Raw genomic sequence first — 129168 nt, 5'->3', positions numbered from 1 at the left:
CTAGACAGCACCAACAGTTGGAGCTGAAGTGTTTGAACACATGGGCTGATGGAGGACAGGTTACATTCCAGCAGCCTCGCCAGGTACTCGTTAGTGAGGCAGAAGAAAAAGATGGAAAATTTGGGGGACATGAGGAGGAAAATGAACCCTTTCACTCTGGACTCTAATCGACACCTTTGTCAAAAGCAAAGCAAGGATTCCAGCACAATGAACAACTTGGGAGCCTTTTTTCCTTCCTAGCCATAGACCCAGTTTTCTAGGAATCTCACCAGAAACTCTTTTCTGAGGAAAGTGCATATACTCAACTTCTTATGCAACTAGTGGCTTCTGGTTTTGCCTTATTCATGGTGTCTCTAATGGCACTCTCCCACCATGCATAAAAAAATAAAGAGGAGGGGGCTGGAGAGATGGCTCAGTGGTTAAGAGCATTGCCTGCTCTTCCAAAGGTCCTGAGTTCAATTTCCAGCAACCACATGGTGGCTCACAACCATCTGTAATGAGGTCTGGTGCCCTCTTCTGGCCTGCAGACATACACACAGACAGAATATTGTATAATAATAAATAAATAAATATTAAAAAAATACATTGTAGGCATGTAAGAAATTTTCAAAAAAAAAAAAAATAAAGAGGAGGTCTGCCTGCCTCTGCTTCCCGAGTGCTGGGATTAAAGGCGTGTGCCACCACCACCCGGCTATACTGAGTTCGAGGCCAGCCTGGTCTACAAGAGCTAGTTCCAGGATAGGAACCAAAAAAAGCTACAGAGAAACTCTGTCTCGAAAATTCAAAAAAAAAATTAATAAAGAGGAGGTAAAGAAGTTTTCTTAGCAACGTTCTGACACATAACCTGAGTCATTGAAGGCCAATGTTAGGATGATGGGTTACTCTATACTCACACTGGGTGCACTGGCTGCTTTTGTTTTGTGTCAACTGGACACAAGTTAGAGTCATCAAAGAGGAAGAAGCCTCCGCTGGGGAAATGACACCATGAAATCCAGCTATAAGGCATTTTCCCAACTGGAGATAAATGGAGGAGGGCCCAGCCCATGGTGCGTGGTGCCATCCCTGGGCTGGTGGTCCTGGGTGCTGTAAGAGAGTTGACTGAGCAGGCCGCCTCAGCATCAGCTCCTACCTCCAGACTCCTGCTTGAGTTCCTGTCCTGACTTCCTTCAGTGATGACTAGCACAGTGGAAGTGGAAGCCAAATAAACCCTTTCCTCCCCAACTTGCTTTTTGGTGTTTTGTCGCAGCAGTAGGAATCCTACCTGAGATACTTGGGTAGTTAGTTAAATCCTGAGATAATCGGGTAGGTCCTACCTTCTCATAGTCTCCTGTGGGAAGCATACACTCCCACTTGACTATGTCTTACATTTTCTTAAGTGCCTCATTCTCTTAACTCTTAACTTAGGCTTAATATACGTAAAAATATATTTCTTAAAACTATTAATTGTGGGGCTGGAGAGATGGCTCAGTGGTTAAGAGCATTGCCCGCTCTTCCAAAGGTTCTGAGTTCAATTCCCAGCAACCACATGGTGGCTCACAACCATCTGTAATGAGGTCTGGTGCCCTCTTGTGGCCTGAAGACATACACACAGACAGAATATTGTATACATAATAAATAAATAAATATTTTAGAAAAAAAAAACTATTAATTGTGCTTCACACACTGGCTAGTCCCAAAATTCTTTTTAGAACAGAAACTACAAACCTTGGACAGACTGAGTGAACGTCCCTCAAAGACTAGGCTAACTCTTGAGGCTGCAGAAGGTGGCAGCATGGCGCTGTGTCTCTGTCCCGCCGACAGGAGGGAGCATCAACTAGGGGCATCCCTGCTTACTGAGCCAGCTCCTTAATGTCAGGAGTCCCAGGAACATCATCCACCCTGTCTACTTACAAAAGGAATGCTTGTTAGCTGGTCTGGGAACTAGAGGTGTAAACCCGGGCACGTGTATGAAACTATCAGTTTAGGGGATTCCGTATTAGAAGCTGATGCTAGAGCGGATGTTGCAGCCAGCAGTCTTTGGCCCTGTGGTGGCCTTTTCAGTGGACCCTCCCTGGCCTTTCCACGTCAAGGAAGGTAAGAACGACTGTGTGGCCACTCTCTTCTTATACGAACACCAGTCTGCTGCATATGGACCACACTCTCATGCTGGCTCCTAACTTCACTTAGTGCCATGTAGGCCCTGTCCCTAAATACAGCTCTAAATATGGAGAAGCTGGAGCTTCAGTGCACGAGTCTGATGTACGGAAGGGGGCGGAGTCTCGTCCTAACAAGTAATGGTCACTGCCACAAGGCAGAAGAGAAAATCTACACAGGGATTAGTTAGTAAATCTTGTTCAATTTTGACTTTCAGTGTCTCCATTCTTTTTTTCTTTCTAAGAAAGGGCTTCTCTGTGTAGCCATGGCTGTCCTGGAACTCACTTTGTAGACTAGGCTGGTTTTGAACTCAGAAATCTGCCTGCCTCTGCCTCCCGAGTGCTGGGATTAAAGGTGTAGCCACTACTGCCTGACATCCATTCTTCTTCCTAGAGAAACTGACATGTTTGCCTGTTTTCTTTTCAGAAATATTCTATGGATATGCAAGTAAATCATGTGCTCTCTCTCTCTCTCTCTCTCTCTCTCTCTCTCTCACACACACACACACACACACGCACACGCACACACACACACAACCTTTTCCCCTTTGAAAGCAATTAAAAAAAAAGTTTAGACTAAGTCTTATGTAGCCTAGACTGGCCTCAAACTCCCTATATAGTGGAGGAAATAGTCACCTAGATGGACTGCAGTCAAGAGGAGGTTCTCTTCTATACTTCTTATGTGTTATAGAAATCTTAGCATAGCCGGGCGGTGGTGGCGCACGCCTTTAATCTCAACACTTTGGATACAAAGGCAGGCAGATATCTGTGAGTTCGAGGCCACCCTGGTCTACAGAATGAGTTTAAGGACAGCCAGAGCTACATAGAGAAACCCTGTCTTGAAAAAAAAAAAAGGAAGAAAGGAAGGAAAGAAGAAAGGAAGAAACAAAGGAAGGAAGAAAGAAAGAGAAATAATTCTTAGCTTTAGGGTTGGTGGAGATCACAAATCTCTTTGCTTAGCTCTACCGAGAGTTTTATCTGGTAGTCAAGCTTCTGTTAGGTCAGATACAGAGGCTGATCGTAAAGCAATTATCTAAAGGAATGAAAGTTAGCCAAAGACGTCTTTGGCTCTTGACCTAGACTATTCCATCGCTCTGCAAATGATGATGTTCTAGACAGCTAATGTCAGCCTGGAGGCTCTGCATGATTCATGAGACTTCTTTAGAAAACTTCATTGCCCAAATTGCATTGTCTGGGGACAGATGACAAGAAGGAAAATGTCGCTCTGTGGTTGGTACTGACATAATTTTGTTCCTCAAATGCTTTCCATAGATTGGTTAAATCTTCAGGTTCAGAACACCATGGACATAGGAAACTAGATACATTTCCTTTTTTGACAATTAAGACTCAAAATTAAAGGATCCGGAGTGAGAAAATTCACTTCTCATTGTTTACTATCCAAATATTTATTAATTGTATGCATACATCGTTTTCTTAAAATAAACTTCTGTACATCTTTGATACTTGGATGAATATTTCAAAAACAAATACTAAGATTTTAAAGAAAATTAATTTAGGTTCATATCATTTCTTTTAATTTTGTGACAGTGTTTTGTAGTCCTTGAGGAGAGTGATTTTGGTAATTATTGACTTCATTAATTAAGTTTGAGATTGGGGAGGTTGCTCAGCATCACTTCCCCAATAAAAGGAAACATTACCCAGTTATCATTCAAGCACAGAATAAAGCTTGGCTACCCTCTGCTGGGCTTAGTTTGAAATAAATATCCTTTTAGTATGGAGAATTTTCTTTTTAGCGGGCCTTAATGCTATAATAAAAATATTTTTTAAAAGATCAAATCCACCATTCTTATTTTGTAAATAGGAAAATACAACCCCCAAATGGCAAAGGGTCTTCTGTCAAAATGCAAGTTCCTTTGTCATTCGGTCATGCTTTCTTCACCATAAGGCAGTCTTAATATAATAGTTGCCTTATAAACATTCCTATTCATCCAATTTGCTATAAAGAGGAGTTGCTCTATGACTTGAGGATAAAAGGGAAAAGAAGAAAAGCAATTTAATTCTCATAAACTTGTGATGAAAGCTTTTGTTTTGTTGTTCTTTCACTTTTAGAAATTCAGTTTAGAGTTGGTTGGAATTTCTGGGAGTATTCAGTCTTGATGGAGAAGCTAAAGAGGACAAAGTTTTCTTGTGGGATAGGAAGGTAAGACTGTGCCTGCGTAGGTGGCGCCTTAAAAACAAACCGACAACAGAAACGCCGTGGGTGCAAAGAACAGAAAAATCTTTCAGAAGAAATCCGTGGGCAAATCGTGTGGGGGAGGTGGAGAAAGGCGAGTTAATTTTGTTTTGAAGCTTCTCGAATGTTTTCCCTCTGGAAGGCAATAGAGAGGAACAGTCAATGTTAGGAGAAGTTGGTAAACAGTAGGTACTTGAATAATGCTCAAACTTTACAGTTGACTTAACATTGTCATGGGAGTTTCTTCTTAATCCATCAGACTTTTTAAACGACCTTTCTTTATCTTAAATGCCTGCAGACAGAGATACTGCAGAAAAAAGTGTAGGGAAGTTCCACATTTCCTTTTGCACAAGTTTGCAAATGTTAATATTTTATTGCATTTGTTCTATCTTTCTCTTTGCTCTTATATTGTCTACCTATCATTCTGATATTTAAGATTAAGTTGCAAGATATATATGTGTTCATGTGTGTGTACATATATATGCATGTATATATACACACACATATATTTACTAAAGCCCATGCCTACAAAAACAAAGTCAATGAACACAGACAGGAAATTAACTTAGATGTGAAACCTCACGGAATACTGTTGTCGCTTGTACCCGTGATGGAAGAAGAGCACCTTCCTGGTTCAAGACCCAGCTTGAGACGCTTGTCTGGCATGAGTTACACTATCTCTGCAGTGGGCATTAATCAAAAACAGTTCTTTACTTTTTGTGTGTCTGTTTTTAAAGAATTTTTGATTATGTGTATACATGTGTATCTGTATGGGGGTGTGTGGATGTGAGTCCAGTGCCCAGTAACGCCAGAAGAGGGTGTCAGATCCCATGGATCCACAGTTGCAGGTGGCTGTCAACTGCCCTATATGGGTGCTGGGTACTGAACTAGGGTCCTCTGCAGGAGCAGTAAGTATCCTTAACCTCTGAGCCATCTCTCCAGGCTGTTCTTTTTGTTTTCGAATCAGGATATAACTTTTTAGACCAAGTTGGTCCTGAACTTGCTCTATAGCGCAGGCAGGCCTCCAATGGCATCCTCTTTTCCCAGTCCACGACATGCTGGTATTACAGGCGTGTACCACGGAGTCCAGCTAAACTCCTAGTTTACCTGTCATTAGTTTTGAAAAGTACAGGCCCATTACCTTGCTCTTTTCCCTGTGAGTTCAGAGAGCCTTCTATGTAACCAGAATAACAGTTTCACTTGGGATTGAATTTGCCAGAGTCTGTAACCACGAGTGACAACAGTTTTCATGTTGACACCAATTCAGGATTATGGAAGCCATCTTGATCATCCTCAAAAACAGCACATAGGGAATGCAGTTGAAGTCGCACCACATGTGCTGGACCTGAGGGCAAAGGTCCTGGGTCAAACAGACATACAAACGCCTCTGTTGAGTGCAAACTTCCATGACGACGCAAGCTTTACATGGAGTGTACTCATTGTTCAATAAATTTCTGGGCTGTGGGTACAGCTGGTTGTATGTTAGAGCGTGTGCATTGCTTGAGAAGGTCTGGGCTGATCCCCAGCACCAAACAAACAACCCCCGTGTCTGATTTTATCCTGAGAGTTTGAATGAATAGGCCCCTGGAGTGTCCTAAGAATCTGCTTTATGAAAGTCACCTCACAAGATTCTGAGGTAATAGAGAGTAAGATTTTGGGGCTTGTCTCATTTGAAAGTGAGAGGTGGCATAGTTCCCAGCTAGTCTGCCTCTACATATTTATTATCCTGATGTTATGAATTAAATAATTGATCAATATCCTTTCACACACATTAAGCAGAGCTACAAGACAATTACAATGTTGTGTTTTCCTATAGGTTCATTATTATTTTTCCTTCATTCAAATAGGTGACCAGCACCTATGTGGCCCCTACCTTCAGCTACTTGGAGGACTGGCATAGAAACTGGCCAGACCTCCAAGTAGTGAAGGCATGTACTCATTAAACAAGAGTACTGAGGTGTCCTTGGGAAGGGACAACTTAAGAGGTGACTCTGTGATGTCAGTAATGAAGAAGAGGTTGAAAGGAGGTAGCCCGCAGTATGAGAAGCACCGCAACATAATTTATGGAGATCTTAGGTATCTTCTCAATGTCCAGCATGACACTCAAGTGCACATTCACATGCCCACTCAGACTCAACTGGGGGAGCTGTCTGAAGACAAGACGCTTCACCATTTACCAGGTTCCGTTTAATTACTAGAGAGTGAATAGCATCCTGATCCTGTCTTTATGAGCTTTATAATCTAGGTCAGATGCTAACACGTCCCCCTTTGAATGCCAAAAGCCTTAAACAAGTTAAGATCGGATTTTCTAAAAGTTAAAGGGGAGATGCTGCGTCTAGCATGACTTGGTCCCGGAAACCTGACTGGGGTAGTGAGGGAATGACACACAGAAAGAAAAGACACATAGACACATGTCCCAGAAAGCTGACATCAACAGCCAGAATGTCAGCATGTTTATTATGTACAGCACAGGAGGAGTTAGCTGGTCTCTGTGCTAAACTGGAGTTCGTTGTTGTCCCAAACTTGCTCCTTTACATGAATTCTAATTGGTCTTAATAAACAAAACCCAGAGTCAGATATTAGGGCATGAAAGCTGAAGGATCAGAGAAGCAGTGTGGCCAACCACCGAAGAGACGGTTTACCTCTCCTGAATCCTCAGACTGAAGGGGCGACCCTGTCTCTACTAAATCTCAGACTGCATGCTCAGACTGCTGTCTTCAGTAGAATGAAGACTGCATCTGAGCTGCTGTCTTCTTCCGCATTATAATCCTCTCTCCGCCCAGCCGTACCACTTCCCACCTCCACTTCTCTGGCGCTGAGATTAAAGGTGTGGGCCACCATTGCCTGACCCTGTTTCACTTTGAGACTGGACTGAACTAATGTAGGGTGCCTTGAACTCAGAGACTCATCTGCCGTTGTCTCCCGAGTCCTGGGATTAAAGGTATGTGCCACCACTGCCTGGCCTCTAGTGGTTTAGCTCTGTACTCTGATCTTCAGGCAAGCTTTATTTGTTAAAACACAAACAAATTATCACCACATGCTCCCATTGTCCATATTTCAATCAACAGTTCCTGTGTTGATGTAGACACTAAGTAAGAAAGTTGGGAAAGATTTAAACTTTTCTCTTTATTTGACCCTTAAGCTCACCCTCTACCATAGTTCTCAACAAAACACCACTACCCCATCTTGGCTTACCATCTATTGCTTGAATTATTGCTGAAGTATTTTTTGAGACAGGGTTTCTATGTAGCTTTGGAGCCTGTCCTGGAACTAGCTCTTATAGATCAGGCTGGCCTTGAACACAGATCCACCTGCCTCTGCCTCCCGAGTGCTGGGATTAAAGGCATGCGCCACCACCGCCCAGCGAGCTTCCATCTCTTATGGATTTAGATCTTCTGAGTTTTCACCTTTCTCCTGATCCCAATGGTTTCCAGCTTTTTCCTTAAAGGAAAACCCACTTCACCGCAGGCATTCACCCCAGATGACCTCCTTCTTAAAGCTTTTTCTGCCCCCCCCCTTCCAAAACACTTGTATATATTTATCTTAACATCAACAGCATTTTCAGTACAGTTAACAGTTTTCCTATCTTGTAATCTCCTGAGTTCAAGCACGGACCCAAGCAGTGCTTTTTGAGTTTCGTGAAAAGCCCAGCCTTGTGCTTGGTGTATGACTTGGTCTGTGCAGGTTGAGTGGTTTAATGGTAACAATAATCTCTTTCACTTGTCGGTGTTTGGTTTGGCAAATTACATATTCATCTTCCACTCTGCACATGCTTGGCAAATGTTTGAATGAACGAACTAATGAGTCCAAGTTTTCCTTAATTACCCAGAGATATGAGCACAGTGCAACTATATAACATCTATAGACAGTTAATTGCATATGATAACAGTTCTTTCCCTTAGCTCCATTGTTGTCTGACTTCAAATTACCTTGGGCAACACGGCACTCTATTTGTTATCTTTGGACTCATTAGCTGCTTTCAGAGTTTGCTGTGGTTTTTATTTTGTAAGCATCAGAAAAATAACAGAATAGCAATGTCTTGAAAGTTCAAGAAATTAATAAAAACACAAGTTGACTCGCCATAAAGGCTGCCATGCAACATGAACAGCTGTCGGAAGTGTCCCCTAACTCGAACCTTCTCCCTAGAACAAAGTCTAGAAGGCCAGCTGATTTCAGCCAGAGCAAATAGTGGATGATTGCCCAAAAGAAAAATGGTCTCCATGGCGTCAGCTTTCTTTTTACGTGGCCCAATCAAAATCTAGGATTCCGGGCGTCGGCGTCCTCACTTCCGCCCGGCCTTCCTGGACTCCCTAAGTTCTCTGAGTCTCCGTGGTGTGCTTCTTCCTCGCGACAGTTTCCGCAGCCTGGGCGGGGAGGCCGAGTGGCTGCGGGCGGGCAGGATGAGCGCGGTGCGGACGCTGCGGGTGCCGGGCCGCCACGGCTACGCCGCCGAGTTCTCCCCGTACCTGCCGGGCCGCCTGGCCTGCGCCGCCGCGCAGAACTACGGCATCGCGGGTGAGCCCGGGCCGCGCCGCCGCCGCCGCCGCCGCCGCCTCGGGGGCGGGCGCGGGAACGCGCTTCTGAGCGCGCGCGGTGCCGCCCGCCGCCGTCAGGGGGAGACAGAGGGCCGGGCTGCCCTCCTAGGTCCCCCTTTCCCTGCCACAGTTGGCTTTTTGAGCGCTGGGGAAATCTACAGCTTGTCTTTCCTTCCTTAAGAAGGATGCATTTGTTAGCGCTTGGAAGGGGGAGGCAACAGAGTCACGAGTTCAAAGCCACCCTCAACTAGGGAGACTGACGCTATCTTTCAAACAGACTAGAAAGTACTTTTATTGTCTCATGGAAAATGGATAAATTTGCAGAGCTGTCTAGACACCTAAGCCATATACTGAGGCGTCTTTTAAGTCGTACCCCATCTGTTGTTTACACACTGTGTGTCAAGCCATTGCATAATGCTAGCAATCCGTAGTATTTGTTTTGTCTAGTGTTGAAAAAAAAACGATTTCTAAAAATCAGTGATAAATAACGTATTTTCTTATAGTTTTGGTCATTAGCTCTTAGTGCTTGCATGGTCAGGTTTACCGTCCTTGGCCCCCAGTTAGGATGAGGACTTTAAGTCTTTTAGAAAGGATACTAATAGGGAGTTGGTATTTTGGGAATTGATTTTTAGAAGGGTGTGTATGTGTGTATCTGAGTGTTCTGTTTGTATAAATGTCTGCGAACCACGGCCGTGCCTGGAGCCTGCTGAGGTCAGAAGAAGAGGTTCAAAGAGGGCATTGGATCCCCTGGAACTGGAGTTTCTGGTGGTTGGTAATCAGGAAGTGGATGCTGGGACCAGAGACTGGGTGTTCTGCAGGCAGCTGGTGCTCCTAGGGGGCGAGCTGTCTCTCCAGACCTAGAATTGGTATTTTGTCATCAGCTGTGTTTAAGTGGAAGAGCTTTAACACCTTGCAAATGAAAATATCGTATTGATCACAAGAACTCAAAACATAATTCTGTTAAAGCTCTAGGAGCATCTGTGTGTGCGTGTAAGCTTAGTAATCAGCCGTCTTTCCTTGTGTATTTCAAGTGCAGATCCACTTGCTCAGATGTTGGTAGAGAGGGAGGGGTGGCCAGGGGGGAGAAAGAGACTAGTCTCTTAGCAAAAGTAATTGCTGGTAGATAACTGACATTAAAACATTTGACCAAAGAATGTATGGTATTTCCACAATACTTTGTTTTAAAATGTTATGTTAGATTGTTTCACGTGGGCCAGTAAGGCAGAGTCACAGTCTTGGGGGGGTCTATAAGTGTGAGTTTTCTCTTCTGTTAGCAGAGCTGTTATCACTGACTTGAAAGGCTTGTGTGCCTAGCCGCTGGCTAGGTTTCAGTTGGCACTAGGGCATCTTTCCCCTATGCTGGTGTCTGGGCTCTAGTCAGGCCAGATGGTAGGCTGAATATTTAATGATTTAAACACACCGTGTAGCTTCTAATCCTTTACGTGGTCACAGCTATTTTAAGGGACATTTGTGGTAGTTAAAGCAGGTTCATACTGCTTATTACTTCATCTCGGTGTCCCCTGGAAAGTTCAATAGCATGGCCTTATTTTCTTTCTTTTTCCTCTTTAGGCTGTGGAACCCTTTTAGTATTGGATCAAACTGAATCTGGACTACAGATTTTTAGAAGGTACAGTGGCTGTCTTTCCTATTGCTGCAATAAGACACCATGATCAGCCGGGCTGTGGTGGCGCACGCCTTTAGTCTTTAATCCCAGCACTCGGGAGGCAGAGGCAGGCGGATCTTTGTGAGTTCTAGACCAGCCTGGTCTACAAGAGCTAGTTCCAGGACAAGCTCCAAAGCTATAGAGAAACCCTGTCTCGAAAAACCAAAGAAAACCCCAAAACAAAACAAAACAACAAAAACCCCACTATGATCAAAACAACTTATAAAGTAAAGTGTTTAATCTGGGTTTGTGGTCTCAGAGGGTTAGAGTCCATGATGGCAGAGCAAGGGCATGGCTCCAGGAACAGCTGAGAGCTCACATCTTGATCCTCAGGTAGGAGGCAGAGAGATGCATGCTGGGAACGGGGAAGGTCTTTTGAATCTCAGAGCCCACCCCCAATGACACACTTCTTCCAACAAATACCACACCTCCTAAACCTTTCTAAACACGTCTGTCAACTCGGGGCTGAGCATTCAAACATATGAGAGCTTTTGGGGGCCATTCCCCTTCAAACCACTATGGAGACTCTAATTATTAAGCTTACATAGACTCTCAACTGCTGTCAAAATCTTAATACAATTCCCTTTTGAATATTTGGTACTAATAGGTTTTGATTTATAATGTAAGGGAAACTTTTTTTTTTTTTTTTTTTTTTTTTTTTTTTAGTTTTTCAAGACAGGGTTTCTCTGTCGCTTTGGGGCCTGTCCTGGAACTAGCTCTTGTAGACCAGGCTGGACTCGAACTCACAGAGATCCGCCTGCCTCTGCCTCCTGAGTGCTGGGATTAAAGGCGTGCGCCACCACCACCCGGCTGTAAGGGAAACTTTTGCATTGGCATAATATAGAATTTTTTTCTACTTAGGTTTCTTGAGCTTATTAGTGTTCATTTAGAAATTGCATATTTCAAACAGTGAGTCAACTAGGGTACCCTGTGACACTGCCCATCTTTGCTGTCCTACTGTAATTTAGCTTTATGTAAGCAAGAGCTAATGCCCATCTTATGGGTTACCCAGTGTTTCTCTTCTCTCTGTACCCGTCTTCCATGTTGATTGATGGACTCTTAATACTCCATCAGGGTTAGTCAAAGGCAGAGGAAAGAGGTTTCGTTAGAAGATGACTACCTGCTCGTAGCTCAGATGAAAGATCTATGCGGTAAGGCTCGTACAGCTCAGAGGAAAGATTTATGGGAGGATTTAAGATGGTTGGCCTCAGGATTTTGGAGTGCTTGCTGGCGCATGCCGTGAATCACAGGCTACCGCAGGCCGCAGGTGTGACAGCTTGTCCTAGGTAGATGGCGTCATATTAGTGGCTGCAAACCTTTAGCTTTCTAGTTATCTGCCTACACTCCCTGACCCGTTCTTCCTGCCTTTCTGAACCCGTTTCCGTGAAGGACCTGCTTGACTCACACTTTTTAAGATCATGTGAGATCATGTGTGTTACAACATGTGAAAAACTGAGGAGGAAAACGAACTGTAAACTTAAAGATCGTCAGTCACTCTCTGACCAGCAGTTCATGGATATATCTTTTTTTTTTTTTTTTTACTCTGCTGCAGCTTTGACTGGAATGATGGGTTGTTTGATGTCACCTGGAGTGAAAACAACGAGCACGTCCTTGTCACCTGTAGTGGGGATGGCTCACTGCAGCTCTGGGATACTGCCAAAGCCACAGGGCCCCTGCAGGTCTACAGAGAACACACTCAGGAGGTAGGATGGGCATCTCTCTGGGATGGTTGCTTTTCTGTCTTAGACTTTGGTTGAAATCTCTTTGCGAATGAACACGGGAAATGGTTTCAGGGGACAAGGTTGAGCTTTAATGTTTCTTGTTCATAGTAGTGTCACTTAATGTTTTATTATTCAAACGTAAAGTAGTTCTTGGCCTAACACAAGGAAAGAAAAGGTCAGGCTCCTTGCTAGGCCATGCCAGCACCTCCAGCAGTGTGCTGTGGCATCGTTCCCTCCACCCAGTGCCCTGATGTTCCTTAGGCCCTGGGAAGTCTGCCATGCAAAGCCTTAAGAGAGGGTGGGCGGGCTGTTCACAGGCTCTGTCACCACTGTCCTTGGGCTTCAGAGAGACTCAGAATATATCCAAGTAGCAGCATCGAATACCAACTAGGAGGCTGAGTTTACTAAAGGAAATTTAAGATTCACTGTTTTTAATTTGTGTGTGTACACACATGTTTGTGTGTGTGTGTGTGAAGTCATATGGGGCATAGGAAGTAGTTTCAACTCTAGAAGAACTGAAATGCGTGCATATGTTTTAGGGAATGCGATGAGTGTCATAAGCCATCTTTTTGGGGGGTGATTTTACCGGGCTCCTAGCTGTGAATTCATATGTTCCAGGGTAGGAGCGTGAGGATTAGAATTCCTAGGAACATAGATATAGCAAAAACATAGGATAGCACTGGAGGGCCACACAGTGGGTACTGAAAGTCGCCTGCGTTTAATTTCCATTTGCTCAAATACCCTGACCCCAAGAGGTAGGAATAAGATCAAAAAAACAAAAACAAAAACAAAACTGCATTGACGTGAGACAAGGAATGAAGAGATCGGCTGAAGGATTACGGGCTACATCCTTAGATAAACATTCTGTTGCCAGAACAAGACAAGTAACACTCACACCCTAGACCAAACACTCTGTAGGCAAACCACTCCCTGGGTGGAACCCATAGTTATCTCCCTAAGGGAGTAGGAACCTGGTTGGACCCTTAGACTTTGGTTTGAGGTAGAAACAGATCTACTTCTTAATACCTGAAACACCAGGGCTGGATATTAGCCACACCTGTTGACAATAACCTTGAGAGCAGAAGTCAGTTCCAACTCTCTGGCCTTTACCGAGGTAGGATACACCCACATGTGTGGGCCCTGTCAGACGAGGACATTCTTTCTTGGCATTTTATATTTTACCTTAAATGTTTTAACCCCAAAGTAGCAATGGAGTCTTCAAAGATTTGCAAATGTGCTTTCAAGTTTTTACCTACGCTTCCGCTGTTTCATCGTAGGCCTTCAACAACTGTTTACTAACTGGATGGAAGAACATTAGTGCTTTGTATAAAAATTCAGTTCTGTGAACATTCTAGAGAACACTGTACTTACAGCTATTTTTTTTAAAAACTCAGTATTTCTACAATTGGTTCTAAAAACCATGAACACTTTCTATTACTTTCTTGTATTGGGATGTCTCCTTGAATGGTGTGGTGGCAAATTATGGTGTTTTTATAACAATCATTGAGTACTGGCAACTTTGGTAAAGAAGGAACTCGGGTTTCAGGGTGTTCAATGAAAGAATCCCTTCAGGCAGGCAGATCTCTGTGAGTTCAAAGCCAGCCTAGTCTACAGGACAGGCTCCAAAAGCTACAGAGAAACCCTGTCTCTAAAAACAAACAAACAAACAAACAAACAAACAAACAAAAAACAACAACAAGAAAAAAAGAAAGAGGAGCTGGAGAGATGGCTCAGAGGTTAAGAGCACTGATTGTTCTTCCAGAGGTCCTGAGTTTAATTCCCAGCAACCACATGGTGGCTCACAACCATCTGCAATGAAATCTGGTACCCTCTTCTGGCCTGCGGGCATACATGCAGACAGAACACTGTATACAAAATAAATAAATAAATCTTTAAAAAACAAAAAGAAAAAAGAAAGAATCCCTTCAGAGCAGCAAGTCCAAAGTCCAGACGCTTTGAAGTTCCATCACTTTTGCCGACAGTTTTGTTATGTCTTTGAGATAGGGGCTCACTGGGTAACTAGAAAGGACCCTGAGCTGTGGTCTCCCTGCTTCTGTGTCCCAAGGGCTGGGATCACAGGTGAGAACTACCACGTCTTGCTTATTTTGCTTGTTCTTATATGATTTGTATTACAAATAACTTAATATTTTTACTTTCTTTCTTTGAAACTATTCTTTCAGGATGCTTTTATAATTTTGTTGCTTTTTATTGATTATTTATGTAAATACAGGGTGATAGGAGCAGCTCCTGAGGTCTTATCTGGTTATGGGAAACAGCACTGCTCTAGTGTTTTCCTTTGTCTTCAATCGTTTTCCATCTCTTCCAGTGTAATAGTCACGGGCCACGGGATTCACGCTGTGTGCATTTATTTGTCTGTAATAGTCACGGGCCACGGGATTCACGCTGTGTGCATTTATTCGTCTGTAATAGTCACGGGCCACTGGATTCATGCTGATATATAGTCATTTGTTTTTTAACATGTGTTAAATCTATAAAGAATGTATAGACCATTTTCATATAACCAGTGATCCCTGTATATTCTCAAAGAAATTCTGTGTAGAATGTCCCCATTCTTTATGACTCTTTCTATTTTAGGAGCTAATGCATTTGTCTTTCAGATTGTCCTAGTAATGATCAGAAAAATGGCTCCTCTTGTGCTCCAAAATGGTTTTTTGTTTGTTTGTTTTTTTCAAGATGGGGTTTCTCTGTAGCTTTGGAACCTGTCCTGGAACTAGCTCTCATAGACTAGACTGTCCTTGAACTCACAGAGATCCTCCTACCTCTGCCTCCCAAGTGCTGGGATTGAAGGCCTGCGCCACCACCGCCCTGCTCAAATCTGCTTTCTGTAGCAGCTAACTCTTGCTTCAGATAGCGTTCTCTGAAGAGGTGAACCTAAGCCCAAACCCGCCAGCCTAGAGAGAAGCTTTGGAAATAGTCATCATGTCCCTTTGGATTTCCCCTTTAGAACCCTCGGCATTTCTTCATCTTGTCCTCAGCTGACATGACCTCTGCCCTCCGAGAACTCTCTTTTGACACTCCCCTTTCTGCTGTCGTGCATTGAATACGTTCTGAAATGTCACTATTGGTCTTTCATAGTCCTGAGCCCTCAGTTCTAGTGATATCTTCTGAGGATAGCCATGTTGTGTCTCAGTGCTGGGTTACTCTGGGTTCACAGGAAAAGCTCCAGATCTTTGGTATTTGAGCTGGTGTTGAATCTCTTTAGTTTATTCTGTATTTATGAAACCAGGTTTTTGTTTTGTCTTGAGTTGAAGATGTACTTTGTTTTGTGCTATGTGTGTACTATTCTAGATTGTTTTCCTCTCATACAATTTTTAAATATTAAATTTTATTTAGATATGTATTTTGTGGGGGGCATGTCTCTTACATATTTGCATGTGTATGTTCAAATATGTGGGGGCATGTGTGTTATATATGTGCACATTTGGGGGTGGCATATGTGTTGTGTGTTTGTGTGTGTGTAGGCGACATGTAGTTTGTGGTCTGAGTGTGTGTGGGGATGGCATATATGTTCTGTGTGTATGTGTAGGCGACATGTAATTTGTGTGTTTGAGTGTGTGTGTGTGCGGCATAGATGTTGTGTGTTTGTGTGTGGGGGCGTGTATGGGGGCGGCGTGTATGTTGTGTGTTTGAGTCTGTATGGGGGCGGCATGTATGTTGTGTGTTTGAGTGTGTGTGTGCGGCATGTATGTTGTGTGTTTGAGTGTGTATGGGGCGGCATGTATGTTGTGTGTTTGAGTGTGTATGGGGCAGCATGTATGTTGTGTGTTTGAGTGTGTGTGCAGCATGTATGTTGTGTGTTTGAGTGTGTATGGGGGCGGCATATATGTTGTGTGTTTGAGTGTGTGTGTGCGGCATGTATGTTGTGTGTTTGAGTGTGTATGGGGCGGCATGTATGTTGTGTGTTTGAGTGTGTGTGTGCAGCATGTATGTTGTGTGTTTGAGTGTGTGTGCAGCATGTATGTTGTGTGTTTGAGTGTGTATGGGGGCGGCATGTATGTTGTGTGTTTGAGTGTGTGTGGGGGCGGCATATATGTTGTGTCTTTGAGTGTGTGTGTGCAGCATGTATGTTGTGTGTTTGAGTGTGTATGGGGGCAGCATGTATGTTGTGTGTTTGAGTGTGTATGGGGGCGACATGTATGTTGTGTGTTTGAGTGTGTATGGGGGCGGCATGTATGTTGTGTGTTTGAGTGTGTATGGGGGCGGCATGTATGTTGTGTGTTTGAGTGTGTGTGTGCAGCATGTATGTTGTGTGTTTGAGTGTGTATGGGGACGGCATGTATGTTGTGTGTTTGAGTGTGTGTGTGCAGCATGTACACAGGGGGAAACTGGTTCATTTTCTATCACTCTCCTTTTTATTTCTTTGAGATGGAGTGTCTCACTGAACTCAGAGCTAGCCTAGCAGCCAGGGGCTCCAGTGATCTCTGTCCCCCGCCCCCATAGTGCTAGGGTTACAGGTGTACAGCCACGCCTCGCCTTTTATGGTGTCCTGGGGATTAGGACCCAGGATCTCATGCTTGTATAGCAAGCACTGTTTCTCTCTGAGCCATCTCTCTAGGTCCCTCATCTAGGTACTGCCTAAAAAGGACCCAGGCATCACATCAGGTTGGTGGGTATGATCTCATCACATGAGCTTGGGAGTAGTGAGGGACGTAGAGATCCAAGTCCTTTTCCTATTCTGAGTACAAAGGAAACAAAATAGGTTCAGGTCAGAAACTAACGTCTGTTTGTTGAGTAAATTTGTAACTGAGTGAGCGTCGACAGTTCCTGTTTTTTTCACCAGTGTTCAGGAAACCTACATTACAAAGTAAAACAAGCAATGGGTTGTCTCCTGTACAGCTAAGTTGTATGAGGATACCCAGCATGGCTGTAGGTACCCTTGAGTAACCCTGGATAAATTATTTATTTTTTCTAAGTCCTGTTCCCTTCATCTCTAAACCATAGTGGTGGTTTAGGTCAGGGTCCTATGGATGCTTCAATTCTAGCTAGCACTGGTTAGATATGAGCTAGTGGTAGTATGTGCTTTCATAGTGAGATTAGGAAAATAAAACACTGAATTTTTTTCTTTTCTTTTCTTTCTTTCTTTTTTTTCTTTTCTTTTTTCTTTTCTTTTCTTTTCTTTTCTTTTCTTTTTTTTTTTTTTAACACAGGGTTTTTCTGTGTAACAGCCCTACCTAGCTTCCTGGAACTCATTTTGTAGACCAGACTGACTTCAAACATACAGAGATCCACCTGCCTCTGCCTCCTGAGTGCTGGGATTAAAGGTGTGCCCCATTATGACCCTGCTAAAAGTGTAGTTTTCAAGTGCTTATAAAAGCTGATCTTTTAGCTGAGTGTGCCACTGTTAGTGCTCTGTCACAGACAAGTTGCATTTGTGTATTTTATAGTAATAATGTGCCGTGTAAATTAAGTCCTTAAATGTGAATTAATGAAATCTACCCTTTGATAATGACAGAAGCTAAGCTATCTATAATGATGGATACCAACAAAATATTAATATAGAACACTAATCAGCCATATATTTGACACTAGTGTGGTCCCTTTAGGCATATTTTTATGCTTAAAACTGAACAAAAGATTTTTCCACAAAAGGGATTTTTTCCCCCTTTTCATTTGTTTATATTTTTGTTTACATTTTTGATGATGCTGGTGCTAAACCTAGTTCCCTGTGCATGTTAGGGAAGCGCTCACCTGCTAAGCTGTACTCAGCTTCTCTCTTAAAGGATTGTATAGGGAAAAATTAACATGATATGTATTTCTTTTATATATTTGGTCACAGTTGGCCATTTATTTCAGAGTAGATTTTAGTAGACTTTGGAATGGCAGTCTAAAACTCAGGAACTTTAGAAAAAACTAGCTTCTAGTTAGATAGGTGCTAATTAGTTTTCTTTGTTTGGATTCTACTGCCAGTAGGAGCTAATGTCTGCCCTCACTGGTAGAGGAGCATCGTGTAGTATTCTAAACTCTCTACTTGTGCTCAGTGCCAGACATGCCTATGTTGGTAGCACATGCTGTATGCATCAGGCATCTATGAGACTTGTATGCTAATCTCCGGTAGTCTGGGATCTGTATGCTAATCTCCGGTAGTCTGGGATCTGTATGCTAATCTCCGGTAGTCTGGGATCTGTATGCTAATCTCCGGTAGTCTGGGATCTGTATGCTAATCTCCGGTAGTCTGGGATCTGGCAAGCGAGCCGAATCATTTGGTTTGACTGGAGCAGAACAGTGTGTGGTGCATTGGTGGGAGAGGAAGTTGGGCAAGTAGGTACGGGTCATTTCCCAGTGGAGCCCAAGTACAGTATGGTCCTATCTAACAGCTACCACTGAAGAAGCAGATAAAATTCCACTTAGCCTGCTTCAGAAGCTTGCTGTTAGATAGGACTATACTACAATTCTGACATTTGAAATTTCCAAATTTATTATGAAAAAAAGTGTGCAAAATATTTAACTGAGTTGTTCTCAAACATTAAGCATTGCCAAGGTTGCATTGAAATGTTTTTATGCTCAGGTCACAGTGTGGGGGTGGGGCAAGTTGTCAGGGTTGTTTAAGGAGTCCCAGATGACTCCAGTGTGTGACATTGTTAGGAAATCACTGCCTTAACTTCATAGGCATTCAATTCTGATGACCTCGATGTGTGTGCTGTCTAATGTTTTGGAGAGTATAATAGTCTGAATGTTGATGTAAAGAACCTTTAATAGCTGTTCAGGTTAGTTTTCACAAGGAACTCAACACAACCCTGAGCCATCCTGGAAGAGAGTCTTAATGAGGTATTACCTAGATCAGGTTGGCCTGTTGAGGGTTGTAGAGAGTCCAGCCCCTGGTGGGCAGCGCTGTTCTCCAGGCAATGGGTGCTAAATAATGGCAGCGAGGAGAGCAGCAAGCAAGCATCATTCACTGGTTCTCTCTTTGCTCCCGACTGTGAATACGATGTGACCAGCTGTTTGAGTTCCTGCCTTGACTGTCTTGAAATGATGGGCTACATGCTTGAATCGTAAGCCTAACAAGCCCTCTATATCCCCGTGTTACTTTGTGTCAGGGTATTATTTTTTTGTAGCAATAGAAATGAAACCAGAACAGTAGCTTTACCACGCATAGTTTTTATTATTCATATTCCATTTATCCAAACTCAAAACTTCCTTTAAAAATTTAAAGATGAGAGAATGGTGGTTTTAAATAGATAGAAGTGGTAATAAAATTTGTTTGGGTAGAGAAGGATTTTCATACACGATCATTGCTACTGTGTTTGTCATCTTTCTCATGCACTCAGTATGGGTGTCAATGGGTGTCAATACTAGGCCTGACTCCAGAGCAAGAGCAAGAACCGTAGAGAAGAATTAGAATGTCATCTCCTGTTTTAGAACCATTAGGAGACATATGTGGGAGAATTATTTAGTTTTTAGATCTTTTTTGTTTTGACAGAGTCTTTGTTGACTGTGAAAGACATCATGACCACAGCAGCTCTTTTGAGACAAGGTTTCTGTAACAGGAGGAGCGGGCTGCTTGTCATCCCGGTCGCCTGGCTAGCTTACACCCAAAATGATCACACAGAAACTGTATTCATTTCAACACTGCCTGGCCCATTAGCTCTAACTTCTTATTGGCCAATTCTTACATCTTAATTTAACCCATTTCTATTAATCTGTGTATTGCCACGTGACTGTGGCTTACCGGCAAGATTCTAACCAGCATCGGTCTCAGGCAGAAGATCCATGGCGTCTCTCTCACGCTGCTTCTTTTTCACAGAATTCAGTTCTGTCTTCTCCGCCTACCTAAGTTCTGCCCTATCAACTAGGCCAAGGCAGTTTCTTTATTCATTATCCAATGAAAGCAACAAACAAACAGAAGGAACTCCTACACCAGGTTTCTCTGTGTAAGAGCTCTGGCTATCCTGAAACTCACTCTGTAGACTATGTTGGCCTCAAACTCATAGAACTCTGCCTATTTCTGCTGCCCTAGTGCTGGGATTAAAGGTGTGCCCACTAGGCCCTGCTCTATCATGGCAACTCTTACAAAGGAGACATTTATTTGGGGTGGCTCATTTTCAGTTTAAGAAGTTCAGTCCATTATCATCTTGACAGGGAGCATAGCGGTGTGCAGGCAGAAGTGGTGTTCAAGTAGTAGCTGACAGTCCTACATTTTGTAGGCCACAGGAAGTCAATTGAGCTACTGGGCATAGGAAACCTCAGAACCAACCCCCACAGTGACACACTTCCTCCAACAAGACCTATCCACTCCAACAAAGCCATATCTACTAATAGTGCCACTTCCTATGAGATTATGGGGACCAGTTAAATTCAAATTATCACAATGGTTGTGTAGTGTTGGCTGGTCTTGAAGTTGCTATGTAGCCAAGGATGGCTTTGAACTCAGGACCCTCCCACCTCAAATGCTGTAATTATAGGAATGTGTCACCCAAGACTGACTTTACTTGCTCTTATTTTATAACTTTATATGTGAAACTGGAAATTATTTTTAGTTTTGTTATAAACTTATATAAAGTATCTCATGGAAGAGTTATTTTAAAATATATAATACTTAATTTTTTTTTTAAATTTTTCGAGACAGGGCTTCTCCGCATCTTTTGGTGCCCGTCCCGGAACTAGCTCTTGTAGACCAGGCTGGCCTCGAACTCACAGAGATCCACCTGCCTCTGCCTCCCGAGTGCTGGGATTAAAGGCGTGCGCCACCACCGCCCGGCTATAATACTTAAATTTTATTTAAGAGGAATATAGTGTAATAGATACAACTATGTAGTTTAAATTATTTATATTTTTTGTTATAAATATATGTATATATTTATTTCAAAAGAAACAGCGGAAATGCAGTTCTAAAACTAACAATATTAGTTGCATGTAGAGCAAGTGGAGAGAAGGGCACTGACGCAGAAATGGAAGTGAGGTTTCTCTAACTATAACTCATAATTGTGACCTAGGACCAGTGAAACATTTTACAAAGTTAGAAAATTACAAAATTAGAAATCATAATTTAAAGCAGGACAAAAAAGAGATGATCTAGGGCCTGGTAGCTAGAAATTTTAAACTTCATTCAGAAGAATCGGTGTTGTTACTCTGAAGGTCTCATCTGTGTCCATAATAGAGGATGTCTAGCAACAGTTATACCATTGAAACCAAACACTTTCCTGTAAGAGCTCGGGAATAAAGAAGATAGATAGAATGCTCATCTTAAAATTGTGGGTGAACTAGCTGTATAAACTTGTGGTTTATTTTTCCTTTGTTAAGGATGTGTCTTCCCTGGGTCTTCGCCCTGTAGAGAAGCGTTCCCTCCTCTTCAGTGGTGAGCATCTTTAGTGCCTAGACAGCAGCTTCTAAGTAGTCTTCTAGCACAAACAGTGATTCTAGGATTGGATAGGAAACAGACACTGTGAATCTAAGACATCTTCTTGTGTCAGAAAGCAAGAAAGCTATGAGAAGACTTTGGAGACATGCCCAAGGTTGCGAAGAGACAATTTGAAGGGACTCTCAGTGGCCAAAGATCACAGTCTGTGCATTGGAAAGAACAAATGAAAACACAGAATATGTACACACACATCCACACAATCATGTGTTTATTTTTTGCACATGAAATTGTGAAAATCAGAAGAAAGTCACCACTGGTAAAGATTGATTGGATTGCCAACTCCATTTTTCTGACCACTAATGAGGGATCATGGCAGGTCTGGTCGTCTCTCTAGGAATTCATTGTGAAGAAAACAAGAAGTTGATTAGAAAATTCCTTACAGTAGAATCTCATGAAACATACGCAGAAGGAATAAAGGCAAATTAGCACATCGTGGCCACTAATAAAATAGTGACTCTGGGAAAGAGTCATCTGCAGATACTAAAACCATTAAACAAGATTGAAACATCTCTGCAGTCTAGGATCACGAAAAGTGGGCCAATCAGAAGTTAGAGCCTCCTGATTCAATAGAAGGCTAGAACAATTGAACTGAATCTGATTAAGCCTCCTGATCTAACTTCCAGTTTCAAGGAAATAGGAAGAGTGATGGACTGCTATGAGGAAATGGCCACAGCCAGCATGTGGAGCCTTGTGCAGAGTGAATAACTTCATTCCTTCAGCGGATAGAGGCCTTGGAAGGCAGGGAGAGAAAGCTACGTGGGAAGGGGCATGCCATCCTAGCCTGGGATCAGGAGACATTACTCTAGGTGCGATTCTCAGACAGTCAGAGAATTGGGAGCCGCTGTTAATCTTGTCAGGGGTACATAGGACCTTATGCTGACGTTGAAAGAAAGCCCTTATCTGCTGAAGCACTTAGGAGTGAATTGATCTGATAGTAAACTGTTGTGGCCAACAGTCAGCCGGCCGTGGATACAGTGAAGCGAGATGAGCAGAATGACGGACAGAATGTGGACAGCTGTGAAATACTCTGCAGCTTCGTACACGCTTTCAAATTCCCACGCTGAAAACGATTCAAAATTTGTCCTATAGCAAAAGAAACATATAGCCCCTTTTAATCATTCCGTAATTAAAAGTCATTGTCCCTCCTTTGCGTTCATGCAAAGGTAAGTGAGAATCCTGGGCAGGCTTCTATTTGACTGTTTTTAATTAAGTAGGCCAGCTTACAAAAGGGCAGCATGTTAGGGAAGATTAACCCGAGCTCTTTGGGAGTTGGTTTCAGTTATAAAATATTTCCTTTCAAACAGGTTTTGATGAGGTACAGCTTTGGTAAAGTGACACAAAATATTGCCGGCGACTTTTTGTTTGTTTTTCTCTCTCCTATTTTTCCAATTAATTTTACTCAGTGCTAAGAGTAATTTCATAAGTTAGGCCTTTATAGTAAGTACCCTGCTTTTAAAACTTCAAGTCAGGTACCGCACCTCTTCTTCTTTATTTATATTTAATTTGACTGTCTGCTATGCCCATTCTTCGAGTGGTAGTGGAGGGGGAAACAGGGAACAGAGAATGAACAGACAAACACACAGAGACCAAGATGTGCTTTTTGTCAGGGTCACTGTGTATTCCAAGAGCGTCTCTTAGCACTGCTGAGTGTGAGACGCCGTGCTTGGCCCAGCTGGGAAAATTTTGAGCAGGTCTGCCATGGCCTTGTGTTCTGAGAGGCCATGGTAAGGGCTGAGAGTGGGTACAGTACCGCCAGTGGGAAGGGGCAGGAAGAACATTCTCGAGTCTGAGGAGAATAGGAATGCAGAATTAGGTAGGAACGTGAGAAGAGCAGTGTGAAGGGCAAAGCAGAGGGAACCAGGAAGGCAAGGCTGGGCTAGGAACAGTTATAATTTGGCCATTAGTGACGATAAATGGAAAAGCATTACTGATTTCTTACATTGTTAGGAAATATTTCATATATATAAATATCTATAAGATGTAGAAATGGAACATCGAACACTTAAATATTTGCCATGTAGCGTAAGAAATAAAGCACTATTTATGCTCTGAGGTCCCTGATTACCTCTGTATAATCTTACACTCTCCCCTTTGCCTTTCCTTTTCCCCAGAAACAGCACTTTCTTCAGTTTTCTGTTTACACTTTCTTTGCTTACATATGTATGCGCTCCAAAGCCACGCATAGTTTTGCATGATTTTGACCTTTGGGCAGTCCAAATCATCATGAATGAATCTTACAGAACCCTGAGTGAAACTGAAAAGCTGCAGAGGCCACATGATGTTGAAAGGCTTTGGCCAGGGCAGTGGCATTCATCTGTACTTATAAATATGCTTTCATGCTGCCTGGATAAAGGCTACACTGCATAAAATCAGGCAGGAAGGGATGGGGAGGGTGGTCAGGGAGTTGCTGTACTCTTAAGTGATAGCTAATGGTTGATGACATTCACGTCGCGGAATTAGCAAATTTAGACATGGCCATTAAGATGACCCCTCTTAATTCTTAGCTCTCTGTTCCTGAGGGAGGGCAGGCTTGTCTGTTGCTTCAAGTCTCTCCTGCTCTCTCTCCCCAAAGGCTACTATTTTATAATGCTCAAATCTCTGCTGGGTAGGTTCTTTCCTGTTCATGGTATTGAGAAGGAACTGGCTGCCCTTGTTAAGTCTTGGTGGTCTTTACCTTTCCTCGCAGGTTTTAGGAAATGACACAACTTTATGTTTATGCGTTTATAGATGCCTGCTCTTGTCTGGTGTCCAGCCGTGTCATCTTCATGCCCGTGTTACTAGGTATTTAGTGTCTGTTGACGAGTTGAGTGAATTGACTTGAGGCTAATCCAGTGGAGCCCAGGTCTCTCTTTTCAGCGGTATCCCCCAAGCATCTCTCAGGCTGTGAACTGTTTTTAGAACTTGAGGAAATTACCCATTTGTTCTAGACACCCTGAATGGGTAAAGTTTCATGTTACCTTCCTTCCTCTAGTCTTCCACTTTGTAAATATCTCTCACTCACAGTTGCCTGGAACCTTGGTGTTGTTCTTTAGTGTTTCCTAGCCCTAATCGCTGGGTACTGAATCTTCCTATTTATATATTTTTACTCTTTTTGAGTTAGGGTCTTACTATGCAGCCTAGGATGGCTTTAAACTTACGGCGCCTCTGCCTCTACCTCTTGAGTACTGGCTTCAAATGCCTGTGCTACCATGCCCAGCTCCTTTGTGTCTTTGGCAGTGTCTCTGGTCACTGATTCACCTCTGCTTATTAAGTCTACAAACATTTTAGCCAGCCCTGTGTTCTGCTGGAGCCTGCTTTTCTGAGTATTAAGCCAACTCTTCACCACAGTTCTTGTCCTAGGGTTTCTGTTGCTGTGAAGAGACACCATGACCATGGCAACCCTTATAAAGGAAACCATTTAATTGGGATGGCTTACAGTTTCAGAGATTTAGTTCATTATCATCATGGTGGGGAACATGGTTGAAGACATGGTACTAGAGAAGGAGTTGCTGATATATAGGCAACAGGAAGTAGACTGACTCACTGGGCATGGCTTGAGCATATAGGAGACCTCAGAGCCCACCTCCACAATGACACATACTTCCTCCAACAGTATCACACCTACTCCAACAAGGCCACCTTCCCATTACTGCGCTCCCTTTGGGGTCCACTTACTTTCAAACCATCATAGTACTCCATTTGTACTTATGTCTGTTTTAAATTTAATTGAGTTTGATTTTTTGCATATACGGTGTGCTGATATGTATGAGTTCATGTCAGAGTGAGTGCATGTGCACTCAGAGGCCAGCTCACAGTCTCTGGTCTCACACAAGCACTGTCTGCCGTACTTGCAGGGACATTGGCAGTGGGAGGGGTGGGCTAGGGTGAGAGTGAGGCACTCTTGGTATTCTGTTAATACAGTTTGTTGTTTGAAAACGAGACAGAAGCTAAGCAGTGGTGGTGCACGCCTTTAATCCGGCACTAGGGGGACCGAGGCAGTCTGATCTAGAGTGAGTTCCAGGACAGCCGGAGCTACACAGAGAAACCTGTTTTAGAAAACAAACAAAACAAAACCCAAAACAAACCAATTTGTTTTGTATTTGGTCTTATTATGTAGCCTTGACTGACCTTGAACTCACTATATTGGCCTCCTCCTGCATCCCAATTGCAGGGATTATAGATGTGTGCCATCACACTGAGCATAATGCAACATTTTAAGAAATAAAAATGCAAAAGGTCCTTGATATACAAAACATAAAATTTCTACTTATTTACTTTTTTCCTGGAACTTTAATAATTTTCCCATACCAATTTTATTGAACTATAGTTAACAAATAAATATAATCTATATTTCATGCCTACAGCAGTAAGTATGCCTTACCTAAAAACTGAGTGTTCCCTGAGTTATTATTCCCATAATAAAGTGAATTAACTCAATCATCACTTAACAGAGTGACCATTTTATGTGTGCATGGAGAGAACATTTAAGATAACTTCCTTAAGATCTTTTAGGCATTAACTATAGTTATTATGCTTTACTTTGTATTGCTAGAATGTATTGATTTATAGCTGAAAGTTTACCTTTTGGCCAACGTCACTTTTACCTCTACGTCTACCTCCCTAGCCTCTAGCTACCACTATTATGTTCGACTTACTTGGATTCCATGGCTGTCTTAGTGACTTTTCTGCTACTGTGAAGAGACACCATGACTGAGACAATTATTGTAAATGCAAGCTTTTAATTTGAGACATGCTTACAGTTTCAGAGGTTTAGTCCATTACCATCAGGGGAGGGAGTTGACAGCATGCAGGAAGGCATTGGAGCAATAGCAGAGAGATGTCTTGGTCTGTGGGCAAAGGGAAAGACTGGGCCTGGTGTGGACTTTTGATACCTCAAAGCCCACACTATTTCCAGCAAGGCCACATTCCTAATCCTTCTAATCCTGTCAACCGTTCCACTCCCTGGTAAATAAGTGCTCAAATATATGAACCTGTGGGGGCCATTGTTATTCAAACCACCACAGTGTCTTAAATGACAAAGCATCAAAAGTTAAAATAAAGTCCAGATCAGTATTACTGATGTTTCCCTGAAGCCTCTTCACAACAAACCACAAACACTGATATTTCCAACACGTATGTGGGAGGTAGAGTCTTAAGACTCGAAACAGCCCGCTGACTGGTAATAACGACAAGCTCAGGTGGATGTCTGGACTGCTCTCCTAAAGGATAGTTAGCAATATGTCAGCAAATGCAAGTTAGAGTAGGGGTGGTGTATAACTTATTGTATAAAGTGATAGAATGAAAACTGAGTGTTCTGGTTCCTTGTTGAACTGGTGCACTGAGACAAAGGACTGTGTTGGAGCAGCACTGCTGGGTACCCAAAGCTGCCTGCCCAGAGCTCGGGAAGGCCACGTGGGGATACTGAGTTTTAATGCTTTTTGATGAATGCTGGGGAAGCAAGCTTTTATTTTATTTTATTTTTTTAAATATTTATTTATTTATTATGTATACAATACTGTCTGTGTGTATGCCTGCTGGCCAGAAGAGGGCACCAGACCTCCTTACAGATGGTTGTGAGCCACCATGTGGTTGCTGGGAATTGAACTCCTTTGGAAGAGCAGGCAATGCTCTTAACCTCTGAGCCATCTCTCCAGCCCCGGAAGCAAGCTTTTAAAGATGATGTTCTCTCTCTCTCTTTTTCTTTCCTTTCTTTCTCTCCTCTCTCTCTTTTTCCCTCCCTCCCTCCTTCTTTTCTTTATTATTATTATTTCTTTGTGTGTATGTGTGTTTTTTTTATTGAGAAAAGGAGAAAAAAAAAACAAGTTTCCACCTCCTCCCAGCCTCCCATTTCCCTCCCCCTCCTCCCACCCTTCTCCCCCTCCCCCCACCCTTCTCCCCCTCCCCCCACTCCTCTCCCCCTCCCTCTCCAGTCCAAAGAGCAGTCAGGGTTCCCTGCCCTGTGGTAAGTCCTAGGTCCTCCCCGCTCCGTCCATATCTAGGAAGGTGAACATCCAAACTGGCTAGGCTCCCACAAAGCCAGCACATTAAGTAGGATCAAAACCCCGTGCCATTGTCCTTGGCGTCTCATCAGCCCTCATTGTTCGCCATGTTCAGAGAGTCCAGTTTTATCCCATGCTTTTTCAGTCACAGTCCAGCTGGCCTTGGTGAGCTCCCAGTAGATCAGCTCCACTGTCTCAGTGGGTGGGTGCACCCCTCGTGGTCCCGACTTCTTTGCTCATGTTCTCCCTCCTTCTGCTCCTCATTGGGACCTTGGGAGCTCAGTCCAGTGCTCCAGTGTGTGTGTGTGTGTTTTTTGGAGACAGGGTTTCTTGGTGTAACAGCTCTGGCTGCCCTGGAACTTGCTTTGTAGACTTGGCTGCTGGCCTCAAACTCTCAGAGGTCTACCTGCCTCTGCCTTTGAGTGCTGGGAATAAAAATGTGCACCACCACTGCCTGACTTTAAGATAACTTTCCTATCTGTTTTGACATTTCTTTGTGGTGCTATGAGTAACGAATGATCAATTGGTGGATTTAAAAGTGTGTATAACTTGTCTTGGTGATGAAGGTTTAGAAACTGCAGACTTCTGTTAAGACAGAGTGGATGAATGGACAGGATCACCTTTCTGTTGTTCAGACACCATGTAGAAATGGGTAGCGCTTAATGTTTAATACACTGAGTTGCAGGTTGACAATGATACAAAGAGCTGAAATATAATATTTAGCTTGATGCTGTTTTACTTTCTAAACATTAATTTTTTTTTTAGGTGTATAGTGTTGATTGGAGCCAAACCAGAGGTGAACAACTCGTGGTGTCTGGCTCATGGGATCATACTGTCAAAGTGGTATGTCGGTATTACTGCATTTAAAAACAAATAGTTTCCTTCCAAGCTTCCATTGAAATATTTTATTTTCTAAAATACTCTTTAGCAAATTTCCAAAGGATTTACTTAAATGTTTGTCAACATTTTTAAAATTTAGTCTTGGCTACTACCTAATAATTAGCTTAGTGGTGATTATTTTAGTCCCTTAAAGGCAATGAAAAAATTTAATCTTAAGAATCTTTGGAGCCGGGTGGTGGTGGCGCACGCCTTTAATCCCAGCACTCGGGAGGCAGAGGCAGGCGGATCTCTGAGTTCAAGGCCATCCTGGTCTACAAGAACTAGTTCCAGGACAGGAACCAAAAAGCTATGGAGAAACCCTGTCTCGAAAAATCCAAAAAAGAAAAAAGAAAAAAAAAATCTTTGAAATATATGTCTCTTATGTGTATATGTTATTTATGTCATACATATACAGTGATACATAGCATATATAAAAGTCCATTTGTATTTACCTTTGTTAACTCATTGATCTTCTCATTGATTTTCAGTGGGATCCTACTGTTCAGAACTCTCTCTCTACCTCTACTGGGCATGAGAGTGTGGTCTACAGCACAGTCTGGTCTCCCCACATCCCTGGTTGTTTTGCTTCAACCTCAGGTAACTCGGAATTTCCCAGAAGCCTTATGGGTTGACTACCTTTTTACCATTAGGTGGCGCTGTGTACTCTCTAAAGTCAGAGAAAATGAAAGTGTTAAGGTACCCATTTTGGATTCTTAGGATAGTTAGGGTTTTTTTTTGTTGTTTTTTTAAATGTTGGAGGTTGAACCCAGAGTTTGGACATGCTAAGTATGTACTGAGCTACATACACAGCCCTTAAGACCTTTCTTTTCTTTCTTTCTTTCCTTTCTTTCTTTCTTTCTTTCTTTCCCTTTCTTTCTTTTTTCTTCTTTCTCTTCTTCTTTTATTTATTTATTTATTTTTGTCAGTTTCTTGACAAAAATTAACCTAGAGCTGAGTCCCAAGATTGTGTTTCAGTGAATAATAGCCCTTTTACAATAAATATTAGGTTTTTCTTTTTGGTACAGACAGATTTGTGGCTTATAATGTCATAACAGGTTTAAAAAATATATTTGAAAGAGGAGGTTTGCTTTTGTTGTTGTCTTGTTTTAGAACACTGTTGAACCTGTGAGACAGAAGTGGGCTTTCTAACAAGAAGGTTGAGTTTGGACCTGAGATACATGTCTTGGTGAATAAAATTGTGTCCTTGGCTTATAGTTGGTTAACTAAAGCCATTTCACGTAACCAGAGCACCCGGGGAAGACAGAAGCAAGACAGATGGAGGCACTGCAGCCCTCAGAGACAAATGACTCACAGGCAGGTTTTGTAAATAAAGTTTTATTGGAGCATAGCCACATCAACTCATTTGCGTATCGACTGTGGCTGCTTTCTTATAGTCCTAGCAAGTTAAGTAGTTGTTATAAAGACCTGGTAGCTCCCAGAGCCTAAACATTTTCTTCTAGCCTTTTATAGGAAATCTGTGTTGATCGCTGGAACCTTGGGGAGAGAGAGAATTAGAAGCTCTTCTGCACAGTTTGTTGTTTAGAGAGAGAAGGCACTAGCTGGAGAAGGAGGTCGTGAGCTTCCAGTGTTGTCTCTGTATTTAACAATCCAGCCAGAGGCAGGCAGCCACTAGGTAGACCTAGTGTCCCTTCCTTGTCAGTAAACTGTTACCAGTGTCCTGAGCTGCTGAACTATGAGAGTTGGCTTTCACAACAGTAAGGTTCACAGAGATCCTTTGCTAGTTGCTTATAATTCTAAAAATTATGAAATACTGATATTCCCTAAATTCTTGAATTTGTTGTTTGATTGAAGACAATTAAAAACCTGTAGGTGATTTTATACATTCAGATTATGTAATTTTTGAGATTCTAATAGTAGGAAATGGTAATATTGTTTCATTTGTTTGCTTTATCAAGACAGGGTTTCTCTGTATAACCCTGACTGTCTTGGAACTCTCTCTGTATACCAGACTGGCTTAGAAGTCAGAGATTCACCTGCCTCTGCCTCCTGAGTGCTGGGTTTAAAGGTGTGCAGCATTACCACCCTACTGAAATAATATCTATGTGTGAAAGTATCATTAATTTAGGAAATGCTTGGCCTTGATAAAAATAACCAGTATTCTTTTTTGAAATGAAGAGCAGTATCCTCTGTCAGCTTGAATGAGTACTATTACCTCTAGGATTTCCAAGTTTAAATCATAGTTTTCTTGAAAAATCTATGATTGGAATGAAATCTTTTCCAAATGTCAAGTCTTTTGGAGTGAGTCTAGTGATACATTTTTTAGTTCCATTTTTTTGAAGATTTAGTATAATCTGAATTTTCTTTGGACCACCAGCTCACAAATAATGATATGGAGACTTATTAAATGAAAACTCAGCCTTAGCTTAAGCCTGTCCCACTGGCTCTTATTACTTAATTAACACATATCTTTTATTAATCTACATTCTACCACGTGGCTTTTACCTCTCTCCCATTTTATATGTCTGACTCATTCTACATCTCAATGGAATCTCCTGCCTCTTTTCTGCCCAAAGTCTTGTCTATACCTCTGGCCTAGCTATTGGCCATTCACAGCAATGTATAATTACAGCTAATCATACCTTGTAAATGAATAGTATATAAAAAGCATTTTTAATACACAGGCTGACCCTTTGACTATCTCTAGAATTACGCTACTCTCATCTTTTATGTTAGAAATAGAAGTAGTGATCATACAGGCCAACATTTCTTTACTTAAAAGTTTTTTTTTTAATTTTTTTAAAGGGTCAAAGCAGCTGGTGACAGTGGCGCATGCCTTTAGTCCCAGCACTTGGGAGGCAGAGCCAGGCAGATCTCTTGAGTTTGAGACCAACCTGGTCTATAGAGTGAGTTCCAGAATGGCCAGGATTACCCTGTCTGAAAAGCCAAAAAGAAAAAGAAAAGAAAAAGAAGGGAATGTCCAAGCTGACTTAAGGCAGTTGATAATGTATTTGCTGCCATGGCACGATGTCTGGAATTAGGTCTGGTTTTGTAGACACAGCTGGATGTGGGCTCTTTCTTCTGTTCTGTTGGCTTCAGCATCAGATGATGGCAAGACAGTGGCTTCTACCCCTGCTTTAATTCTGACTTCTACCCTTGAGTAAAAGTGAGATCTCTCTTATACACTTAAGAAGGATTTATTTTCTGTCATGGGTTCCAGTGGGTTTATGTAGATATTCCTAAGTGAATTGCTGTCCCCGGAATAAGGGGATGTGGTGTTTTGATTCCTTCAGAGCCGGCCTTAGTTCTTGTAGTTGAGAGTGGAAATAGGCGGTGATATCCAGAGTACATGTGAGGAGGGTGGAGTGAGTCCTGGCTAGGTGACAGTAGGGAGATCTGTTAGGGAGCCAGCATTCATTCAGACGACTCTACACCTGAGGTGTAGCATAAATCAGTGGGTTTGATGGATTAAATTAAGCACTGGACTTATAGGGTATAAAATATGTTCCTTAAAACAAAGAATCTTTTAAAACCTTTCCTGTGAAATTTGATTCAGTAAAGCTATCCTAAAACTTATTTGAAAGTTGGTTTACCAAAAATGTTTGCCATTTTGTGAAATACTGCTTCATGCTAGTTTTCAGTCAGTAGATTGCTAAATAAATTTGACGAGACTTAAAATTATCAAAAGGATTTGTGGTATGGAAAGCAGGTATGGTAATAAAACTGATTGTACCTTAGCCAGAGAAGTCAGGCCAACCACTGAGCAGATTTTCTTTGCTTATCTTGAGTGTGTGTGTATGATTTTTGAGTCACTGAAGTTCACTGTGTAGTCCAGACTCACCTTCAGTTTGCGGTCTGCTCCCTCAGCTTCCTTAGCATTCAGACTATATAGGTGTGCCACCACGTGACTACTTTTCTTTAGCTATTTCCTGCGTCATCTGTGTGCTCTTTTATGACTAAATGCCTTTCGTGCCTGAACACTAAAATTCTTGATTATTATTACACAAGAAATGTGAGTCTTATTTACTAGAATTTAAAATCATTTGTGGGTTCATTTTGATTTTTGAGACATTGTCAGCTAGTCCACTAAATACCCACTGCTGCTCAGCATTGGAGGGTTGGTGACGAAGAATGGAGCTCTCTTGCCCTCCTTTGAGCCTATGTTAATAAGAAAACAGCTAAGAAGGAAGAGGAGGAAGAAGATGATGGTGATGGTGGTGTTGATGGTATTCTTTAGAAAGTAGCTAGGAACATGGACTCTGGAGTCCTAGTGCTTGGCATCCAGTTCTGCTTCTTCACTACAAGCATGGCTGTCTTTGGGCCTGCTCTTTAACCTGTATCTCTCCATTACCTCTAAAACAGTGGTGGCGATAGTAAATACATCAGGTCGTTATCATAACTAAGCTGATGTGCATCAGACTTAGACACTGTCTAAGTACAGGGGACGGACCCGGGAAAGAGACCTCATTTGATGATGAGTGAGAACTCCTGAGGTTTCCCGGAGGAAACAGTGTCTGAGCCCAGACCTCATAAACAAGCGAGAGAGAGGTGACAATGGTGTGGAATGTGTGGTGACAGGGTAGCCTAGAGAGCATCCAGCTAACCTTTGTTATTATACATGCTGCCCTGGAACAGCCCATGCTCATCTGCCAACAGTGTTTAAAGTGGCTGGCTATAGAATTTTGGATGTATGGTTAGGTAACAACGTCCTAGCCCAGTGGTTCCAAACCTGCTGTCACGACAATCATCCGGGAAGCTTAAACAGCTGCAGAGTTCCGAGCCTTTTTAGTTCTGGGAATCAAAATGCCCTCAGGGAGGAGTGAGTTTGGGCTGGTATTTTAGCTGAATCAAGCAATTAGCCTTATTTGGGAAGTGCTTCCTTGTCTTGGAATAGCTCTGTTGGAACTGCTGAATTAATGGTGTTATTTCTGTTGATGTAATGAGAGCTGCCACACTGGCGTTCATAGACACACATCCATCTGCTTTAAAAACCTACGGAGTAGCTTCAGTGCTGGATTCAGAGAGAACTGAGAATCCTTTATTTTTCTCTTGGTTTGTGAGTTGTATTTTGGTTTTAAACAGTTTGCTTTGTCATCTGGCTCATAATAAAACAAAGCGAGATTTCTCATAAAAATCGTCTCAATTACAAAGCTTATGCTAACGATTTTTTTCTTTTTCTGTTTTCTTCTGAGACAAGGTTTCTCTCTGAGGAACCCTGGCTGTTTAGCTGTCCTGGAGCTCACTCTGTAGACCAGGCTAGCCTTGAACTCAGAGATCCACTTGCCTTTGTCTCCCGAGCACTGGCATTAAAGGCTTGAGCCACCGACTTAAAATACTATTTTTTTAGTGGAAGGGCAAATACTTACATCAGAGATTCTCACACAGTACTCACACAGCGTGTGTACACTATGCATGCACAACACACACAGCACGTGTACCACACACAACACACATACCACACACACACATACACACAGCATGCACGTAGCACACCTACCACATGCATCACACACATACCACACACACAACATGCACACAGCACACATACCACACATTCACACAGCACACACACACGTAGCACACATACTACACACACACACAGCATGCACATAGCAACATACTACATATACACATGCACACAACACACGCACATCACATATACCACACACACACATGGACACAGCACACATACCACACACAGAGCATGCACACATACCACACACAGAGCAGGGGTGGGAAGGGCTGCGTTACCTTCAGAGTTGTGGAGTATTTGGAAAAGTAGAAATTTGCTGTCATTAGCTGTTAATCCCAATAAGGAAGACTTGGGAGAGCGCCAATCTAGGCTTGTCTCCCATAGCAGTGCGCTCTCATGACATTATGTTTTGTGTGGGTCTGGTAGTTATATTAACAAAATTCATGTTTATAAACTGTGAGGTCAATAGGAAAAATATTTGTGCTATTTCTATAAAGAGGATTCATATGAAGTAAACTTTCTTTTGAACCACGAAAACTAAATTATTGTTATTACAGACTCCATATAATTGCATAAGTCATAGCCAGGCCTGAGTGTGGGTTCCAGCTGGTTCTTAGATAAGCTTCGTTCTACTTTAAGAAAAAAGTCATATTACATCTGACAGACATCTGGTGTTTCAATTAAATTCATTTATTTGGGGCCCAAATTGCTTTTTTGGTGCTCAGTTCCCTTTAGACCATACTTTCAGACTCTTTGCAGCCTTTCCCAGGCTCCCCACACTTCCTGCTGTGTGGGCTTAGCCTTGGTACAGAGCACTTCCTCTTCTGCTGGGTCCGCTGTCAGGGCAGGCCTGCACCTTGTAAGACTCTCGTAATTCAGGTGGGTCTCTGGTGACACCATGATGTCCTCATAAATGCCTAGATGACAGTGAACTGCCAGCAGGCTGGAGATACCGTTTTAAAAGGCCAGACAAATAAAACCATTATATGTCCCGGGGACTGGAAGAGTTGGGCATATCATTGTCCCATGTGGCTAGACGGTCCCTTCTTACCCGGAAACACTGATGAGGACAGAGTGCCAACTATATTCAACTATCAAGGAAGTAGGACTATCACATTTACAAAACAGTCTCCTTAACTGCAGAATGGATGGCCTAAAAACCACAGCTTTTAGCAGAAAGGCTTCCTGAATACGGTGGTGCAGAGCCAGATACTGTGTCAGAGAAATAGAGGAGCCATTTACTCAGCCTTGAGTGTGGGCGCTGTGTCACCTTATGTCTCAATTTGGGTTTTCCTAGCACGTCTTTGTAAGCAGCACTGGTACCACGAGAGAGAATTACACCTGAGGACCCTTACTTTCTGCAAGGCACCGGCCCTCCCCTCCCCTGCTGCACCCAGGACAACCATGTTTGCCTTCCCTCCCTGCCTGCCTGCCTCCCTCCCTCCTTCCTTTTTTCCTTCCTTCAAGACACGGTTTCTTTGTGTAGCTTTGGCTGTTTTGGAATTTGTCTGTAGACCAAGATGACTTCGAACTCACAGAGTCTGCTTCTGCCTCCCGAGTGCTGGGATTAAAGGTGTGTACATGACTGGTCATATTTGTCTTCTAATGACAGATATTGCTCAGTCTAATGTCTGCTTTCCCTGTGCTAAAGTCCGTCACTTCTTCACTCTGTCCACTCTGTACTCACTGTAAGGTTTTGGTGCTTGGAATCCATTCACACCCTCCGATAAGGGAATTACCCAGGGAACACAAGCCCATTGGACTGCAGATGGTGTTTATTCATGCTGATGTGACTTTATGGTTTCCAGCCTAGTGTTAGGAAGTTTGGAGAAGTTAGTTAGCAGCACTTGGCGTTTCATGGGATGCAGTAGAAGCCTCATGCTACAACGGATGTTTTCCTCTGGGACTTGATTTTTCTAGAAGCAGAAAACTTAGGGAGGATCCCATTTACTCTCTCCATAGTGCTGTGTCTCTTTGCCGGCAAGTGATCGAACTAGATCTACCCCAGGTCTTTATGAAATGTGTTGAAAGCATAGCTCAGAACGGGAATGATGCTCAGACCGCTCACTTTGTGTCTCTTACCTGGACTTGTCCCTGTATCCTGATGACTCCATAGCCCAACTTTCTCCACATGGTGATAAGCTTGGTTACCAGCAGCTTCCAGATGCTGTGCTTGGTAAATTCTGTTTTAAGAGAGGGGATTTTGAAAAACTTGTAAAATAAAATTGCATGTTTACAGTCAGACCAAAGAGAGGACAGGGCTGGAGGCTGGAGGGTGACTTTTCTTTCTCCTATAGTTTTTTTTTTTGTTTGGTTTTTTTTTTTTTTTTTTTTTAAGCAAAACAACTAAACACTCACCTTTGGCTGCCAGCTGAGGTCTGCGTCCTTCTAGAGCCACAGGTCGTTTCAAAGTCCTGTTTCAAAAGAGGTCATGTGTTGTTTTGGAAGAAAGGTGTGGCTGCAGACCAGACACTGGGCGTCCACTTCACTACTGTAGGCATCGAGGGCTAAAAGAGACCACAAGAGATTGTTTAATCGTGACTGTTTGGAATTCCGAAACAAATCCTACTGGCTGGTGGCTAAACTGGGGCTAGTGATTATTTTTAGGCCCATTGAAGGTATTTGAAGCTCTCACATGGACCAGAACTCTTCCCGTTCAGACTCATTCTTTCATCCCTGCCATTCTTAGATCCCAGAATATTACTTACTTTCATCTAGCAAAGTGACGATGCATTTAAACAGTGCCAACCTTATTTTAATAATGCAAAGTATAATAATTTTTTAGCTTGTTTTCCCAAGGAGGAAATTTTCCCTCTCACTGCTCCATTAAAATGTAGCATATCTAAAATCCTGAAGGAGCCAGATGTTGTAGGAGCTGCGGGCTGCGTTCCTGCCACTCCAGTTCCTGGTCGCCTGGCTAGCTTATGCCCCAAAATAACAACACACAAACTGTATTCTTTTAAACACTGCTTGGCCCACTAACTCTAGCCCTTACAGGCTAATTCTCATATCCCGATCAACCCATCTCTAATAATCTGTGTAGCATCAGTCTTACCAGGAAAGATTCAGCATGTCTGACTTGGCAGCTTGCTTCATGGCATCTGCCCGCCCGGGAGAGGGGAGCATCGCCTCTGAGCTCCCTTCCTCTTCCTCCCAGCATTCTGTTCTGTTTACTCCGCCTATCTAAATTTTAACCTATCAGGGCCAAGGCAGTTTCTTTATTTAACCAATGACCTTCCTCCATCAGCCAGAGGCACGGTTCAGTGGTGCAGTGTGTGCTTCTCGTGCTTGAGGACTTGAGCTCTTCCTTAGCACCAACACAGACACTAACAGAATCTCCTACGGTAACAACTTCTCCATTTTGTGTCTCATTGTGAGAGTCAGACTCTCCTCTTTGATGTAAAAGCACTACCATGGTGTTGCTCTAAACCGTAGTTCCTGATGGTCTTAAATATATCTAGGTGCAGTATCCTGGCAGTGGCATTTCTCACTTGACTTGTGGTGAGCTCGCCCTTGCTCTGAGCACCCAAGTGGGCTGTGGATGTTGACCAGGTCTTTCCTTTCTATCAGGTGATCAGACTCTGAGAATCTGGGATGTGAAGATGGCAGGAGTCCGAATTGTGATTCCAGCACATCACACAGAGATCCTGAGCTGTGACTGGTGTAAATACAACGAGGTACAGTACGGCTCCCCGCAGAGCACTGTTCTCAATGGTAGCTGTGCCTTTGTCTGTCTTGTTGATGTGGACTTTGGTGCTGTTTCTGACCATTAAGTTAAATTCAGCCCCTGTCACTTGTAAATGTGCCTGGCCTGCATTAGCGTGAATTGGACTTAAGTGCTCCTAAAACATCAAACTAAGGAATAGATATTCTTAAGAGTTCAACAGTGCAACCTTTCCTGTTTGTTTTGGAAACTGCTTTACACATTACGTAATTTGTATTTGTGTGATTGCTCTTAACCTTGGTACTCCAGAGTTTGCGTTCATTTGTTTTTCAGGTGTCTAGTCAGGCTACCAAACTGTTTATAACTTACTTTTTAATTTGACAGTTTATCAGTTTTTAGGGTGAATTTGTTTTATCTTCCTTTTTAAGCCGAACAGTTTCTATGCTTCTGTAAGATAGTGGTACCAATGTGAAACTTTTTAAAGCTTCAGCTAAAATATCTGAGCATGAGAATTAAAAAGTAGGAATATAGGGATGAATATAAATACGTTAATATACCTGTCTATATACCTCAAGGGGCTTATTGGCTGAGAACTAAAATACCTATTTTGTTTTCTCTTCCCTAGGTTTAAATTAACTTAGGAAAGTTGAAGGAATGCCACACTGGCAGAATTCTTTAAATAAAAAAATATGTATATTCAATAGAAGTATTTAGGATTAAAAAAACAAATAAAACAAGCACTTTGCTTTTTCAAATAACTTTGTGTCATCTTGGTTCCCCGACACGCATGTGTTTGAGTGTGTGTGTGTGTGTGTGTGTGTGTGTGTGTGTGTGTATGTATGTGTACTGAGGATTGGACTCAGGCGCATTTATGCTTGTGAGACAAGTATTCTATCACTGAACTACATTGCCAGCCCAATGTCTTGCCTTTTGATGCCTGGTAAGACCTCAGAGCATGTTTTAAACCTCTTAAAGAGAAAGATGGGCTGAGTTGTCACAATGTTTTAAACCCTTGTACATCTATTGCTACTTAAGAAAGTAAGTTAGAAAATCTACAATGCTGTTTGAGACTTTGCCTTTCTCTTGTGTGTGGTGTTCTGTCTTGTACTTGAAACATTTGGTTTCTTCCCTCTCAAGTTGCATGTTTTTGTTTTTGTTATGAAATGACTATTTTGGCTCCTTTCTTTGCTTGTTATACAACTTTATAAAATAGATCATGGGTATATATTTAACTACAAAAGTGTGTTATTGCCGGGAGATGGTGGCGCACGCCTTTAATCCCAGCACTCGGGAGGCAGAGGCAGGTGGATCTCTGTGAGTTCGAGACCAGCCTGGTCTACAGAGCTAGTTCCAGGACAGGCTCCAAAGCCACAGAGAAATCCTGTCTCAAAAAACAAAACAACAACAACAAAAAAAACCAACCAAACAAAAAAAAGTGTGTTATTGTTCCTAGTGGGAAAGCCTTAGGACTGTTTAATTGCAAAGATGTCATAGTTTTGTTTCTATTTATTTATTTATTTATTTATTTATTTTTCTGAATTGTTTTCAGAACCTGCTGGTGACAGGAGCAGTTGATTGTAGTTTGAGAGGCTGGGACTTAAGGAATGCACGACAACCTGTCTTTGAACTTCTTGGTCACAAGTATGCTATTAGGAAGGTGAAAGTAAGTCTTTTTATTTTTACACATAGAATAAAAACGCAAGCATGTATAATCAATGAAGCCTGTGTAAAAGTATTTAGGCATTGAAGTTGTATAGAGCTGGGGATCAAGCCTGGGCATGGAACAGGGTAGGCAGTCTTCTACTACTACATCCGTGGCCCAGGCTAGGGAATGTTCAACTCCTTCATCCGTGGCACAGGTTAGGCAATGCTCTACTCCTACATTCGTGGCACAGGCTAGGCAATGCTCTACTCCTACATCCGTGGCACAGGCTAGGCAATGCTCTACTCCTACTCCTACATTCGTGGCACAGGCTAGGCAATGCTCTACTCCTACTCCTACATTCGTGGCACAGGCTAGGCAATGCTCTATTCCTACACCTACATCTGTGGTACAGGCTAGGCAATGCTCTACTACTGAGCTATGTCTGTGGCTCTTGGTTTTCTGAGACAGGATCTCACTGTGTAGGCCAGGTGACTTCAAAATTATAGTTCTCCTGCCTCAGCCTCCCAAGTGCTGGGATTGCTGATACCTTCTTATATGTGCTTTTGTTATCCAATTAATGCTAATATTTGAAGCTAAAATTAGGTCATACATCTAAGTAAACTGGGATGATATAAAGATATAGTACTTCATGTTAAATAAAAACCATTTTTTCATCTTGTTATTAGTCAATTGATTATTTTAACATTTTAGCTGTAGTAGTTTATATTTAGGGTTTATATTTTTCATAATTGTCTATTTGTTGAGTGTGTGTGTTCAATGATTTGGAGAGATGGTAGTTTTTATTCTCTAGCGTGATGATGTATATAAAAGCTATTAATGTGCAGGGTATAGAAACTTTCTAGTCTGAACAGGAGAGAAACACACTTTTTGATGGGGCTTCCAATAGGCCTACCTCATTGTGAGGGAACTTAATTCGGTTCCTTAGCTTCCTGTCAGATGATTCTGCTGTTACCATGAAAGACTCCTGATTTTCAAGTTTTTACACCAAGAGCTTAGTACTTAGTAACATTTTACTTTCGTTAATTTAATTTTTTTTAATCTTGTCTTTGAGAATCTCATACATGCATACAAAATATTTTGGTCATCAAAAACCAAAAAAAAAAAAAAAAAAACCAACAAAACAAAAAAGAAACAAAAAAAATGCAATGAGAGTCAATAGGTTGTTTATCATTTATGTTGACGCTGCTGCCTGATGTACTGGCTACATCTCATGACAGACATTACTTAGGGAAAATAGGTGTAATTCAGTTTCATGGTGGCGAGGCAGTTGACTTGGACTAACTTGGTCTAGGATTATGGGAGCGTGCAGCGCAGCTTACTCATATTGCCTGGATTGGCGACAAGAGAGCCCACTCATAATCTCCACATCTAAGCTTGTAGCTCAAAATTCAACAGCGAGTCCCATGTCCAAGAGATTGTACAACCTCTCAAAACAGTGGCAACACACTTCAAATGAATGAGCTGTCAGGGACATTGCCCATTTAAACTGGGACACTGGGCTTAAAATTTACATTTTTATCCTTGGTATAATTTTTCATGAGCTATAATATATAAATAACATTAAATTATTTAAAAATCTATATTTAGCATTTAAGTGATTATTTTGCTGAGAGTATATGAATATCAAATGTATTAATATAATGGACAAATTCTATAGTTATTGCCTGTATATATACTGCCACACACTTCAGTCCCTTATATTTGTAGAGTTATGTTTAGGTAGCTCCTAAGCATTTATATTTACTCTTTTTCAAAATAACAACATTTAGGAGTACATGTTATAAATTATTTCTATAGAACTTGAGGGATTTTCTTTGGAGAATGTAAAAATTAAAATTTTGCTATAAATGAATACTTGAAAAGTCAAAATAAGTCCATAAGGCCCGGGAAGGCACAACTTGAAGTGACACTCGTGGGTCAGCCTCAGTCAACTGTGTTTGTGGGGCAACTGGTGGAGTAGCAGCTGTGACTACACCTGACTTCTCTCTTGCAGTTTTCGCCATTTCATGCTTCGGTGCTGGCCTCTTGTTCCTACGACTTCACTGTAAGGTACTGAGATCTTTAAATACATTTTGTGTGCAATATCAAGTAGCGTTTGTATCTGGGTAACTTTTCTGCGGTAATGGACCGCATTATTAACAATATACCTTTCCTGCCTTTTCCTCCTAGCTAGTCACTCTGTAAGCCACATCTCCTTGTCCCGTGTGCTGTAAAGTCTGCTGGGTTTGTGTGAGGACACTAAGCGTTGAACTTAACCAGCCTTGTCATCTTAACCTCCAGAGCTCCTCTTCTTTCTTTCTCAGTCAGTGTTTGATCTGGCAGGGTTCCTATGGCTGTCTTCCTGCAGAGTGCCCCTCTGCTGGAACAGACTGAATTGGGACCTTGAGAGAAAGTACATGCCTCTAACTTGTTTTCCTGGAAGGAGCCTGTATAAGAATGCAGACCAACGGGCTGGAGAAATGACTCAGCAGTTAGAGCAATGGCTGCTCTTCTAGAGGACCCAGGTTCAATTCCCGGTACCCACATGGCAACTCACACCTGTCTATAGTTACAGTTCCAGGTCTTCTCATGCCCTCATAAGACATACATGCAGGAAGAATACCAATGGACATAAAATAAAAATAAGTTGCAAATATTTAAAAAAAAAAAAAAGAATGCAGGCAAACTAGGGAATAGAATCACACTCTAGCCAGGATGAGGTGGAAGGTGTTGTTTTGTTGTTTGGTCTTGCCTCATGTACCCACTCTATCTGTGAGCTCCATGTGCAGCTAAGGATGACTTTGCGCTCCTAATTCTCTCACGCCCACCTCCCTTTATGCTGAGATTGAAGGCACGAGCCACCATGTGCAGCTACATTAAAGTAGTAAGGCATGATTGCAGAGTTTTTAGTTTGTGGTGATACTGGACTTTTTAGAAGAAAGCACCAATGGACAGGAGAAAAAACTTGTCTCTTGCTTGCCATCCACCCCAGTCAGGCTGGAACTGTGGAGCTATAAGTCGCCTGGGAACTGAACTCAGGACCTCTGGTAGACTAGCCAGTGCTCTTAACCTCTGAGTCATCTCTCCAGTCCCCAAAACTTAAGTTTTAAGATACATATTTTGGCAAGAAAAATATGATAAGAATTTAATGCTGTTAATATCAAACTGTGTGGTGTGTACTCATGTTATACATGATGTCTCTCTTAACCTAGCATTATCAATGCTTTAATCCTTTTCAGTTACCAGACTGTATAGGTGTTGTAATGGTTTGAATGAGAACAGCCACCATGGGCTAGTATGTTTGAATACTTGGTCCCTAGTTGGTGGTGTGTTTGGGAAGCAAGAGGTCTGGCCTTACTGGAGGAGATGTGTCACTGGGGCAGGCTCGGAGGTTTCAAAAACCCACAACACTCCCAGGCAGCTCTGTGTTTCCTGTTTGTGGATAAGGATGTTAGCTCTCCGCTACTGCGCTAGCACCATGCCTGCCTGCCTGCCTAATGCCGTGCTTCTGGCCAGGACGGTCATGTCCTCCAACCCTCTGGAATTGTAAGCCCCCAATTCAATGCTTTCTTTTATAGTTGCCTTGGTCTTGTTATATTAGCACAGCAATAGAGAAGTAACCAAGACAGATGTATGCAGCCTTAAAAGTCACAGGTATTTATATGTCTGTTATTATCTGCCAGATATTATAATGGACAGATTGAAGTAAGTGGCTAAGGAAATGTATATTTACTTAAAACTTTTAACTATTTTGTTTTTAACTTTTCTTGTTGATGTGATGAAATACAAGACAAGATACAATCTCAGGGAAGAAAGGTGAGTTTGTTTACAGTTAGAGGTAGCAGCAGGAAAGCGGGCAGCTGCTCACATTGTGTCTACCTACACTCAGGAAACAGGGACAGGACAGGAAGTTCCTGGGGCTAAAAGACCTTAAAGCCTGCCCTTGCAATCCTTGGTCCAGCGAGGTTCCACTTCAAGACCCATCCCCAGCTGGGGTCCAAGTGTTCAGACACATGAGTCTAAAGAGGACAGTTAACATTCAAATCATGGCAGGAGATGATAAAATGGTAGGTTTGGAGAGGAGAAGCAGGCTTAAGGCCGTCAGTTTTGCTGGTATAGTAAGAGAGATGTAGTCACAAAAACAGAGAATAATCGAAGACACACTTGTAGAATCATTAGGGCTTGGTGTATACTTGTGTGTCCTCATAATGGAGGCAGGCCATCTACTAGCCAAGTTACCTGATAGTACATCTCCAACATGGAGATGATGGGACATGCAACCTGAGATTGTTGTGATGACCCAGTGAGCTAACATACACAAATGCTGGCACACTAGGTGCTGTCTAATGTCCTGTTATTGTCAGCCTTAATGGCATAATTGGCGGTGACAGAAGAGCATCTGTCTCTTTGGACTTAAAGCCCGTTTCAGCTCTCATCTTCAAAGGTGAAGTAGTCACTTTTACTTTAGAGCAAGAAAAGCAATCTCCACTCAGCCTTGTTGCTCTCTTCCCCTTGTAGTTGGGAGAGAAGTAGAACTCGGGGTAGGAAGTTACAGAGAGCCAGTCCTGTCCCTCCACATCCCTTACTTTGGAGAAATCCTTGAACACTCTCTAATGCAGTGGCTATGTGGACCTTTGAGTAGTTGACTTGAGGTGAAAGGCTGCCTCCTCCACTCGCCAGACACTGGTTAAAGGAAATGATGCCTCCTTTGTAGACATGTTTAGAGGATTTGATGAGGTAATACCCAAAATGTTCTCGGCACATGAGTGTCTGAAAAATAGCAGATGTTCTAAATTAGATGCTAATAGTAATAAGTTTCCTGTTTTAAAATGTAAGTACCTCAGGGAGACTTGAGGTGTTAATCATTCGTGCTTTACCTAGCATTATATTAATAAGATAATTATATTGCTCAAAGCCACTGAGGAGCCATGTGAGTAGGAATTTTTATTGTACTGTGAAGGTGAGAGAAAAGTGAACCTAGCAGGATGGCGCTGTGGGAACCCAAACAGGGCTCACCATGCAGCAGTGAATAGAGGCAGCATTTTATTCAGATCCATAGCTAAGAGGCCACTTCTGTGTTTCATACTATTTAAGTTTGTTCTCTAAATTGCTAGATATTATGTACATTTTTATTAAAGAATCTTAATGGAGACAGCATGATATAATAGAAAAAGAGTTTGCAATCCTAGAATTTTTGTTATATCTTTTATATGTGATATAGGAGGGTCATCTGTCTATGTGTTACTTTCATTGGTTAATAAAGAAACTGCCTTGGCTTTTTGATAGGGCAGGATTTAGATAGGTGGAGTGGACCGAACAGAATGCTGGGAGGAAGAAGGCAGTGAGGCAGACATCTCCTACCCAAGACGGATGGTGGTTAGAATCTTCCCGGTAAGCCACCAATTCGTGGTGCTACACAGATTATTAAAAATGGGTTAATCAAGATGTGAGAGTTAGCCAAGAAGAGGCTAGATATAATGGGCCAGGCAGTGTTTAAATGAATACAATTTGTGTGTTGTTATTTCGGGTGTTAAGCTAGCCATGTGAGACTTAGATAGCTGGGCAGGACGAAAAGCAGGCCTGCTCGCCTAATCACTACACATATGTATATGTAAACTATATACATTCTATATACTTAATTATATACTTGTACTTAGTTATTAATATTTATTACATATTTAATATTTATTTGGTATACTTAAGCTATATACTCAGTTATTTAATGTATAACTTTAATTGAGTTATATTTAATCTCTTATGTGGTTCATATCCCTCAGCCTTTATTTATTCCATAATGTTCTTATGACATTTAAGTATCTTTAAGTAGAAGCTATACACATAATATCTGGCATTAACCAGATAGCCAATTAATTTTAGTTTTCCTTTTTAAATTTTGTACTTATATAATACCATTTCACTATAAAAATATGTTCTAATATTTATTAGCAAAATCAATGATGCTCAAGGCACAATGCCTGAAATTTAGTTTTAAATGAGTTAACAAAAATATTATATACACACATACCACATATATACAGAGAGAGGAAGCTAAACAAGTCTGGCAAATTTTTAATAGTTGGTGAACTAGAAGAAGTAGATGGCATTCATTATATCTGTCTTGGAATTTTTGGGTGGATTGGTAATTTTCAAAATAAAAGCACTTAAGGAAAAGTAAAATATTTACTCATGATAAATATGATACTAAAATGTTTCTTACTAATGCCTTTTAATAGTATGACATGATATTTAATTTGAGTAAGATAAGGATCGGTTATTTTACTTCATAGCAGGAAAATGATCTTTAATTGGATTGTGCTAACTTAGAATCTGGACAAAACGCATTACCTACCACATCCCTTTCATTGCTGTCACGTTCACTCATGGGACCTGCCTGTCCACCGGCAGTCTCAGCTCTGGTGTGGTTGATGGGCTTTTGATCCTTGTGTTTATTAGCAGAGATTTCCGCAGACAGATACTTCTCCTTTCCCCCCATCCCCTAAAAAAGGTCAGCCAAAGTCAACAGATAGTATAGCTGAATATGTACTCTGTCTCAGAAACCTTTCCTCTCAGCTCTGCCTAGCCCCCTACCCACAAAAAAGGTCAGTGAAAGCAAACAGAAGAAGTGGGGCTGAGCTGCAGCGTGCAGCTTCTGATGGCTGTCTAATTAAGATGGCTGCTAATTCCTCACATGGCTAATGGTATGATGTTAATTGTTAACCTGTGCAAGGGCTGTGATTGAATTAATAAAGTGATCAAAGACGTGTCTAAATGCTACACCTTCAAGATATGCAAACATAAAGCTCTCTGCTAGCCAGGCACACTTTTCTGTGTTACAGCACAGTTTGATACATTTCTCTGATATAAGTAGGCTATCTCAACATAGTTGTCTTTGGATTTCTTTTTAAGAAGGATATCTGTTCCCATATTTGTTTAATTCTTGCAAGAATACTTCAGTATTAAATGTGTTTTGTGTTACCAGAGCATATTGTTTGATTCCAGGATAGGATTTGTGTAATTTATTGTTTGTTTCTAGTAATTGGAATATGCTAAATAAATGTTTACAAATGTAATGAATTTAAATTAGATGGAAATTGATGACAACTCTGGTTATTGTGATTATAAAAGCTCAGAAACATGATTTCACTTTAGTTATGTTTGAAGTAGTCATTAAAAAAATGGAACTTAATACACAGCATCCTGTGTGAATGGGAAAATGTTTTTTAAGGACAAATGGGTTGTTTTATTGTGTTTAAGTTAGGGCTGGTGTCCCCATCAATAAGGTGGAGTTGCTTGCAGATAGTTTCAGTTTGTTCTACACCTACAAAGTAATATGTCATATCCTCTATGTTGCTGTTTACTTCCCATATGACATGTACAAATCCTGTGTCAATTATTGCCATATTGGAAAGGTCTTTTCATGAGGTGAACTGTAACTTGGTAAATTAAATGCCAAGTAAAACAATTAAAGTAATTTTCTATAAATCGAGAGAACAAACATTGGTTAAGAAGAACTGGTGAGTCTTCTGACTTTAAGTGCCCTGATTTTTAAGAACAGAACATTTCAGAATCAACGCATGTGCCTGTCTAATCCATAGCCTAATGCAAACACATGAATAGACGGAACGGGAGCGAGGGATTAAGCCTTGCTTCAGTGCAGTGTGAGGCATTGCTTTGAACTCTGAATTGTGGTGATTAGTTCCAGTGGAAATTTTATGGATTTTGACAGCTAATTTGCATTATATTTTTAAGAGTTCTGTTGTATAGTGTCATTAAGGCACTGAAATAAATTTGGTTTTGTATATTTTCTCTTAAGGATGTGTTACTTTGTCTCATTCTGTAGTGGGAAGTAAAAGACTATCTGAAAATAAAAAAGAAAAGGTGCAGTGAATTCTGAGTATATTATTTAGAAAGATTAAGTCAGAAGCAAGGAAGAGAAGAATTGAGAGAGATTGCCTTTGCAGCAAGGATGGAAGGGCTGCACAGGAGACGGCTGCACCATTAGGGACCTCATCTGTGTATTACGGTTTTTAAGAGGTATGGCGGTAGTTGAGCAGAAAACCTTGGTCTTTCTTCCTGCTCACTGTTTGCACAAGAGTAAGCCTGTTTGCTCAGATCAGCTGGGTTCTACACGTCAGCTGGTCATAGTTTAATATGCCCTGAGAACTCAGGGGTAAATAATTCACCCTGTAGGTCTATTCTGAAACCCCAGTCTAGAATATGGATTCCATTTAATGGAACGAACTATAAAGAGACTGTAAACACCAGTTGTTTATCTGTTTTCAACTTACATTCAGCAGTTTCTCGTCTTTCTATTTTGTAGGCATGTGCGTACCTGCATGTGCACATGGCTATAGACCGGAAACCCTTACAGTTAGTGGAAAGGGGGGCAAGCGTGCAGAGGGAGGACCCAAGGTTATTTTACTCTGAATACTTGCTCCTGCTTTCAGCCTCTTTAGGATTGATTTTCTTTCTTTTTGTCACAGGTTCACGTCCTGTCTGCTTTTTCTATTTCTCTCTCTGGCTCTGTCTATCTCCTCTGTCTCCTCCATCTCTGTCTCTGGCTTCTCCAGCATTCCAGTATGGCTCCTCCTCTTGTTTCCTCCCTCATCTCTGTCTGGCCTCTCCTATCTCTTCCCCCATTTCTGTCTTGGCTCCTCCTCCTGTTTCCTCCCTCATCTCTGTCTGGCCTCTCCTATCTCTTCCCCCATTTCTGTCTTGGCTCCTCCTCCTGTTTCCTCCCTCATCTCTGTCTGGCCTCTCCTATCTCTTCCCCCATCTCTGTCTGACTCTCCTGTCTCCTCCTTATCTCTGTGCCCAGTGTCTGCAGAGTAGAGAGTTAGGGTGAGAAAGGAGACTGACTGTACGCTGTGCAGACAGCCTACACCTTACAGCCCTGGTGGATGAATTCATAACGATTTAGTTTCAGAATGAGGACATTGAGTATTTCATGTGGTAGAGCTAGGAAGCTGTCAGAACACAGCTGGACAGTGGCTATAAGTTTACTGATTTTTTACTATTTAGGTGTGATGCTCTAAGAACACGTGCTCAACAGCATCATCTGCTTGTTCTGCAGAATTCTCAGTAACCCTGGTCCCCACTTTCCCATAGTAGTTAACAGTCCACATGTACATAGGCCGTTCTTACGACATTATTGATCAAGATACTGATGTTGATACTATTTTGTAAGAAGATTTTCCAACTTTATTCCTTTTTACTAGAATGTTTATTTAAAACTGAGTCATAAAAAAGGCTTCATGATTCTTTATTCTGATAAACAATGAACTCTATGGAAACTTTCTCTTTTACCTCCTCTTGCTGAGAGGTGGTGTTCTTGATGCTTCATCCTGCACGCCTGTGGATCGCAGCCATGAGTACTCCCAGAGCCAGCCTTCCATCAGCCTAGTGGTTTTCTTTAATTTGTCAAGTACTCTAGGCTGCCTGCTGTGTGCTTCCTGGGCTTGATGCTCACTGTGATGAACTGGTGCCTGCCTCTTGAAAATATTGATCTGATTAGAGCTTTAATTGAACTGTTATAATTCATTCATTTTGACAGAGAAGCTGGGTCTAGAATTTTTATTGTTTCACCTTGAACGTTTGTAAACATGGTGTAGCTTCTGGATATTTGTGGCTTTTTAAAAGTCATTTTTGAAAACTGTTAAGTAGTTTTCCAAAATTAACCACTAATTTATTTTACATTACCAGGCAATTAGAGCTTTTCAGTTTTAAACTTGATTTTTTTTGTTACAGTATTAGTTCCAGAAACAAAACAAAAAGTTAAATAGCTTTCCATTTATGCAAATAAGTAAACATTAGATACTAATAACTGTTTTTGAGTGGGTGAATTTTTCCTCTTTGCAAACTGTCTTGCTAGGCTACAATTTTTATTTCTAAGCTCCCCTAAGAGTGGTAAGACAATTAAAATAGTGGGCCGTGACTTTACCCTGAGTCTTCGTGGTGGATTTTATGTGCCACTCAACAATGAACTTCTTTCGCCACCACAGGAATTTCTAGTTTTTTGACATGCACTTCAAAAAAATGGAATTCCTTTGGTGACAAAGGGGCTGATAGGTTGAGTCAACGTCTGTTAGGAAGAGCCAGCACAGTAGAGGGGAGGGTGGGGTCAGTGCTTACAAGCACAGTAGAGGGGAGGGTGGAGTCAGTGCTTACAAGCTCTGTAGAGGAGGGGGTGGAGTCAGTGTTTACAAGCACAGTAGAGGAGGGGGTGCGGTCAGTGCTTACAGGCACAGCAGAGGGGAGGGTGGGATCAGTGCTTACAAGCACAGTGGGGGGGGGGGTCAGTGCTTACAAGCACTGTAGAGGGGAGGGTGGAGTCAGTGCTTACAAGCACAGTAGAGGGGAGGATGGGGTCTGTGCTTACAAGGATACTGCAAGATAAAAGTCATTCCCGAACTCTGTGTCACAGGAGTTCACATTTATGCTGGCTCATCATTCTTTAGGGTGTTGGTTTGAGTGTAAGTTTCTGGCTAATGGAGCTCTGGCTGGGCTTTAGCTTATGGGATTTTCTATGTAGTTTGAGAAGGTAGGAGAGAGTGATGCAAGATACAAGCCTGTTTGAGCCTTTAGAATGTTAATTAAAACTATCTCTAGATTCCTAGATGGTGTCTCTGTATGATCTCCTGAACACCGTGGATTGTGTAGACAAGGTCATGGACATGGTGATGGTAGAATGTGCACTTTGGGACTGCTGTTAATTGGGTATGGTGTTAAGGATCACAGGATTTTCCGTGACCTGTTCCCCTTAGCTGTGAAATGAACCTTGAGATACGGGTAATGATCAAAAGCAGATTTGTGTGTGCATGTGTGTGCACAGGTGGAGGCCAGAGGACAGCTTCACGTGTCTTTCCATAGATACCATCAATTCTGTTTATTGAGACAAGGTCTGTCAGTGGAACCTGGCTCTCTGGATTAGGCTAGGTTGACTACATTGAGCCCCTGTCCTTGTCCCCTCGGTGGCTGGATTATAAACACACACTACCATGTTGGCTTAACGTGGGTGCTGGGGATAGGATTCAGGTCCTAATTATTGCATGACAAGCTCTTTACCAATAAGGTATCTCCCCAGACCCTCAAAAGAAAGTATATAAACAGCACAGAAGCACCATCCAGACTGTGCTAAATAAATGAGCAGACTTGCTGGAGATAGACTGAATAAAGTGAGAAATTCAGTCTTGGATCATCTTTTTTTATTATTATACAGAAGGAGGCATTAACATGCATTTCATAGTTTTCTAGTAATAATGTAGAGAAAAGAAGTCTATAGTTTGCTAAAGTAATTTCTTGAAATAGCACTGTTTCTTTACCTATGGGTCTTTGTCCTTCTCCAGAGTTTTGCTGGAGTTGAATAAATTCTCACCAGTGGCAACCTTGGGATGGGGCCTTGCACAGTACCATCCAGGGACAGCAGCCTGGGTATCACTTGGCACTTGTTTCTTGCACAAGTTCTTGGGCAATTCCAGACCTTTTGAATTTGTGTGTAATAAGTCCTCCAAGTGATTCTGGTGTGAGTTTTAAGTTTGAAAACCACGAGTTTAAAAATCAGTGATTCAGTTGTTGGGTGGTGCTTCTACCCAATATAAAGTCTGGGGTGTACCTTACACGAACCTGGAGGGGCGCTACACGCCTACAGCTGGGACTCACTCACTGATTTTTTTTTTTTTTGACATTTCTTCTCAGTTGATTTCAGCGAAGCCAAGGTTAAGAACCACTGCACTGTTGGCTTTTCGTTCTGCCCAAAAATTGCTGTTGGTCTAAGGGGGACTTTATCATTTATGTATCTGTTGAAGTACATTCGTGAAGCATTGTTTTTTTTTGTTTATTTATTTATTAAAGATTTCTGCCTCCTCCCCGCCACCGCCTCCCATCCCCCCCCCCCAATCAAGTCCCCCTCCCTCATCAGCCCCAAGAGCAATCAGGGTTCCCTGCCCTGTGAGAAGTCCAAGGACCACCCACCTTCTTCCAGGTCTAGTTAGTTAGCCTAGGCTCCCAAAAAGCCAGTATGTGCAGTAGGATCAAAACCCAGTGCCATTGTTCTTGAGTTCTCAGTAGTCGTGAAGCATTGTTTAAAATGGTGGCTCCAAACTTAGTTCATTGGGCCCCAATGCTCGCTAAGGGAGTGTTTCCTGGATGACACTCAGTTGGAATTCTTAGGAACAGATTAGAGGGATGTTTCTGTTTTTTGGATGACTGAAGTCATGAATCCATGGTCCATTATTTGGTAATGTATTTGTGAGGTTGGCTTTTGTTATCTATTATGTGCTCAATGTAAACAATGATCTTTTCATTCATTCGTGAGTATTCTTGGGGTGGGGCTGTCTGTGGAACATGCACTTTGTTTTCACTGAACCCCAGGCCTTGTACATGCTAGATTTGTGCTCTCATGAGCTGCCTGCCCAGCCCATGTCAAACACTTTATGCATGCAAGAAATATAAAGAATAAGACTCTGTCCCTTCATTCAATGGGCTTAGAAGCTACCAAAACATGATAGATTTGTAAATTAATCCGTAGAACCTAGAAACATGAGAATCATTCTTAATTTCTTTGTTCCATTAATCATCCCATTTATTCTATTTAAATACATCTCAAATACACCCCCTTTTTTTCATCGTTGCTGTCCCCAGATGTGCCCTTGATGCTCATTAGATTACTGATCTCCCTAAACTCACTCATTGCAGAAAGTCCATTTTTTTTTCATACTGGCCAGAGATGTCATTTTTCTCCCTCCCTCCCTCGCTCCCTGCCTCCCTCCCTCCCTCCCTGCCTCCCTCCCTCCCTTCCTGCCTCCCTCCCTCCCTGCCTCCCTCCCTCCCTCCCTCTCTCCCTCCTTCTTTCCACTCTTACTTTTTTTCTTATTTTTGACAGGGTTTTTCTACATAGCCCTGGCTGTCCTGGAATTCACTGTGTATGTAGGGGGAAGTTGCTTGTTCATTTCCGGCTGCCCAGCCCATGAAATAATCACTCAGAAACTATATTATTTGCAATACTGTTTGGCCAATAGCTTAAGCAGATTTCTAGCTTCCTCTTATATCCTACACTAAACCATCTCTATTAATCTTTGTATTGTCATGTGGCTGTGGCTTACCAGGTAAAGTTCCATCTGGCAATTGTCTCTGGCCGGGCTACATGGCTTCTCTCTGACTCCACCCTCTTTTTCCCAGCATTCAATTTAGTTTTCCCCCACCTACCTCTGTTCTGCTAAGCCATTGGCTGAAACATTTATTCATTAAACAATAAGGCAACACATAGACAGACGGACTTCCCATAGCATGTGTAGGCCAGGCTAGCCTCAAACTCACAGAGATCTACCTACCTCTACCTCCTGAGTACTGGGATTACATCTGTGCATTTCCATGCCTGGCCCTAGAGATAACTTTTAATGCAAGGTCAACTATACTTTGTACAGATGTCACTGGTAAATAACTGTTTGAGTTATGGGAACCCTCTTTACTATCTTTGTAATATTATATTTGGAAATTTAAACTTTTCCTAGGTGGGTGTGGTGGTATATGATGTTAATCTTGGTAGCTGGGAAATAGAGGCAAGATGATCAGAGTTCAAGGTCATCCTCACCTGCACAGTGAGTTCAGTGTCAGCCTGGGCTACAAGAGGCATCCTGACCCTGTTAGCTTCTTGAGCCACACCTCCCTGTTCTAGGCTTGGTTCTCTGCTCTTGCCCCTGTCACCTACTGCCAGACTCCTACTGACCCAGGCAGAAATGCTTTACTGCATTTTTGCTTTCTACCTGACTAGTCCTCAGCCTTCAGATCCAAGCTCACTGCCCCTTACTCTGGCTGTCACTCTTACATTATACTGCATTGTCTTTGGGGAGGAAGGGGCACATGTCATTTTTGCCGCCATATGTGTTTTGATAGCTTTTGACTTTATTTATTTACTTCCTTATTTTCATTGCTAGAGGTTGGACCCGGACCTCACATCAATGCTAAGTGCATGCTCAAGCTCTGAACTAACCTCCTAGTTCTTTGGCAGTTAAAACTAAAATGGAGAGCTGTCCATTCCATCTGTCAGTCTATCCCATTGAGTTGTGAGCTGCGGAAAGGCTGAGCCATATTCCTTTGGCTTATGGTGCTTAGCATCATGATATACATGTAGTAGGGCCTATAGATTGTCGATAAATTATTAAATGAGTAGAAAAGATGTGTGACATTTTATGCTCATTGTTCTAGAGACTACTTGGCCATTGTCAACACAAATGGAGGTGATTCAGTAGTGCCATTTAAAATCGTGAAAATATAGCTATAACTAACATATGGGCAACACACTGAACATAGCCAAAGCTTGTCCCTGTCTTTTTTTTTAAGTGGAAGCAAAGTCATAAAGAATTCATAGCTAACTCACAGGCTGTAGTTGGTCAAGGGAAAGGGTGAGATTTAAGAATACTTTGTTTTTACTGATTTCATCTGTGGCCTAAACTTTAGAAGTATTACTATAGATATTTTAGATTACATTTCAGTGAAACAAAGTAGCTTCTGCTTAATTCTTGAAGTAGTTTTGATGTTCTATTGAATAGTGCTTTATACTGCTTTGTTGAAGAACTGTGGCGTCAAGGCAAAAAGTAACTTGTAATATGATCTCCAATTTCAATGAAAAATGTTCTACAGTTCTGTCATATCTTAATCATTGGAGTCTTTGTCCAGTATTTACTTCCCATCAGAGAGCCTAAATAGTCAGTGATTTTATCAGCCTAGAGACAAAAGGGCACCAAGTAGTGTGTATGCTGCACCAAAACAAACATTTCGCTTGCAAACAGTGTGTCTTATCTGCCCGGCTAATGGTGTCTATGGGCTGGCTTCTACCAGAAAAGGGCAGGGCAGCCCCTGATCTGCTGTGGTGAAGCCTTGTGTCCAGGAGAAAGCTGCAAGGAAAAAGCAGCTGCTCACATCTTGCACAATGAGGAAACCTGGAGAAACACACACTTGCCTCTCATAACTCACTCTTTTTGGTGGAGCTTGAGTGGAGATAAGTGTAGCCATTCTGGAAGTGTGCTTCCTGAAATACCCACTATGGCTGCTATTACATGCTTGCATGCTGAGCGTATCTGGATGGCCTTTGTTGACGTCTCTCAGCCCCTCACACTTTCAGTCATTTGGATGGCTCCACACGTGTCCTTGGTAGGCATTTCCTTTTTCATAAAGCCCACTCTCATTGCCATGCAGCGTTACCTCAAGTGGCTTTCAACAGCTATAACAAATTGTGTTCTGGGAACCTGTTGCTCTTTATTATCTCCGCAAACTTCTAAAATAAGAAGCCAATTATTGCAGTAAAATAAAGGTGGTTCGACTTACGCAATCTACTGAAATAAACCTAAATGCAGAGATGAGAGAGCTTAGTACCTAGGTTATGTCAGGTGACCACTAAAGATCCTTAGGGTGCTGCCTTGACTGACGATGTCTTAATGACAGTTTCATTATAAACCGTAGTCTTGTCTATAACTTCCCAACAGAGACTTTCTTACTGAGTGATCGATGAGCAATGTGCTTGTAGATACAAGTTTAGGGCCTGTTGATGTGTTCCTTTCCTGGTGACCACTAAGAAGCTCAGCAACCTGAAGTTCCTCCCTTTCAAACATATGTGACTTCATGGGATGTATTGTTATTTATTAGTCTCATTGAAGGTTCCAACTTACTTTCCTAACCTTAATTTTCCCTTAACTCATTTTTGTCATGCTAAATGCGTATTTTAAAAACCATTATAAATGGTTGGAACATTGTGGATACAAGCAAAATCATCTCATTATTGTCTCAAGTAATGCAAATCAATGTGTAACTTGTTTTTAGAAACAAGACTGTACAATTACAAGTTGACTTTTGCTTATATAAACATCATTAAGATTCAGAAAATTTGATCTTGGTGCAATTTACTGTCTAGGAACAAGTATGCAAAAACAAGAAAACTATCATTAGCATTTCTGTGGTCTGTGGCTTCTACCCTCAATTTATTTTTAAAAGGCACATTTTCAGAAGTAAAATTCTCTCCCTAAATATTCTGTAGCTCTCTGTAATCAGATAAATGAGCTATTTGTTCAGTATCTCTCTGGTATCCACACAGGAGATTATCCATAGCAAGAGTCCTTTTCAGAACTTAATAGGGCCGGTGCTGTGTTTATTAGGGAAATAATACCACCAGGTTAAACAAACCGTGACTATTGGTTCTGTATGTTTGCTCTCTTTCAGAGGGACCAGCCCAACCTTCAGCGTGTTCCATGTTGTACATCATTAGAAAGCTGAATTAGGAGATGATTCCTAGGATTCTGAATGTGCTGTTTTTATAGCATGTTTAGAATAAATAGAAAGCTGTTAGGCGGATAAAACTTTAGGAAGCTCAAGTACTATTTTATGTATTGAAAATAGAGCGTAATTTTCTGAACAACAGAAATCAGAGCTGTATTATGGTAAATATTGTCATTCTCTGTTTATAAAGGAGAAGTAGAATATAAACTATTGGCTTGACTCTGGAAATGACATTGATGGGGAATCTCTAAGACAGGCTGTGCCTGAAAGAGAGTTTCAGCATTTACAGTGGTGTTCACAGAGGACAGATTCATTGTACAGAAATTGAATTGCTGTTGAAATGTAAATCAAACCTAAGTGCTTTTCATGCTACTTGTTAAGAAATGAAATAGAATTTAAAAATCACAAGATGTTAAGAGTTCATCTGATTCGTGTTTTCAGGCATGATTGCTTTTAGAAACACCTATGAAAGAGAGCAGTGTCTCTCTTTCCAAACGCCTTGGAGAGTTTAACAGTTCAGCTTCTAAACAAAAACTTTTTAGGCTTCCATTTTCCAAGCTATCAAAATGAGAACACAGTAATTTTAAACAAATACTTGGCAGATGGTAATTCTGTTTTGTTCTTTGATCTAATAGAATGGAATACATGCTTTCCTTATTAGATACTTTATGTAAATCAATAGTGGGGCCTGCACTTATGAATTAGTTGAGCCTGTTGTGATAAAAATCTTTCTTGTGCCATATATCTGTTTGTTAATAGAAATGTTTTAGACTCTCATTCTCTTTTTATCTCCTCTCTCTTTTTATTGTTACAGATTCTGGAATTTTTCAAAGTCTGATCCACTTCTGGAAACAGTGGAACATCATACGGAGTTTACTTGTGGCTTAGATTTCAGTCTCCAGAGTCCCACCGAGGTAAAGGGTGCAATTTCATGGCTTTTCTATCTGCACAATTAACAGCTAGCTCTACATGGGGAAAGTGTGGCCCTCAGGGTGGCTTCCTGTGGAGCATGTAGCCCTCAGGGAGTGCTCACTCAATTAACCCGACCTTTGCACTTCCATGAGTGCTAAGAGGTGAGGAATGGAGCATGCAGGAAAGTGGCCGCAGCTCTCCTCTGAAAAGCCTGTCCAGCAGCACTGGGCTGCTTGCCTCCTTTAGTTGTCACAGGCAGTCTGTCTTGTCTGTCACTGATGATCTTGGATAATAAAAGTGGGGAGGGAGAGTCTGACTTCTCTGACAGAAAAAGGAACCTTCCCTCAAGATGCCATGTCTAAAGTGCCGTAGACTTTCTTTGGCCTGTTCCTGAAGCCGGAGGACAAGGGAAAGATGAAATGGGGTGCTCTGTCCCCAGAGCTTGGCGGGAGTCGGGGGCCTGTGGTCCTGGCTGCAGCACTAAGAGATCAGACAACTGGCGGATGGGTTCTCTGTGGACTCTCACCCATCCCCACACTCCAGGCCCAATGAGAGGCTTCGGATGGAGAAGAAAGCAGAAGAGAAGTTCTGTTTTACTTAATAAACTTTGTATTTTTCCTCTTCTGTCCTCTTGAGAGCTTGAGAGTTCATTAGAAATCCTATTGTTTGAGCGTGAGGAATTGTAAGGTCAGGTCAGGACGCCATCACATGCTGAGGATTGAGGGGCATCGAGCATAGGCTGAAATGGTGTAGGCAAGAAACCGCGATGGGTGGGGCTCGAGGCTGGTGGAAGAGTTTGGCTTTTGTATTGAATTTTAAAGTTAAAAAGAAAATCCCCCTTTTCACCACTGTACACCCAACTTGAAGTAAGCACATAGCCTTATTTTATTTTAGGAACTTAATGATAGGATTCTAAATTTAAAATAGTCCCGAGACACTTTCAGACATTTAAGTTACCACTAAAATAATTGTTTTAAACTGACTTAATAACCTATCAAAAAAAAAAAAAAAGAAAGAAAGCCGGGCGGTGGTGGCGCATGCCTTTAATCCCAGCACTCGGGAGGCAGAGGCAGGTGGATCTCTGTGAGTTTGAGGCCAGCCTGGTCTACAAGAGCTAGTTCCAGGACAGGAACCAAAAAAAAGCTACAGAGAAACCCTGTCTCGAAAAATCAAAAAAAAAAAAAAAAAAAAGAAAGAAAGAAAATGGAATGTAACTGTCTTTAGTGTAAATATAATACTCCTTTAATGACCCAGCTCCTTTTCTGAGAAACATTATTATTAATATTTTTAAAGACGGTAATTGTGCTGGGTGGTGGTGGCACACGCCTTTAATCCCAGCTCTTGGGAGGCAGAGGCAGGTGGGTCTCTGTGAGCTCAAGGCCAGCCTGGTCTACAAAGCGAGTTCCAGGACAGGCAGGGCTACACAGAGAAACCCTGTCTTGAAAAGACAGAAATAAAGATAATTGCAGTTACTTGCTATTCTAATTTTGAAAAGGCTGTAATATACCATTGAAACGAGGCAATACCAAAGGATCAGATACAAATGTACATTGAATATCCATTGTTACCTAGTTTTACTTCCTGTTCTCTGTGAGACCCAGGCCAGGAACGTGGTGTCACCTGCAGCTCCTCTGTGTCCTTGGTTGTGGTGGCTCCTCACGTCTGCCTGAAAAGAGCTCTCATAGACCAGGTTATTAAAAGTGATAGGAGGTTTATTAATCAACGACAACAATAAGATTTTATTGCAAAGCCACCTATTCTCTGTAGCCTGGCAATTGACATGTGTCAATAACCTTTGATTAACCAAATTCCATTTATATTAAGGAAGTATAGTTCCTGTTGAGAGCAGCTAGGAGTGGAGAAGCAGGATCTTTAACTTGTAACCCACAGTTCAGATGTGCCAGACATGAGACCCTAGAAACAGAAGTGCCTGTTTCTCTCTCTCCCTCCCTCACCACCCCCCTCATTTTAACATTTCTCTTGCTGGTTAAACCACTCTACAGTTAATGGCTTACAACAATTGTTCTGTTTGCTCACAGGTTTGAGTCAGCCATTTGGGCCCATCAGTTCTTGTGTTGGTCTCACCTGGGGCCCTCATATGATTCCTGACAGCTGGCAGCTTAGAAAGAGCAGGGTGACCTGTGGTGACCTTATTCACTTCTGTCTGGCAGTGCCAGTTGCCATATGGGCCATGAGTCCTTTGGAGAAGCCCAGTTTCATTTAGCCATAGTGTGCTTCCAAGAAATTACAAAAGCTGCAAGGCATCTTGGGACTAGCCTTGACAGTCACATACCACTCTGTGCACTCCAGCTGTGAGGGGCTGCAAAGAATTTGTAGTTATAGAAAGTTTGCCATGTTCACCATTGTTGAGAGTTTTGATGTCTCTTAATTACCTTCTTGAATTCATTGATTGCAAATCAGTACAATTTTACCCTTTGTTCATATTTTATTCTGTTAGAAAGTGCCTCTCACCTCTTAGTGTCTTTCCAGAGCTACTCAATACTCAATGTCTTGTGATCTAGCAATGATGGCACCTTGCTGATTGTTCTCTCAGGATCGTGTGAGTCATATTTATAATCCTTGTTCTTTTTAGTGTCTCCATTCTTAAAGATCTGAAAAAAATAGGTCCAAAGGTGTTCTTACACCACCTTTCTTCTCGACAGAGTGTAAGATCTTCTCTTTAAAGGCTTCAAGCCTGACAAATAAATGTCTAGGGTGCTCTTTCAGGACAATTGCTGGGAAATACTCTGTCTTCGCTTGTTAACTAGCTTAGTTACTGTCACTTAAGACACTTTTTCTTTGATTTTTTTTTCTGTCTGATCATGATTCACACAGTCCTTGCATTTCCTCTTTCTTCCTTTATCCTCATTATGTCGGAATGGGAGAGCCCTTGTCTGTTGTTCAGTCTGGGACACTTGGCCTGTAACATACCCTCTTACATAACTGAAGTTCCCTTTCTGTACTAATTTATCTTTAGAACTCCGGCCTTTGTGCTCTGCAGCATCTCTGCTGGTCTTTTGAATGCTCAGTGATGCTTTCACAGAGTATAAGCCAGGTGCAGATTAGGATCTTTACACATTCCTTCCACTGTTCTTCCTCTCATCAGGATTTTTTTTATTGTTTTTATTGAGCTATATATTTTTCTCCCCTCCCCTCCCTTTCTCTTCTCTCCCCTCCTACCCTCTCCCATGGACCCCATACTCCCAATTTACTTTGGAGATCTTGTCTTTTTCTACATCCCATGTAGATTAGATCCATGTATGTCTCTCTTAGGGTCCTCTTTATTGTCTAGGTTCTCTGGGGTTGTGAATTGTAGGCTGGTTTTCTTTATGTTTAAAAGCCACTTATGAGTGAGTACATATTATATTTGTCTTTCTGTGTCTGGGTTACCTCACTCAATATGATGTTTTCTAGATCCACCCATTAGCCCACAAATATCAAGATGTCATTATTTGGACTTGAGTCTTGTGCATGGCAATAGATGTGGATCTATTTTCATTCTTCTACATGTTGATATCCAATTATGCCAGCACTATTTGTTGAATATGCTTTCTTTTTTCCATTTTATAATTTTTGCTTCTTTGTTGTTCGTAAGTGTGTGGATTGGTATCTGAGTTTTTGATTCAGTTCCATTGGTTCTCCTGTATGTTTTTATGCCAATACCAGGCTGTTTTCAGTACTGTTGCTCTGTAGTAGAATTTGAAGTCAGGGATTGTGATGCCACAGAAGTTCCTTGATTGTACAGGATTGTTTTGGGTATCTGGGGTTTATTTTCCATATGAATTGGAGTATTGTTCTTTCAAGGTCTGGGAAGAATTTTGCTGGGATTTTGATGGGCATTGCATTGAATTTGTAGGTAGGTTGCTTTTGGTAAGATTGCCATTTTTACTATGTTAATTCTGACTTACCCAAGAGCATGGGAGCTCTTTCCATTTTCTAGTGTCTTCTTCAGTTTCTTTTTTTCAAAGATTTAAAGTTTGTCATACACGTCTGCAATTTTTTCAGTTTCTTTATGTAGGCATTTAATGCTATGAACTTTTCTCTTAACACTGCTTTCATTGTGTTGGTGATGATACAGTGTGTGTTTTCCCCTTCTTTGGGATTTGCTGCTGTGAGATCATCTATTGTCTGTGATTTTGTGGATGAAGCCAACTTCCATGGTTTTTCCTTCTAGTACTTTGTGTAGGGCTGGGTTTGTGGCTAGGTATTGGTTAAATCCGATTCCGTCATGGAATATCTTGTTTTGTCTGTCTATGGTGATTGAAAGTTTTGCTGGGTATAGTAGTCAAGGCTGGTATCCATGACCTCTTAATGTCTGTATAACTCTTGACCAGGACCTTCTGGCTTTCTTTGTTTCCATTGAGAAGTCATGTAAAATTCTGATAGGTCTGCCTTTATAAGTTACTTGGCCTTTTTCCTTTGCAGCTCTTAATATTCTTTCTTTATTCTCTATGATTAGTGTTTTGATTATTATGTGGTGAGGGAACTTTTTTTTTTGATCCAGTCTATTTGGTGTTCTGTAAGCTTCATATAGATATCTTTCTTTAGGTTGGGGAAGTTTTCTTCTATGATTTTGTTTAATATATTTTCTGTGCTTTTGAGTTGGACTTTTTCTTCTATACCTATTATTCTTAGGTGTTGAAGGGAGCTACGGGTTGCATTCCGCCACCCAGCTCCTGCCACCGGCTAGCTTTACCCGAAATAACAACACACAAACTGTATTCTTTTAAACACTGCTTGGCCCATTAACTCTAGCCCTTATAGGCTAATTCTCACATCCCGATCAACCCATCTCTAATAACCTGAGTAGCATCAGTCTTACCGGGAAAGATTTAGCATGTCTGACCTGGCAGCTTGCTTCTTGGCGTCTGCCCAGGAGAGGGGAGCATGGCCTCTGAGCTCACTTCTTCTTCCTCCCAGCATTCTGTTCTGTTTACTCCTCCCACCTATGTTTTAACCTATGAGGGCCAGCCAAGCAGTTTCTTTATTTTTTAACCAATGACCTTCCTCCATCACTTAGGTTTGGTTTTTTTATGGTGTCCCATATTTCCTGGATATTTTGTGTGAAGCTTTTTTTAGATTTAATGTTTCTTTGACTGATGAGTCTATTTTCCTCTATTGAATCTTCAGTGCTTGAGATTATCTCTTCAATCTCTTGTATTCTGCTATTTATGCTTGTATTTGTGGTTCCTGATTGTTTTCTCATAATTTCCATTTCTATAATTTTCTCAGTTTGTGTTTTCTTTATTGTCTTTATTTCCATTCTCAGGTCTTGAATAGATTCTTTTATCTGTTTGATTGCTTTTTCTTGGTTTTCTTTAAGGCCTTTGTTGATTTCTTCCAATTTTTTATTTGTCTTTTCCTCCATTTCTTTGAAGGAATTTGTCATTTCTTCTTTAAGGGCCTCAGACATTCTTCTAAAGTTATGTTTTAGGTTCTTTTTTTTTGTTGTTTCTTGTTTCATCTATATCGGAGTGTTTAAGTCTTCCTGATTTAGTTTTTATTGGTGTGGTGTTGCTCTTTGTGGTGTTGAGTGTGTTCTCACCGTGTCTACCCATATTTTCCTCTGATTGGTGTAGTTGGGGCCGTGTGTCTGGGGATCAGTCTTCCAGGTGGCTCTGAGTCTAGGACTCAGATGGTCGACCCTCATGGTGCGGTTAGGGCCAAGGTTCCAGGCACCCTAGAAGTCACTTGGTGTTTCCAGAGGTCACTCAGTGCTGCTGAGCTTTCTCTGCAATCTCTGGGGTCATTCTGACCTGCTCCCAAAAAGGTTGCTTGCTTGGGGCTGTGAAGTAATAAGGCTGGCAGCGGGGCTGCGTCCCCAACACCCCAGCCGCCTGCCCGGCTAGCTCAGTCGGTAGAGCATGAGACTCTTAATCTCAGGGTCGTGGGTTCGTGCCCCACGTTGGGCGCCATATGAAGTAATAAGGGTGGCGGCGGGGCTGCGTCCCCAACACCCCAGCCGCCTGCCCGGCTAGCTTATGCCCCAAAATAATTACACGGAAACTGTATTCTTTTAATCACTGCTTGGCCCATTCTCTTCTAGGCTAATTCTCACATATTAATTTAGCCCATTTCTAATCATCTGTGTATGGCACCCCAAGGTACGCTTACCAGGAAGATTCTAGCCTATGTCCATCCTGGGTCAGAGCTTCATCCCGGGAGCGGGGCATGGCATCTCTCTCAGGCGTCTGCTCCTGAGAGGAGAGCTGTCGCGTCTCTGAGCTCACTTCCTCTTCCTCCCAGCATTTTGTTCTGTTTACTCCTCCCACCTATCCTCTAACCAATAAAATGGGCCAAGGCAGTTCCTTTATTAGCCAATGACCTTCCTCCATCAGGGCTGTTCCTGCTGAGGTCGTTGCCTTAGGCCTGCTCAGGAAGAGGTTGCTGGCTCAGGTGTGTTCCCACAGATGTCCCTGACTTGGGCCCATTCCTGCAGAAGTTTCTGGCTTGGGCTTGATCCCTTGGTGGTTGCTCCCTTGTACCTGCTCCATGGAGGTTGCAGCAGCCTCAGGCCAGCTCCTGTGGAAGTCCTTGCATTAGGCCTGTTCTGGCAGAAGTCACTGGCTGAGTTTGCTGGCTTAGGCCTGTCCCAGTGGAGGTTGTTGGGTCGCGTCTGCTCCCTTGTAGGTCGCTGATTCATGCCTGGTCCTGCAGGGGTCTCAGGCTCAGGCCTGCTCCCTCAGCAGTGGCTCCCTTGCACCTGCTCCTGCGGTGGTTGCTAGCTCAGGCCTGTTGCCACAGATGTCCCTGGCTTGGACTTGCTCCCACGGAGTTCCCTGGCTTGGGCCCTGTCCCATAGAGGTCTCTGTCTCTGACTTGCTCCCTCAGTGGCTGCTCCCTTGTCTCATCAGGATATTTTAACATGAACGTTATTAGTTCATTTTAATATAATTTTATTAAATTTTCTCATGGTGAAATTCAGGCAATTACTGCTGAGAAATTGCCTCAGTCATATTGCTTGTAGGGCATCTTTTTTATTATTGATTGATGTGATAGGCCCCAGCCCACTGTGGGCAGTGCCATCTCTAGTCAGGTGGTTCTGGCTGATAGAAGAAAGCAGGCTGTGTAAGCCACAGAGCGCAGCCAGCAAGCAGCAATTCTTTGTGGTTTCTACTTCAGTTCCTTCCATCAGGTCCCTGCCTCAGTTCCTGCCCTGAATCCCCTTCATGCTGGACTACAAGCCATAGCTAAAATAAACTCTTTCCTCTCCAAGGTTGTTTTTGCTCAGTGTCTTATTACAGTAACAGAAAGCAGTACAGTACACCAACTAATCTTAACCTCCCCCCCCCCAACCAGGGAGCTAGGCACCAGCAGCCCTGTACTGCTTTTTGCTGGGTTCGTTCAGCTTCTCACACCTTTCAGCTCTTCTGTCACTCCTCTTGTGATGTCGGATGCTCTTGTTCTTTTCTACTTTTCTAGTAGTCTAATTTTCATTAGCCTGCCTCTTCAGACAGCTTCCAGCCTACCACCTTACCTAGTCTTCCATCAGTTGCAGACACCCTTCCCCATCTTTCCCATCTGTTATTTAAAAGCTAACAAATAATCTTCTTGCTTTCTTATTTTTTTTTTCAGGACAACGTTTCTCTCTCTCTCTCTCTCTCTCTCTCTCTCTCTCTCTCTGTGTGTGTGTGTGTGTGTGTGTGTGTGTGTGTGTGTGTGTAGCTCTAGTTGTCTAGTTGTCCTGGAATTCACCTGTAGAACAGGCTGATTTGGAAACCCAGAGATCTGTCTGCTTCTGCCTCCCAAGTGCTGGAATTAAAGGCGTGTGCCACCACTGGCCGTTATGTCTTTATATGTATACCAGTTTCTTTCTTACTTGCTTCCAGAAACAGCTGTTCTCCAATAGTCCCATTTTTTCTCTTAAATTATGACTTCTAAGTTATGATTTTCTCTCAAGGGATAGCTTCAGCTTGGGGCTATCATTTAATCCTGTGCTAGTTATTTGACTCATTTCTCCAATTACCTTCACTGTGTAATCTGTGTGTCTTGCATTTGTTCCAGAATTCCTGACCTGGTCTATGATTGAACATTGGAGCCTATCTAGAAACCCGAAAGTCATCTGAATTTGCTTGTTTCTTTGTATCCCCTAATTCAGCTTGCCATCACATCTATGATTTTACTTTACCAGTGTCTCTCAAGCATGAAGGATACTAGAGCATGCAAACCCTATCACTTGACTCAGAGGGACCAATGGGATCACTGCTAGCTTTCTGTACTGTTGGGAGTGTTTTGGCTCTGTACAGTGCTAATGGTAGATTATAGGCCAGCCTTGATTTGTAGACCCACAAGTTAAAGTTGTCATTACGTCATCTTTGCCTAGAAACCTTTAATGGAAATCTTTAGAGCAGAATCTGAACTTTTAATGTTTATCTCCTAGATGTGTTATAAACTGTCTTCCTTTCTAATTTTGGTTCTTACTTTCCTATGCAGCCATGTTACAGACCAATTGTATTTTACTGTTTGTTCTTCCTAAATTCCCTCACTGTCCTCCAGCTTTGCCTGTAACCATGTATTTCTGCCTGTCACCGTGGAGGCTGGTGCTGTTCTCTCCTCTATTTTCCCTCCTTTATTTTTTAATTTAGAAATAATTGTTTTAAATTTTAAAACATATTTTGAGTGTAAACTAAATGTTTTGATGTTAGAACCTATATAACAGAACAATGTGAAGTACTAGATATTTGTGTGCTGTGTGAATGAGTGGGTGAATGAATGAATTGATTCTAGATCCCATCAAATTGACAGCCACGGTAACAGTGACTGAGCTGCCTTTTCAAAATGTGAAGTTGACTATTAGTGATTTTTTTTCCAAAACCCTTTTTCTACATCTTTCTGTTAGTTCTCTTTATTCTTGCTAAGGAGGCCATATGTCATGTAGATAATTACAGTAGATTGAGCAAGTTTCCCAAGGGCAAAAGCAATTGCCTACAAAATTGAGAGAAAATATTATAGTGATAAATAGGAAATGGAAAAGTTGTCAGTAAAATAAATCTCTTGATGAATCCGTGGTGATTCTCTATTACATGAATGGCCACATGACCTTATCTGAGATTAATTGCTGTGTCATTGGCATGTGTATTTTAATAATTAATAAAATCAAAGATATAAATTCACCTCCTAATGCTCATGTTTGCAGTCCGCCATTTCCAGTGCAGTTTCATTCTCTACAAGCTGAATCCATAGCACTCTTAGTATTACATGTATCCTCCGGCTTTAATTATTATTTTATTTATGTATTTTGTTATTTTATGTGTATGGATATTTGTATATTTGTGTACCACATGTGTGCGTGGTGCCCACCGAGACCAGAAGAGGGTGTCTGATCACTTGAGACCACAGTTTCAGATGGTGGTGAGCTGCTCAGTGATGCTGCTCTAACCCTCTGAAAGAATAGTTTGTGCTGTTAAGTGAGGAGCTATTGCTAGCCCTGCTCTCTGATATGTTATTTGATCTACTAAAGATGAGTCTTTGTCATGAACTCTTTTTTTTTTAAATATTTATTTGTTATGTATACAAAATTCTGTCTGTGTGTATGCCTGCAGGCCAGAAGAGGGCACCAGACCCCATTACAGATGGTTGTAAGCCACCATGTGGTTGCCGGGAATTGAACTCAGGACCTTTGAAAGAGCAGGCAATGCTCTTAACCTCTGAGCCATTTCTCCAGCCCCCTGTCATGAACTCTTTATTGAACACATCTGTTTCACTTTGGGTCTGTGTAGCATGTTTCCTCATTAGCACACAGGAAGTGCTGAAATATTTATCAATATCATTGATCTTAAGCATTCTATCACTAGTGGTGTTGTAATGTGTATGCCATTGCCATATTTAGCTAGTATTGATGAACAATTAATTTCCATTCAGTTTTTCAATAATGTTTCATTTGATGTTCTAAAGAAATTGACCATTTAGTACAATAGTGGGTATTTCTTACTTCTATAGAAACATTTTTAAAATTAGAAATGCCTGCTTTAATGCATAAAAGTGAAAATGAGATCATTACGGTGGAACTTACATGGCATAGATCATAAATCCTTTAAATTATTTTCACTACCTTGGGAGGTTGCAGGTTTTGAAAAGAATGGAAATGGATTAATTTTCTTCAAATTTTACAGTAAGTACAAAAAAGGAGCATTTTGACAGATCATCATTTTACCTCTAATGTTGTCATGTCAGTTCCGAGTTCTTCTGTATGTGGGGCTTAAGTTAACAGAAATCCACAAGCGCTAAGGGGTGAGGTAAAGAATACATTTCCACTTGGGGCGCCTGGGTGGAGGCTCTGGAACCTGAGGCTCTTGCCCTTGAGCGCCCACAGATACTTACCCTGTAAGGAAAGTGGGTCAGAGGGAGACATGCCGTGTGCCAGCCCCTGGTAAACCCTGGAGCATATTCAGAAGAAGGGGGGGGAGGGAAGGCCTCATGTCCAGAAGTTAAGGTTTTCATCAGAAAATTAGTTGCTGACTTGGAGCTGGAGGTTTTGGAGATTTGGCTCTTCCTTCAGTCTTCCTTATCCCCTGACCAGACATTTCCCTTTTCCCACTGTCCCCGGCTCAGCAGACACCTACATGTGCTTTCTGCCTCCCAGAGCAGAGCTTAAAAGTTTATGCCTATCCACGAATGCTGTTAGAAACTCGTCAGTTCTCCAGCATGTTCCCGTGTCTCTGGCCGACACAAAGCATACTGTGCAAGTCTCTCGGTGTGCTCATCCTGTCTGAAGCTGCTCTTTCCTCAAGAGCAGATTTTGCTTTTTGTTAGTTTGGAGTTTGCTAACTCATTATATATCTTACTTGGCATTGTGGGCTAATATACAAATCCCCACAGGCCAGTTAGACCCCAACAGAGTCCAATAGTATTATATAATAAACCTCAGATAAGATAAATAGCAATATTAACTTGTTATAACTTAAATTATTGTTAGTAACAATTGGTACTATAGCTTAACTAGTTGCTAGTGTTGCCCCATGTCTTTGAGTTCTGGATTTAGCTTATGCAGAATAGGAGGAAGACACAGACCTGGGTTTTAGGAGTGCTTTGGTGGAGGGCTGGGGGTGGTTCTAAAGATAGTTCATGCTTCATCTTTTTTTTTTTTTTTTTTAAGACAGAGCCTGGCTGTACTATGCCAGAACACCACCAGATTCACAATTCTGCCTCTGGGATTACAACTCTCTTCCTTATCAAACTTAGATTTTAAATGAAAATATTGCATATAGTGTTTGCCATTACATCGGTGACATCCACTGCTACCTTTTCATCAAAGATGGAAGAGAATTCTTCCCTAAGTATCTATTAAATAATTCTGACAAAATTGGTAGTTGTTGGGGAGGAGATACATACTTTGACAGCTTGTTTTTGTTTTATGTGTAGCCTGAGAGTTGGACCTGAGCTCAGTAGGCAGCTGAGGATGACCTTGAACTCCTGATCTCCTGCATCCACATCCTGAGTGCAGAGAGGTGTCGTTAAAGATGTGAGCTAATCCCCAAATTTGAGTTTCTTTTAGTCAACAACAAAAAGTTTCTACAAATAAAGTTCTCTCAAAAAAACATGTCTTACTTAAGTGCCAAAAACTCAGTTAAGGAAATTGTTACCCACTGTGCTCTGTGTCTGAGGTATCAGTCCCAGCTGCATATTACCTATGTATTTCTGCAGAGGACGTTCCCACACAGCTGGAGAGTGGTCTTCATTTACAGTTTTGAGGTCAGGAGTTAGAATCTTAAAATTATTGATCCTTGACTCCAGAATGTCTTCACAGCATGTTTCTCTTCCTAATGTTTGAAATCTGTTAAGGACTTGGGTTTGAAGACTCTAAGCTGTGTGTCAACCCCAAGTGATGCTGTTCCCAGGGCCCCACCTGAGAACAAGGCTAGGGTAGTGGGAGCGGCTCTCAGGCCCCATCTGATGCAGACCTGTGCAGGCCCTGTGCACACTGCCCCAGTCTCTGTGTGTTTATGTGCACACCAACGCTGCTGTCCAGAAGGCCTCGATTCCTCAGTCTCCTCCTTCCCCTCTGACTCTTGCAATCTTTCCTTCTCTTCTGCCATTCCTTGAGCCTTGAGGGGAAGGATTTGATCCCTTTTAGGACTGAGTGTTCTTGAATCTCTCACTCTCTGCATAATGTCGGCTGTGGGTCTCTGTATTTGTTCCCATGTGCTGCAGGAGGAAGCTTCTCTGACGATGGCACTGATCTGTGAGTATAGCAGAATGCCATTAGGAGTCTTTTTATTTCTATGTCCCTGAAGCAGAACAGTAGAGTTTGGTTTCCCCAGGTCCTTGGCCACCCAAGCATAGTGGGTAAGGGGAGCCATCTCATGGAGTGGGCCTTAAATCAGCTTAGATCAGATAGTTGGTTATTCCTACATGTTTTCTGCTGTTATTACACCAGCATCTCTTGCAGGCAGGTCACTCTTATAGACTGAAAGGTTTAACTTTATCGTGTTTGATGTGGGAAGTATATGTGTTGCTTTTATTGGTTAATGAATAAAGAAGTTGCTTTGGTCTATAATAGGGCAGAATAGAGGTAGGCGGGAAAACTAACCTGAATGCTGGGAGAAAGAAGGCAGAGTCAGTGAGAAGCCATGTAGCTGCCCACAGGAGACAGATGCCTCCACTGGAGCCTGCCACCTGAGCCCACTGAGACTTTGATGGTAGGCCACGACCTCGTGGTGGCACAGATTACTGGAGATGGGATCATTTAGAATATAGAGCTAGCTAGAAATAAGCTTAAGCTGTTAGCCAAACAATATTTCAAATAATATAGTTTCTATGTCATTATTTCTGGTCTGGGCAGCTGGGAAATGAATGAGCAGCCTTCTTCCAACAGGTGTTTGTATTTCTCTTTTGGTAGCATGCAGAGTACCTTCCTGTACCAAAGATGCTAGAATGTAAAGCTGAATGCTCTCTGTAGTCACCAGCTTGACTTCTCCATGTTCAGTGAGTTGTGTAGGTGGTGTCATCAGCAATAAGGCCTTGCTGTCAGTTTGTGGAGAGCATCAATAGCCTTGACTGTAGTCAGGGTTAGGGGTTTCCATGAGAGGTCTTGGGATAAGAACTCATTTAGACTTTACCCATTCCTGATACTGGAATTTTGGTCATGAGAGATGTCTTGTCGAGGCTCTGTCTTCCCCATTATTTGGCAGTTTCATTTAGATTATCTTCATGTATGTATGTATATGTGTATGTATGTGTGTATATGTATGTATATATTATAGGAAGCTTCTACTATATTAAGTTTCCATACCACGCCTCAAATGGGTTTAGCTGTCCCACCCTTCCATAATGGTTTTTACTTTAGAAATCTTTGTCTTTTTGTCAGCCTTTATTATGAGCAGTTTTAACATGCTGTTTAGGTTGACCATACATGGATGCTGTGAAGTACTAAGATAACCAGCCCTTTTTTGACTGCAGGGTTAGAGGGAAGCAGTGCTCAGCAGCCATCTGGTACTGATGATAACTCATGGGAAGTTCCCTAAGAGGCCACTGTACCACCATGGAGACTCGGGGCTTGTGCTTCTCAGTAAATACTGAATTTTTAAACTGTATATTTATTATAAATTTGTTTCAATTTGTAGAACTTAGTAAATGACAGAGGAATGCCATACTTATTTGCATTAATTTGAATGACTATATAATCCCTTATCATTACAGTTTTTATCTTTCTTCTACTACTATTCAAGTATAGTCTTAAGAACATTTGTTAATTCAGTGGCCTTGACTTTTTTTAATTACTATAAATCATGATTAAGTAAGAAATTGAATTGAAGATTGGGATTCAGAAACACAATTTATAGATATTTTGTATTCAAAACCTCATTTTTTAAATCTTTTCTTTGTGATATAGTTGGTGTTTGCCTGAGAGTCCCGACATTTGAAAACATGTACCTAGGAGTAAATTAATATTTGTATCCTACAGTGTCAGATCTGACTTTAAGGTTAGCCAAGTAATGATTGACAATTTGCCCTTTTTGAGGGACTGTTTTTAGCAGGTTTTAAGCGCTGGCTTCAGCTCTGGGCCTTCGGTTGGAATGCCATGGCTCTGTGAAGGCTTCTAGAGTGTGTTCCAGACTAACCTCACATGAGACATTTTGTCACGTCTGTCCACACCAGCTTATACGTTCAGGCATGTATTCGGATATTTCTGGATAGATATTGTTCCATCATGCCTTATTGCTCTCTCCCAGTGTCTGTGCTGTCAGAAAAACATTAAACTGTCTGTTGAGCAAATAGTCTCATTTCTCAGGCTAGGAGTACATCTTTGAACATTGTCTCAGGAGGCAAGGAATTATATAGCTCTCTAGTGAAGAAGGGGATGCACAGGCAGCTTCAATCATTTGGAAACAGTCCCCGAAACATATCTTTAAAAGAGAACTAACTTTCAATTGGAAACAGATCCCTGTGTTTTTTATTTAAAATAATGATTACTAGTAGTGACCCACATGCTAAGTGACCGGGGCTGACATCCACTGCGGCTTTCAGTCTGTGAACCTGCATGTTTTCCTGACTGTGCTTGTGTTTTGTAGGTGGCTGACTGCTCCTGGGATGAAACCATAAAGATCTATAACCCTGTTTGTCTCACGGTTCCTGGCTAAGATGTGCTGCCCTGGTCTGAACTGGGATATTGACCGATGAACTACTTAACAACAAAATATTAACTACCGAAAGCATAGAAAGCAGGCCTTTATAGATTCTGAGATTTCAGAATTTTCAAACTTGCACTGAAATCAGTTTTAAGGCAGCTGATAAAGACATTGTATTATATTGTAAGACATAAGCCATATTTTCTGTAATCCTAAAAAATAATTATTGTTATGACATATATTGTAATGTCTGTTAAAATGTTATCTCTGTATTGTAAAATGGACAAAAATATGGGAGGTTAGTAGATTACATGGACAGTAATATATTTCATTTTGAATGTAAAATATAACCATCCTTATTGATAAAAATCAAAATAAACTGCATTTCTTGATTGTGTGTCATTTTGTGACATCCTAATATGGTTGTTTTAAAACTGTGTTGTGTATGTGGATATATTGTATTTAATGTAGATGTAGCTTATGTTTCTATGTGATCTCTATGTAGGTTTACATTATTTGGCAGTTGTTTACTGCGCATCTACCATGTGTCTGACATACCCTCAGAGGGAGTTCTCTCAGGATGGTGCTGTGCTGTAAACTGTAGAGTGCCATGAGTTAGCAGATTACTTTTAAATTTGTATTTAAATCCTTTTAGGTACTATACCCATGACATTTTCTCTTCCCACTTCTTCACTATCAGAACTTTTAGCCAGGTGTGGCAGCACACACCTATAATTCCAGGCCTTGGAGAGCTGAGGCAGGAGGATTGCAAGTCTCAGGCCAGCTTGAACTACCTAATGAGACCTTGTTCATCCCTCTCTCCCCCTCCCCCCGCCATGCCATGGTCCTACTAAGTCTTCTAGTTAATGCGCGTTAAAGTGGCTTTAAATTATGCTCTAAACCCTCCTGGCTACCTCCCTTAATGAAGAAATTACAAATATGGTTGGAAAAACTTAGAGTGAAAGTTAGTAAAACAGAGCATTTTGCATAGCTCGTATTTTATATGTCAAATATGCTTTATAGAAATGGCAGAAATTCTGATTCTTAAGCCTTCGAGAATATTAATTTTAATAAATATTTATTCTGAGTGTGAATGTATGTGTGTACTTGGGTGCCGTATGAGTGTGGCAGTCACAGGACAACTTTCAGGAGTAGGTTCTTAGCTTTCACCATGTAGGTCTTGATGGAAGTCAGATTGTTAGACTGGGTGGCCAGCACCTTAACTCTCCGAGCTAGCTCATCAGCCCTTGAATTAGAAGATGAGACGATCTCCCGTGCTCGTGGACTGGGAGAGTCAATATTGTGAAGATGACCATCCTACCAAAAGCCATTTACAGATTGAACTCAATCCCAGTCAAAGTCCCTGTGACAGTCTTCACAGAAATAGAAAAAAAAATACAATACAAAACAAACAAAAAACAAACAATTCAAGTTTATAGGGTAGCCAAGGCAATCTTGAGCAAAACAACAGTGCTGGAGGAATTATTATACCAGATTCCAAGCTATATTGCAGAGCTATAGTAAATAGAAAAACAGCATGGTACTGGTGCAAAAATAGACACATAGATTCATAGAACAAAATAGAACACCCAAACATGAGTGCTTGTAATTGCAGCCATCTGAGATTTAACAAATATTCCAAAAATACACACTGGAGGAAAGACAGCGTCTTTAATAAGGGGTGCTAGGAAAACTGGATATCCTAATTTTAAGAACAAAATATACTTGTAAAAATCAGAACAAAAATGAAGCCAAGTGTATATGCCATACAAATTTATGTCTTATTCCAGAAAACATAAGATGAAGACAGCTTAAGACACAAAACAGCATAAATTTAGAAGTAGAACATTAGACAAAATGAAGCCAGAGCAGGGTTGGGAAATGCAAACCACAGAGTTCTAGAAGTTGCTACTGACTGGACCGAAGACTTGCTTCTAAGGTTTCCAACTTCATAAGTGAGAAGCATGATCAGTCACGCAGCTCAGTGTCCATGGTCTGAAGACCCAGACTGTCTTATCACCAGGCCTGGCACGTAGGAGATACTCAGAGTATATTTGTTGAAATGAATGAATCATGTCATGGCAAGGACACCTGTTGTCTTGCATCCTGAATCAGAAATACTACTAGTTCCTTTTGCAGTGGACGGTAGTGAGCAGGGCACTCAGCTCTTCCTTCCAATTGTGTGCTCAGAGTTGCATACAGCTGCCCCTTGTCCTTTTCCTCCACGGGAACTAATAGAATCTCACCAAGGTGTGTTTCAACAAAAGTGGGTCCACGGAGGTTATTCTGTGTTGGTAGAACCTGGAGTAAACCCAGATCATATTTAAATGAAATGAAATTATTTTTTTCTTTGAATATGAAAGATTATTATAAGAATATACCATGCATCTTTTGAAACACAAACCTTAAGATTTAAAAGGTAGGTGATGGTGGTGGCTCACACCCTTAATCTGAGCACTTGGGAGGCAGAGGCAGGTGAATCTCTGAGTTTGAGGCCAGCCTGGTCTACAGAGTTGAATTCCAGGACAGCCAGGGGCTACGCAGCAAAACCCTGTCTCAAAACAACAACAACAATAATAATAAAGAAAATAAAGGCTAACTTTTCCCCCCTCTCTGCTCAACTACTAGCTTCTAGTATATTCTAGGGGAGGAACAGTCATTTCTTCAGTACCCACTGAAGATTCAAACAGGCTTCGTCAGATGGTCCCAAATTCTTGATTAGACAAACTCAGTGGGTCTCAGAAACAAAAGTCATGAATGTAGGAAGGAGTGTAATAGGGAGGAAGACTAACAGAGGTGAGAGAGAAATTGGAGGGGGTTATAATAATCAGAATGCACAGTATTCAAATATGAAACCATCAAATAACAAAACCAAAAGTTCTTTTTTAAAAGTCTGCCAAGTGTGATGGTGCATGCCTGTAATTCTAGCACCTGAAAGGCTGCAGCAAGAGGAGCTTGCTACCTGGGCTCTACAGTGAGTATGAGGCACCAGGACTGCAAAGTGAGACCCTGTTTCAAAAACAAAACACAAGGACAAGAAAATTCCCTAGCATCTCTTGATCCATTTTCCCTGTGTTCAGGGATGTGAGTGATGTGTGATTCACCTCTGTATGCTGTGAGTACCATTGGTTAATAAAGAAACTGCCTTGGCCTGTTGATAGGGTAGAACTTAGGTAGGTGGGAAAAACTAAACTGAATGCTGGGAGAAAGGAGTCAGAGAGAAGCTATGCTGCCCTGCCCAAACAAACTCCGGAACTTTATCCAGTAAGCCACAGCTATGTGGCAATACATAGATTACTAGACATGGGTTAAATTAAGATATAAGAGTTAGCCAATAAGAAGCTAGAGCTAATGGGCCAAGCAGTGATTTAATTAATACAATTTCTGTGTGATTGTTTTGGGTTTAAGTGGCCGGGGACTAACTAGCGGCCTCTTTACATGTGAGGGCTGTTTATGCTCTGACTCTCTGGTACATAGCTCTGGCTCTTGGCATCTGTCTATGAGTAAGTATTAACCAGTTGGTTCTCAAGCTAGTATTGAAAGATGAAAAGGGGCCCAGCTGGATTCTGCTCTAAAAGTGAAGGGGCATGCTTTTTGAAACCTTGGTAGTTCATGAATTCAGAAGCTTTTGGATGAAAAGTCATTCCTGGAAGAAATCAGCACCGATGTTCTGATCACCTGCTGTGAGCATCCATCCTACCTGCTTTCCAGACTACCCCTGCACCTGCTGTGAAGGACTACATGACCCATCTACCACCAGGGCAGTGTGGGACATGCTCCACGTATGCAGTCCTTTTTGTTTTTTTTGTTTTGTTTTGTGTTGGTTTGTTTGAGACGGGGTCTCACTATGTAGCTCTGGCCGTCCCAGAGTTCACTATGTGACCAGACTGGTCTTGGACTCAGAGAGTCCTACCTGTCTCTGCCTCCCGAGTGCTAGGATTAAAGGTATTCCTTCTTGATCTTTATTACTTACCTGCCCAGTGCCATGGCTTCCTTGACAAGGAAGCCAGGGTGTCTGGAGTCACAAGAGACACCAAGTAATAAACTGAATTGAAATCTTGCGTAGCAGACTCCAAACCTTTGCCCTTACCACATGACTGCCTTTCTAATAAGATGAGTTTTATTGCTAAGAATCGAGATGTGCGCTCTGGTGACTAGATTATCACCATCTTGAGAGGACTAACAAAATTACATTTTCCAGCCTAAACGGCGATGAAGTTGAGTGTGAGCTTGGGTGACCCTTTGGTCACCGTCTTCACTCTAGATCGCATTGCTTTTATCTTTCACACTTCTTCACTGAATCCCTTAGGATTTTGGCTTTTCCAGAGATGAACTCTTAGGGATTTCTTACCAACAGATCTCTTCTTAGATGCACCAATCTCCTTAAAAGTGTTTTTGAAACTTTTGTACATATGAACGGAATACTGGTTGCCTCCTGCCCTCCTCTGCATGTTCTGTCATGAGCCTGTGAATCCGTTTTCTTCCAGCCAAAATCATCTTGCTCACTACACCAGCAGCTTCCTCCTGAGTGTGCTTTCTCATTAGTTGCCAAGGAAGAGTCAAGTTAAGCATGAGTTTAGGTCAGCTAAAGACCTACATTCCAACTCCTCGGCCCCCTCCACACACACACACACACACACACACACACACACACACACACACACACACACACACAGAACAGATCACTCTACACACACACACACACACACACACACACACACACTGAACAGATCACTCTGTGTCCTGTCCCTTTACTCCTCAAATCAAGCACCATCAGCCCAGGCTCTCTGAACAGTTGTCACCGGTCTCTAAGTAGCTACTCTGTTTCTAGTTCTCTACCTCCATAGCCACCCTCCTCTGTGCTGCTGCCAAAGGCTGGTCTACAATGTAGCGGAAGCATCTCAGTGTTAAGCCTTTCTCTGCAAGTAGGATTGCCTACTAGAAACAGTTCAGTTCCACTAACTGGACAGCTCCGTCCCACTGGCTGCCTGTAGCGTGGCTCCTCCAGCACCACGGGCATGTTCACAAAGCCCATGGAAGTCATGCAAGTATTCAGTTCTATCTCTGCTCAAGCTAGTCTGTGTACCTTAGGTCTTCTGCCTTTGGCTTGGCAAGTTCTTACTCATCATTTTAAAAGTCAGATGACATGACTAGAGAAAAAGATTGACAGCAAATTCTAAAATAGCAAACACACGGTTAGAGAGCTAATGGAGAGAGGACATAACGAAAGGATATACTTTAAAGGATGCATTAGCCCCTGTTAGCTAATAGCCAGAGTTTATTAGTGTACGTGTGTGTGTGTGTGTGTGTGTGTGTGTGTGTGTGTGTGTATGCATGTTCATGGTCCTGCTGGTGCACCTGTATGTTCAGGCCAAAGGACAACTCCCACCTTGGTATTTGATGGGGTCTCTCACTGGCACTGAACTCAATGATAAGGGCAGGTTGGTTGACTGGGGAGGTCAGGACGTCACCTGGGTGAGTATCCACCTCCCCAATGCTATGATTACATGTGTGCACCACCACATCTGACTATATTCGTATGGGTTCTGGGAACCAAACTCAGTTCCCCATGATCGTGGTTCAGTGACGGAGCCATCTCTCCAGCCCTGGTTTCCAGAACTTATAAAGAACATTTAAAAATCACTAGACAAGGGATGGGGAGATGGCCCAGCAGTTCTCTTCCAGAGAACCTGTTTGGTTCTTAGCACCCACTTTGAGATAACTTCTTGTAACTCCAATCCCAGGAGATCTAACACCTTTTTCTGACCTCCCAGGCACCCAGACACACATGGCATTAACACACACAATTACACATAAGTAAAAATAATTAATCTTTTAAAAAAATTGCTAGACAACAAAACACAAAAGTAGACAGAAGATATGAATGGAGAGTTCATGGGAGTAGGAAGAATGTTGGATATCCTTCAAAATGTTTGACTGTTCTTCACCGATGATAAGGAAATACTAAGGAAAGTGAGATCGCGCTCACTTTTCTACATTTTGCTTTGACAGGCATTTAACATTCTGATAAGATCCAACGCCGGTTAAACTGAGAGTGTGGTTATGCACTGATCTGGTAAGCAATCTGCCAGCAAGTCAATACTGTAGCTCCCCTGTGACCCTGCTGTTCCTCCTCCAGTATTCTCAGAATGTCCTGGAAGAAGTATAAAGGTCCATCCATATCACATCAGCGTTTCATAAAACCTGAATACCTGTCTAGAGAGAAAGCTTTTTTTCCATAGGGCTGGTGATATGGCTCTGTGGTGATGCACTTGCCTGGTATGCGTGAGACTCTAAGTTCAGTTCCTAGTATAGGGAAGAAGGGGAAGAAGAAGAGGAGGGAAGGGGAAAAGGAAGAAGAGGGGAGAGAGAAAAGATTTAAGAGTTTCTTTGATAATGGCTCAGTCTATAAGCTGCTCACCACTCAAACATGAGAATCTGAAATTGGACTCTGGTCGCTATGTGGACTCCTCACAGGCTGTGTGAGCTGTTTATACAAGAGGGCACTCACTCCCCAGAAGTGGTCAAGAGAAATCCAAGATCAAAGCCTCCGGAGTGACATATTCATTCCTGTCATGTTGTCTGGGTCACCAAGACCAACCACAGTCCAGTGAAGAAGTCTTTTAAAAATGACAAACAGTATGTGCAAATGAATGGTCTCCCAATTTCCCAATTTTAATCTTTTTTTTTTTTTTTTTTTTTTTTTTTTTTTTTTTTTTTTTTTTGAGACAGGGTTTTTCTGTAGTTTCGGAGCCTTCCTGGAGCTCACTCTGTAGACCAGGCTGGCCTTGAACTCTCAGTGATCCACCGTCTCTGCCTCCCTAGTGTTGGAATTAAAGGCGTGTGCCACCACCACCCAGCTCCCCAATTTTACTTTTTAAGGAAGGGTTTGTATATGATTACATGTATAAAGGACTGCAGGGCAGTCACCTGTGAGCCATGGTAGGGTGGAAGCTGGCGAGCACCGAGGACACCGTTTTCTTGTTATTTATAGCTTGTTTCCTTTGTCTGAACGACAATGAATGGGCAGGAGCCACATTTATAATTAAAAATGGTAAAGTAAATTTCTTTACAACCATTCGTCTTTCTTCAGAAAGCCTTCTCTGCTCCCTGTCAAGCTGATATAATTGCCTCCCTGGGTCCCTGTCTCCTGCTGCAAGATTCCCCTGCTGCCTTATCTTCCTGGTGCTGCCCCTCCCCCACGTGTGGCTCCCCAAGGACCAGCTGAGTGCTCGCCCTCCAGTCCTCTGCCTAACAGACTGCCCAGCACAGAATATTTGCCTACTACGTTTGTTGAATGAATGAACTAAAAGATTGATTTTATGCCACTAATATTTATTGAGCAGCTCTAAAGATAAAGAGCTTGTGTCTAGACCTCTGGTAACTTGATGCCAATTGGTCAAATGGCTTTGTGACCTCCTATTCAAATTCTGGTTCAACTGATCTTGCTAAATATACTATGGTGTTTACCTTTTTCTTGATTTTCTTTAGGAACTTATCTAGTGACTAATTTTGTTGGAGATGGGGTTCATTTGTTAGGTCCTACTAGAAAACCATATCTAATACAGCTGGGAAAATCAGCTGCTTCATACCCTGTAGACCAGAAATATTAGGCTAAATAGTCTTGCCTAAATGAGAAGGGTAAGGTAGCTGAGTCAGCCCCCGATCCTCCACCTAATGTTAGGCTCACAAATGGAAGCAATTATAATTGCTGGCAGAAATGAATCATTTCAAAACTAGGTCTGTACAACCACTTCTTTATAATATTCGCTTATAATAGGATGCCTTGTAGCAGCAGCCCTGTGATTGGAGTGGTCCGGAGAAAAACCGCCTATTGAAAACCTTAAAAAACAAAAGAAGTCACGTTTAGTCTTAATCTCTGTTCTCTGCGTATTTTGAATATACCTTTAACGCATACACATAATTTGTATGGCTGTTTCAGCCTTTGTTATTTCCTAAACCCTTGAAACCAGAGTCTCTTAAGTAGCTAATAGTGTGTAACCACAGCTTATAGTAATAAAAACGAAGAGTTCCCCGGGGAACGGGAAGCGTTCAGTACAATGCATCTGGGACTTATTTCTGCAAAGTCAGCTCCGTGGGGGCCCAGACTCTCCTGAGTGCACACCTGTCAGGGACAGGCAGGTGGCTGGCTGTACCAGACACTGGGACCTAGCTAGCCAGAGCCTGAAGGCTGGCTGAGATGGTAGGCTCTCCCCACAAAGCACCCACAGCACAAAAGCTGGCCCGGACAAGGAACTGCAGTGAAGCTGGGATTCCTGCTGTAACGATTTTCCCCCACGATGAAATAATAATCAGTTTCTACATCTGTATTCTACTATCGAGTTCAGCATAGACGTGTATAAAAAGAGATACTAGATTTTGAGGAAATACGTGTCCAGGCAAGGAGGTGCGGTGCTTAAAGGTTATGAGTTTGAAATCCCGGTGGCTAAGAGAGGAGACCTCACTGACCGAAAGGGGCGCAATGCGAAGATCTCGAACTCCCAGCCACAGCCTGGCCTTGGCTATACATTTCAAACAGCAGGAGAACTAGCGTGGTGCTTAGAGAAGCTGAGCTAGTGGCTGTGTTCCTGCTGAGTTCGCTGTGGGTCAGAACATAACTTCCCGGCAAGTGAATTCAGATCAAAGTCTCATTGGTTTGGGATGGGGATAGAGAGGGTCACAAAAAGAAAAGTAGATTTCCCAGGGAGAAAGGAACACAGGTACCTTTCACAAGTATTGAAGGTCATTGGTGTACTTCTTGGCCAGGGAAAGCGACACCCACACCATCCTACTCCCCAAAGTTGCCCATGACTGTCTAGCAGGCTGCAACCGGTTCCCTGGGATGCAAAAACCATTTCTACGGAAACTCCCGACAGGGCGGAGAGTCTGAGGTTCATCGCTGCCGCACCCACCTACTTTATCCCCTTTAGCACGCCTCTGGCGCTACCCCTCCACCCCTGGGGCTGCTTCCCTTCCTAGCTCCTCCACTACTAGTACTGTCTGCTTGTCGTCGTCCCCATCCTCCCCACACCAATCCCAGTTTCTGCTGTTTGGCCCATTTTGTCTCTTTGCCTAAATTAAATGTGTCCCTCCACTTCCATGATCCCCTGCCGAGACGCCATCCTTTATGAGAAAGCTCCCGCAGGGCCATGCACGATCCCAGGACCTTTGCTGGGAGGGCTGCAGACTCCAAGCTCTTCGCCTGGCACCAGAAAAGGTCAGCCTCCGGGCTACAAAGCATTCCCGGCAGCGGGTTCTTTCAAGGCGCTGGGATCTTGAGTGTCAGGGCCCCCCTCCCGCCGCCCTTCAGCACCGACGTGTCTGTTTCCCGTGCATCGCTGAGAGAGACCGTGGGTGGAAAATCCGCTGCAACTCGCGGGCCACCGGGCTGGGGGCGCCGTCACTTGTTGCGACCAATGAACGATGTTCAATGCTGGGCGCTGTTGTTTCTAATACCGTCGTTAGCTGTGCAGGGGATCCCCCAGCCCGCACCCCACTACTCTGCCACTGTGGGAGGGAAAGAGGAGCCGCACCCCGACAGCCAACCCAGGTGGGCACTGGGAGCCCAAGGGGCTCAGATTCATCCAACCCCAGGGCAGCCGGCCCAGTGGACCGGTCGCCAGCCCGCACTCCGCAGAGAGCCCAGCCTGACCCGGGAACCGCGCGGGACACGTCTCATCGCCGCTCCTCACCTACTTCCAAGTCGCGGTCCTTAGGATTCCCGCCACTCCTCACAGACCCGTCCCCCACCCTTGGCACTTTTCGGATTCCCCCGCCCCCGCCTCCCGGGAGCGGCGGAGCAGTCGCACGCGGAGCCGCCGAGCTGCGAGGACGCCCGGCTGGAGCTGCCCCGGGCAACCTAGCCCACACTCCCTGCCCTTCGCTTCGCCTTGCCGCCGACTCCGCGCCCCCGCCGCCCTCGCTCCGCGCTTCTCTGCTACCCTCCCGCCAGTCCGGAGCTCCGCCACGGGCGAGTGCGGCGGGGCCGGCGCGATGCGGCAACTGTGCCGGGGCCGAGTGCTGGGCATCTCAGTGGCTATCGCGCACGGGGTCTTCTCCGGCTCGCTCAACATCCTGCTCAAGTTCCTCATCAGCCGCTACCAGTTCACCTTCCTGACCCTGGTACAGTGCCTGACCAGCTCCACCGCGGCGCTGAGCCTGGAGCTGCTGCGGCGCCTGGGGCTCATCGCCGTGCCCCCCTTCGGCCTGAGCCTGGCTCGCTCCTTCGCGGGGGTCGCGGTGCTCTCCACGCTGCAGTCCAGTCTCACTCTCTGGTCGCTGCGTGGCCTCAGCCTGCCCATGTACGTAGTCTTCAAGCGCTGCCTGCCCCTAGTCACCATGCTCATCGGCGTGCTGGTGCTCAAGAACGGCGCGCCCTCACCAGGGGTGCTGGCGGCCGTGCTCATCACCACCTGCGGCGCCGCCCTGGCAGGTGAGCGGGACCCGCGCCAACCCCCGGTCCACCCTCCCCTCCCGGTAGAGATAGCAGGGACCACTCGGTGCAACGCCCCTCACTGTCAGATGGGGAGACTGAGGCAGAGCGAGGCAGAGAGCTTTGAGTGGTCCTTGGGCTCACAAAAGGGACTTTGCTTCTGAGACCCAGCGCAGCCTTTCTCAGTCTTCAGCCAGCCTCCTCCATCAGCCCTCCCCTCATCCCCGGTGCCCCGGCTTCCGCCCCCCGCCCCTTTTCTCAGCGCGTCGCCCCCACCCGGGTCTTTCTGGTTCAGCCCTTTCCTCCGGGAGGGATGGAGAGTCAGTCGCCTGAGTTGGGAGCTGGAGTCCAGCCCGGGACTGAGCCGGAAGGAAGGGGGCCGGGAACTTCCTCGATCACACGGGGTCGGGAAGCTAGGGAGATGGGAGTGAAGCCTGGGTGACCCAGGCTCGTTCGGAGTACCCGGGCACTAGACAGAAGGGACCCGCCTGGGGCTCAGGTGCGGGAGGAGCCGGGAGGATCCTGCGGGATCCAGCTGCGGGCCGTAGGAGAAACCCTCTTTCCAGGGCCCAACCCGCCCGGGGTGAGGCCACTAGCTGGGGTTCCCTCTCCCTTCCGGTGTCTACGGGGCGGGGTGGAGGAACCACCCACCCAGGTGACCTCCGTGTCGGTTCAGAGATGCCAAGGCGCCCACCCCGAGAGCATCTTAGCTCTCGGTGACCTTCATCCTGGCTAAAGGAAGACACTGGGCTTGACTGTCGCATTTTGACACAATAATGGAGGCACGAAGGGCTTCTGTTGGGACCGGGGAAATTCGTGGGCAGAAGTGGGAAGCTAAGCATGTTTTTCCAACGCGACATGCTTTCCGGAGTGGATGACCACCCGCACCAACCCTGTGTCTCCTCTCTTTTTCTTTCCCGCGCTGACTCGACCGTCTTGGGTCGCTCAGGAGCTGGTGACCTGACAGGCGACCCCGTTGGGTACATAACGGGCGTGCTGGCGGTGTTGGTGCACGCCGCCTACCTGGTGCTGATCCAGAAGGCGAGCGCAGACACGGAGCACGGTCCTCTCACCGCTCAGTATGTCATCGCGGTCTCTGCCACCCCTCTGCTGGTCATCTGCTCATTCGCCAGCACCGACTCCATCCACGCTTGGACCTTTCCAGGCTGGAAGGACCCCGCCATGGTTTCCATCTTCGTGGCCTGCATCCTGATCGGCTGTGCCATGAACTTCACCACACTGCACTGCACCTACATCAACTCCGCGGTGACCACCAGCTTCGTGGGCGTGGTGAAGAGCATTGCCACTATCACAGTGGGGATGGTGGCCTTCAGCGACGTGGAGCCCACCTCTCTGTTTATTGCTGGAGTCGTGGTGAACACCCTGGGCTCCATTATTTACTGCGTGGCCAAATTCGTGGAGACCAGAAGGCAGAGCAACTATGAGGATTTGGAATCACAGGCAGCAGCAGAGGAACCGCAGTCAAGTGGGGACCTGCTACCTTTTGCTATGGAGGAGCTGCCCGCTGAGGGTGGAAATAGCGGGTTGGAGGGTGCAGAAAGGGCAGGTGGCTCCATACAACAAGGTGGGCAAGAGGAAAGGGGCAGTCCCAGAGGGGTCTCACTGGTGGCTGGGAGCTCAAGAATAGAAGAGCATTCTGCTGAAGGGAGCAGGAAGTCCTTAAAGGACGCTTACTTGGAAGTGTGGAGGTTAGTGAGAGGAACTAAATATATGAAGAAGGATTATTTGATAGAAAATGAGGAGTTACCCAGTCCTTGAGAAAGACATGCATGTATGTACATATGTACATACGGTTATTTTATATGATAGAAATAACGTTTAAGGAAGGGCCTCCAGTTTTATTCTGAGGAGCAGGGGAAGAGAAGATAACAAACGCTAAAGGGGCCGGCAGGGATGGATTAGCACCTATTTATTATTCATTAATTACCTAGTGGGACTTTGCCTGGGGTGCCACAGAAGGAAGAGACTGTGCAGGTGCTTAACAAAATCAAAATGGGATTTCAGCTTCAGACTCCTGGACATTTGTTTTTTGTCTTTATAATCATAACCAAATATTTGCATGTACCAAGAGTCCCTCAGCCACCCCTTCCAAAGAAGGCTTGTAGCAAGATGACATCACTTAATAAGTTCAAAGATCACATTCAGGGGTACATTTCTGATGACAGAACTATAGTTTTTATTGCCTGCGAGGCAAAGAGTATATTGTTGAAATGACATTTATTAATACACTGAATTGTTTACTCTTCAGGTCATCTGCAATATCGTGTTTACTCGAATTTTCCTTCCTTTGTTTTTTAAATGAGTATTCTATTATTCTATTATATATTAATAGGAAATGTTGAAGCTATTTTGAAGACATGTGTTCTTAGCTTTGATTATGAAGTCTAAAGTTGGCTCTTTGTAATTATATATCTTAAAGGCTGTTTGGGTCCCTTGCTTTATAATATTTATTATTGAATGCTATAACCTTTTTAAAAAAGTCCATTTTCCCTCATGTAATCCTCTTTCAAGCAAATGTAGTGGCTGGAATATAATTCAGTGTTGACTGTAGAACAGTCAGAAGGGAAACAGGCTGCCTTGGAGAGCATCCCAAGTCATACTGCACAACCCCAAACTCTGTTACAAAAAGAGCAACTGCTATATTCGCATTATGATATTTTTCTATCTTATATTTGTCAAAATAAAGTGTGAGCCTATCTGTAAAGAGGTGGATTGTTTGAGTTTGTTTCAGACACGTTCATGTGCTGCTGTTGGGCAGTGGAAAGCTGTTTCCCACGTGGGGAATACAGGAGCTGTTGTCTAAGTTCCAACCCATTGGGAGCTTTCTTTCATTTTACTGTTCCCAATGGTGGCATTGACCTTCTGACCTTCCCGGTGTTGAGATTACCATCATGCCACGCCTAGTCTACTGTGCTGCTGTACACTGAAACCAGAGCTTCCTGCATGCTTGGCAAATCTCTACCAACTGAGCTACACTCCCAGCTGCCATTGGGAACTTCCTAAATTACCCCTAGCAGTTGGATTTAAAATGATAAAGCAAAAAACAACAAAGAGTTTCCAGTGAGGAAAACTGTAAAGAAGTAAAATACCATCTCGTACTGAAGAAAGCAAGCCACCCATTTGAGATAGCAGTACAAATGGAAATCGAGATAGAACAATGGAGCAGCCACCAAAAGGGAATGCAAGAGAGGGCCCCTGACACTGAGCTTACTCTTGTTAGCCAGCATCTTCCTGGGAGGCTCAGATAGTGGCATCTTATATTTTTCTGTCATTTACAAAAGAAAAAAAAGTCACAACAATCTAAAAAGCAGAAGCAGAAGTCATGTTTTGGCTCATTGGTAGGTCTCTGCAGTCAGGTGAGCAAAGGAATTGTTGCTCTGATTGCGCCTGCTTTCTGGCTTCTTCCTGGCAGGCAGCTGCCTTCAGGAGTGCCACCATAGTTCAGAAGTCAGGAGTGGATAAATAAGAAAACCCAGAATCACACTGGCTTTTTAAAGAGTAAAATAAAAAGCACTAATTTTGGCATGAGCATGCCAGAGGGCAATGTCCTGGTACAGCAATATAAAGCTGAGAATTAATTAAAAGCAACGAAGTTGAAGGAAGCCTGGGATTTCTTTTTATACCATCAGAGAATAATTGTTTTGTACTGAACAAAATCCCTCTTTGATCACAAGTGTGGGTTTACACATATTGCAGAAAGATGAACCCTTTCTTGCCAACAAACTTGACGAAACATTCTTCTAGAGTTCCTTAGATAAATAGGAGAGATGGGGGCATCTAGGTATTCATGATTGCGAGGGTAGCTAGTCTGAAATCTGTGGCAAACCTAGGCATGGCTCCTGTGCAGAAATCTCAAGGCAGAATTCCTTCTGGAAATCTTAGTGTTCTTCCTAAGGCACAAAACAAATGGGAAGAGGCCTATCCATGTTAATGGAAGGTATTTTTTTCTACTCAAAGTTTACTTGTTGTTCTTGGTTGTTTTATTGCTCTTACTCTTTTGGCTCTTTTGGGGGGCCCACCACCTAGCTCCCAAATAAATCACACATGGTGGTTTGTTCTTTCTTATGAATGCCTGGTCTTAGCTTGGTTTATTTTTAGAAAGTGTTTTTAAATTATTCCATCTACCTTTTGCCTCTGGGCTTCTTCCTTTTCTTACTTGTAATCTTACTTTCACCCTTACTCTGTGGCTGGCTGGGTGACTGGCCCCTTCTTTTCTCCTCTCTTCCTTTTCTTGTTCCTTGATCTTTGATCTCTGTCTCCCAAAATTTCTCCTATTCTTTTTGCTTGCCAGCCCCTCCTATCCCTCTCCTGCCTTGCTATTGGCTGTTCAGCTCTTTATTAGACCAATCAGGTGTTTTAGACAGGCAAAGTAACACAGCTTCACAGAGTTGAACACATGTAACATAAAAGAATGCAACATATTTTCTGACTGGGAGAGTTATTTTTCTTAAATGTTAAGCAGGTGTGACTAGGACTAACACTGCAACTTTGCCTGTTGGCTCTGCCCCATCCAACATGGTAGAGGTATGCTTACTGCCTCTGTGAGCCATGCTCAATGCCCCAGCTCCAGGAATGCAGTGGGTCTAAGTCACCATTAAGCAACTTGGAGCACTCTGCTCACAAACCTCATTGAAGTGCTCTGCCCGAAGAGCCAGAGCCATTTCTGCTGCCAGCACAAACCAGGAAGCCAACTCGTAAAGGAGCCAAGTAGTTTTTGATGCTAACGCTGAGTCAGGAAAAGTCTGCCAAATACTGTGGGCCTGTAGGTTGAAGATGGATGCTACAACATTGCAGAAGAACTTTGGGGGACTCTCCAGGCAGAGAGCTGTCTCTGTTAATTCTAGAGTTTTGGAAGTTTCTTACAATGCATTTCCTGTTTACTTAGGTAATATTATATCCTTCTGGGTTCTTTGATGGAGTTGAAGACAGATATAGTTTTCCTTAGTTATGATAAAAGATAAACTAGATATGAAGCTTTATACTCACAAAGAAATATTATAACTAATTCTTGCTTGATACCTGTTTTGTTATATGTAATTTTACTATTTGAAAGTTAAAATCTTCCTTTTTATTTAGATGGAAAAGGAGAGATATTTGGGATTCCCCTCTGTATGCTGTGAATATATTTTATTACCATTATTAGTAAAGAAACTTTGGCTTATGGCAGGGCAGAATAGAGATAGGTGGGAAAACTAAACTGAATGCTGGGAGAGAAAAGGCTGAGTCAGGCATACGTCATGTAGTTGTCCAAGGAGAAAGACTAGAACATTACCAGTAGGCCACAGCCTTGTGGTGATACATAGGTTAATAGAAATGGGTTAATTTAAGGTGTAAGAGCTATCTAGGAGTATGCCTAAGCTATTAGTCAAACAGTTTTCTAATGAAAAAGAGAAAGAACGCAACACATTTTGCAGTGTTAAAAAAATATTCCACAGCATAAATATATAACGCATCTTTTGTTTTTGTTTTTGTTATTGATTTTTGAGACAGGGGTAACTTTGGGGCTTGTCCTGAAACTAGTTCTTGATGACCAGGCTAGCCTTGAAATCAGAGATCCACCTGCCTTTGCTTCCCAGATGCTGAGATTAAAGGCCCATGCCACCACTGCCCGGCTAGCACATCTTAAAATAATATTCTACAACACTTGCTAGTTATAAATGCTGATTACATATTTAAGAAGTCCCCATATCAATACTTAGATGCCTATTTAATCAGATATTTGACATCACAATCTAGTCAGGTTGGAGGTGATTATGATGATAAATAAAATTCAGAAAGTTCTGTTATTGTCTCATTATTTAGACAAAACTTGGGAGCCTCTACTTAAGGTCTCTCTGGAAAAGAGCAGACAGAACATAAGAGAAGATAGGTACTGCAAGCAGAGGGAAGGAAACCAGGGATGGATAAAAAAGAAATGCTAAAATTTGAAAGCAAAGACTCCCAGCATGACAGCACTGAAGAATTCCTGGGAGAAAGTACGTCATAGGGTCACAAGTCAGCACCTGGGGCTCGTTCCTTGGTAAGAAGCTGGCAGGCCAGACCCAACTCTCCAGATCCCTCTGCTATCTTTCACTCTCGAGACCACCAAAGAAACCTGCCTTCCACTGCCCTGTGACTTCACTGTAACTCTTCTCTGCAACACGACAAAGTGTGAGACTGTCCTTCTTGGTGCTGGCCTCCTCCCTCTGAATGGTATCTAGCTGTCAACTAATGCTAGTGGCATAAGTCAACTGGAAACAGAGGAAAAGGATGGCAGAGCTGCACAGAGGAGAAGGTGGATGCATGGAACTGGAGAAAGGAGAACAGCTGACCAGCGACCTGGACCCCCATAAGACCAGTCATTTTACAGAGGGACCAACCACCCTTGTCTGCTTCTCTAGGTCATTGATAGCAATGTTCAGAAAAAAACAACAAAATAAAACACATCAGGTGAAATTCACGAATCCTAATCTAATTGACAGAAGGGTTTTTTTTTTTTTTTTGCTTATTTGGGGGATTATTTGATTACTTGGAGAAGAATAATTAATTGATCTGGAGGTCATTTGTTTTTATTTTTCTGAGATAGGTTTTTATATAGGTCAGTCTAGACTCAAGTTCTTACGAGGCTGAGGCTGGCCTTAAACTTCTTACCTTCCTGTCTCCACTTCTCAAATGCTAGGATTATAAGCACACATCAGTACACCCAGTTCATAGTTTGCTGTAGGAAAATGGTCTTTTATCCTGTCACTTGCATTATTTTTAATAAAATGGTGATTGGCCAGTAGCCAGGCAGGAAGTATAGGCAGGGCAGCTAGGCAGAAAGTAGAGGCAAAGCAATGAGAATTCTGGGAAAAGGGAAGTTACATTCTGCAGTTGTGACCCCCAGATGCAGAGGAAGCAAAATGTGACCTCCTCACCAAATACGGTACCGAGCTAGGTGGCTAACATAGATAAAAATAATGGGCTAATATAAGTTATATGAGTTAATAAGAAGCCTGAGCTAATAGGCCAATCAGTTTTTTTGGGGACTTAACAACTATGGGAACAAGGAAAAAAAGAAAAACCTCAGTCAACATCAGTTTAGGAATTTTTTTTTTTTTAATGAAACCACCTGTAAGTTCACTGACTCTTAGCTGAGTTTAGCTCACTGATGAGGAATTCTTAATTTTTTTCTTGCTATGTGTTTTTATTATCAATATCTAGCATTTCCTTTTGCCCCTTCTTTGGTTTTCCCCGTCGCTCTGCTTCCAGAATCTGTCTCTTCTGGCATACTCTCTGCATTTTGTGCGAGAGACCTTAACGTAGTTATTTATAATTCCCTCTCAGATAATTCGAAAGCCTGAGTTGTCCATACCCTAATCCAATGCAGATGCTTACTTTGTCTCTTTAGACCCGCTTCTTTTCTTGCCGCTTGGCACGCCTGTTGCCATGACTTTCCCTGAGGAGATATGAGCAGATATGATTCATCTCAGACAGGGTCCTAACCACAAACCTAGGGAATGACTCCACCCAAGTCTAATCTAGTGACCTAATGAGTGTCTTCCATGGAGGAGGAGTGAGGGGTTACAGGAGCATGAATGACTCAAAGACAATTGCATCACCAACGGCCACCTAGCTGTATTGCTAGCGCTCTCTGTTCAACTTACACGCTACGCCTCTCAAGAGTCTTCTCTTTACCAGCAATTATTTATTTCTTGCATAAGCTCAGGGACTATTGACTCTCATGACTTTTTATAATGTCCTTGTGAATTTTAGTTCGGGAGGCTCTTCGCTACTTGTCTAGGAGGGGTGCTTCAATTTGGAGGGAAAAGATACACAACACTATTTAATGATTTTCTTATTGTGGAGAGCCAGATGATCGAAAATGCTGGTGGATAGGAGTTGAAGCAGAGAGGTATCTATATGAGAGGTGTCATATTCACAGGGTTAGAAGTTGGGCTCTGTCCTGTTTGCAGCAATCATAGTGCTAGACTCCAAACCCCTCTGCTGTATTTGTTATCTCTGTTGTCTTCAGCTCTTTCTGTTGCAGTCCAGGCATTTTAATGGATCCCTGCTGGTGTGACTATAAGATGTGGGAATAAGAGATGTAGTTTACAATAGTGTGTAGGGACCACTTCAAGGTAAATGACATTTCCTTCTTGTCCTAGTTAGTGTTGACAACTTGGTGGAGCCTGAGAGGAGAAGCTAGATCAGATTGGTCTTTGGGCATATCTGTGAGGGATTGTCTTGATTATCAATTGTTGTAGGAAGGGTCAGCCCACTCTGGGTGACACCATTTCTTAAACAGGTAGTCCCAGGCTCTATAATGAAGCTATAAAACATGAACCAGCAACAAGCGCTCCTCTATGGTTCTTACCTTTAGGTTCTTGCCTTTCACTTCCTGCCGTGAATTCCTTCAATGATGGGCTACGACCTGGAAGTGTTATATGAAATAAATCCTTTCCCCTCCAAAGCTGCCTTTGGTGAGAGTGTTTTATCTCAATAATAGAAGCGAACATAAAACACTTTCCCATAAATATCTATAATTTCTTTGTGTAGAGATAGTTCAAATTCTTCTCATCTAGTTATTTATGCAATATATAAGTTGTTGTGAACCCTGGCCACCCTAGATTGATGACTTGTAGGATCCTTTATTTAACTGTATTGTGGTATATAAGTCCCTGACCCTTCTTTCTAGGTTCTAAGTCATCACTGTTCAATACTCTAGTTCTATGAAGGCAAGATTTTTCAGCTTGCTTGTTTGAGTGAGAACATGTGGTAACTGTCTTTCTATACTTGACTTATTTAATTTAACTTAGTATTCTCCAGTTCCATCCACAGTGCTGCAAGTAAAAGAATTTAATATTTTATTACTGAATAGCATTATAATATATAAATGTGTCATTTGTTCCCATTCTTCACCCATCATCCATGGATGGATGGACGCATGCATCTACCCATCCATCCATCATCCATCTACCCATCTTCAATTCATCAATCCTTTCTTCATCCTTCTAAACCTTGGACGATTCCCTGTCTTGGATATGCATTCTTATGAAGTCCCAGTCTTAGTGAACCTATGGCCCTAGACTTTTTCTCTTTGCAAATGTTTCTTAGCCTCTCCCTCCGTCATAGCTGAGTCAGGAGAGCTAACGAGGTTCAATGTAGGAGGAATAAAAGCCCTGCCCTTCCTCCAGGTGGGAGAGGCTCTGCTGCATCTTGGTACCCGGAGAGGAGGCGTTTGTTGGGGACAAGCTCTGGACATGTGTCACAAGTCATTCTTCATTTGACTAGTGCAAAGGCTAGGGGACCTTTTTCAATCCTTTTCCAGCTGTGAAATTCTTGGATGTCAAACCTATGGATGGATGAGTGCACCCTAGGCTGTGGTCCCCAGTTAGTTATTCATTATAGTCATAGATAGCCAAATTCATCCATAAATTATGAAAATCATCATCTAGGGATTTCTACAAATCATAGCTCTAGTGGCTTCTGATTCAGGTAGATCTTAGCTATAACTCTCTCCATCCACACGGCCCTCCAGAGTTAGGGTGACAGTTTGCTCTTTGTCTTCAGTTATCAAATGGGTCCAAGAGAAGTGACTGATTTTTAGTTTGTTCATCTTATTTTTTTTTTCTGTGAGGCTGGGAATAAATGACTGTTTTTTTTTTTTTTAAGAAAATGTGTGTGTGTGTGTGTGTGTGTTTGTGTGTGTGTGTGTGTGTGTGTGTGTGTGTGTGTGTAGAGAATTCTGCTTGTAAGTGACCAGAGAGAGTTGAGGCACTCTGACAAGCCAAGTAGATGAAAGGGCCCCGTTGCTGTCGTAACTCAATATACCTAGCTAGCCAGCGTTTGGATCAATGGCTCCTTTAATACTCAAGTTAAAATAACTCTTTCACCTTTTCACCTTCTATAACTTTGAAAAGGTCAGCCCTTCTCTGGATTACCCAGGTTTCCTGGCACATCCTCCCTCTCCCTCTTCCATTGTTCAATGTTGCTGAGGCTTCTGCGTTGATCATTAAAAAAAAATCTTTAGAATACAATCGAAATATGTAGGTGCCCAAAAAGTTGCTCATTTTAAGCGCTCGATGATTTAATATATTTATAAAACTGTACAATCATTGCCACGGTGCTGGTTGGATTTGTCAGCTTGACACAGGCTAGAGTCATCTGCAAAGAGGGAACCTCAACTGAGAAGTTGTCTCCATCAGACTGATTTGTACACAAGTCTCTGGGAGCATTTTATCAATTAATGATTGACGTGGAAAGGCCCAGGACACCCTTGGGCAGGTGTCCTGGGGTATATAAGGAACCAGGCTGAGAGAGCCATGGGGATCGAGGCAAGTGTTCCTCCATTGTCTCTGCTTCAATTCCTGCCTTGAGTTACTGCCCTGACTTCCCTCAGTGATGGATTCTAAGCTTTAAGATGAGATAAACCCTTCCTCCCCAAGTGGTTTTTACACAATGTTTTACCACAGCGACAGAGAAACTACCTTGGACAACCACTGTCTGATTTCAGAACATTTTTTAATCACCATAAGAAGCCATGCAGCCATTACAAAGTTTCTCTTTTCTACCCAATCCTCCCAGCCCTGGGCGATTCTCACCTAATTGGATTTGCTTGCCTGTCTGGACCAATGAGTTCTTGCTCCTTAGAAATTACTTTTCAGATTGTTTTTCTCAACCTATTCCTGGACTCTTGCTTTACCGAAGATGCTGCTAATACAAAGCAGGCTTTCGGATATGATTTACAATTTACTGGATACTCAAAGCCTCTTTAGAGAAGGGCGTTTCAATGTATGGAGGCAAAGCTGATCTAGGCTCAGTAGTCGCTTGCTCTATGACTTTCCTGTCCCTCCTGTGCCCTCCCTGCGGCTACATGGCTATTTCTTCTACTTCAGAAGGGAGACTTTCCTCAGAGTCACCCCCACTGTGGACTCAGGCACCCATTTTCTCAATAGTTTTTCTTAAGAAGTGACCAGAAGGGATGGAAAGTGTCCTCGAAGATGAAACTTTACCTAGTTTCTAACCACTCTTTGGAATGTTGAAGACAGCTGTTACAGTTTAAAAAGGAAATGATGTCCTACGCTAGTGTTCTGAGACAGCAGGTCCTGATTTGGAGATGGTAGACCCTAGAAGAGGAGACCAGGTGGGAGGAAGATCACTGAGGATAAGTTCTTGGAGGCATTATTCCTGGCCCTCTTCTGTGGTTTTCTCTGATGTCTTTTGTGAATGATGTATGAACTGCCTTCCTCGGATGCAGGCCTCAGCAGCCATGATGTTCCACCCAAGTCAGGGGCACAAGCAACTATGGACCAAACAACCAGAAACCAGAAACCAACGTAGATGTTTCCTCTCGTGAGATAGGTTCTGTGACTACTCAGTCACAACCATGGCAAAATTAACAATACAACAGTTTGTTAAAACATTACCCCACCACACCAAACTCAGACAGGAGATTATCTTGGGAAATTTACAACATACAGAGTTGCTGGTCTGTGCATTTGTCCTGCCTTCCCCCAGTCTTCTTTGCACAGGAAACTCTAAAGTTGTTTAGGTACTAGGTACGCTGTGCTTAAATCAACCAATGCAGATTGGTGTCTGTCTCTTGGCCAATGACTGGCTTAAGGAAAACACCTGTAACCAAGCTCTAGCAAATGAGAGGAAGGAACGAGCATTTGAGAGAAGGGGCATGGGAGAGGTCATCTTTTTTAATGTTAGGAAAAGACTCCCTTGATTCTGCCTTTAGGGGCAGGTGGCAGAGGTGTAGTGTCTGACAGTTTGCCACTCTGAGAGGGCAATCAGAAGGATGAACACTATATGGAGAGCAGCTTCCAGGAACATTGGGGGAAGAGCCTGGCTTCCTGATGCCTTTGCTGACATGCTAAGTAATGGGGCAGGACTAACGACAGGCAAAATTGGTCCCTCCTCCTGCTATGGTGACCATTGTGTATGATACCCCCTTTCTCTGTGTCCACCCCCTTTTGTGAATAGAAGAGAGAAAACTGGATTCCAATCATCTGATGCCAAAGGTCTGGATAAAAATCTATTCATCTTGATGTTTTGAGTATGTAATATGATCACACCTGGTGTATTTTCTTTTCCTACTGGACTATACCTGTGTGTTTCCTGGTATTTAAGACTGCTCAATAAGTAGGAAGTGCTGCTGATCTTGGGGCTAGCTTTCCATGCCGTTTTGCCTAGTGTGCTATTGTGTGATTTAGTACAACACCACAGCTATAAATCTCTGCTCTGTGGCACCCCACCTTGGATTCGCAGTCATGGCTGGAATCCAACAGTCTGGCTATATGCAGAGTGCTTTCCCACTGATGGTCAGGCGCTCCGGAGGACTCCCATCCTTCCTCATCAATAATTGCTAAGCCCAGGACCCTTGCAGGAGTCTATAATAAGTAACTCCATCCAAACGACTAGTTCCTGTTCTTCCTTAAGGAATAACGATCAGTTTTCTGATGAATTGGACAGGCACAAAGGAAAAGGTTTTACATTTTGCAATGCACCTAGTGGCCATCTTCCAAACTCTGCAATATGTTTCATAAACATTATTACCAAGTTGGTAAGCAGCCATTTCTGTAGGCACTTACTGTCATTGCAATGGTACAAAGGGAAATCCACTTTGCTCAGTATTACCTAAGCCTTCCAGAGCACGGCTGCAATTGCAGGATGGCATTGCCTTTCTCAGTTGATGAATGACTTCGTAAGTAAAGATCCTCTCCTTTAATTTCCTAACCATATGGAGAGATGATGGGAGAAAGGGAGCCGGGCCAGGCAGTAGATCTCAGAAAGGCGGCATTCCAGCCTTCTTATCTGCACTCATGTGCCTAACGTTGCTCTTGGACCATGGTCTAACCCTCAATGAGTATATTAGAGTTAGCTGACTGATAAAAAGAAACCCAAGTTGTGAAAGGAAAGCTCAACTTTAGTTTTCTCATTCAGTAGGAAACCACGGTGGATTATTAATGCCCTTTGAAGTGGTCTGAGAGTTAGGTCTTACTTGACCACAGTGCCGTTCTTGGACAAGCGGATGCTGTGAGTTGAATCTGATGCAGGACCAGGCTTTGTGGCATACTGTGTCAAAGGTAGCGGAGTAAGGATGGCTTGGTGCAGAGACTGGACTTCTGCTCAGCCAAAAGTGGCCCTGCACAGCATCCTGATGCCCTAGGGCTCACTTCAGTTAGCTTTTCAACCTTCCTCCATTCAATTCAATAAACATCTTCATAAAGAAACTTTTCTTTTTGGAGTGGCTAGGATATTTGTCTAGAAAAAAAAAACAGAACATTGCTAATGATTCAGTCAGGGAAGGTAGAAATAGGTCAGACAAGAAACAAAGGGTGAAGCTGTCCTGGCCTTTTCTTTTCATCTTTGAGCAGTATTTGAAATAGCTCTTGGCAGCTGCAAGTTTTTCTGCAAAATATCTGTGCCAGGGTTTCTGTTTTTCCTCTGGGGATGGTGATCGATATAACTAATAAAAAGGAAATGGCTAGACTGAGTGTATTATATCAGAAGCCTCCCTAATGAGGCCCCACTTGTAGCCATCCTGGAATCCCCACCTAGCACGCCCAAAATGGAGAAATGTAGGCCTTAATGGACTAGTTAGTTAGCATCCACCAAGTTAGTGAGGAGTTATGTCAATGAAGGTAGGAAGTATATAAGGGCAATGTGATGGAGGAAGGTCATTGGTTAAAAAATAAAGAAATAGGTTAGAACATAGGTGGGTGGAGTAAACAGAACAGAATGCTGGGAGGAAGAGGAAGTGAGCTCAGATGCTATGCTTCCCCTCTCCCGGGAAGACACGATGAAGCTCCAACCCAGGATGGACGTAGGCTAGAATCTTCCCTGTAAGCGCACCTTGTGGTGCTACACACATTATTAGAAATGGGCTAGTCCAGGTGCGAGAATTAGCCATTAAGAGGCTAGACCTAATGGGCCAAGCAGTGTTTAAAAGAATATAATTTGTGTGTTGTTATTTCGGGGCATAAGCTAGCCAAGTGGCCAGGAGCTGGGTGGCAGGAACGTAATCCGCAGCTCCTACAACAGCAATGTTAAAAAAAAAAAAAGGAGTTAACAAGAAAGTGAACTGAAGGAAGAAGGAAAAGGAAGAAGAGGCCAGAGAAGAGGATGAATAGAAACAAGGCAAGGGAATCTGTCTCCCTCTTCTCCACCCCCATCCTTGACCCAGGGTCACGATTGCTGTGATGAAGCAGCATGACCAAAGCAACTTGGGAAGAAAAGGGTTAACTTGGCTTATACTTTCACATCACTGTTCAACACCAAAGGAAGTGAGGGCAGGGACTCAATTGTGACAGGAACTGAGAGGCAGGAGCTAATGCAGATGCCATGGAAGAGTGCTGCTTACTATGTGCACATCAAGGCTTTCTCATCCTGCTTTCTCATAGATCTTAGGACCACCAGCCCTGGGAAGGCACCACCCACAATAGGCTGGGACCTGCCCCATCAATCGCTGTAAGATAATGTTCTACAGGCGTGTGTGCAGCCCTATCTTATGGAGTCATTTTCTTAAGTGAGGTTTCCTCTTCTCAGATGATTTTAGCTTGTATGAAGTTGATATGAAATTAGCCAGCTCTCTCTCTCTCTCTCTCTCTCTCTCTCTCTCTCTCTCATTCTCCCCCTTCCTCTTCCTTCCCCTTTTCTGTTGTTGTTGTTATACTGAAGATGGGACCTGGGGGCTCACACATGCTAGACGAACACTTTACTACTGAGCTATATCTTCATTCCTTTTCTTATTTTTTAATATCAAGACAGGGGCTCATGAAGTGACCCAGGCTGCACTTATATTCACTGTATAGCCCAACCAAGATTTGAACTTACTAGCCTCTGGCTTCAGTTTCCCCAGCTGCTGAGGTCTGTGACACCAGGCTTACCTAGGGGTGCCTTTCTTTAAGAACACCAAGAGGATGAGCTGGTAAGACCTTAATGATATCTGAGATAATTTTAAGAGTGCCAGTGCCACGGAGTATTATCCCAGTAGCAACACAATTTAAGTAATAACCTAGAGAACCTGTAAGTAGAAAATGATGATAATGAAGAAGAAGATGTACTTACTTATTGTGGAATATTTGTACACTCTGTAAAGATATGTTGTTGTGATGCTGTAATAAAGAGTTGAATGGCCAATAGCTAGGCAGGAGAAGATAGGTGGGATTTCTGGGGAGAGAGAGGAGGAAAATGGGTAATCTAGGCTTTCTGATTTTGCCAGCAGACTTGGAGCAAGTAGGAAGTGTGTACTGAGGAAAAGTAAAAGTCATGTGGCAAAATGTGAATTAATAAAAGCAGGTTAATTTGAGCTGTAAGAGCTAGTTGGGGACAAGCCTAAGCTAAGGCCAAGGTCTCATAATTAATAGCAAGTCTCTGTGTCATGATTTGTGGGCTGGCGGTCCTAATCAAGAAAGAACAACTACAGTCACTCACTCAAATGCAAGGAACCTCACAAAGGCTATGTAAGGTTAGAGGTCTTCTTTCAGCTTTCAATAGAAGCTGTTGGTCTGGAAGGATCTAAAGTTTACTAGTACCATTAGTCAGAGAAGTGGCTGCCTTTGGAAGCAGCCAACCACCTGCTGACAAAGGTCCTAAACCCAAGTACCAAGTCTGCATTTAGTATTAGGCGGGAGCAATGAGTTGGGTAGCAACCACAGGAGCGTGTACCTTGTGGCAAAGTTTCCTGTTGCCTTGGGGAGCTTCAATTTCCTTTTTGAAAACCAAGATGTTCAAAGAGCTCCAGGAATAGAACCTTAAAATAAAACAAAATAATAATGAATATATTCTGCCTACTCTTTAATTTTATATTATTTTTTCTTTTACTGTGGATTTAAACCAGGGTCTCATACACCCTGAATGGTCTGAGCCACATCCCCAGCACTCAGCTCCTCATCTGAAGTTAAACATGTGATAACTGACTGGCTTTGCAGAAACAGTTTCAGCACGGTTTAAGTAGGATATTTCCACCATCTAAAGATGATGGAAACCATCTTGCCAGCCTCCTCTGTTTTTTCTAGAAGAATTATTAAACTCCTGACATGGGACCATATCCTGTGCTTTTGTATATGATGTTTATATATGTTTCTGTCCCCATTAGACTGGGTAGCCATGGAGCAGGGCTGGGGTCAGTCTCCTGTGCCTTTGGTTTTTTTTTTTTTAAATCTGGTTGATATTAAGTATGTGCTTATTCAGTACATAAATCTCATCTGGTGCATCCAGCATGTATTTCGACTTACCAGAATTATTTTCTAAACTAACCTAAATTCCCCAAACACATTTATTATGAAAATGAACAACAACATACTGGCAACAAAGGGACCCTTGAAAATTGGCAACTCGCAGAAATCCACACTGAATTTTCTGCTTGGGGATTGTTGTGAAAATACCAGCACCGAATTACAGCACAGATAACATCTAATTTCTTCTTCTCTTTTCATTAAAGCGGGTTATTATTCTCTTGTTGAAAGATGAGGCTCTCCTCAAACCTGGGTGAGAAACACGTTATGTAAGCTGAGCAGTTAGAGATAGGCAAGTTTAGTTGTTTGGCTTCGTTTTCAGATTCAGTAATGAAAAAGGGTCCTCAGGGATATTTGCAAGGCGAGACAAACAGGAAGCGCTCAGCTGTGGAAGATTAGCAAGGGCAACCCTCTAACAGTGGTCTCCACACAGGTCCCTCTGTGCATCTGAGGGCATGTTCGAATTTCTGCTAGGGTGTGCTGTTAGTTCCTGGTGTTGTTGACCTAACTTTGACCACTCTCCCAAAGCTGGATGTCCTCCTGTTTATTCTTCACATCTTGTAATTTACAAACATCCCTAAGCATGCTAGCGAGTCTCCTGGTTGACCCCCTTAAGACTCGGCACAAAAGTGGGACATACTCCATTAGATAATTATTTAAATGAGGTGCTGTATGCTTGGTTGAACAGACATCTTAATGAACAAAACAGATATGTGCATATTTTGTATCTGAAATACTCACTAATACCAGTATTCAGGATCCATAAAGAGTCCTTTGTCTGAGAAGGTCAATGACATCTCTACCTCACCCATTTACATGCATCCTCAAGTAGCTTCCTCATTTCCTCCCATTCACGTGGCTCACATGAATTGCCCAAGGAGGGGCGTTCTACTCTGCTAAGAGAGTAATTGTCACTGTAAGATACATCAGGTGATATTTTCTTGAGATGGTACAAACTGGTTGATGCTGAGTACAAGAATATAATCTAAGGTGTTTTGTAGGGGACTACTTCTGTGCAATGATCCTGATAACTTTCCTGGGGAAACAGGTCTTTGGAAAAGAGAGATGGAGAGTGGGTGTCAGTTGAAGAAACTAGGATTAGGGTGCTGAGAGGACCAGTGTTGCTCATCCTGACGTCGTTAGATAGCAGTTTGGTTGGTTTTCTGCAACAGTGGACCGACTTGTATAACATCTCTACAAACCTGATTAATACATATCTATTAGCACGCTGATATGGATGGTATCTTGGGCATCCCAGGAAATGTAACGTAAGGCTGTGTTACTTAGGGGAAGGTGTTTCCATAGAGGGGACATTAATAAATTGTTAAGAGTTACACAGTTGTTTGAGAGAGTTCTTTCCTTAGCAAGCTTATCTGTGCCTTATATCAATTAGCCAACCTAAGAGAGAAATAGCTGGTTGGTAGTTGATATAGATCAAGCAGGTGAAGAGTTCAATTAGCAGGGGAAACACTGGCAGTCTGCTTTTTGGTTGTGGAATCTCCTCTCCCAAAGAGTCAGGTGAATGTCTGGCCTGCTATCCAAAGTAGCCTTGTTTTGGACTTACCTTGAGATCAATGCCAAAACCAGGCTTCATATGGCATAGAAGAATACAGAAGGGAAGAAACAAACTTAAAGATGTTTAAACCAAGAGAAATAGGCTAGTAGAGTGCACTGAAGCCAACAGCACAAGCCCTCAGTCATAGGCTTCGGCTGAACATGGGAGCTGCTGTAACTACATATCTGAATCCTTACATGCAATGGTTACTTCCAGTTATTAGATTATAAATGTTTATGATATTATGTATTGGCGATTGTTCCAAACCATGTTGCTGTTTTAAAGAGCTTTTAACTAATATTTTTTTTTATTTTTTTAAAGATGTTGCTTTCAAAAGAACCAATATTCTTAGAAAGGCAAGAAACACATGATAGGTGACCTATAAATCGAAGATAGTATGACAGACTTCAAAGCAAAGTATCCCAATCTTTTCAGATGGGAAGCAAAAGAAAAATAAATTCACTGAGGTTTTGTAAATGACTAGATTGATGAAAATAACTTGAAAATCGTGTTTGTGCCAGAGCTACACAATAAGAAACAAATGATCCAGGCGGTGGTGGCACATGCCATTAATCCCAGGACTTGGCAGCCAGAGGCAGGCAGATCTCTGAGCTGGAGCCCAGCCTGAGCTCTCTACAGACTGAGTTCCAGGACAGCCTGGTCTACACAAAGAAACCTTGTCTTGAAGAAGCAACTCCCACCCCCCCCCCCCCCTGAAAAAAAAGAAAAAGAGAAAAGAAAGAAATGAACAAAGTACAAAGTGTGTTAGTGTTGAGTGTGGTGGTACTCCTCTTTAATCTCAGCACTTGAGAGACAAAGGCAGGTAGATTTCTGTGAGTTCAAGACTCACCTGGTCTATAGTGAGAGCCCCCTGGCTTAAGAAAAATGAGGGACGGAATATCTGACAAAAGCAAGTTTTAGGTTCGGGGCAGGAATTTATTTTGACTCATGGTTTGAGACAATACAATCCACACAACAAGGAAAGCACGGTGGTGTTCAGGGATGCAGGACTGTGTAGCTGGAACTCTTTACATATTTACGAACTAGGAAGCAGAGAAGTTGGGTAAGAAGCAAACTGGCCTATAAGCCTCAAGTCCTTCCCTTATGGCCTGGTATCTGCCAGCCAGGTCCCATGTCCAACAGCCTCCACAATTCCCCACAAACAGTGATCTATATTGACTATTATTTCAAATCATGTTACTGTTTCAAGAGAATTTTTTTAACTTCTCCCAAAACAGCATTATGAACTGGGACCAAGCATTTAAACATACGAGGCTGTGGGGAATAATTCACACTCAAAGCATAACAGAAAGGGAAACAGTCACTCCAGATAGTCTCTGTTAGGCAGATAGTCTCTGTTAGGTTTTGGATACAAACGATAAAATTGATGCTGATAGTGCAAAGGAGACCTTCTTCATGTTCCTCGAGGAGTGTCATTATTCTTTAGCTTATCTTTGTCCTATGATGCTTGATGTAACACGGACACGCGTGTATGTGGGGGGGTACATGTGCATATGTGTACTGTGTGTGCACATGTGAGTGTGCAGGCCAGAAGACAGTCTCAGACGTCATCCCTTGGACTCCGTTCATGTTTTGTGTTTTTGAAAGCTCCTCAAGCAGACTCAGCTATCTGGTTAGCAAGCCCCAGGAATCTGCCAGTCTCTGCCTTTCCAGTGCTTGGGATTGCAAACATGCATGACCTGCCTGGCTTTTTAATATGGACTCTGGGGGCTAAACTTAGGTTCTCTAAACTTAGTGCAAGCTAACCACTTTACTCATTGGGCCAACTTCCCAGCCTACCATTGACTTTGGGCTTGGGAATCCCATCTCCTTGCAGCTTATGACAGGAACTCTATTCCATCATTGGTCTGTTTCAGGAGACTCATTTCTTTATCTCATCCTACCCATGAAGGTAGAAGATGTACCAGTTCTTCCTTCCTTCCTTCCTTCCTTCCTTCCTTTCTGAAGATTTATTTATTTGCTTGAGTGCTCTATCTGCATGCATGCCTTTAGGTCAGAAGAGGGCATCAGATCCCACTAGAGATGATTGTGAGCCACCACTCGGTTGCTGGGAATTGAACTCAGGACCTGGAAGAGCAGCCAGTGCTCTGAACCACTAAGCCATCTCTCCAGCCTTACCAGCCACTTTCTTGCATCACTCTTGAGCTTAGTCCACCTGAGCTGTTTCAAACCTTAACCTTCCAGGCTACAAACAGCAGCCTCAGGATGGATGGAGTTTGAACCTGCATATGGCGCTCTACACAGCAGTGTTAAGGATGTGTGCAAACCAGGAATTAAAACTGGGGACCTGTGGCATCCGAGGACAGGACCAACTCACAGTCCGTGGAGGTTGGGATGGGGCAACCAGTTTTATTTCCAGCACAGAGCTTTGCATTGCTGGAGGAAAGGAAAGGGGGAGGCTATAACGGAGAGGGGAAGGGGGTTGACTCGAAGAATCTAAACAGGAATATTTCAGGTAACAAGCCGTCACTAGTTTAAAAATTCACAAGTCTCTGTTAAGCTGAATTTCAAACACATTTCTTCTGTGATCTGCTAATGAGGACAGTTTGACATTCTCCCAGGTGAAATAATTTCAGTAGAAACCGTGTGACATTATAATCAATTTAAGAAGCTCTCTACCTACTTCGAGTTTGTCAAAGTGTTTTACATGTAAAGCTATAATTAGTTAGCCCTTCTAAATTCACTCCGAGGTAGAGAGTTGAATTACCAAGTAAGCTTTATAACCATGAGAACAAAGAACAAATAATTCTCCAAAAGATTCAGTCACTTAGGTGCTGGTAACCTGGGCGTGTTCATCTCACGACAACTTACCAGCAAAACACTCAGAAGTATTCACTATTGCACACTGCAGAGCAGAAGAAAGTTAAAAGGTAAATTATTTATTTATTTACTTTTTGAGACAGGGTTTCATATAGCCTAGGCTAGCCTCAGACTCACTATAGAACCCAAACTTCTGAGAGAGGGTTTTATATAGCCCAGGCTAGCCTCAGACTCACTAAGGAGCCAAGACTTTGGAGACAAGGTCTCGTATAACCCAGACTGTCCTCAGCCTCACTATAGAACCAAGACTTCTGAAACAGGGTCTCATATAGCCCAGGCTAGCCTCAGACTCACTATGGAACCAACACTTACATCAATATGCTTGTTTTATGCTGTGCTGGGCATTGAAACCAGAGGGCTTTCTAAACAACAACAACAACAACAGAACATCTTGTTATTGTGTAGCTTAGGCTTTCCTAGAACTCACTATGGAGCCCAAGGTGGCCTTGAACTTTATGCCTTAGCACTCCAAGCTCTGAAATTGCAAGTCACCATGCCATGCCCAGAAAATATTTAAATTTAAGTATTCTAAGAAAACAATTTCTAAAACCCTTTATTGGATGCATTCTTCTGAAACCGCCAAGGAAAGGTGTTAAGTGTAAAGACTTCAACTTGCTGAGCTAGTCACTTTCGGTGCTAAAATCAACCCACTTCCTCTTAGATTTAAATAGCGTCGAGAAAGAATAGGATTGTGTGCTCATGTGTATAGATGGGAGTTAAAGGGGCAAGAATTCAAATAGATGGATTTTTACGTGCTCTGACTATCAGTGGCTAGTTTCTGAAGCTGGCCACTGGGGTCTTAACTGCAAATTGTACCAAACACATCTGAGTTTGAGGCCTCCCAGCCCAGTCACGACACTTCACTGATGGGAAAACAGATCTCTAAGGTGAAGTCTCCATGCAAAGCTGTCCCCTCACCTCAGGGTATCAGTACTTTAGCTTCAGACAGATTTGGAAGAAATAGGCTTGTGTGTCTTAGTGGTAGGGTACATGTTTAGCATATGCAAGACCCTGGTTCTAGTCCCAGTACTTGCCACAAATTCCTAGAACCACATTCCAGCCGTGTAGCTATCAGCAGGAGGCTCTGGACAGACTAGAGAGCATTTCTGACTCAGTTTCCCTGACACTTGATTAGAGGCAGGTACAAAATTTCCATGTGGTAGGGTTTCTAGAGAACAAAGGGACAAACTCTAGTGAAGCTTCTGATGTATGGTGACGTGACTGGAGTATTGGTTCCCAGGCCACATACACTGAGAGGGTGGATTCGGAGACCACATGCTCCAGGAGTATCAACCCCTGGACCACATACACCAGGAGTATCAACCCCTGAACCACATGTACCAGGAGTATCAACTCCTGGACCACATACACCAGGAGTTGATGTAGGTGGGTCTTCTATCTATCTGTTTGTTTCATTGGTTAATTAATAAACTCTAGCTGGTCACATATGTGGTAGATGTTAGGGTGAGCCAGTTGAAGGCCCAGGATGTGGGTCTGGCTGGTAGCTGAGTTGACTGGTCTGGTACACTGGAATAGCACCTCTCAGGTGAGGTATGGAGCCGGCTTTCCTAAGTCCATACCATGGGGGCCATATCTCCCAAGGGTGGGGAGGCCAGCTCCCCCATGGGGCAGGGCCAGCTTTCCCGTTGCAGTGTCCAAGGGGCAAGACAAGCTGTCCCAGGCGCAGTGAAGGGTCCGAGGGATATTCCCACTGGTGAAATGCATTTCATCCAAATTGTGCCCATTTGTGTCTCTTAGTCCCCTTCTTCCTCCTCTTTGACACTCTTGTTCTGAGCCCCAAATCGTACCATTGAGGCCTGTGTCCTGGCTTTTACTCACCGCCTCCATCCAGTTCACCAGCTCCTCTGGCCTCTCCCTTTCTTATAAATATCTCCTGAGTCTTACATGCTCTTTGGTTCTCATATATACAGGGGTTCCACTGTGCTTTTTATCCCAGCCAGCTAGCCCTGACTAGAGTCCCTTGGCGAGGAAGTCAATGTAGGCTATGCCCAGCAGTGCCTCTGTTAACACAAACCCAGAACGATTCCCCTTTATTACGCCGACAATGGCATCCCACCCATTCCAGAATGAAATCCACACAGCCTCCGTGGAGCTTTGTGATGGCCTCTCTTTTCCAAACCTCATTTTCTATAGCATAATCGTGCATCTAGGAAACACACAGCCAAGACCGTCGCCTGTCTTTCCTTTCCCTGAATGACTTCTGTCCACCTTTACAATGGACTGTGAGCTGTCATCTCCTCTGGGAAGGCTTCTGCCACCGTGTGTATGCTGTCCCCGCCAGGGCAGAGGGGCCTGGCACAATGTTTTGCCCATTAGTAGACTTCCTGAAGTATCTTTCCTTTTGTGTTTCTTCACCTGACGTTCTCACTAGAGGCACGGGGGTGTTCGTCTCAGGCCATGAACACTACAGCCACACTGACCAGTCCCTCCACACAGTCATCCGAGAGATCTAAGCAGAGATCTGGTTAGAACCAGTTCTCAGGAAGCTTTGACCCTGCTGTGGAGGACTCAGGTGATGTGAGCGCTTGTGAACTGAGTAGTTGATCAACCACACCACGTTTTAGAACTAGCTTGAAAGTAATTTAAATAAAAAAACTGAGAAACTCATTTTCCCCCCTCGTCCTCCCACATCATCTTTTCCCTGCTACCTGGGAGACTAAAAACCATATAAGTTTCTGTTGCTTGCATGACCGTGTCAGGAGATCTGAAACATGTCAGGTTGAGAGCAGCCTCTTGAGTCTGCCACCCACAGCCACAGACTCCTCCCAACCTGCTTTTTCCTAATTCGCCTCAAACTTCTTCCAGATGCCTGGGAGCTTTCTCATCTCAGGAACAACTCACCCCCTTCGTCTTGTTCCACACCCCCTTCTCCTCCAATAAACCTCTGCGCCTAGAACAAAGTTATCGATTTGAAAAATTATTAAGTACCTGGAAGAAAGGCATAGACTGAGATCTTAATATCACACTGAAAGGAAACAACAGACTGTTTGAATCCTTCTTTGCAAATGCATCAAAGTGAGATATGGAATTTGAATCCCAACTGCAAAATAGAAAACAAAATCCCAATTGTAAAATAAAAAACAGAGGGTCCATTAGCAGGAAATGGAAGCTAAACAGGGTTCCAACCATTTCACTGTAACAAAGACGCCTCTTCCTTTGAAGCAACCTAAGTAAATGCTGGTTGTGATGAGTTTGGCCCCATCTGTTTCCCTTCAGAAGCATTAGCAGAAATCAGAGGATAAAAATTCAAAGGTGAATCATTAAGCGTAATCTCATCTTTGTTAATAACTTTCTTCTTTGCTATTCGACATCAAAGTCCAGGTCCCCTTCCTTTATAAGGAAAAGAGTATCTATTCCATAACTATGTGAGGCTGGAAAATCATCGAGTTAAAAATGGTCCAGGGTGGGGGGAGCATGCACCAGGGAGGCGATTCCTGTGCCTTTTGGAGGGAGTCAGTCTCTGACTCATGTGGCCTAGGTGAGAGAGCATCTCTTGCAGATAACAGTTTAATCAGATACTCCTTCCATCTTTAGTGCTTCACCAACAAAGCAGGAATGCGGGGGTAATTATTTGAGCAACTTCCCTTTCACAGTTAATAAGCAAGGTCTATTTTTCTCCCTAAAAATCTTTAAAAAAAAAAACCAGTAAACACAGACATTAATTCCTCAGCTGTGACCAAGCTCTCAGCTATCTGCTACTGTTGTTACTGAGAAAATTGAAAAGAGAAGACATAAAACTGGAATTGCAAAGTCCTAGTCAAGTCCCTTAGTGACACAAGCTTCCCAGTCAGTTCCCAGCCCTCCCTTATTCTCCTTTCTCCCTGGGAAGAGGCCTCCCAGCCTTGACTTTCCTCTGATCACCTCTTACTCTACCTTGGCATTGATGTACACACTCCACCTATTTATGGGACTTCTGAACTGTTGGGTTCATCTTAGCAGGTTTCTGAGACTGGGAGGTGATGAGGCCGACTTCCTATTACTGGCCGAAGAGGACCTTTTCTTTGGAATATTCTATTTATCAGGAGTTTTAACATTATAATCTTGTACTGTGTTACTCTTGATAGGCTCTTTTTCTGAAAGGGAGATCATTGATTGAGACATTTATCAGAAGAAATGCTGTGGGACATGATTTGTACCCTGTCAATCATATTTTAATAAAGCACTGATTGGCCAGTAGCCAGGCAGGAAGTAGAGGTGGGGCAATGAGAATTCTGGGAAAGGAAAGCTCAGTCTGGAGTTGTGTCCCAGCCACTGAGGAAGCAAGATGTGACTGCCTAGCCAAAAAAGGTACCAAGCCACGTGGCTAACAGAGACAATAATTATGAGCTAATATAAGTTATAAGAGTTAATAAGAAGCCTGAGCTAATAGGCCAATCAGTTTATATTTAATATAGACCTCTGTGTTTATTTGGGACTAAATGATGGTGGGACCTGGTGGGACAGAAACCTCTGTCAACAGGGAAAAAGCCCTACAGCCTTACACATTAATGGAAAACATGGAGAGAAAGAGTTCTAGGAACCTAGTAAGTTGTTTATTTCACGGATGTCAAAAAACCTGAGAACTCAGGAAAGTCAACATAACATTGAAGGAAAAGAATGAAATTGGAAGACTTCTTACTTTAAAATTTACTGTAGGGGGGCTGGAGAGATGGCTCAGTGGTTAAGAGCATTGCCTGCTCTTCCAAAGGTCCTGAGTTTAATTCCCAGCAACCACATGGTGGCTCACAACCATCTGTAATATGGTCTGGTGCCCTCTTCTGGCCTTTGGCATACACACAGATAGACTATTGTATACATAATAAATAATAAATAAATATTTAAAAAAATTTACTGTAGGCCTAGAGATGTAGCTCAGTTGGTAGATCACTTGCCTAGCTTGCATGAAGTCTGAGGATTTCAGCATGTTATACTGGACAGGGTGGCATATGCCTACAAGGTACTCAAGGGGGGTAATATAGGCAAAAGGATCAAAAATTCAATATCATTCTTGGTTACACAGCAAAATCAAGGCTATTCTAGGTTACACGAGACCCTGATTTGAATAAAATAAGCAAACAAACAAAACAAAAATACCTTACTCATGTGATATTTTGTTTGTGCTTTAACAAATAAAGATCGGAGTGTGGAGCCAACCACACTAGTTAGCCATAGAGGACAGGCAGTGGTGGTACACACTAATCCCAGCACTTGGGAGACAGAGGCACTCAGATCTCTGTGAGTTCAAGGCCACTCTGGGTTACCCGAAGCTGAATTAATCTAAAAAAGAAACAAAGCCAAATAGTGGTGGCTCACACCTTTAATCCTGGCATTAGGGAGGTGGAGACAGGAAGTGATAAGGCTGGATGGAGAGAGGAGTTCAGGATTAAGTCTGATGTTTCATAGAGACAGCATTTAGTCTGAGGACTTGTAGAGACAGGATACCCCATTCAGTCTGAGGATTTTTGTAGAGGTAAGAACTAGTGATTGGTTCCTCTGCTTCTCTGATCTTTCAGCTTTCACCCCCTAATACCTGACTCCGGGTTTTTATGGTTAAGAGCAAATAGAATTTGTGCTACACATTACTGTAAAGTTAAAGTAATTAGGTAAATATTACTGGTAAAAGTAAACAGGAGGTCAACGGAAGACTGGGGTGTAGCTCAGTAGATAGTGTACTTGTCCAGTATGCATTGAGCTCTGGATTAGATCCCTAGTACTGCATATCGCTGAGTGTTGGTGGAACATGCTTGTAATTCCAGCATTCAAGGGTTAGAAGCAGGAAGATCAGAAGGTCAAGGTTAACAGTGACTACAGAATAAATTCAAGGCCAGTCTTGTCTACATGAAGTCATGCCTCACCTCAAAAACAGTCAAGCCTGGTGGTGGTGATGCACACCTTTAATCCCAGCACTCGGGAGGCAAAGGCAGGTGGATCTCTGAGAGTTCGAGGCCAGCCTGGTCTACAAGAGCTAGTTTTGGGACAAGCACCAAAGCTACAGAGAAACTTTGTCTCAAAACAAACAAACAAACAAACAAACAAAAAACCAATCAACCGACCAACAAACAAAAAAAACAGTCAAGCAAACAAAACAAAAACTTTAATGTAAAGCTATTGTAATCAGACAATGGGATTGGAAAAAATGGGTTAATAAATATATCAGTGGGTTGGAATGTCAAGTCCAGAAATGGACCAACAAAAACATAGTCAATTGATCTTCAAAAAGGAGAAAAGGCAATACAGCAGAGAAAACAGACTTTTCAGCATCTCAACATCTACTTGCAAAACGAATCTGATATAAGTCTTACCCACTTTACAAGGCACAAACAAAAGTGGATCACAGACCTCCATACAATGCAAGCCCATAAAAATGTTAGATGATACCACAAAAGAAAATCCAAGGGGTTTAGCAATGATGTTTCAGATGAAGCATCAGATACACAATTCGTGAAAGAAGTAATAAACTGAACTTCACTAAAATTAATTTTTTTCCCTTTTCAAAGGACAGTTTGAAGAATGAAAAGATAGGCCACTGACTTGAAGAAAATATTGACAAAAGAAATAACTCATATTCCCTAAAGGCTGATTATCCCAAATATGTAAAGGGTTCTCAAGACTCAATGATAAAAAACAAAACAAGACAAGACAAAAAAAAAACACTTTAAAAAATGGACCCAAAGCCTTAAGTGATAACTTTGTGGTGGTGTACACCTTTAATCCCAGCACTTGGGAGGCAGAGGCAGGTGGATCTCTATGAGTTAGAGACCAGTCTGTTTATAAGAGTTAGTTTAAGGACTGACTCCAAAACCAAAAAAAAAAAAAAAAGGAAGAAAGAAAAGAAAACTTACAAAAGAAATATAAACATAGAAACATACAAAGAAATCTGTCACAGCAATAGAAAATTAACTCATCTATAGTCTAATTGCAAGTCCCCCGGGAATGTAGCTAGAGCAACAATGAGATGCCATACCTATCAGAATGGCCTGAATCTGGAGCACTCATTGTCAACATTTCAGCGCTGGTGAACACACAGCACAGCACAGTCACTGTGGAAGGCAGTTTGCTGGTTATTACAATATTAAACATACTCCTACCATGCGTAGCAGCAGTCAGTAGTCCTTAGTGGTTGTCTGTGTTGGGCTGGGTGCCCCCATAGTCCAAGCATTTTGATACTTGGTGTCCAGTTTGTGGCCATGTTTAGGGTGGGGAGGCACAGGAGTCATGGCCTTGTTAGAGAAGGTATGCCACTGGGGGGTGGGTTCTGAGGTTTCAAAAGTCACATATCATTCCAAGGTGACTCTTTCTCTGTTTTTGTGATTCAAGATGTAAGCTCTCAGCTGTTCCCGCTGCCATGTCTCTCTACTGGTCATGGACTCTTACTCTGGAACCAAATAAAGCCTTCTGGTTGAAAGTTGCCTTGGCCATGATGCTTTGTCACAGGAATAGAAAATTAACTAATATATTGTCCAGTGAAGTTGAATATTAAATTCCGTAAGGAAACCTGTACGTATAGTAGATCTATTTATAACTGCTCAAGCTTAAACGGTGATGCCGATAAATTAGCTATGGAATTTCCAGATATAAGCCATAAAAAGATATGGGAGAAATTAAAATACATGCTACTAATTGAAAGAAGTTCATCCATGTGATTTCTACTATATGATATTCTGGAAAAGGCAAAATTATGGAGACACATAAAAAGTGATTATTAGTGGCCAAAGGATAGAAAATGAATATGTGGGGCACAGAGGAGTTTTAGGGCAGTGAAATTGCTTTTTATTATGCTATGTGATGGTTAGCGTTGATTGTCAACCTAATGGGATCCAGAATCACCTAGGAGACACTAGCCATACCTGTGAGAAACTGTCTACGTTTTGTGAAGATCATCAAGGTTAGGCTACTTCAGATAGAAAAATCCTCTTTAACTCTGAATGTCACCATTCCCCTGGCTGGGGATCCTGGGCTGAATGAAAACAGGACAGTGAGTTGAACATAAGCATTTGCCAACCTCTGCCACCTGGTCATGTTGGGGGAGGAGTAAACAAGGACCCCAAGTTTATCTCCAGGGTCCTGATAGGTTTAGGTTTAAATAGAGGCCAAGAGATCTGCATAACTAGGCAGCCCTGGTCAAGATGTGGTCTCACCCATCACTCACAATCTAGCTACAGCTTCTCTTCCATAGTCTGAGAAGTGGTCAGCACCGTGAAACCTCTTCCTGGGAGACAAGCTATTCTTGGTTAGTTGGCTTTATAGACAAAGCCCCCCTTTTTTCTTCCAGCATAAGACTCCTGAGGAAATTTTAATTCTTAGGGGACCACTGTCAATAATCTTGTGGTCAAGGTGAGGGGCACAAGTGTCTGTCTTAAGAATGTCTTCCTTCCTTCCAGGACAGTTACAGGTTGAACGAACACTTTGTATCTCATGACTCTGTAAAACAGAGATAAATATATTTGGTATTGTGATGCTAGAAAGAAAACAAGCAGCCAGGGATGGAATGGATGGAGGGAATCAAATATGTCCTCTTAATGTTAAAGCTAGTGCAGAAAGGACGTGGCCTTGTGCTTCTTCATCTTCTTGACATTCTCTTCTCCCTGGAGTGTTGTCCTGAGCCATCTGTACCCAGTGCTTGGTGAGTGGAAGATTGAGGCTGGACTCAGGTCCTACAGGTGGGTCCTATCAGTCGGACAGTGAAAGAAAAGATTATTAAATCTTCCCTCGACACAGCATGTATTTATGCAGCACATGTCCAATTCCAGCATCTTGAGACATTATTTTGCATTTCCATTCTTTGGGAGAGCATGCTGTTAGGTTATCTTGCCCCATCTTTAAGTGATAGTCTATTTTCAAATGAAGATATGCAAATGGCCATAGACAGACATGAAAAATTATTCAACATCTTTAGCCTTCAGGGAAATGCAAATTAAAAATGCAAAACTACATTGAGATTCCCATCTCATTCCAGTTAGAATGTCAGTCATCCAGAGAATACCCAGTGCTAGTGGAGATGGTGTGGGGAAGGGAGAGAAAGTCATTTCCACACTGTTGGTGGGCATGTAAATTAGTATCACCATTAGGGAACTCTGAGGAGGTTCCTCACAAAGCTAAGAAGAGAACCGCTGTGCACTTCTGAGGTTTGCCTCAAGAAGGAAAAGAAAAGAAGTGAAGAAATCAAAGTCTCCTGAGTATACAGTTATACCAGCACACCAAAGTTTATTGCTACTCTAGACACAATAGCCACGTTGTAGAATCAACCTAGAGTCCATCAATGAACAAAGAAAATTTCCCTTGAAATGCTGTAGAGTGTTATTATCTCCTGTATTTTATGAATGGGGATCTGGAGGCTCAAAGAAACTAAATAATTGACCAGGGGTTTTATGCAAAATGGAGTTTTACGTAGCCATAAAGAATGGAATTATGCCATTTGAGAAAATTGGGTGGATCTAGAGATCATCATACTAAATTAATAAGCCAGATTTACTAGGCTGAGTATCAGGCATTTTCTACCATGTATGTAATCTGGGGGATGAGGAGAGGATATGAAAATAATAGGGGAGCTATCAAGAATGAAGGAGGGGATAAGAGAGGGTAATAGAGGGGGTGAATATGATCCTCTGCATGTATGGAAATGTCATGAAACTCCCTACTTGTTCAACAATAGAATAACTAATAAAAACCCAATAAGAATCTATTTGAGAATATATATCACCATTAGCCTATCTTCCCTATCTGGTCAGTCATGCTTCTCTATGACTGTTCATTGCTCATTAATCCCTAGCATAGCAATCCACAGTTTCCCTTAGGGTCTTTAGGTTTCATTTGTGAGTGCTTTAGTACCACATAAAACATCACTTAAGAAAATTTGTTCATTTCCCTTTCATAAATCCATCTTGCGCTGGGGTGTCAGCTGTGAGCCTTGTCATGGGTGAAGAAAAGATATTCCTTTTTCTCTCCTGTAGACAGTATCCACAGTCAGTCAACTAGCTCTGTGTGTGTGTATGTGTGTTTATGAGACGGGGGTGGGGGGGAAGAGAGAGAGAGAGAGAGAGAAGACGTTTATAGATAATTTCCTTGGAAGAACACATTAGCAACCAGTACTGAATGGCAACCCAAGCAAGCACTTTGCCAAATGTTCCCCAACTCTCTCCTTTAACTTCCCTTGAAATACTGTGAAGCGGTATCATTTCTCCTGTTTTATGAATGGGGATCCTGAGGCTCAGAGAAACTAAATAATTGACCTTAAGAACTTACTAATAAGTTGGAAGAACTGGGGAAAGGCACTAAACATACAAAGTCTAGAGAGGGAAGTGCTGGGGTTCCTGTGAGAACATCATCCACAAACACACAGAATGTAGGCGGAGTTTCCCTATCCCATATCTGCTCTTAGATAGTCACTCTGAGTCTTAATATTAATTGTAAATGCTTGACCAATAGCTCAGGCTTGTTACCAGCTAGCTCTTACATTTAAATGAACCTGTGTTTCCTATCTATGCTTTGCCACGCGACTCATGTCTTGTTACCTTATTTTCTAAACATCCTGCTTTCTTGGCTTCTGGCTGGCATCTCTCTTGACTCCTCCTTTCCTCATCCTATCATTCTCAGTTTGGCTTTCATGCCTAGCTTTATCCTGTTCAGCTATTGACCAGCCAGCTTGTTTCTTAAACCATATATTCATATGACATATATTCATGTGACATATATTCACACAGTATACAGAAGGATTGTTCCATAGCAATAGAACCCAATATTTGAGGACATTTTTTGATTTCCATTCAAAACATCCTTTGGGTATTTAGGTAATATTGTACTATGCATAAATTATCATATGTTTTCAAATGAAGAAATTCTCACAGCCATGTAAATATAAATGCCTCCTGGACTCTTGGCTCAGGAAACGTCTTCGTACTCCCTGACAACAACGCCTGTACCACTGTACTGCAGATGTGGACAAACAGTCTGGGTGACAATGTTGGAGGTGGGGACTGGAAAGAGGCAGAGTGGGGGCTGTCAGCATTTCCGCTTTTGAGTTTCAAGGGCCAAACTTTAGAATTATATTTTCTTGAACATTTTAAAGCTGATTATCTAAAATTTTCAACTAAATATGGATAGTTGCGAAGGATTCAGTTTCTACTTTTGCTTTATTTGACATAAAATTAATCATGTTAAAGTCTTCATTGGAGTCTTATTTAAACAGAGTAAGAACATTTTAGTTTTATTTTATTTTTTTTAAAGATTTACTTATTGTGAATACAATGTTTTGCCTGCACTCCAGAAGAGGACACCATATCTCATTATAGATGGTTGTGAGCCACCATGTGGTTGCTGGGAACTGAACTCAGGACCTCTGGAAGAGAAGTCAGTGCACTTAACCGCTGAGCTACCTCTCCAGCCCTCAGTTTTATTTTTTTATCCCTTAAACTTTTTGGAATTATATTTTAATTCTATTCACTTATTATTATTATTTTTTGTGCTTGGAAGCTTGAATACATTTCTGGAACAAAAAAACCCCACATAATTAAAAATGAAAATTGGCTTTAATTTCCTTTGACTATAGGACCCCAAGTACTTAAAGGTCTTCTGGGCTTGTCACATCTAGTTATTGCAATTATTACTTGTATTCAGTTGGTCCTTAGTGTCTTTATATTATAAATATTTAAGTAGCAACCCAAATTCTGTTATAAGCACAACTCTTGTGATATAGATGGGCTATTAAAACATTATTTTGCATATTTATGGAGTAAAATTATTGATAGTGAGGAGATAGAGTTCAGCCCCTATTCTTACTATTACTTTCTATAGATGTTAAGTGTTGAGAAACCCCATTTGCTATAGAACAGGTTGGCATGAATGAGAAGAGTTTGGGTACAGGAAAAGGCACTCTCTCCTCAAGACACAGGCAGACAGCATGGCAGTGTTCCTACAGGATTATGTTGCCTAGTGACCAGCTGCCCTTTTTGCATTTTTGTAGCTGGCTGTGCAGCAGGAGAAGAGCATGAAGAAAGGACCATTAGATTAACAATATGAAAGAAACAATCGGCAGAGGGAGACTGGAAGCCCCTCCTAACGGAGCTACTTGCAGACAATAGAGCAAGCATGTTAGGGCTTGGAGAGATGGCTCAGTGGTTAAGAACATGGATTGCTCTGGCAGCATGCCCAGGTTTAGTTCCCAACACCCACATGGTGGCTCACAACCATTTGTAACTTCAGTTCCAAGGGATCTGACAACCCTCTTCTGACTCTGCAGTACCAGACATTCATGTGATTCACATACACAGGCGAAGTCAAAACACTTATCCACACAAAATAAATAAATCTAAAAACCAACCAACCAAACAACGAACACACGCAAACACACACACACACACACACACACACACACACACACACACGCACGCACACACACAAAACCCAGAGACTACAATCACAAGAGAAAAGGACTGTTTCAATGACTTATGAAGGACTAGGAGTCGTGGCCCATGAACCTTTTCCAGCTCTCTAGTTCACACCCACTCTCTGGGGTGCCCTGCTCTTCCTTAACAAACTCTTTCTACATATATCACTATCCATTTGTTCTGGTCCAGATGCCTGGAAATCTGAGTGAGCGCCCTCCAGTCTCTACTCTGTGCCTCTAGTATCTGTATGGTATTAATGTAAAGACAGATTTGTCAAATGTTGCAAAACTTTCTCAGAATGTATTCCTGTCTTTAAATGATCCACAAGTATACACCCTGACAAAGTCACAGTGGTCTGCATGATGGATTGGCTGTCACTTGGCTTGAAAAGAATTTGTCACCCAGGAGTCTTAATACCAATGCTCTGAAGTCAGTTTAGGCCTAGAGACAGCTAGATACACATTCCTTAAATAACAAACTTTTCAGGTTTTCTTTTGGGAAAACTATCAGAATCCATTCTAGGATGGTTTGAAATTGGCTTTTCAAGAACAGAAACACACAGAAGCCATCTCAATGGTCAATGATGTTTTGATGTAACAAGATCAAAATCCACCCAAAGAAACACATGGCCTGTAAAAAGGAGTGACTGTTGCAAAAGAACTGGAAAATTCTGGTTTCTGATCGTGTCACCAACAAGTAACTTTACCCCTTTTCCTTCCAATAAACTTCACTTCCAGCTGGTATGGAAGGCAAATTTGGATGTCCCACTTGTGTGTGTGTGTGTGTGTGTGTGTCTGTCTGTCTGTGTCTCTTTCCCTCTATTTCTTTTCCTTCTGTCTTCTTCTTTCCTGCCCTCCTGGCTTGATGACTGCACAAAAGACCTTTCCTGTTGAAATATTCTGTGCCATTGCTCTATGAAGGTCAGCCCTCATTTGATATCAACCCAAGATTGTAAGTTGATGTCATCCTAGATGGTTGTAAGGATTTTAAGCCCTGAAGAAATGTTAGGACCTGGTAGTCTAAAGTCACTAGATAGGAATTAGCAGCTTTGGAAGCCACTGAGGATGTACCCTCCTTCATCACTGTCTTTGAACCCCATCTGTGTTTCTCCAACAATATCAGAAAGACCAACTTCACAATCACCTCTCCTTAGGATTTAAGATACCAGATGAAAAGGTGAAGGTATCAGGGCTCTGTTGAAGCCCATTAACTGTCAAAAGCATGGAATCTGAGTCCCATTTCTGGCCCCGGGGTAGAGATGTAATATTCCAATAAGCAATAGAGGCAAGAACATTTCCTAATATATCCTCCTCTCTTAGAATTAATTCATGTAAGCTTAACAGTCACCTGGGTGAAAGTCCCCCTCCTCCCCCCAGGAAGTTTGACTAAGGAAGACTTGCTGGGCTGAAGGGAGGAATAATTATCCCCCCCCCACCCCAAGGAGATAAAGTACTAACCCCTTCCAGAAGCCCCTCCCCCATGCAATTGTTTACTGAGCTTCCTCTCAGCAACCCAGCTAAGCCTATCAGCTTTTCTGAGCTCTGACTAAAACCCACAACTTTCTGTTTTCTGTCTCTTTATCAGATACCAGCCAAAAGAATAACATGTTTCTCCCAATACTCTGGGGTCCTCACTGTTTCTCTGCCAGTAACCCATCTCCAGGCCTTCTATCTCAACTTCTTACTTAAAAGTCATGACTTCCCTTCCTCTTCTCTGACTCCTGTTTCCTGGCAGCTTGGGGATTTAGAACTTGTTTGCCCTGTTGGTTTTTTCCTTTCAAACTCAGATAAAATGATCCTTGAGCTCCTTCTGAGTCAATCTTTAGACTGCTTTATCAATGAGACCAAGAACCCACAGCCTAGAAGGCAGAATTCCCCAGGTGAGAGGAGCGCTTCCCTTTCTTTGTGGTGAGAGGAACATTAGGAAATAGGGGATGGGCACCGAGGGCCGGCATGTTCTCAAGATCACAGGTTCTTCATCTTCAATGGTTTTACCTAAAAACTTACATAAACTGTAAGACTCTTTGAACAGATTTCTATAATGATACCCGAGGAGCCCTGAAGCATGGAGTGATGGACTTTAATGAGAAGAGGGGCAAGACTGTTCTGGGCTGGGGTGCCAGGATTTAATGAAGACCGGAACGAAGATGAAGATTAGAACACTGTTCACCAAGGAAGTCCGAATCAGAAGATAAAGAGGGGACAGTTTGGAAGGAGGACTCAAGAGCAAGGCTAAGCAGGTGGCTTCTGTGTCCCTGGTTTCTGTCATCAGCGCAGATTTATACGCGGATGTTGCTTCCTCATCCCAAATTAAGTTAAAACATCCTTTGAGGGAGAATAATCCAGCCCGGTTCTCTCTCAACTGGAAATAGGCTCCTTCTTCACTTCAAAACTTCTTCCAGCCTTTCCTTTGCGTGGGACCTGGTTCTAGGGCGACATATGTGAGGTCTTCGTTTCAGGCCCGCATCATTCAGAAGCAGGCTGTGTTTCTGATCAGTCTACTGACTTGCAAATTGACAGGTCTGTATTAATTCAGGGAAATGTTTGCCTTTGGATTTACATTGTTAAAGATGTAAATCAAAACCACCCTGGTTAGGGTTAGGCTCCAGCTGGGAAATCAGTTAGACTAATATTTAAAAACCATCTCTAAATGAGAAGGGAAGTGAAGATTAAAATTTAAAAATCTTCGCTTGATTTCTAAGTTCACGAAACCCAATTGTTAACTGATTCTGAATATATGATGTCAAAATTGAAAAAGAAAGTGAAAAGGAGTTTCTCGGTTTTTAGCCTAACCTTTAACTGTGCTCACTGAAATGAGCCACTTACTGGCTTTTAGCTGCAATTCTGCTGACTGTAGCTTTTAAACACACACACACACACACACACACATACACACACACACACACACACACACACACACTGTAGCTTTTAAACACACACACACACACACACACACACACACACACACACACACGCGCATCGCCTGGATAATGTATTGTGTGCTATGACGCAACGATGGGCTGATCCTGGGGTAGATGTAGCTATTTAATGTGGAAGCCAAAAAAAGAGGGGGGCGGGGCTCCGAAACAGCCATCTCTCGGTTCAGCACTCACCTGGTCGGTCTCAGCAGATCATACCCTGAGGCGATAATGGTGGGAGTTCTTAATTCATAAAGTGGTTGGGAGAAGATTTTTCCTAAGGCTTTTTCATTATTCTAACAACTCGTTTCTTTCTCTTCCCAAAGACAACTCATTAGCAATTGCCACCTAAGTGGTACTTCCTTTGTGACTTCGCAGCTGCCATTGTTAGGCATTCATCATCCCCAAAGTGCCCTTTTGTGTATTTCTGGGAAGGCAATTCATCTGTCTTTAGCTGAACAAACGGAGCTGTTTAAACTGTTAAAATACAGTGCCGCAGTCATTTGTTTGTGCATTTCCAAGTTGCATTGAAATGAAAGGTTCAGGCTAATTGGTTCTAGGAATAGTATCAAAAAGCAGTCCTAGAGGGCGGGTAATTAAGTGCCTGTATTCTGGGCTGCAGCCGACCTCACACGAAAGGGCATCATGGCTCTGTCTTCCCGATGCCTCTGTTTATCTATACCAGCTTGGTGGGGGTCGCGGGTGGTGGGCTGTGGGCTTCCCGCAGGGGAGGAACGGGGTTAATTATGACACAGTGTCTGCAGACTGAGTTCTGGGACACCAGGACCGGTCCCGCCGGCCATCTGGACCGGAGACTAGGCAGACCTAGGAGATCCGTGCCCACAAAGGGGCTCCTATTCCAATGTCAAATGCCGCCTTGTATTTCTGAGCAAGTTTTGAATTTTTGTGCTTTAAGTGAGGTAGGAATGGGATAGCTGGAGGCTCCAAGCCTCTGTCACCTCCCATCCTCCTGTGCTCCCGGGATCCTATCCACAGCCCTCACCCATTCCCTGGAGCAAGTCACGGTCTTCTCTCATCCTGCAAGTATTCCTGTGCCCCTGGCATCGTGACATAAACTAGCAAATGAAAAACGTTAGGAAGGAGGGAAGGGATGGGAAATAAAACAACCGTGGAAAAGGGGGGAAAAACCCACTTGCCCACTCGATTTTGAGCCAGTAGTCTGGGCATTTCCATTTTGTCATAGGTGGGGGTGTGTTTAGCTCTCCTGAGCCAAGGCAGTGAGATGCCTCCATCCTGACAACTTCATCAAAATGGCCAAAGTAAAGCTGCCACGCTAGGTCCTTGAGACAACGGTGATAAGCCTGGGGATACGGGATTGGAGGAGATCCAATTTTCTTTAGGCAGGGTCCCTTGTATCCCACGAGGGTCAGGAACTTGGTTTTCAGTCAAGGATGACCTTGAATTTCTGGTCTTCCTGTCTCCCCCTCCAGAATGCTCAGATTAATGACATGGACCACCACCGTTAGGTTAACCACAGTCTTGGTTTTTAGAGCAACTGAGTGCTGTGGAGTTGATACTGAAGCCAGATGGTTGTGGTTCAGTTCTGTTTGATCAATTATAACACCGGGACTCCAGCAAGTCATTCAATTGCTCTGGGCTGCCACACCTCATTCGTGAATCATTCATCAGTTTGCTCTCCCTCCATCTTCAAACTTACTATAAGATTATGGTTCTAAAAGCTGAGGGCCTTCAACAGTAATATTTTCATATAGTTTGCTTGCAATGTGCTTCTTTCTTTATTAGTGCCGCTTCTTACATGCGCATGATGGTTGTGCAGAGATCGTGGCTTTAAAAATGACTTTTGAGAAGGACTAGAGGCATAGAAAGCAAAAGTCAAGTCATTCTCCTGGAGTTGATGGCTCATCTATATGTAGACACATACATGGATTTTAAGGTGGCAAAACCCTTCACCATTAAAAGCTGAGGAAAATATTTCAACATGTGTCAGACAAAAGGTTAGTGTTAATACGTAAGAAAGACATTACAATCAGCAAGGAAAATTCAAACATGCCATTAAACACCAGGGAAAAGTCATTTTCCAAAGAATTAAATTACAAATGACAGTTAACTAATAAAGAACTGTTCATGTAGTAATAAGTATATATTTGGAAAGGTTTTATTTTTCAAAACTGACAAAAATTGAGTGTTGGTAAAGGTCTGAGGGGCCAGAGGCGCATGGTTATTCAGCTCACTGGGGTACCTTAGCTTCAGCCACTAGAGCTGTGGTCCTCACCTTCCTAATGCTGCGACCCTTTAGTACAGTTCCTCATGGTGTGGTGACCCCAACCATAAAATTCTTGTGTTGCTGCTTCATAACTGTAATGTTGCCACTGTTATGAATCATAATGCAAATGTCTGTGTTTTGAGGTGGTCTTAACTGATCCCCGTGAAAGGGGTCACTCAAACCCCCAATTTGGACACAGCCCACAGGTTGAGCACCACTGAGGGAAGAGACTCTGACCTTGAAAAGACTCATCCTGGGAAAATCATGGTCATGGGTATTCTTAGCTTTGTAAGGGTGATGGCCACTGTTGTTTACAATGGTAAGAAATGGAAAAAAAATAAAACGAGACAAGAGTTGGTTGGAGCTATAAAGACAATAATTGAGAAATGTATCATTTGTATATACATACTTACATTTATGTGAACAGGTATTGATAGAATAATACTAGGGTTATTAAATCATTATATAGATGTATACTAGTACATGAAAACTTATATATTTATGAAACGTTTTGTTTTTCCAGTGCTTGGGACTGAACTTGAATGCACTAGTCCTGGGCTGGACTGTTGAGCTATAACCCAGCTTTGTGTTATATTTTTATGTGAAGAAGCCTTGTGCAGTTGGGAAAACAATACAGCGTAGTGGTTGAGTGCATGAAGCCAGACCACTTGATGGAACCTACTCCTTTTAAGACATCTTAGAGGTTGTTCGGCTTTGAGTAAGTTGTTTGATATGTGAATGAAGGCAAGACATGCAGAATGTGGAGATAAAGCTGGGATTCACTGAAGTTTAGCTCCGGGTTCAGAGCCTAAATTCTTAACCAATGGCTATAAAGTAAGCATACTGAGATGAAGGGACATAGAAACGGGAAATAGACTGAAATACTACAAGATATAGATATATACATCAATGTCGTAGGTCCCTTTAAGAGATGATTTCAAACTGCCATACTCTTTGGGTTCCCAGAGTTGGCTTCCACACCTGGTAACTGGTGGGAACTAGTAGGGTAGCTGCAAAGGCCTGATACAAGAGCAGAAATTCTTAGCTATGGGTTCATAGGCTGGAGGCTCAAGTTTATAATTAAATAAAACAAAGAAGAGGAGAAAGACAGAAAAGAACAGGCCAGAACAGAGATGCTTGCGTTGGGAGAGATGTGGGGAAGATACATGAGGAGCTCTTCTCGGGAAGGCTGCTCCAAGGGTTTATTAGTGGTCTCTGGGTCTCTAATTAGAATCCCCTGTTTCCTTCTGTTTCCTAAAGGGTTGGAGAAATGCCCCGAGGGCTTGTCTCCAGAGGCCTTTAGACCTTCTAATCAGCCAGATGGCAGCTGCAGGAAGTGGCCACTCAAGGGACAATCACAAGGTGGAGTTGACAGTTGAAGGCTTTAGTTGAGCTGAGGGGCAATGAAGAAGCTTGTGCCTGGAGTTTCTTATCCTGGGACCCTAACACCAGCTTTGGTTGTTGGGGTTTCCTGAGTGAACTGGGGAGGACCGAACAACACAGCTATTTCTTAGAATTAACAAAAAGCAGCCTTAAAAAAAGTCCTAGATGAAAATGTCCTTGAGGAAATGTTGATAATTCATCCCTGCTCTTAAGATTCTGAAAAATCTACCTACGTTGAAAGTGGTCTGGAGTATACATGGTGCTGTGCCCATATGTTTATTTACTTATTGTGTTTACATGTAACAGTTTAAAGAAGAAAATAGACTCTGGCTTGTTAGGGACTCTCTGTAAATTCTAAGATCTGTGAGGGACCAGGGACCAGGGAAATGTGTCTACCCTGAGGGCATTTTTCTTGTCTTTATAGCCCTAAGCATCTTGGCTACCTTTGCAAAGGCAGTATAGCAGTTCTGGGGTGTTAGCGGAAAGGGAGCAGAATCTAATACAAAGGCCGCTGAGCCCTTTGGAAAGAGGGCAAACAGAGGGCCCTACCTGTGTGGACTCAAGCTACAGACCTCACTGGGCACCTGTTCTTAGAGCTGGGACAATATCCAATCCTATAATTGCTGAAAGACATACACCTGCCATTTAATTTCCGCGGTGCCCCCGGTGAATGCTGCCTAATGCTAGAGAGCGAAGTTGTTTGTTCATCTCTCATCCTTTCTGTTTGCGCATCCACCCACTTACCTACCTCAAAGACAGAGTGCTTATTTGCAATGGAGTGTACCAGGCTGCTCGTACAAATTCTCTCTCACGGGAAACTGTGGCACAATGGATTGTGGCTAAATGGATGGCGGCTTCCTACCGAAACATCATAATTGACAGCTCAGATCAGCTCAAACTTTCAGGGAAAAATCACAAAGAAGACACTACATATTTGCCAGACAAACACAAATACCCACCTCCTGCACCACACCAAAATTATAGGATATTCAAGACACAGAATACGATGAATGGAAGGGACTTTAATAAACTCTTTACCTCATAACTGAAAATACAAAGGGTTGACACCCACTTAACTCAGAAAAGTTAAGGTGGAAGTTCTCTTCCCCTTCTCACATCCATATTTCTTTTCTGATACCCTATTTATGTCCCCACAAAAAATATCCTATCTCCTCCTCCCTCCTCTCCCTCCCTCCTTCCTCATCCATCTGTCTGTCTGTCTGTCTGTCTGTCTGTCTGTCTGTCTGTCTATATGTCTATCCACTCATGCATTCATCAGAGAGATGAAGAAAATACTCTCTCTATCCCCTGACAGCCAAAGGTCTGGGAATTGAGTCCCCTGAAATGAGCAGGCAGTATAAGTACACAGATTCGCAGGAGAAGAGGTAAGTTAACTATAAATATGACCACCTCACAGATAGTGAATGTCCAATAACTTAGTGATACCGGAAGATTAAATGTCCCATTTCTAGAGGATATAAGCAGTTTTAGAGGACAAGGGAAGATTTTTTTAAGGATCTATGAATGAACCCGAGGGACAGACCTCAGTCTGTGTGTGATTAAGTTCTCATGTGCTCTGGTGTGGTGTCCCCTCTTGCTTTTCTTACCAGTTACCCCCCCTCCTGGAGGACCTGCCCAAAGAGGAGGCCACTAGAGAAAGCTGGTGCCTACATTTGAGGGAAAAAAAGAGGGAAAGTGATGGGATGTGGGGCGTGGGAGAAGATCAGAGAGACCTCAGTTCTGAGGCTGTTATTTTAGTTCAAAGTTCTTAACACATCGATGTGTCAAACTTTGAAGTGTTGGTTCCTGACCCTCAATGTGACATATCTGTCTTTCACATTAAGTAAGGGACCAGGACATGCTTGCGCATGTGGTATGAGGAGACACAGCCACGGTTAATGTGTCTAAATTAAAGGCTAGTAAAAAGTATAAAAGTGATTAAAAACAATAAATTTAAAAGCTGTATGCTTTATCAAGCTGCAGTAAAATATGATAGGAGCCACGGAGAAGCCTGCTGCTCTTAACACAATGGCTCTCTGAACTGGTAATTAAATAGTCTGTATGGTGTGACTGCCCTGACCTCTGCCCATCATGCCCTCTTCCCCACCATGCCCTCTTCCCCACCATGCCCTCTTCCCCACCATGTCCTCTTCCCCACCCTGGGCAGTGTCTGGGGCTCAGGGCACACCCTACTTTCTTGCCTCTGATCTAGTTGAACACACAGGTGTCAGACGTATTTACCCTTTGGAAAAGGTGTGTGCTTGGGCCATGCACAAGAGAGAAGAGGAGCCTGTGGCAGTCTAGGGGAACTCCAATAAGGTGCCGTCTATCTTGGGATGACTTTCTGGGGGAGATCAGTCAGAACTTTGTTATCTGAGGCACCTCCAACTAAGCCAGCCATCACTGTTCATTGTTTAAGCACATTCCATGTCTGCCCTTGTGTGTAGCTCTACAAGCACACATGGATTCAAATATTCCTTTCCCTCCCTTCTTCTGTCTCCCCAGGATGTTGTTGTCAATCCCCACTACACTGAGCCTCTCTGCTTGGCATGCAGGGTAGTGAGTGAGTGTGTTCAGGGTCCCTGACTCCAAGGGTCCCTGCTTGTTATTACGGTAGGGCCTCTCAACCTTGATGGTCCACTCCACCCCATTATCATGCTCCTAAAGAACATATTTGGATTTTCTTCTGATGCCCTCTCTGAAAAGGTAATGGCATAGATACACTGTGTACACACACACACACACACACACACACACACACACACACACACACAGTAGATCCATGCCTCATTGATTAGAACAGTAAGATGTTCTTGAAGAATGTCTTAAAGGGAGAGACAGAAGCAGGCTATCATAATGAGGTATGCTATTTTAAGGATGGGGTCCTTAGAGAAAATAGGGGCATTGCAGTTAGCTTTACGTGACACCCCGTGGGTGTGCATATTTAAAAAGTATCATTGTAGACTATTCTGTCTCTAGGCCATTCTGTTTCATTCTTTCCCCACTTCACGTTACGTGTGCAGCAGCCACATTCCAAAGGCTTAGAGATGAAAAGAAGGAGGAAGGGCAGGATGGGGGGGGGCTGGTGTGTGTGTGTGTGTGTGTGTGTGTGTGTGTGTGTCACAGATCCAGTTTCATTTGCAGTCCCTTATTTTTCTGTCTCGGCCCTGAAATACCTTTCCAATATTTCTCCTCTTTTTCATTTTTGCCACCATCTCTGTAAAGTTGTATTCTCTCCAGTCTGGGTAACGATCACTCCTAAATATTGGGTTTGTCTTTCAGGTGGGGGGGGGGAATGAGGAAGTTTGACACTTGATTCTCTCCCAGTGACACACTCAGACCAGCTGAACGTAGGAGTTGGTGGGGGTTGGAGATTTAGAGGGGTAGGAAGAGGAAGAGAGGGAGGGAGGAAGGGAGAGAGAGAGAGAGAGAGAGAGAGAGAGAGGCATTGTGGTTCTGAAACTGTCCAGCACTCACTCTGGTGTGACTGAGCACTGGTTTGTCCTTGCTCCCATGCGGATGAACATCCTTTGTTAGGGGCTTCTCTAAAGAATGTGTCCTTCTGATATTAAAGAGGCTCGGAGAGGAGTCATGTGAGCATTGGGCTCCTAAACAAAAATCTTATTCTCAGGTGTTAGACGGCAACCCTTCTATCCATACATAGACAGAATATAGCATCTGCCACACGGTGGCAGCAACATCTCTGGCTGTTTAGCCTGGTGGGTGATGGCTCTTCCTTCTCCTTTTTGGCCTCCATCCCTTCAGAAGGAGTCTTTCTTTGGGAACTGAGGGGGTTCAGAGTATGTATTTCAATGAATTTTCTTATTTCTCTTCATATAAGTTAAAACGACTTGGAAATATCAGCAGGTATATTTCTTAATAGCTCATATTTTAAATCTAGCTCATTAGATCTGTGAAGCTGGTGGTTGTGCCACGGGGTTGTGGGGACAAGGGAGGTGACCAGATGTTCTAATTGAGTCTGCCAGTCTTGGTTCTGGCAGTGGTCAGGTGCCCTGGAAGAAGTCCCAGGCAGGCTCCGCTGTGCCCCTTATCTGAACCGAGCTTATGAGCTGGCCTACTTCCAGAGGAGAATGGCCAGAGAAGAGAGGGATCTGGAAACCAGAAGTGACAGGGACACTGGGAAGGGAAGGGAACATTTGCAGAGGAGAGATGATGTGACAGCTTCATTTAAATATTGAAAAGACTGTCACGGAGACAGTTTAGAATCTGTTTGCTTGAATATTGGCTTTGGAAGGGACCTTAGAAATCCTATAAAACACTCTTCATTTTATAAAAAAAAAGGAAGAAAAAATGTCAAGAAGATGGAACTTGCTCATAGTCACAGGAATTGCTGGTAACTGATAGGGCTGAGTCCACAGCAAAGGTTCTTGGCTATTCCCAGCTATGCTCACCATTCAGGTTGTGGCCTGTAAGGATGGGTAATGTGACTCATGAGGGCAGCAGCCTTTGATGAGGGTTGAAGCAGCAACTGCATGTACAGAGAATTTCTGAATTGCTCCAAGGGCTAGCCACAGCCCAACCACTAGAAAACCTGTTCTCTCCAGATTCCCTACACATCTGTGTGACTGGCGTTTGATTCTGAATGGTAGGCAGTAACCACAGTGGGGAAAAAAAATATGTGTGTGCACTTATGGATAGAAAAGTGGTTGGGAAATCCTGCTTTTATTCAAGTTCACCAAGAGGGGGCGGGAAATCTCTGTCCCAGGATCTGCAGTATGTAAGAGTTCATAGGCTGCGTCTTGGGAGTGCGAACGCAGAGCTTCCGTGGGCAGCTCCACTGGGATTTGCTCTTGTCTTCAATGTGCAAAGTCCTTAAACAACACAGATAGAGCATCCCAGATTTGAAATGTTTTTGGCTCCCACATGACGCCACAAGTGGAAAATTCCACACATGGTCTTACACGATTGGTCACAGTCAGAACGCAGGTGAACTGAAACCATAATAGTTCATGGCCTCCAGGCTATGTGTACAATGAGCCCATGAAGGGTGAACAAATTCATGTCTTGACTTGGGTACTATCCCCAAGATTTTTCACCATGCATATGCAAATATCTCACCTCCACCCCAATCTAAAAGCTGAAACCTTCTCAAATGTTCTAGGTGGGGGACATCCAACTTTCATGTGATTAACTGTGTTGTCACCTTCCTAATCACTGATTTATTTATCTATTGATGTCCCGGATGGACTGACTGTGGTCTCATGAATCTTGTGTAGCTTTGACCTGGGTAGTAAGAAAAGGCACAGGCTGTTTCCTAGGTACAAAACCCTGCAGTAATCAAGCATTTAATGGCTGTTATTGTAAGACAGGTAGGAGAGATAACATACAAGGGAAATGTATGCTACCATGAAGCCTTGCACTCTATTCTACAGGAGCACAGACTGCTAGCTCTACAAGGAAGTGTGGTGATTTTGCTTCTCAAATGTATCACGTGCATTGTAGATGCCAAAATGACTTTAGGCAGACCATTTCCAAGTGAAATTACTGTGCATGCATTTTCAAGGTGTACTAGAAACATTGCAACTAGCATATTCTTCTTGGCTGAGAATGAGCTAAAGAAATTACTTTATTAAAAAAGTAGATCAGGGATAAGCTATTACTTAATGCTCTGGATGCTGTCCCTCATTTAATATTTAATTCATTGAACTTCATTTTTAACAAAACCTGAGTGGAAATAAAGGAAAGTTGAATATTTTGTCCAAATTCTTGTATACAGAGAAGGCAAATCTGCTTAAATCCAGACATTCAGAAGAACTGAAATTGAGTACCCAGTCTTGGAACCATCAGAGAACATGCCTCTCTAGATTCTGATCAGATGTAGGACAAAGAGCTTTGGGTCTCTGGGTCCCAGAACACAGCAAGTCTTCCTTAAGTCTTTGTCGAATGGGTGAATGGATAAAAAGTGCATGGTAGATCCTGATTCTGGCAGAAGGTATGCGATTGTGTGATGCTTAGGTAACCCTGACCTAGGTCACTGGCCCAGGGAGTGTTCTCAGGCACTAACCTGGTCCTCAAGACTTGACAGACTGCTCTGAGAGCGGACCGGTCAAGAGGCACATCATCACCCATTCCTCAGCTCCCACCAGATCAGCTTGCTCTTGGCTAGTACCTCCTCTCCTACTTGGATGTTCTCACAGACTCTCCTGCAGCTGCTGCACATGAAGCAAAGCCAAAAGGAAGCCCTGAAGCCCCAAGCACCTGCAATAGTCTGGAACAACATCCTTAAATGGGTGAAGCAATAGAGGCCCACAGTTGATGGAGAGCAAAAGAAAACCGGAACTTGTATGTGTTCTTTCTGATTTTAGGACACCGAAGCACTTGGGAAAATGTTGCCGGAGTACTGGTGTCTAGTAGGTGGAGGCATAGTTACAGGGACTAACAGTGACCTATGTAAGGACACTTTAAATGTTGAGTTCTTGTTTGTAAGAACACCAGTTTTCATCATTTGTATTCCCCAAAACTGGTGATTTGGAAGGACAAATTTAGGAGGAACAAGTAGAATTAGCCAATCTAATTTTTTATTTGCTAATGGGTGTTCAGGTATAAGGTTACAAAATAAAATGTTGGTCAAACTAATATAAGTTAATAAGCCATTGATAAGAGGTAATTAATGTTGTTATCTAATACATAAATACAAGATTAATTATAGGCAGGAAGCGATAACTTTAGCAAGGAATACTTGCAAATAAATATTTCTACCATGGGTGGCTTGAAGCATGATGCAAGCAGTTCCTGGGGGGCCTTGAAGGGTTGAGCCAGGCAAGAATCCAGAGAAGGGGAAGATGTGGGAAAACAGGGTGGGGTTTGGGTAAACAGCCACGATGGGTGCTGGGCGTTGGCTGGGTGTGTGGGGAACGTTGAGACTTCCATCAAACGCATTTCTATTTCCGCTGTCTGCTTGAGATAAGAGGTGGAAAGGAGTTTTTTTTTTTGAGAATTTTAAGTCATGAAGAAATTAAAAAGATATACATAATGATCAATAATAATTATTTAAAAATTTTTATTTAACTATAAATATACATCTTGTTGTGTTTTATGATCTAGAAATGTCTTAAAAGCACATTGTGACAAATGTCTGGAAAAGATGTAAATTGTTCTAAGATAAAACTGATTTTAAAAATGGCAAAGATAATTTTGGGAAGTGCAGATTTTGTTGTTTAGTGTCGTCTTGTACCATGGCTCCTTCTTCAGTGCTATGGATTGAGCCTGGGGCCTCATGCATTCTTCTCAAGTGCACCCCCACTGGGCTTAATTGCCACTCTGTAATGTGATTTTTTTAAAATAATTGTTAAGTTATCAAGCAATGTATATATGAAAATAATTGAATTTGTGTTAGGGGAATGAGGCTGGGCACATCTATCGCAGCAACGGTGCTGGTGTAAAGATCAGCTTTGCGGTGGTCTAAATGAGAGTGGCCCCAATAGTCTCACATGGTCTGAGTGGCTGCTCCCCAGTTGGTGGACCATTTAGGAAGGATTAGCAAGTGTGGCCTTGTTGGAGCAAGTGAGTCACTGGTGAGTCACTCTGAGGTTTCCAGGCCCAGTCTCTCTCTCTCTCTCTCTCTCTCTCTCTCTCTCTCTCTCTCTCTCTCCTCTCTCCCCCCCTCCTCTCATCTCCTCTCTGTCTGCAACTTGTGGATCAGATATGAGCTTTCAGTTACTGCTCTCAGCGTTATACCTTCCTACCAGCCTCCGTGCTTCCCAGCACGCTGTCCCTGGACTAACCCTCTAAAACTGTACACAAGTCCCCAGTTAAATTCTTCCTTTTGTAAGCCACTTTGGTCATGGTGTCTCTTCACAGCAATAGAACAATAATGAAGAGAAACTTCAAAGGTTACCTACAAAAAAATTCAGAAAACATAGTCAATGGAAAAATGCTATTAAATAAACTGTAAAGAAAGCGTGGGTACCTTAAATTATATAAATCACTGAAGTCACAAGGACAGACTCCAGTTAAAAAGAAATTCCCTGTATGGTGCAGATGATGCATGAGTGTCCTATGGCTCTGCTGTAAGGAAACATCACAGCTCGGCTTCAAACAATGTAACGTATTCTATTTTTTCTAGAAGCTGAAAGTCTGAAGTCAAGATGTTGGTAGAGAATGAACTTGGTGAAGGTTCTGGGGGACCAGTTTCTTTCAGCTTCTATGGCTTGTGGTTACTCAGTTTCTGCCTCTGTTTTCATATGGCTGTCTGTCCTTGTC

The 129168-nt window shown here is 42.7% G+C and overlaps 2 protein-coding genes across 2 annotated transcripts; both read left to right on the top strand.

Moving 5' to 3' along the window:
* Positions 1-8625: 8625 nt before the first annotated feature.
* On the top strand, positions 8626-71355 carry Pex7 (peroxisomal biogenesis factor 7). The gene is made up of 10 exons (XM_041654940.1): positions 8626-8841; positions 10431-10488; positions 12077-12227; positions 28365-28442; positions 28967-29075; positions 37480-37586; positions 39123-39236; positions 41233-41288; positions 56299-56398; positions 70907-71355. Exons 1-10 carry the CDS (start codon positions 8727-8729, stop codon positions 70973-70975), a joined length of 957 nt encoding a protein of 318 aa, XP_041510874.1. The 5' UTR covers positions 8626-8726; the 3' UTR covers positions 70976-71355.
* A 9601-nt stretch (positions 71356-80956) lies between these two features.
* Slc35d3 (solute carrier family 35 member D3) lies at positions 80957-84104 on the top strand. The gene is made up of 2 exons (XM_041654363.1): positions 80957-81395; positions 82345-84104. Exons 1-2 carry the CDS (start codon positions 80957-80959, stop codon positions 83172-83174), a joined length of 1269 nt encoding a protein of 422 aa, XP_041510297.1. The 3' UTR covers positions 83175-84104.
* Positions 84105-129168: the final 45064 nt, after the last annotated feature.

This window comes from Microtus oregoni, unplaced genomic scaffold, assembly GCF_018167655.1.
Source record: "Microtus oregoni isolate MIOR12 unplaced genomic scaffold, Mior012 000006F_ref0000085, whole genome shotgun sequence".
NCBI lineage: Eukaryota > Metazoa > Chordata > Mammalia > Rodentia > Cricetidae > Microtus > Microtus oregoni.
This window is presented reverse-complemented; position numbering and strand designations above follow the sequence as displayed.

Excerpts from the sequence above, each read along its gene's own strand:
- Pex7 (XM_041654940.1), top strand. The coding sequence starts at position 8,727 with ATGAGCGCGGTGCGGACGCTGCGGGTGCCGGGCCGCCACGGCTACGCC. Across the intron at positions 10,489-12,076 it reads GGACTACAGATTTTTAGAAG|CTTTGACTGGAATGATGGGT; the intron begins GTACAGTGGCTG and ends ACTCTGCTGCAG. Across the intron at positions 39,237-41,232 it reads ATGCTATTAGGAAGGTGAAA|TTTTCGCCATTTCATGCTTC; the intron begins GTAAGTCTTTTT and ends TCTCTCTTGCAG.
- Slc35d3 (XM_041654363.1), top strand. The coding sequence starts at position 80,957 with ATGCGGCAACTGTGCCGGGGCCGAGTGCTGGGCATCTCAGTGGCTATC. Across the intron at positions 81,396-82,344 it reads CTGCGGCGCCGCCCTGGCAG|GAGCTGGTGACCTGACAGGC; the intron begins GTGAGCGGGACC and ends TGGGTCGCTCAG.